The following is a 144,179-nucleotide window of genomic DNA, read 5'->3' on the forward strand; positions in this document are numbered from 1 at the left end:
TACTGAGGTTACTGGTACGGTGGCCGTGTGTGATGTATATGTTGTTAATTATTCATATCTGAACTTTAGAAGTTATTAGCAGTAGTGAACGTCATGGTGGCTCTCAATCACAGTGTCAAACCAGGCAGAAACAGTGGCAGATAAATACTGTGTTGTTGATATGGTTCAAGTTGGCTGCTCACTAGCATGCAAACCACAGATTCATTTTTTCTTTTTTTTTTACATTTATTTTTCTGGCAAACAGTTTTTTTTTTTTTCTGCTTTAATCAACGAGATCAGTTTATTCTGTGCTTTCGTGGAATTTGCTTTTTGTTTGGAATAGTCGGTGTTGTTGATCCGAATACATTATTTGTGGTACTGGACTGGGTGGGATATATTATCACAACATTTTTGTTTGACTGTATAGTAATTTCTTATATCTTTTTTGTTGTCCGTTCTATCTCTTGTCTGGTTTCCTGAATTACGGGAAAATAGCTCTCTTATCATTCAGTCTAGTCACCAGACGACCCAACATCGAATGAGTGGATGGTGGTGAGTACCAACACCCATCACAAAGTTGAAATTCCAATCCAAAGAATATAAGCAGTCTTCCCAGGTCAGGCTGTTGTAATCTTAAATCATTCTAGATACAACGTCTAGTGAGTGTCATTACCCCGCCCACTGTCATGCCACGTGACATACTGGTATGTCACAGGGTCACTGAGTGACACGCACCATTACATCGAGTCATTGGGTAGTTTGAGTTTCAGTGGTTGAATATTCTGGACTCAGCAAAGTGCTGTCTGGCAACTGTACCGAGGTCAGGCGAGTTTTCAAGATCTCGGAATCTCGATTTCACCCCACAGGTATAAACACTCAGTCATACTTACACAGTGACGTAGCTGGCCATCTGACCCTTGAGGGGAAGAATGGGGGGGGGGATGAAATCGATGGGAAGGGGCAGTGTGTGTGTGTGTGTGTGTGTGTGTGTGTGTGTGTGTGTGTGTGTGTGTGTGGGTGGGTGGGTGGGTGTGGGTGTGGGTGTGTGTGTGTGTGCGCTACTGCTACAACACAGCTTCAGCTGCTGACTGCCAAGATATCACATGAAACATTTCAGAATTATTACAACAGTTGAGAATAAATATTATTATTAAAACTGGTAGTACAGTATACAGCACGTCCGAAATCCTTTGAAGTTTAAAAATATCTAAATACTGAGATAAAAGATTAGATACGGATATACTGCAAGGCATATTTCATTAATGTAAAGAAAATATTACGTACCCGGTACTATGTATATTGCTCACTCAGAATGATCATTATGTATGGGTTATGATATGCTTAAGTTTCCAGTTCTCATAGAAAGTCTATTGCACAAACTCATCATAGCCTGCACTGAACACAAATATTTCACAATAAAATGTAAATGTTATAATTAAGCAGTGTACATTGTACGGAAAATAAAGTAGGTTTATTTTATTCGTGTGTCTATGTATGTCTGTCTTAGAATGGCTTAATTGTTCTATTATTCTGATTCACTGAAAGTTTCTTTACAAACTCATCTACATGCATTATTTCGGTTCTTACGTGTTCAATTCCCAGTACACCGAAATCACCAAGTCGTAGGCTGAAAGGTGGGGAAGTCTGGGGGGATGTCAGCAATTTTGGGGGGGCTTATGCCTCCCACGCTACTGCACTGACGTACTTCACACCACCTATCAGCACGAATCAATCCATCGACTATCACTTCATCGTTACTGTCAGTCTGAAAACAGGCATTCAACTGGAATTAATATATATATATATATATATATATATATATATATATATATATATATATATATATATATATATATATATATATATATATGAATAATTCCCAGGATTACATGATATGTATGCACTAAAACTAAACAACATCAGGTGAAACGCATTTCCCAGAATATCTAAACGGAATGCTTGCATGACAAAGTTAAAAGCTGATATATGTTCGCCTACACTCAAGCCCCGGGCGAGGTAAGGCGAGGCAAGGCGAGGTAGAAACTCCTGTGGCCAAAAGGTGTTGCAGGAAAGGCGAGGGTGAGTTATGACGGGGCCAGGTGGTGTTAGCATGGTGTGCGTGTTTTTTTCTTCGGGTACACTTAGTCATCCAGTTGTATTGGCCATGTCGATGCAAATTCAGCGAGAACTGATTTGGCAACATCTCACCTTCACTTGGGAGTAGATGAAAAAATTCGGCTAATAACCATACAATCATCAGAAAAAGCCGTGTTTTGACATTAAACCAGCCTATACCTAATAACTTAGGTCTAACCTAACGTTATCTTACCATAATACCTTATATCGTTTGGGGGGATGACGAAGGTGTGACGCTGCCGAGCCTTTTTTCAAGGCACTCATCAAGACTGCGGGCGGGTGAGGTGGGGTAAGGATATATGGGGCGGAGAGGGGGCAGGGTGGTAACTGGGTCTTTTAAACAGGGTCACTTCCTGTACTTACTCTCCATCCCCAGGTAACTCACACACCTGGCTCTAATGCTCTTCATCACGTTTTTACTTTGTTCAGTTTACTTCAGTTCTAGGTAAAGGGTGCTGGTGAATTGCAAACATACTACCATTCGTCTTTTAGCTAAAATGTCAGAAAACTGCTTCAAATTTTCAAGGTCAGGTTGTCTGGCTAAGCTGAATAACATCAACTGCAAGATGACGGAACAAAATCCAAGAACCCAAGACATATCACCCATCTGTACAATGTTTGTACACTTGGGTAAAATGAAATATGCTTAAACCAAGGGTATACTCCGGGCCAACAGCCTGCATGAAGTTATTATTATTAGTATTATTATTTTTATTACTACAGTATAATAATAATAATAATAATAATAATAATAATAATAATAATAATAATTATTATTGTTATTATTGTTGTTGTTTTTGTTGTTGTTGTTGTTTGCTGTTGATGTTATTGTAGTTGGTTGAGAGCTTTATGGTGGGTAGTGATCTTTCCAGCGTAAAAGCATACCTGAATAGATAATGCTTGCGGTAAACCTGCTGGCTAGGTCGCCAACCATATTTCGCAAACACAGATGTAACAAGTTAAAGACTCAGAGAGCGCATACCCCCGCGAATGCCTGTACTAGACAACTCAGATCACCACCAGAATTTATTTGGCTCTTCCTTTGGCCATGATCTTCATATCAACGAAATTCCACTGAAATCCATTAAAAACTTTTTGAGATAGCTTGTGGACAAACAAATAAAAAAACAGTCCTGACCTGGGACTCGAACTCAGATCACCATCAAAATTTAATCAAGTCATCCTTGGCCAATGTCCCAAATACTCAGTTTCATTGTAATCCACCATTAACTTATATATATGTGGGCAAACAAATGTAACATGTAGGCCCATAGGTATACCATCAGGAATTCGCGTTATTTTAAAAAACTCCTTACAACGACTGGGTACATCTTTGGAAGAGGGGATGTGCTACACTCTCGCAGTCTAGTTGATCTCTGTCTCTCCTATTTTCATTCAGAGAGAGTTAAATGAGCTTTCGTTTACCCAGTGTCATCAAGTTACACTGAGTTAAGGAATTTTCTGATGTGTACACATAAAACAGTGTCTCGGCATTCCCTTCCTGAGTTTGCTAATTTGGCGAGAGGAAACTGTCAGCGCCAATCAGCACATTCAAGCAGCGTTTGAATCATGAAAACTCAGCAGCAAACATCCAGTCATTTACATTTGTCTCGCACTTCTAAAATGGATGGCAAATGTACGGGCCCATACCATGTGGCATTATCTCGTAACGGTAACAAATTTGAGATTAAAGACTTGTCCTCTGAGAGTAAATGGGTTCATGCAGATGATCGTAAGGGGACTCCCAGGTACTTCAAATTGGAGGAAAGTCAGGAAAAAAAAATGCATCTGTTCTTCGTCTACAGTACCTCCTACTGTTCCTATCAAGTTTTCTCCTTCTGCCCTTGTTACCCTTTCATCTCCTTCTGCTCTTCCTGTTAATGAGTACAGACAAAATCTTCGTCCAGAAACTCACCCAACTGTTTCTTGTGTTTCTTCCTTCACTTGTCAGGGCCACTTAGCTCATTTGAACATTAATCCGGATTCCTTGTATAGGTAAGATGTTGTGGAGAGTGTGGACAGCCTTGCTGGCACTAGCTGCATTCGGATAATCTCTGGGTGATGAGGATAGGGATGGGGTCCTCCGCCCAGGGGCACTGAAAAAGCCCTGGGGACAAGTAATGTTAGTGGAGGACGTCATCTCAGTCCGTAATGATTTTCAGAGTTTGATGAAAGTCACACAAGAATTTCCAAAATTTGCTAGTCAATTGTCCACCATACGATCCATACTCATTTCCTTAGCAGACAAACATGTGAATGGATCTTGAGGGGTTCTGGTGTATGAACCTCTTCAATGGAAACTTGTTTGGATCGAGAAACTATTCTTTAGTTGAAATGCCTCACTGCCACATAGTGACCCTGTTGGAAGGTCACGTCAACGTGTAAAGCGAAGTCTCTTTGATCTCGGTGGCAAAGTCCGGTGGTGTTCTTGGCTTAGCAACATCTAGTGATTTGTCAGCATATCATGAACAGTTGGAAACATATTCTTCAACTTTGGAAGCACAGCCAAGGTTACTGAATGATCACCATAAGTTATTAGGTAAGATTGTCACACATATGAAAGAAATGGGCAATCAAATGAACAAATTTGGGGATGTCTTAGAGAAATTGAATGATAAAAATAATGTTGTCAAAGAAATATTGTATGTCAGCTTTCATCTTGAATCATTGTCTCGTCCCTCTAGTTATTGATGTTAGAGTATAGGATTTTATTCACCTGTTAATAGATGCTGCCAGTGGTTATGTTACCACAGACCTTGTCCCGATGTCAGACATGGGTGAATACATAACCATTGCCGGTTTGGCTGGCAGAGGTAACCATTATCAGAATAAACGGACCCAATCTTTCTGTCCTACATCTAAATCTATCCACCACAGCCGATGAGGTTCATCAAGAACTAAACTAACCAAGATAAACAACAGCCAGTGCTGGTGCACCGAGGAGCTGGTGTGTGTGTGTGTGTGTGTGTATATATATATATCATCATCATCATCATCAGCCGTTGAGGTCCACTGCAGGCCCGGCCTATCCCTACCGAAGCAGGGACGATACAGCCAATGTATCTCTACCTAGTGGCTTAGGCTTTCTGGTAGAGACTGTATGTTGGGTGAGAAGTGCTTGTGAGTGTGATTGTAGTGTTGTAGTGGCTTTGGATGTGTGTAGTCTGTGAACCAAGTGTAATCGCCCCTCCTTAAGCCGACTGGGTGCAAGCATATTAGTATGCGACACTGGTTCAACCACAGGACCCCTTGTGTCCGCCAAAGTAGCAAGTGGCTTGGTGAACGCTTCCCAAAGTTTTTACAACTCTGGCGGGAGGCGAACCCCCGCTCACCAGCTTGCGAAACGCATGCTCTGCCACTGTACCACAGAGGCTCCATATATATATATATATATATATATATATATATATATATATATATATATATATATATATATATATATCAGATACTTGTATAACCTATAATACCGTTCCCCATAACTACCAACATTTTCACAGGCCAGATATTAACACACTGAACTCAACATCACTCCCCGTTGCTCACAACATTTTCACAGCACAGGACTAAATAGATTGAGCGAGGTGACGTTGACGCTGGGTATGCACAGGATTTTTGTAATACCATCAAAGTGGAGGGAAAATGTACTGACATGACGCATTACATGACCACTGCATGACTCTAAAACAAACACACACACACACACACACACACACACACACACTACAGATATGCATGCACACACTATAGACATGTATGCACACACACACCCAAACACACACACACACACACACACACACACACACACACACACACAAACATATATAAGTGTGAGTTAATGCTTTACTGGGCACCAAAATATCAGACGTTGTTGGTTTGCAGTTGATTTAAAGTAAGTGTGGTTTAGAAAATTATATCAGGTCCACCTTCAATTTCAGGCCAGGGTGTGTAATATACAGCTTGGTATATGAAAGGACGAGGCTCTGGTGGTTTTTAATAAGAAGGTGACACGAAACACATAAACTGCTTTTGTACATATATACTTAGTTTCTTATTCCTTTGAGTCATTCCTCGAATCTCGTCCTCGGCAGTTGCAGCTTATACACAGAACCCTTTTATAATTTTCAGAATATTCATATATTAAATGTATACTCATGAAACAGATTTGGTGTCTGTCTTATGACTTTTGAAATAGAAGGGAAATAGGTTGGTATAAGTTTTGTATGATCACTGATGTAACTATACCCGTTTTTGCGTTAACTTGGCTCATAATTTCCATATCTTCATCACCAGTGCTGAGATATACAGTAGATGTAAATTAACACTAGAATATGATGCTAATCACGAAAAAGTGTTATGGAAAGCATATGTAGCCGTTGTATTGTGGCAGTCTGCCACGGAGCTATATGATATAAGCTGCAAAAGGAAGAAAATCTTTGCCAGGCTAAGGTAAAAAGAGTATAGTCACCCAACAAGGATACAAAAGAGTCTATCTATCTATAGCCCGACGCCCTAATCCCGCAAAGGGTGGCCGCAGACAAAACGCCTCCAAGTCGCTCTGTCACCCACCATTTGACTACCCTCCCCAACTCACCCCCCCTCCCTCATATACCTCTCAACTCCATCCCTCCACCTCATCCTCGGTCTACCTCTCCCGCTCCCTCCCTCCATCTCACCTACATACACCCTCTTAGTCAGTCTTTCATTCTCCATTCTCTTCACATGTCCAAACCACCTCAGTGTATTTCTCTTAATCTTCTCAACCACATCCACATCCACCCCACAGTGTTCCTTCACTTCTTCATTCGTCAACCTGTCCCTCCACGTCACTCCACATGCTCCTCTCAAGTAACTCATTTCCACTGCTCTCACTCTTGACTTGTTCCCCTCTTGCAAGGTCCATGCCTCACTTCCATACGTCAGGGTAGGGATCACAATACTATCATGCAGTGACTTCTTAACTTCCATACTCACCTCCCTATTTCTCATCACTGCTTTCAGTGTACCAACAACTTTCCTTCCCTGCTGTACCCTTTCATGCACTTCATCCCCCAAAGTTCCATCCTTACTCATCACACTACCCAGGTACTTGAATGCACTTAAAAAAAAAAAAAAAAAAAAAAAAGCGATTAAAGACCAGAGTCAGACCCGTCACAATAGCTGTATTGTATTAGGATTAGGTATGTGAAGTTGTGTACACAGTTCTGATATGTTAAGACAAGAAAACTGTGCAGTATGTTTATCTGTGTTTCTGTCTATCTGTCTATGTAATATGTAGGCCTATAGATATTCCATCAGGAATTCAGGTTCTTTAACCCGCCCTGTCCCGTCGACGAATATGGGTACATTGCAACATTTTGCATTTGCCAGTCCCGGCGACGTACTGGTACGTCGTGCAATTGCAAGGTCCCTAATTTGCACAATTTTCAATTTTCGCGCGTCATTTTTCATACGTATACACGAGACACCTTCCTCTATTCCTCTACAAGATGCCAAGCAGGGACAATGCCTTACACTGCATAACCTTCCCCCTCCCCTCCTCATGCCATTGTCTCGGCAATTCACCTGTTATCAGTGACCTGGCCAGTAAAGATATTCAGGGCCAGAGTGATTCCCCAATCGATGACAATGTGGAGGACGAAGTTTACATAGCATTAGAAGAAGAAACAGTCAGAAATAATGATCAGGTAATGTGGCAAAAAAGGGTCAGGTATGGTGATTAGTTAGTGAGTGAAACAATGCTTATAATGCCTATATTACTGCTTGAAAACCAATATACTCTCATACTACATATAAATTCGTACCAGGTAAATAAATAAATACCGTTTATGAGTTGTGTGAAATAGTTACCCTCCCATGGAACTCGTTTTCTTTGGTGCCAGCATGTTAGAAAACCCAGTCAGGTAAGGAGGAACTCCTACCTGGATCGAGTATTTAAACCTCAGGTGAGCGATGCTCTATGAATTTTTGATGTTTCTCACCAAAAGCGGAGGTTTTAGCCAAAAAAAATTTTTTCGAAAATACCTCGAGATTGGGGGATGTCGAAGGTGCGGAAAACCTCGGTACGTGACGGGTTAAAAAGACTCCCACGTCGACTGTCTGCTTTACTGGAGGAGGACCGTGTGTCTTAGGAGTCTAGTTGTTCTCAGTCTCCTAATTTAGTTGGGAGAGAAGTGAGCTTCAGTTTACCATCACGTTACGCTGGGTTAAGGAAATCTAAGGTGTATACACATAAAACAGACTTGGATAGTATGCATACTTGTACAGGAAACTGTCAGAACCAGTCAGTGCATTCAAGGATGCACCAGGATCATCAAAACTGCACCAAACATCCACTCACTTAAACTGCATATTACATTTATCTGTTTATTTACTTATCTATCTATCTACACTCAAGCTTCGTCAGGATAGAATCTTTCCACTCGCAAGCTAACAACAAGCAGGAACCTCACTCCCTCTCCACACGCCAGGCTGTTAGTCACGTGAAGGTCGGACGGGCTCAGAATTGCAACAATTTTTCCTCGCCCACCACTTCCAATTTGTATAAATGTGGATTCATGTGTGAACTAATATCCAGCAGCTCGTGCATGGCCGTATTTTGCAAGCGAACCAGACAGATTATGCTCTTATTTTTGCCTGCTTCCATTCAAACATTTTTTCTTCTTGGCTTTGTAGTTTTTGTGAATGGAAGGGTGCGATGATGGAGGCGGATTTTCATGTAGATGGGCTTTAAAGGAAGGATAGTAGTCTATGTGCGGTACAATGGATGGCAGACACGGTAAAATGAAGGGAATAAATAAACATATAAATATGTAAAATGAAATAAATAAACAAGCCAGTAGGTGACAATGGCCTGCTCTATGCACACCAAGCTTTGTCAGTGACTGGAAGTGAGTTTCGACACTAAAAGTAATTTCTGCATGGAGGTACCCCAGTGAAACATTCCACCCAAGAATCATGGCCCTAATTTAATAATTTTGGAGCCTTAACATTTCACGCAAGCAAGATCGTAATTTCAGTGCACTTCATATTTTCTGCACTTGATGACCTTTTATCCCTGACCTGGTGGATATAGGCCACGCATGTACGAAGCACACTTGTAGTACTCGTTAACGTCTATAAGCGTGCAGTTTCATTCAACTCATCCACCCACTGTGGAACAAGGGAACTTGAAATTCGCAGAATGGTCCACCAGAGGTACAATTTTAGATGGCACTGCCAGCAACTGGAAGTGAGTTTCGACACCGTCATTTTTGTTTAAAGGTACTCCAGTGCAACATTCCAGCAAAGAATCATGGCCATGGCTTAATAATCTTTGAAGCCTTTGCATTTCGCACAAGTATAGTTGTAATTTTAGCTATTTTCACCGTTTTTGCATTTTTTACCTTTGACCCTTTACCTGGCCAATGTAGCACATAGGTGTACAATAGAAAGTTATTGCACTAGTCAGTGTCTATAAGCGTGCAAACTTTCATACCGTTCCATCAAGCTGGTGGGGAACTAGAGGGACATTTTTGAAGACCAGTACTGGTTGTCAGGGACACTGAGGCCAATCTCCGCAGGGTTGCCACTCGAAAGCTAGAGGAGAAAGAGGAAAAAGGGATGGCACACTTCCTATAGGGAAAGACTTCAAGAAGCCAGAGCTTTCTGCACCTGTTAGAAATGCGTTTGCAGCTCAAAATGTGAAAACTATGAAAAAGTGGGTTTTCAGCCGTTGCTAGGCAACTATTCGTTGCCTAGCAACCAAAATCTCGCAGACACAACTAGGTCTTAGGCTGGTCATTGTATCCAAGTTTGGTTGGAATCGTTTAATTCTGAATGCTTGAAATGCCTGCCACAGTTAAGCAAGAAAGAATACAAGAAAGAAAACGTGATTAACAAGAGCAGCATGGAGCTGGCGAATAAATGGATTTCTGCGGATGGCTGCACTCGCCTCACATCTCGAGTAGCTTTATGAAGGTCAGTTTGTTTTTATCGGATGGAACTAGGCCACTCCTGAAATTCAGATATTAAGCCGTAGATGCATGGAATTCAGTGAAGTTATGACGCAGGAATGAGTCCTCTTGGTTACTAGTCAGATCTTCCCGTCAATATGCCTACATCTGTCCACCAATTCACTCTTAAGCCCAGATACTAAATAGTAGTTGTATGGAGTTCATTGAGTTTTAGTTGTGAGGCAGGAATGAGTCTCCTTGGTTACTAGTCAAATCCTTCCTTCAATATGACTACATCTGGCCACTAACTCACTCTTGAAGCTAATGCTCTCCTTGGTTACTCGTCATATCCTTCCTCCTATATGTCTACATTTGGTCATCAACGAGGATGAAGAGGGATGGAGACCTTTGTCAGATGAAATATGCCTGCCTATATAAAATTCTACACACACACACACACACACACACACACACACACACACACACACACACACACACACACGTGCTACACCATTTGATATGAATGTCAGTCCGTCGGGAGCGCACAGTCTATGAACGAACCATATAATTTTCTTGTTTGCCTCCGCAACACTGTCTCTTCCTCTCAGTAATGTCTCTTTACCTCTCTCTCTCTCTCTCAAACCACTGCTCTCCACCTTGCCCAAACGGCCGCAAATATGACACAATCTGATGAAAACTTCCGCACCACCCTATATACATGGCCTGTAAACGTGATTTTTATGCCCCTGTGCGGTGACTGTGGCCTGTTAAATCAAAGTTCCGCATCGGCTTCTCTGAGTGATTGGCGATGTGAAACGTAGTCGGCAGCTTTTACCCCTCTCTCTCTCTCTCTCTCTCTCTCTCTCTCTCTCTCTCTCTCTCTCTCTCTCTCTCTCTCTCTCTCTCCTGTGCAGTGACTGTGGTCTGTTAAATCGGGGTCGCGTATCGGTTTGCAACTAATGGGCGACGTGAAGAGTCGACGGTATCGCTCTGTCTCTGTCTGTCTGTTTTATCATTCCTTTCCACTCTACCCCTTTCTTGCAAACAATTTCTTCCTCCCTTTACTCTTTTCTCTTCTCTGTTTGTCTTTGTCTCTGTCTGTCTGTCATCATTTCTTTCCACTCTCCCCCTTTCATGCAAACAATTTCTTCCTCCCTTTTCTTCTTCTTTCTCTTCACTGTCTGTCTCTGTCTATCTGTCTGTCTGTCATATCATTCCTTTTCATGCTTTCCCTTTCTAAAAAATTTCCTCCTTTTCTTCTTCTTTCTCTCCTCTGTCAGTCTGTCTTTGCCTGTCTGTCTGTCTGTCTCTGAGGTTTATATAAGGCTAAGGCATTTACATACATGTTTTCTAACCTGTGCTTCTACTACTACAGCATATGTTGATTGTGAACACCATGAAGCAAAACCTGTGGTGTCATAGGCAATATACACCATAGACTGACTTGTAGAATATCTCATGTGGGGGAATTCTGGTACAGACACAAGTTTTGTTACCTGTTAACACACACACACACACACACACACACACTCGCCAATCGTCTATATATGTATCTGTGTATGTATGTATGCTCCTCCTGATACAGTACCGTAATGATGTATATCTGAAATTTATCTGTATTTTTCGTTTATCTGAGACTGACTTGGAGTTTAATTAGTTTTCCAATAATTTACCTGTGCTTTTTGTTTAACTGATATTACGTTTTAGAATAAAATTTATCTGTAGTACAAGCTTCCTTGCAGCATAATTTAATCTAGAGGAGATTTACCTGTGGTTTACTAAAAATTTTCCTGTAATTTAAATTTAGCCTAATTCACCTTTAGAGTACGTCAAATTTACATGTAATCTAATGAAAGTTTACCTACGGCAGGGAAGCGACCTGCGGCCATGCAACACAGCGGCACCCATGACGACGGCGGAGGCACGGGAGGAAGCGGCGGCGGCGGCGGTGGAGGCGGAGGAGGTGGGAGCATGAGCAGCGGCAGCCTAACACTATGTTCCCTTCACCCCGTCTTGCTGATGGCACTGATGGCACTAGTGGTGGGGTGGCACTAGTACACACACACACACACACACACATATATATATATATATATATATATATATATATATATATATATATATATATATACACACACACACACACATACATGCATCATCGTCATCAGCCATTGCAAGTCCACTGCTGAACAAAGGCTTCTCTCAACCTTCTCCACGAATTCCTTGACTGAACCAATCTCCGCCAGGTTTTGCCTGCAAACTTTTCAGTCTCATCTCTCCATCTCCTTTCTGGCCCTTCTCTGTTACGCTTGGTGTCTCTTGGATCCCAGTCCATCAACCTCTTGCTGCATCGATTATCCCTTATTCTTGCTACGTGACGTGCCTACTTCCGTTTCTGTTCTTTCATAACGTCTACAATACCTTTGACAGTCAGTTCTCTCACTCAAGAATATTTTTTTCTGTCAAAGTTATTCCCAACACTGACCTTTCCATTGCTCTTTGAGAACATGTTAGTTTGCTTTCTATTGATTTGGTCAGTTTCAAGGTCTCACAACCGTACACCTTGGCTTGAATCAAACATTTGTTTTATATTTCCCGTTTCATTCATACTGGCAAGCTGCTTTTCATTATGTCCCAGTGTTTATCAAAAGCTTTTCATCCAGTTATAATGTATCTTATTTCGCTATCATTGTTTTTCGTTAGTTTTAATACTTGCCGCAAGTAACTGTACACCTCAACTTCATGATTTTTTTTTTCCTTTTTCTTCTTTTTTTTTTTTCTTTTTTTTTTTTTTTTAACTTTGATGACACTCTTTGGTGTATTAGGATCAAACATTACTATATGTTTACTCCGGTTGATCTTTGGCCCTACTCAGAGGCTTTCTCTATATAGGTCATTTAACATTTCTTATTATGTCTCTCCTGTTTCTGAGATTAGGACAGTGTCATCTGCAAATCTTAAATGGTTTAAGTTTGTTGCATCCATGTTTACTCCTTTGTTCTCTCAATCTAGCTTTCTGGAAAAAAAAAAAATGCTTTGAAGGCATGCCATAAATAATACTGGTGAAACTGTGCCACCCCGAGGGACGCCTTCCTAAATGTTATTTTTTGTTTTCTGAGTCTATATAGCTTAATTGTAGCAGTTCCCTCTTTATAATTATGTTTTCGAGCAGTTTTACAATGTTCTTATTTACTCCTTGTTCCCACGATGAATGTATAATTGTTATGTGCTCCACTGAGTTGAAAGCCTTTTCATAATCGACAAAACCTAAGCACAATTGCTTATGATGTTCTGTAGTTTTTTCAGTTAGCTGATTCAGTGTGTGTACAGTAGATGATCAGTAGTCAAATACCCGCATCGGAATCCTGCCTGCTCATGAGACTGGTTTTCCTCCAAATTTTTTATTCTGTTTGTAAGGACTTAAGTCATGAGTTTGTTAATAACTGATAAGTTAATGGGTCGATAGTTACTGAGATCTTTTGAGTCGTCTTGCTTGTATTGCAAAATAACTATTGCATTTCACCATGTTTTGGAGTACATTGAGTAAATATGTGGGCAAGACCGCTTTGAACTTTTACTCCTGCATCCGACAGTAAATCTGCAATCATTCCATCTTCTGGGGCCTTCCCTCTTTTCATACTTTTAAGAAAAATGTTTACTTTGTCTGGTGTTACCTCTGGTATTTTACTTTTGTCAACTGAAAAGTTAGCTCTCGGTACTACTGTCTCTGATGCATACAGTTCCTTGTAAAATTCTTCAACTCTCTTCACCTTCTCTCTGCATTCAGTTATTTCACCATTTTTCTTTTTCAATGATACAAGTTGTTGCTTTCCCAGTGTCATTTTACTTCGGACCCGTTTCAGACTTCTTTATTGTTTTTTTTTTTTTTACCTTAACCATGTTTCTCTTTCGTTTTCCTCCTCTGTCTCTTGCTAAGCTTATTTAATTCTGCTCTTTCTATTTCATCTTTCTATGTTCTTACCTTCATCTCTTTTTTACGTTTCATTAGGTCGAGGGTCGTTTTTGAATACTTGTTGGCTTTGGTTGTATTACCTTTCCCTACTATCTCAGCTGATTCCCTTATCAGTTTTGCAAGTCTATTATTTAACTCATTAATGTCACACTCAGCAAAACACAGAGGAAGAAACACACACACACACACACACACACACACACACACACACACACACACACACACACACACACACACACACACACAAAGCAGTATATTCTCATCAGCACAAGTGGTCAACAAACTCTCTCATCATTCTGTTCGATTATCTCACCTAGTTTAAATAAAGGAGTACAGGGTGACCCAAAATAAATGGAACCCATTAAAGTGTGTGTCATTTATATAAGTGATATGAAATTTGCTTTATTTTTGCATTCATGTTGAGTTGATAACAAAATAGTCCTGAAAGTTTGGGTTCTGCAGCTCAAATGGTTTGTATTTATGACCTTTCCAAAATGTATTCCAAATGACCACCTCGACATCGCAGGCACTCCAGAATGCGATGCACACTTTCCTCTCTCAGGCCATGTCAACAGCAAAGACAGTATTTTCTGGGCACCACCAGACGAGGTTTTCCAGAGTCCATTGCATTCAGCAGAATGAACAACATGGGTGGCCATCTCAAAGCTTGGCATCATTGGACCTGTTTGGTTCGAAGATGAAGAAGAACAGTCTGTTACGATGAACACAGAACAATATCTTGAGGTCATGCGGAAATTTTGGACGACACTAGGAAGACGTGGGGACATCACTCGTGGGGAGCAAGGTTCCAGCAGGATGGGGCCATCCCACACACTTCAGACCAAACGTTGATGTGGCTGCGGCAATGATTCGGGAATAGACTGATCAGTAGGAGGTACGACCCTGAGTGGGCCCCACACTCACCCAACCTGAATCGCCCAGATTTCTATCTACGGAGATATCTGAAGGATCATGTTTATAATAATCGCCCCTAGACAATCAGAGACGTGAAAACAGAAATCAGACCATCAGACCTATCCCAAGAGAGGAGTGTGTCTGTATAATTGACAATTTCGTGCGTCGCATTCAGGAGTATCTGGAATGTCGAGATGGGCATTTGGAACACATTTTGGAAAGGTCATAAAAAGCAGACCATTTGAACTGCAGGACCCAAACTTTCAGGACTGTTTTGTTATCAACTCAGCTTAACATGAATGCAAAAATAATGCACATCTCTTATCAGTTGTATAAATGACACACTTTTATGGACTGCGTTAATTTTGGGTCACCATGTAAAAGCACGTCCACTGAAACTAATGCCGAAGACTGAATTAATTGATCGTTTATTTATCCTTTATTAACCCCTTCAGCCTGGACGTGTTTTATATAGGGTGGTCCGTAAATAGCGCTTCACTAGAAACTCACGCTATGGTATTTCGTGTTGTGGGTACGGCTCAGTCTGCTGGTGTGGGTGTGACATTGATAGTTGGAAATGAGGGGATTATGCAGAGTAGACACTGGTAACTCTGCCTGGGTTGTCCCTGCAACACAGGAGAAATCAGCCGGTGGAGTGGCTGAGCAGCGTTATATATGGACCAGCCTATATTCTTCCAAGAGATGATTTAATTCTACACAAGAGACACTTTTTGAAATGGAGGGGTTAGGTACAGCCTTCATTAACCCCTTCAGTACGAGAGGGATTTTCTGAGTTACCCACTTCACCCCGATGACCTAATTTCTATTTTCTTGGTATTTCTAGACGATTTTACTCAGCTTGAGACTGGAGGGAGGTTACATACAGCCTTCATTAACCCCTTCCCTACCAGAGATCCCGCCACGAACTTGCATAAAAATCGCCTGGAGAGAGCAGGAATAAAAATGTAAAAATACGTCTTCGGACTGAAGGGGTGAAAGAATGGTCCAAGGATGGCGAGAATAGAAATAAATAAAAAAAAATAAAAATTGGGTATAACAGTAAAGAGGCTAACTTACCATCCATTACATTATTTTAATTTGGAGCTTTTGAAATTGGTTATAATTTTTGTTTGGCGTAAATGTATATGGTTTTGTATATATATAGCCGTAATGTGCATAAAAGTGAATGTACAAAATAATGTTCTATATATATATGCTGACTTGCCTGTTTGTATATACATGTGCGCATAAGTGTGATTGGCTGCTGTGGTACGGTATGCTATGCTATGCTATGGTACCGTGTGGTGCGGTCACTATACCAAATATATTTATAAAGATAAAAGTCTTTTATTCGAACAACCCATGTTTACTCTTAGGCTATTTACATCCACCAGCATAAAAATTATTATAATAATAATTATGGCAACAGCAGATCCTACGAGAAATCAAACGCTCCTCTTTACACAAACACCAAAGAAATCACAGACTCAGTGACATAGAGAAGTTCATACAGACTTCTTTACACAACAATAACAGAATCACCACATCAAACAAAATATAAAGACTTAATATTCAGGTCTGCTGTAAGTAAAGGAATCGAATCAGGAAATGAGATGTGCTTACAAGGAGAAGAGAAGAGAAGGGTGTGAAGTAATCCTCAGAGAGTGATTTTGTTGCAATATTGTGTGATATGTGTTACTGATGATGAATGAAGGGTCGAAGTAAGGCTTGAGCCGATTCCATACAAGATTGGTGAAGCATCCATCAGGACATAAGAATTTGCATTATTCCGAGACAGACAGAGACCCAGCCAGCCAGGTACATATATACTCGCATATGTATGTATGGAGAGAGAGAGAGAGAGAGAGAGAGAGAGAGAGAGAGAGAGAGGCAGTAATTCAGCTTGTCAGTTCCCTCGTCACAGGATTCTGCGCATCTCACATTTAACAATACTCATCTATATCATGAGAATTTGCATGACTGAATTTCGAGAGAAGTGTGGGAAAATAGAAAAAGATTTGCAGAATATTGTGTGTGTGATGAAATTCCACTTACAAATGATTCACACATTAAACTTGTCATAATCCTCCTTATACCTTATCATTACTACTCCTAATGCTGGTAAACATAATATAAATGCAGCTTCAAAGTCAACAATTTCCTCATAAAATTCATCTATGTTCCGCAATTGACTTTAGTTGACCGTCATTTACCTAATAACTTTCACCATCGTTTGGCAAATTTCATTACAGCTCATAATCAATGTCCACATTTTTTTATTTTTCAAGCTTCTGATTTATTACTTCACTGATGTCTGCCGTAAAATGTAGGGATATTTGTTTGTTAATTCTATGACGATAAAATGAAAGGGTAAAAACAGTATCTCTTCTATCAGGGAAATAACAGACATAAGACCCAACAACTGCCAAAGGTCAAATATTTTCTCCAGCATCAGAGTAAAAGCAGATCCGGCGATAAACACTAAAACAACCTTCTCCCTTTCACAGACACATAAATCATCAAGAGTTAATGATACAGAAAAATCAATATAAAATCTATTATCTGACATTAATAACAAATCACATTAAATATAATACAGCCAGCTCTCCTACAACGCGGAATCCTAGAACAAGGAAATCGTAGCTCGTGGAAGGCACCTGTTTGTGTTTCAAAATCTTACTACACGGTGAAAGATGCATGTAACGCGATGGGAGGCACCTGTTTATGTTTCAAAAGCTTACTACGCGGATTGTCAGGCGATGGTGCATTGCTATGACGTGTCTGCGTGGTGTGTCGTTACGGTCCTGTAGTGACCACCACCAGCGTCCACTACAACGGTCTCCCCTGCAACCACTTTCCTTGGCGGGCTTGGAGACAACATATGCACACTCTGGGCAACAACGGCATAGGAGACCCTTAACTGCTGTGCCCTTTTTGCATGCAGGAACACCTAGTCTGGCTTCCCCGGCGAGGTGCCCTATGGTCTTGCGTGCAAAAACGGCGCAGCAGCTAGGGATTCTCCTGTGCCGTTGTTGCCTGAAACCGCGGCTTGCTCTTGCAGGCAAAAAGGGCACAGAGACCAGAAGTCTCCTGTGCCGTTTTTGCTCGGAACTTGCATATGTTGTTTCCGAGCCCGCCAAGGGAAGTGGTTGAAGGGGACACTGTTGTGGAGGACGCTGGTGGTGGTCACTACAGTCCACTAAGTATTCCTTCTCCACTTGAGCCCACTGTCTCCCGCGCTGTGACTGTACTCGTGCTCTGTGTGACTTTTTTTTTTTTTTTTTTAAACTAACCCGCCCCCACCATGCCCCCAATGCACTGAAAATGATGACCATTGCAGTGTTTGTATGGTATAATCTTTATTAGGTAGGCAGTTACTTCAACAAACAAGGGTTGAGGCTATGGCACACCTAATATCTGACTTGGCTCGTATCTCTGACTGGGGTAAAAATAATCTTGTTTTTAATGCATCAAAGTCTCAGTTCTTACACCTATCAACCCGACAAAATCTTCCGCAGGTGTACCCACTAACGTTTAATAATATTCAGCTTAATCCTGCCTCATCCTTGAACATGCTTGGGGTTTCATTTACTCGGGACTTATCTTGGAAAGATCATATTACATCTCTTGTAAAATCTGCTTCCACGAGATTAGGTGTGCTAAGCCGACTCAGTTCCTTGTTTACTCCTGCATGACTGTTAACTTTATAGACGGGATTTATCCTCCCCTTTGTAGAGTACAACTCTCATGTGTGGGCAAGCTTTCCACATACAGCTCTTCTCAATAGGGTGGAGTCCAAGGCTTTTTGTCTCATTAACTCTCCTCCTCTTACTGGCTCACATCAACCTCTGTCTCTTCGCAGCACTGTTGCATCTTTATCGCTTTTCTATCGCTACTGTACTTCAATGGTCACTGCTCCTCTGAACTGTCTAATTGCATTCCTTCACCTCTACGACGGGCGAGTAGCACCCGCCTAGCAGCAAACTCTCATTCCTTTTCTGTCCAACTCTCTATTGCAAGAGTTAACCGTTACTCCCAGTCCTTCATTTATGCAACAGGTCAGCTCTGGATCTGTCCCCCTCTGTCTGTACTTCCTGCTAGCTATGATCTCCAGTCCTTCAAATGCAGTGTGTCCAAGCATCTCGAAATGAACGGATCTTGAATATGGCTCTTTTTTTTTTTTTTTTTTTTTTTTTTTTGAAGGAACGCTTATTGCGGGCTTGTGGCCTTTGGTTCCTTCTTCCTAGCATTAAAAAATAAGGTAAATGTCCTGAAAAAATCATGAAAATTACCCAAAACGGTGAATTTGGGGCAGGCTTGGGTCCCATGAAACCCTTTAATATGTAAACATTTGGTTCCTATAACGAGCGATTCTACAGAGCGGTGTTTTCTGAGCACAATATTCCCACGTTATATAAGAGGGCATTGTAATTTATACAGAGTTAATTAGTTCTGGTGTAAGTAAAATGTAAGTGTAGGGCAGAGAAACATGTGTTTGCAAGGAGATGAACAAAGAAGAGAAGAACAGAGAAGAGAAGAGAGAGCAGACGAGAAAAGACGAAAACGGAAGAGAAGAGACGAAAGCAGACGATAAGGGAAGAGAAGAGACTAAACGAGAAGAGAAGGAAGTGAGGGGATTATACGTGAGAGATTTTGTTAAAATATTGTATGAAATGTATTACGATGGCGCCTGCAGGGTCAAAGTGAGGCGTTAAGTGACACATAATAACTGGAAGAAATTATTTAAAAAGCATTGTTACTCTATTCTGAGAGAGAGAGACAGGTAGATGGATAGATAGAGGGACACACACACACACACACACGTACAAAGAGAGAGAGAGAGAGAGAGAGAGAGAGAGAGATGCAGTGCCTGCTTTTCAGATCCCTCGTCACTGGATGCTGCATGTCTAACATTCAGCAACAGTCAACAGTATGATAAGAATTTGTATGACTGCACTGCGAGAGCGGAAGCGAAGGAAAAATGGACAAACATACCAGCTGAATTTTAAAGGCGTGTGTGTACCTTGTGTATAGGCCTATGTGTATGTGGTCTGTGCGTGCATGTATGTGTGTGTGCATGTGTGTGATGTGTGACTGTTCCGGTGAATGTGTGTGCATGCAAGCCAGCGTGTGTGCATGGGTGTGTGTTAGGATACTGTAACATAAAAAAAAAAATCATGTGGCACATGTGGCCAGAACCTGACTTCCATTTTGACATTCATTCAAAGGCTGCTAAATATTTAGTATCTCCAATGGTCTTGCCTACGTTAAGTACTTTACATTTTCAACGTTAAATTACATTTGCCAAGTTTTAGACCATTTGGACAATATATCGAGGTCCTTTTGTAAGTTATGGCAATCGTCAGTAGTGTTGATGATACTCCCCATTTTTGTATCGTCGGTAAATTTGCTGATACTGCTAGTGATTCCTATGTCTAGATCATTTATATATATAACAAATAATAAGGGACCGAGTACTGAACCCTGTGGTACACCGCTATACTCATTTTTTTTTTTTTTTTTTTTTTTTTTTTCCGAGGAGATGTACTTGACAGATTGGTGATGATTGGCTGTGTGCAACGTTACTCCATAATCTCATTACTCGTTAGTATTATTGATTGACACCATTTATCTAAGTGAGAAATTTAGGTTAGTAAATAAGTTATTCGGACATGTTGCATTCAGCCAGTCATCACCAACCTGTCCACTGCATCTTCGCCTCGATTTAAAAAAAAAAAAATGAGTATAGTTACTAATCCCCAATCCCACCTAGTTCCATTTATCAATACTCTCTGCTTTCGTCCTTTCAGCCAGGATTCTATCCATTTTAAGATATCGCCGTCTATACCGTGTTCCCGAACCTTTCTAACTAACCTTTCGTGTGGGACCCTATCAAAAGCTTTACTAAAGTCCAGATAAATAATATCGTAAGCTTTATTACTATCTACTGCCTCACAGACCTCCAAGAAGAATGACAGCAAGTTTGTGAGGCAGGATCGTCCTTGCCTGAATCCGTGCTGACTCGTTTATAAGATTAAATCTTTCTAAGTGTTCTCTAATCTTATTTGCCAAAATTGACTCTAACATTTTTCCCACTATTGACGTTATCGGACGATAATTCGACACAGATGATTTATCACTTTTTAAAAATGGACACTACGTTTACGGTCTTCCACGCCTCTGGAACTTCTGAAATTAAAGTCATTAAATAACGTTAAAAGTGGCTGACATAATTCTTCTTTGGTTTCTTTTATAATTTTTGTATATCTATCGTCCGGACCAGGCGATTTTTGAGGTTTTAAGTTATTAATTTTTTTCAATACGTCCTCCTTACTAATGGTTATTTTACTAAGAATATTTTCCATATTATCATCGTAAATATTTGCTGCTTGAGGGACCAGGTCTAGGTTTTCCTTGGTGAATACTGATACGAAATAATTATTCAGGATGGAGCACATTTCTTTATCTTCACTGGTAATGTCACCTGATTGTTGAGGAGTATGTGTGGAGTGACGCGTATGGATCGAGTGAGAAATGAAGTGCGATGGAGAACTGGAGTTATGCAAGTGACGGCTGATTGAGTTGAGCAGAGAGTGTTGCGATGGTTTGGGCATTATGGAGATAATGGATGAAGAGCGATTGGTGAAAAAGGTAACTGGATCTCATGTAAGAGATGTAAGGCTTAAAGGAAGACCACGGATTGGATGGATGGACAGTGTGAAGAGAGCGTTCGTTCGTTCGTTCAAAGATTCCCTGCACCTATATAGTGCAGGCCGGGCCATACATTAGCCCGGTCATTGGGGTATGGGCTGGTTAAACAAAAAAACAGTAAGTGGGGACAACAGGACCTGGGGATTGCCCAGCACACACGTCCTGTCTCCTGGCTGGCTTTGTGGTGTGTGTGTGAAGAGAGCGTTAGATGCGAGAGGGATGTCTAGAGCAAGGAGGAGTGGCTGCGTGTGATAGGGATGACTGGAGAGAAATTGTGAATGAATAAACGGTTACGCGGTCCTGAGAGGATATTCTCATGCATCTGGTCTGGTCAGCTGATCAGGTCAGGTGCAGGTAAGGGGATGGGTCCATTATGATGTGGCAGGGGTAAACCAGTTCTGTTGTTGGGTCCTGCTGCGAATGTCGCTGATTGCAATGCACAGTTGACTCTCGTGCGGTGTGGTCCGGTGAGAATCTGTCCCTTCTCCCGTAAGAGCTAAGATACGAGTAAATGTGTGTGTGGATGAGTAAATTGGGAGTGTGTCGTCCTGTCTCGGCTATCCCCCTTTTTTTCAGGGGGAAGCAACCTAGGTATATAGATAGATAGACAAATATTTGCAAATATTTATATATGCATGCCACACCCTGTTAATCCTTTTTCAGAACTTAATCCTACGACGGTTTTTAGTTATGCTTACCGTACGGTATACAATTAATTTTATGTGTATGTATGCATATGTAATTCTGCATATAGAGAATGTGTTGATACTGAACGTATATATGTGTATATATTTTTATATACATATTTAAGCTAAATTATATGTGTATGCGTTTGTGTGCACTTATGTATAATCTTATGTAGGTAGTATGTATCTGTATTCATATGCATATGTATGACTTGGTACATATTAATATACCATGTTTCTTATGTTTCCATAAATAAGTCTACATATAGCTTAATAAACACGCATTTGTTTAATGGCATTATGTATATGAGTAGGTGTTTACTACGTATGGCTGTCTTTAAATCGAATAGCTAAAAGCAAGGAGAGAGAGAGAGAGAGAGAGAGAGAGAGAGAGAGAGAGAGAGAGAGAGAGAGAGACTTGGGTAGGTCAGTAGGCCCATTCTTGGCATTTCCCCTCGTCACATCCTATTAATCCTTATAATGTTCTTCTAATCCTTCCCAGGTAATTCGAAACTTTTTCTACAAGAGAGAGAGAGAGAGAGAGAGAGAGAGAGAGAGAGAGAGAGAGAGAGAGAGAGAGAGAGAGAGACCCTCCCCACACCCAGTTAATCCTTTTTAAGAACTAATCCTACGATATTCACCAGCTGTGCTTATCGTATTTGATACTGCTACAGATACAATAGTATCCCAGGGCCGTCGACGGGCTGAGAGTACTCACGGGACCCTCCCTAGCTCTGTAGCAGATTAATATCGACTATAACAAAAAACAATTATACTTACCAAACTGGACTTGACTGGATGCCACTTAATCGACCCTAACACAACAAACTATTCCTAACACAATGAACTCCAGTGGATGTGGCTTATTATTCCTATCTTTTCGTGTGTATATATATATATATATATATATATATATATATATATATATATATATATGTGTGTGTGTGTGTGTGTGTGTGTGTGTGTGTGTGTGTGTGTGTGTTGTGTCACTTTCTTCACGCATTACGTCTCCTCTCTCTCTCTCTCTCTCACACACACCATTCCAGCCCCTGGAATCCTGGCATCAGTTCATGGGCATAACCATTGGCACTTATACGCTTCACATTACACATTAACTAGAGACTCCGACAACTATTATATCATTGGGTAAAAACAGGCGTATTTGATCCCTGACACACACTCCTACGTTCAAAATACTTCCAGCCACCTCCTTACACTGTCGGACAAGGAAACTCCCCTTCTGAGGAGAAGATTGTAGCACCAGTCGAGCAGGGCAGTACCCCTGAGGTGGATGGAAAGCTGATGACAGGGAGTGCTGGAGCTCCCGTTTCATCAGCCCTCAGGACTAGTTCCTGACCATCCCTCTTTGCTGAACTTTTTCAGTGTCTCAGTTACACAGAGAGTAGGCCAGCATGCTCTCCAGTACAAATTCTCTAACTATCTACACCAAACTACATGCACAGTACACACTACACTTCCTATTCAAAATTCAACAAAAATGGCGTCTCTTCACCAAGCCTCGGAGTCCCCAGGGGGGGGGACCATAAATGCCCCCATCATCCGCCCCTCTCCCGGTGACGACTCGAGGTGCTTGGAACCACTGTCTGACTCTCTTCTTCATTTCTGCAACATTCGCGGCCTTTCCTCTAACTTTCGCTCTGTTGAGCACCACCTCTCCTCCTCTAAACCTCACCTTCTTTTTCTAATTGAGACTCAGCTGTCTGAGGCCACTGTCAGCAAACCCTTTTCTGCATCCTCCTACTTTCTCTATGCTCATTTCAAAGCCAAAGGTGGCTGTTGTGTATATATACGCAACGACTTATCTTGCTCTCGTGTTCCTGAACTCGATTCTTCTGAATTCTCTACACTCTGGCTTCGGCTTTCCTGTCATTCTCTGATTAAATATATCTGTGCTGTTTACTTATCCCCTAATTCTACTGACTATCAAAAATTCTTCGACTATCTTTCTTCTACGATGGAACACATTCTATCCATTTCTCCTTTCCCTGAAATCTCCATTCTAGGAGATTTCAATGTTCACCACCACCTTTGGCTCTCCTCTCCTTTCACGGATCCACCTGGTGAACAAGCCTACATCTTTTCTGTCCTTAATGACCTAGAGCAGCTTGTACAGCACCCTACTCGTATCCCAGACCGCCTTGGAGAGAGCTCCAACATACTTGACCTCTTCCTCACAACTAATCCTTCTGCTTACTCTGTTAATCTTTTCTCTCCGTTGGGCTCCTCCGATCACAACCTTATTACCTTAACCTGTCCTACCACTCTGGTACGGCCTGTGGACCCTCTAGGGAAACGTCGTCTGTGGCACTTTGGAGCCGCGGACTGGGAGGCCCTCAGACAGTACTTCTTTGATTTTCCCTGGAATGATTATTGCTTCCATGGCCGGGAGCCATCTGAGTGTGCCTTGCGCATTACGGAGGTTATTCTCTCGGGCATGGAAGCATACATTCCTTTCTCATATCCTTTGACTAAGACAAGAAAGCCTTGGTTTAATCACGCTTGTTCTAATGCTGTCCGCAACAAGGAGAGGGCCTACAAAAGGTACCGGAGCCAACCCACCCCTGAATCACATCATCTTTACGTTTCTGCTCGGAATCATGCTAAGTCTGTTCTTCGCTCTACTAAAAATAATTTCATCCATACTAAATGCTCTCAACTCTCCAACTCGAATTCTTCCCGCTCCTTCTGGCACCTTGCCAAAAATCTTTCTAACAACTTTACCTCATCATCCTTCCCTCCTCTTTTCTACTCTGATGGTTCTGTAGCTATTTTTTCTACTGATAAAGCAGATCTCTTCGCACAGATTTTCTCCTCCAATTCCACCTTAGACGATTCCGGTGCTGTTCCTCCATCACTTCCCCCCTCTGACTTCCTCATGGCTGACATTAAAATTTCTTCAGTTGATGTATTTTCCGCCATTACTGGCCTCAGTACTAACAAGGCATATGGGCCTGATGGGGTCCCTCCTGTTGTTCTCAAGAACTGTGCTTCTGTGCTTACACCCTGCCTAGGCAAACTCTTTTGCCTTTGTCTGTCAACTTGTACCTTTCCTTCTTGCTGGAAGTTTGCTCTCATTCAACCAGTCCCAAAGAAGGGTGACCACTCCGAACCCTCCAACTATTGTCCAATTGCTTTAACGTCCTGTATTTCAAAAGTTTTCGAGTCAATTCTCAATAGAAAAATTTTAAGGCATCTTTCCTATCACAACCTTCTTTCCGATCGTCAGAATGGGTTCCGTCAGGGACGCTCCACTGGCAATCTTCTCACCTACCTTTCAGATTCCTGGTCATCCTCTTTTCGGGACTTTGGCGAAAGCTTTGCCATTGCACTTGACATCTCAAAGGCTTTCAATCGAGTCTGGCATAATATCTTTAATTTCCAAACTGCCCTCCTACGTCAGTATGGGTTCCGTTAGGGACGCTCCACTGGTGATCTTCTCACCTACCTTTCAGACTCCTGGTCATCCTCCTTTCGGGACTTTGGCGAAAGCTTTGCCATTGCACTTGACATCTCAAAGGCTTTCGATCGAGTATGGCATAAATCTTTAATTTCCAAACTGCCCTCCTACGGTTTGTATCCTTCTATCTGTGCCTTCATTGCTAGCTTCCTTTCTGGTCGTTCTATAGCCGCTGTGGTGTTCCTCAGGGCTCTGTCCTATCACCAACTCTCTTCCTTTTATTCATCAATGATCTTCTAAGCTGTACATCTAACCCTATCCACTCATTTGCTGATGACTCCACCCTTCACCTTTCCATTCGGTTCCCGCAACGCCCATCTCAACAGTTACTTCAACAAACAAGGGATGAGGCTATGGCACACCTAATGTCTGACTTGGCTCGTATCTCTGACTGGGGTAAAAATTAATCTGGTTGTTTTTAATGCATCTAAGACTCAGTTCTAACACCTATCAACCTGACAAAATCTTCCACAGGTATAACCACTAATGTTTAATAATATTCAGCTTATTCCTGCATCATCCTTGAACATGCTTGGGGTTTCATTTACTCGGGACTTATATTGGAAAGATCATATTACATCTCTTGTAAAATCTGCTTCCAAGAAATTGTGTGTGCTAAGCCGACTCCGCTCTTTCTTTACCCCTGCACAATTGTTGACTCTATACAGGGGTTTTATCCGCCCCTGTGTGGAGTACAACTCTCATGTGTGGGGAGGCTCCCTACATACAGCTCTTCTTAGTAGGGTGGAGTCAAAGGCTTTTCGTCTCATTAACTCTCGTCCACTTATTGACTCCCTTCAACCTCTGTCTCTTCGCCGCACTGTTGCATCTTTATCTCTTTTCTATCGCTACTTTAATGGTTACTGCTCCTCTGAACTGTCTGCTTGCATTCCTCCACCTCTATGACGGGCGCGTAGCACCCGTCTGGCAGCAAACTCTCATCCCTTTTCTGTCCAACTTTCTAATGATAGAGTTAACCGTTACTCCCAGTCTTTCATTTATGCATCAGGTCAGCTCTGGAACTGTCTCCCTCTGTCTGTATTTCCTGCTGCCTATGATCTCCAGTCTTTCAAACGCAGTGTGTCCAGGCATCTCAAAATGATCGGATCTTGAATTTGGCTCTCTATTGTATTTTGTTTTTCTCTTGGAGGGAACTGTTACTGCGGGCTCATGGCCTTTGGTTCCTTCTTCCTCGCATTTAAAAAAAAAAAAAAAAAACTCTACCTTAGTGATTTATTTTTGAATCTGGCTAGTTAATATCCATCTGTATATTGTTTATGCAGAGTATGGCAAGATTGGAAGATTTTATGTAACTCAGAAGAGGACAGCGAGCTGTAATACAGATAATAAATCGCTTAGGAATTGATGATTGGGAGCTTCATCAGCCGACGAGCATACTGGCCATTGTCAGTTCCCTAACCCAATCCTTCTCCGTTACCCGCTTTCCCACACACTGTTTTACTATATTAATTTCTTACTTTGCCAACCTCGTCTCCTCCCACCTTCAAACTCACTCAGATATGCCATATTCACCAACCTATTTACATCCATTCTCTCCATATCACCAAACCTTCTACACACACACACACACACACACACACACACACACACACACACTTCCTTACTCATTATTTACGGATCACATTGTTGTTTATGACATCCACTCTCCGCACTCCACCAGCACCCACCAGCTCACTCATCCACCCACAGGTGACACAAGCACAGCGGAAAAGGTGGATAGCTGTGTCTAATCAAGAGCGATATGTTAAAGCAGTCTCTCTTTCTCTTTCTCTCTCTCTCTCTCTCTCTCTCTCTCTCTCTCTCTCTCTCTCTCTCTCTCTCTCTCTCTCTCTCTCTCTCTCTCTCTCTCTCTCTCTCTCTCTCTCTCTCTCTCTCTCTCTCTCTCTCTCTCTCTCTCTCTCTCTCTCTCTCTCTCTCTCTCTCTCTCTCTCTCTCTCTCTCTCTCTCTCTCTCTCTCTCAGTGTACCCTATTTTTGTCTAAGTAGAAATAGGCAAACAATTTAATACATTATATAAAGAGAAAGAGAGAGAGAGAGAGAGAGAGAGAGAGAGAGAGAGAGAGAGAATTTCACTCGAACATGAGTTTCTGCCTAACATACGCCGTCTTTGATGTCTTTCTCGTTATCTCGTTCGGCGCCTTATATTTTTATTCATTCAGTACTGATTGGATGACACACACACACACACACACACACACACACACACACACACACACACACACACACACACACAGATGTACCTTCAACCTATCAGGAAATACAGAAGCAGTGAGCCTAAATATCTTGAGGAACAGTAATGCTAAGGATTTAAGAATAAGAAATAAGAAGGAAAGTAGCTAAGACCTCAATCTACAGGCTACCAAAAATAGGCAATTAAGGAAGTAAGGAAGCGGGTAAACAAACAAAAATACCCAAATACGAAACCAAGGGAAGAAATATTCAACCAATACAGCGACGAAAAAAAAAAAATCCCACAAACAAGAAGCAAAGAAACGGCGTAAAGACGAGCTAAGGGGGAGAGAAGGGAATGGAGGGGAAAGAAGACGGGAGGAGGGAGGGAGGGGAAGAGATGGAGGAATTGGAAGAAGAAAAAGGGAGGAGGGAGAGATTGGAAAGAGAATGGGGGGGATGAAAGGGGGGAGTGGAAGAAGAGGATGTTGGCAGGGTGAGGAGAAATGAGGAAGGAGGAAGATGGGATGAGACGGAGAAGACAGGAGTGGATGGAGAAGGGGAAAGGAGAAGGTTGAGGAAAGAGGACGGGGGAGGGACCGTGATGCATAATATAACAGGGCATTATTAAAGTTAGGTTACATTTGTTTATGTCGGGGGAGCTGACAGTGACATAACACAGAAAATGAAATGAAGAGTGATGTGGCAATGACACAGTGGTTCAGTGTGATGACAGTGAGGTGAATGGTGACTATAATGACAATGAAATGACAGTAAGGTGAATGATACTAGGATGACAGTGAGATGACAATGAGGTGAATGATACTATGATGACAGTGAGAATACAATGAGGTGAATGGCACAATAATAACACTGAGATGAGAGTGAGGTGAATGGCACTGTGATGAAAATGAGGAGAATGACAGTATGATGACAGCGAGGTGACAGAAAAGTGAGTGGTACTATGATGACACTGATATGACTGTGCGGAAAATGGTACTTAGATGACCGTGAACTGCATACGTTAGACATGTTTCATTAATTTCTTTACTACTAGAATATTTTCCTAAGCCGAATACAAGTACTTGGGTGCAGGAAAAAAAAATCTTATAATGACTTCCTAGATTGTATGAGTTAAAGGTTCATATAGTCATTATTGCTCCTTGGTGAGGCGATAATGCAAATGCCTACTTCTGTGTGTGTGTGTGTGTGTGTGTGTGTGTGTGTGTGTGTGTGTGTGTGTGTGTGTGTGTGTGTGTGTGTGTGTGTGTGTGTGTGCGCGCGCGCGCGCGCGCGGGCCTGTTGCCAAAATATCTCAAAATCAAGTGGGCAAATTGCGTCCAAACACTGTGGGCGGTATCCCGGGATATCTGACTTAATGGTAATAATTTTGGTGAGGCTGCGATGATATTCCTCTGATTGTCAGAGGATTACTGATCTATTTTTTTTTTCCTTATATAATGTAGAGAGGAACGCAAGGAGACACTGAAACGAGGAGGGCGATATCCTATGACTTTTTTTTTTATTTTTTTTTTTTATTTTGGCGAAGCTGCGAAGACATGCCTCCAATTGTAGAGGATTACTGACCTAGTTTTTTTTAGTGATGGCGAGCGATGCGCATTCGTGGGCGAATGCTTTGGTTTTAAACAACATTATGGGTTTCCTAGATATATTTCGTATTATTTATAGTAGTAGGAGTAGTAGCAGTGGTTGTTGTTGTTGCCGTAGAAATTTCTATTAATATTCCACAGCTGAACGGCAAAACTAATAAATATTGAATGAGGCAATGGGTCAAATAATCCCACTTTGATGCTCCCTCATTTACTTAATTAAAATGTGATATTCCAGTGACAGAATCGGTCAGCATCAGGTAAGTAAATAACTGTGACACGTACTGTATTTTTTGTTACTCCCGTCAGATATATTTTTGTAGACTTTTATTTCCTTACAGTCATTTGTTCACAGCAGGATTTTAACAACAACGCTGGGTATTACGTGGCCAAATTACCGTATTGAACTACTCATACTCTGACGACCCACGTCATTTACACCTTGTATGTGTGTGTGTGTGTGTGTGTGTGTGTGTGTGTGTGTGTGTGTGTGAGAGAGAGAGAGAGAGAGAGAGAGAGAGAGAGAGAGAAATGATAATATTGGCACATTATTGAGAGGTATATTAACATCCACCAATGAAGTTGGACGGAGATTGGATTTTCACCGTGTTTGTTTTTGTACAAGGTCTCCAAAAGTTATTCTCGCGTGTCAGTGAAATCTGGTGGATTGGTGAGTGATGGGTCAAGGAAGAGGTGAGTAGATATTTAGGTGGATCCGTGCCTGGATGCAGGAATAAATCATAGACACTATTAGCCCTGGCGGAGGTATGTGCTCTCTGACACTGTATAACAGGGATGACTAAGACCGTAAAATTATCTATATATGTTAGGCTGTAAAAGTATTCGTCTGGTAGGACAGAGGAATTACATCAGTAAATCATAAGTTTCACTGCGGCTGGTTGAGGTATATGCTCTCTGAGTGCTGTCTAGTTATTCAATGCTATGATTATAAAACTTTCACATTAACTCCAAATTCACAGTGATAAGCTACATACAGTACTGAAAACATTGGGTGATACTTAATACATAAATTAATTGTGATTTTACAATATGAGACGTCCACAAGCTTTGCACTGACAACTGATGATACTTCAATTGATGATACGTGTCAATCAATCAATCAATCATTTCCTGTGGCACCCTCGGGGATGCATAGGGCCTCGATGAACTCACACCACCACATCCTATCTTGTGCTAACTCCTCAAGATCTCCCCAACACTCATCTCCAGCTTCCCGTCTCATTGTCCTCACCCACGTCTCTTTTGGCCTTCCTCTACCTCTCCTACCAAGTGCCACCCACCCTGGTGTACCTCGTACTATTCCCTGTCTCCTATACACATGTCCTAGCCACTTCCATCGTGAGAATCTAACATATTCATCGATCGGCTGCACTCCTGTTATTTCTCTAATTCTACTATTTGGTATCCTTTCCCACCACTTAACTCCTAATATTCTTCTAAGTGCTTTATTTTCAAACACCAAGAATTTATTTTCCATAGTCACTGTGCTGTACCAAGACTGGTGTCCATAAATTAAGATACTCCTAACCATTACCTTATAAAGTTTGATTTTTGTATGCACAGAAAAATTTTTATTATTCCAAATATTTTTAAGCATTCCCATTGCCTGATTAGCCTTCTTTAACCTTTCCTCGAATTCAAAGTTCAAAGAACCATCCTTGGCTAAATAAGTACCTAAATATTTAAACCTATCAACTTGCTTTACAACCATACCTCCAATTACACATTCCTGCGCATTTTCCATATTCATATTGATTATTTCAGTTTTTCCACAATTAATAACCAAAACCCACCTTGCGACCTTCACTCACCAAACAGTCCAACACTCTCTGCATCTCTTCTGGCCCATCACAAATCAAAACTATATCATCTGCATAATCTAAATCCAAAAGTTTCCTATTCTCTCCCCAAAGTATACCAGCACCGGTTTCTGTTCCAACGCGTTTCATAATGTAATCAATGACCAATATAAATAGTAAAGGCGATAGAACACCACCTTGAATTACTCCGGACTTGACTTCAAACGAATCACTCAGACAACCATGAACCATCACTTTACAAAATGTGTCCTCATGCATGTTCATAATGACCCTCACAAACTCCTCTGGTATTCCATAATGTCTCATGATCTTCCCCATAGTCTCTCTCGAAACACTATCAAAAGCCTTTTCAAAATCAACAAAACAAAGACTTAACGGTACTCTTATTTCATTAACTTGCTGCATCAAATGCCTAACTATAAAGATATGATCATTGCAACCACGTCCCTTTCTAAAACCAGCCTGTTCATCCCTCATAATACCCTCAACCACCGGCTCCAACCTATTTAACAACACTCTACTGAAAACTTTCAAAGCTATCGGTGACAAAGAGATTCCCCTCCAATTACCACATTCACTCAGGTCTCCCTTCTTCGGAACTTTAACAATTACACCATTCTTCCAAACTGATGGTAGTAACCCCGTCACCCATATCTTATTGCATAGCTTGGTCAAGATCATTATTAATCTATCCCCCTCCACTTTAAACATTTCCGGAAATAAACCATCCTCCCCTGGTGCCTTATTATTCTTTAACTGTTTTACTGCTTTCTCCACTTCTGCAAGCCTCAACTCTCCTGTTTCTATATTTAAATCTTCCTGAGCAGACGGTATATCCTCTTCTGGTGGTATTGGTCTATTAAGAACTGTCTCAAAATGCTCTTTCCATCTATTTTTAATATCTCCATCTTTGGTTAATAAATTTCCTTCCCTGTCTCTAACTGGTATTTCCTTGCGTTTACCTGCATTACCACTCAGTTCTCTAATCGATTCATATGCTATTCTTTGACTCTGTCCATCATTTTTGTTTATTAAGATTTCAGTCTCTGCAACCTTTTCATCCACATATCTTCTTTTATCTCTCCTAGCTAACCTTCTTACTTCTGAATTCAAACTCCAGTACGCAGCTCTTGCTAATTCAATCTCTCGTTCATCAACGCATTGCATCTCACTCCTCAATTTAGCCTCACCTCTCTTTTTTATCATATCCCACGTTTCCTCTGATATCCATTTCTTTCTCCTGAATCTATGTCTCCTTCCAATCGTACATTCAGCAGTCTCATGCAAAACTTTGTTCACATCCTCCCACATCTCATCTACACTTCTCTCCCCCTCTTCCAACGTTTCCAACACCAAAAACCTATTTCTGCATTCTAATCTGAATTCCTCCTTTTCTTCTCCTTCCCTTCTAAGCTTAACAATATCGTATCTACCAACACCAGATTTTTCCTTCTTCTGATTTTTAAGTTTAAACCTTATTTTTGCAATGCTGAGTTGATGGTCACTACCAATATCCGCTCCCCGTTTAACATGAACATCTAGCAGAGAACTTCTATGCCTCCTACTGATAGCGATGTGATCAATCTGATTTTTATATTTTCCACACGGCGACACCCAAGTTGTCTTGTGTATATTGCAATGCTGAAAGAGTGTGCCCCCGATGACCAAGTCATTTGTTAGACAGAAGCTTCCAAACCTCACTCCGTTTTCACTCATCCTACTACCAACTCCCATCTTACCCATACATGCCTCAAATCCCTCATTTGAACAGCCCATTACTGCATTAAAGTCTCCAACGCAGATCAAAACATCATGTCTAGGTACCCTTCCTACTCCTTTTTGCAACTTTTCATAAAATGTGTCTTTCCTTTCATCGAGTGCATCATTAGTAGGTGCATAACACACAAACAGACTGATGTTGCCATGATTTGATTTAAACCGTGCGTATAACAATCGCTCATCTATAGGATCCCACTCACATAAAGCCTTATTTGCCTTACAACCCAGCAACAATCCTACTCCCTGATAATGCATTCCGTCCTGTCGGCCAGATATCAATAAACGTATACCATCCTCCAAATCCAACTTATCGACTCCAGTTAATCTAGTTTCTGTCAGAGCACAAATATCAAGTCCGTAATTTTGAAAAACCTTCACTATCTCATCGATTTTACCGTCATGATTTAGCGTTCTCACATTCCAGTTACCAATTTTAATTGTATTTTTTGCATTAACAAATGAATTCGATTGTAATTGAGGCAACCGTGAGATTCTTAGCACCCCCTGCCCATTTAAGGGCTGCACGGGACTGGGGGCCATTATTGTTCTTTCAGAGTCCATCAAGGTTTCTTTGGCTAACTTCCTGAACACCTCGCCAATGTGTTGCAGTCGCAGTAGGCAGCTAACTTGCCTGATTGCCCACACCTGAAAGACCCAGCTATGTTGTAGCCAGTCACATGCCGGCATGCTTCCCAGCCATTTCACTCTTAAGGAGTTCCTCTGCCTGAGAAAGCAACCACCCCCCTGCTCCCGAGGGCTTTTGATCTGTGTAGGTAGAGGGCGATCATACACTCGTGTATGTAATAATAATTAGTCTCCACTTATTACATAGATGGAGACTATTGTTTTTGCTGGTTTTAATATTATTACGGCCTCAGAGTCTTGAGACGATTCCAGAACCGGAGACTGCGCGAGGGCCCAGGTTATGTGTGCTGGCATGGGACATTGCTGACAGAAAAAAAAAAATCCAAATCTTTTGTGTTTTGAAGGGCATGTCAGAAAGTGTCATAACAGTATTATGTTGTGAACGAGATATGTTGGTCGTGTCCACTGGAGATTTCAATGAGACCTGCACAAGAAATCCTAATTACCCAGGTTATGTGTCTTGGTATGGGTCATTGCTGGTAGAAAAAATGCAAATCTCGCCAATGGGGTCAAGGTCATTGTAAGAAACAGTAGGTGGAGACTAAACAGACTTCCAGTTATTATTATAAGAAGAGATAATTATATGACAAAAAAATATAACCACAAGCACTGTTATACATTTGGTGAAAGAAATATTGCGAAACCTGTACATTTAGGCTTTTAACAGCTCTTCCTGCCATCCCAGCATGTACTTAATGTAATAATGGCAATGTAATTGGACTGCTGTCGCGTGGCCACTGTTGTCCCTGAGGAAAGAGTGAGGCAAATAGCATGGTGGATTATCTTAATGCTGACGGTGCGTTTGTGTGTGTGTGTGTGTGTGTGTGTGTGTGTGTGTGTGTGTGTGTGTGTGTGTGTGTGTGTGTGTGTGTGTGTGTGTGTGTGTGTTGGCTGGTGAACAGATAGAGGGGAGGGACGTTGGGTGTGGGGTTGGGAGGGGCTCTAAGGGGGGATGGGGAGGGGAACAATGTGGGCAACAGGGAAAAGTAAACAGAGAACAGGACTGAGATTAGGGTGAGACCGGGATCAGTATTCTCGTCGGGTAAGGAAGCTCCCTAACTCCCTAACAACTCTTCTTTAGCGATATATTTCTAGATATGACTGGTTAATATCCTTTTATACATTACTTATGCAGAGTATGGTGATATTGGAAGGATTTATATAACACAGAATAGGACAGTAAGGTATAATAAGCAACATACATCACTTAGGAAAAGGTGTTAGGGAGTTTGCTTACCCGATGAGAATACGGGTGTTTGTGCTGAGGCTGAGGGATGAAGGTGAGGGAGGAAGGTGGATGGGGAGGGTTATAATAGTAAGCATCATTAATACCACTGTACTGTACAAAGCTGTCATTGCTCCAGGACCATATAACCCCTTCATTCCGATGATGTACTAATTTGTTCTAGCTCTCTCCTTGGTCAGTATTCACGACGGTTAAGGAAGCTCCCAAACACCTTTTCCTTTGCATTTTTCACACTTTGTTGTTCTCTTGTATGTAGTTCATGTCGTTTTAAAACCAACATAGAAGACATGAATAACACACAAGGAATTAATATGAGCCATAAATAAACCAGTAAGGGAATGGTGCTAAGGAGTCTCATCAACATCACAATTTACCCTTGCTATCTCTAGCTGTCCCCTCCCCCCCCCCACTTTTTTTCCCTTCACTTAGGAATAACTTCGAAATATAGAGGCCAGACATGACCTTCGTTACTTTACTACTGAAGTTCTTCACAGACCGAATAAAACTGTCAGACAGAAGTACGAATAAATTAAACACATCATCGCAGTGAAGGGACTAACTTACGAAAATACGACCCAAGATGTTTAATTCTCACTGACGCTGTGATTTTATATAACAAAGGATAAACCCAAGCAGGGAGCTGTTCAGCACTGGGTAAAGGCCTCACGGAACGGTGTTAAGTGTCCTACGCACGAAAATACCCACGAATGACAGAAGGCACACCAGTGTAGGAATATCCAGACAAAAAATTGCAGTATCAATCCAGCAGCAGAGTGGTGAAAATGACGATATGTGATGCAACGCTAAATGAGTCTTATATACTGTTTTCATTTTATTTAACTATTACTTTACACTATATATTGTCCAATAAACTAATGACATCATTTCCTGCTGGGGGTGGCCCTCGCGACTACATTTCAAGGAATTTTTGTGCCTACTCAGTAACGATTCCCTCCCACAATATATTACTGGGCATTTGCTTTAGTCTGACAGAGATCCCTAGCCCCTTACAGTTCAGTTAATGGCCAAGTGTAGTTAAACAGGAGGGATAATCTGACTAGTAACCAAGGAGACTCATTCCCACCTCCTACCACACTGGCTCATCGAATATCGTGCAACCACAACGTGTGTATTCATGTTATGCTAATGACCCAGTTCCGCCAGGTGAAAACAAACCAGCTTTATCCATCCCTGTATACTCCCTCACCACCACCCTCCACCTCGTTTACGGTTTTGCTCTTCTTCTCAAGCAACAGTACTTAGAAGAGAGAGAGAGAGAGAGAGAGAGAGAGAGAGAGAGAGTAGTACCATATCAGTGTGCAAATACATGTTTACTTAGCTCCAATATACAGGGTGGTCCATACATATCGCTCCTCTTTCACTCCAACGGAATATTATTTGCGTGCTGAGGGGACGGCTAAGCCAGTGATATTAATGCTTATCGTGCATCAAGTATTCATCTCCTACTCCCACTGCCACACCCACGCCCACACCAGTAGATTGACAAGTGAGTTTCTTGTGTACTGCTGTACATAGACTTCCCTATATGCTTAGGTTCATCACGCACTTTTTCTCTGCCTATATTCACAACTTCTGTTGTTTAAAAACATTGTGTCTATATACTGTATACCCTTTTCATCTTAGCCTGGCCCAGATTTTCGACCTTTGGCAGCTAATTTCACATAGCTAAGTGGCAGAACAAGATGATACTATGGCTCTACATCATTTCCATGGCACTTCCAGATTATCATCACGTCCTAGTGTTAGTCATTTGTTACAACTCGGCAGTGAAGATGGAGAGAAGCAGTTTTTAGGCCAAATTAGAGTAAAAAGAGTATAACCATCTCGAACTGAGCCTACGTAAAAGACGCCGAATATAACAGCACTATACGTTATCTTCCAACCCCTCCTTTTTGAGTGGGGTATAAAATAATTTGATATAAGGCTTGGCAATGTTAAAAAAAAAATGTCCCAGCAACCACCACCATCCCAGCCCATCCCACCCACTCACGTCTGTACATGAACCATTTTCTATCCCCGTTCCGGTGATGGAGAGGGGGGCCTTCATGTGGTGACACTGATATGACCGGGTGGTGGAGCTGCCCGGTTATACAAACGCCCCTCAGTCCCCTTCCTATCCCCCTAAATAGGATAATGGACTGCAGGAGAAGAGCAGCTTCGACCTGAAGTCCGCCGGGTTCACGTTCAGATGAGCCTGGGGTTGCAATTACTACTACTACTACTATTACTACTGCTACTAGGTCCCATCCCACTCCCCTCCTATCTGCTGCACCAGAGAAATGGAGTCTGCACCCAAGGGACACGAGGGTAACTCCATTAACATACAAATTGCTGTGATCATTATAGCAATGACTAACACAAAATGGGGGAGGGAATGACCCTCTTATTGCTAAACAGGATGATTTGTTTTTAACTCTCGACCAGAAACTAATCTGTCGTTATCCAATGTGTTATGGTGACGGCTCAGTCTGCTGGTGTGGGCAAAAACAAATTCTTTGACCATCTTACTTCTACGATGGAACACATTCTATCCATTTCTCCTCTCTCTGAAATCTCCATTCTTGGAGATTTCAATGTTCACCACCACCTTTGGCTCTCCTCTCCTTTCACTGATCCACCTGGTGAACAAGCCTACACCTTTTCTATCCTTAATGACCTAGAGCAGCTTGTACAGCACCCTACCCGTATCCCTGACCGCCTTGGAGTGAGCTCCAACATACTTGACCTCTTCCTTACAACTAATCCTTCTGCCTACACTGTTAATCTTTTCTCTCCGTTGGACTCCTCCGATCACAACCTTATTACCTTAAACTGTCCTATCACTCCGGTACGGCCTGTGGACCCTCCAAAGAAACATCATCTGTGGCACCTTGGAGCTGCAGATTGGGAGGCCCTCAGGCAGCACTTCTTTGATTTTCCCTGGAATGATTATTGCTTCCATGGCTGGGAGCCATCTGGGTGTGCCTTGCGCATTACAGAGGTTATTCTCTCGGGCATGGAAGCATACATTCCTTTGACTAATGCACGAAAGCCTTGGTTTAATCACGCCTGTTCTAATGCTGTCCGCAACAAGGAGAGGGCCTATAAGAGGTGCCGGAGCCAACCCACCCCTGAATCACAATTTTTATGCGTTTCTGCCCTGAATCATGCTAAGTCTGTTCTTCGCTCTGCTAAAAATAATTTCATCCGTACAAAATGCTCTAGACTCTTTAACTCGAATTCTTCCTGCTCCTTCTGGCACCTCGCCAAAAATCTTTCTAACTTTATCTCATCATCCTTCCCTCCTCTTTTCTACTCTGATGGCTCTGTAGCTATTTCTTCTACTGATAAAGCGGATCTCTTCACTCAGATCTAACAACTTTACCTCATCATCCTTCCCTCCTCTTTTCTACTCTGATGGCTCTGTAGCTATTTCTTCTACTGATAATGCAGATCTCTCCACTCAGACTTTCTCCTCCAATTCCACCTTAGAAGATTCCGGTGCTGTTCCTCCATCACTTCCCCCCTCTGACTTCCTCATGGCTAACATTAAAATTTCTTCAGCTGATGTATTTTCTGCCATCACAGGCCTCAATACTAATAAGGCATATGGGCCTGATGGAGTCCCTCCTGTTGTTCTCAAGAACTGTGCTTCTGTGCTAACACCCTGCCTAGGCAAACTCTTTCGCCTTTGTCTATCAACTTGTACATTTCCTTCTTGCTGGAAGTTTGCTCTTATTCAGCTAGTCCCAAAGAAGGGTGACCATTCCCAACCCTCTAACTATCGTCCAATTGCTTCAACATCCTGTATCTCAAAAGTTTTCGAGTCTGTTCTTAATAGAAAAATTTTAAAGCATCTTTCCTATTACAACCTTCTTTCTGATCGTCAGTATGGGTTCCATCAGGGACGCTCCACAGGCGATCTTCTCACCTACCTTTCAGACTCCTGGTCATCCTCCTTTCGGGACTTCGGCGATAGCTCTGCCATTGCACTTGACATCTCAAAGGCTTTCGATCGAGTCTGGCATAAATCTTTAATTTCCAAACTGCCCTCTTATTGTTTCTATCCTTCTATCTGTGCCTTCATCTCTAGCTTCCTTTCTGGTCGTTCTATAGCCGCTGTTGTAGACGGCTATCGTTTTTCTCCTAGGTCTATTAACAGTGGTGTTACTCAGGGCTCTGTCCTATCACCAACTCTCTTCCTTTTATTCATCAATGACCTTCTAAGCTGTTCATCTAACCCTGTCCACTCATACGCTGATGACTCCACCCTTCACCTTTCCATTCGATTCCCACAACGTCCATCTCAGCAGTTACTTCAACAAACAAGGGATGAGGCTATGGCACGCCCAATGTCTGACTTGGCTCGTATCTCTGACTGGGGTAAAAATAATCTGGTTGTTTTTAATACATCAAAGATTCAGTTTTTGCACCTATCAATCCGACAAAATCTTCCACAGTTATACCCACTAATGTTTAATAATATTCTGCTTAATCCTGCATCATCGTTGATCATGCTTGGGGTTTCATTTACTCGGGACTTATCTTGGAAAGATCATATTACATCTCTTGTAAAATCTGCTTCTAAGAGATTAGATGTGCTAAGCCGACTCCGTTCCTTCTTTACCTCTGCACATTTGTTGACTCTATACAGGGGTCTTATCCGCCCCTGCGTGGAGTACAACTCTCATTGTGGGGAAGCTCCCCACATACAGTACAGCTCTTCTCAATAGGGTGGAGTCAAAGGCTTTTCGTCTCATTAACTCTCCTCCTCTTACTGACTCACTTCAACCTCTGTCTCTTCGCCGCACTGTTGCATCTTTACCTCTTTTCTATCACTACTTCAATGGTCACTGTTCCTCTGAACTGTCTGCATGCATTCCTCCACCTCTACGACGGGAACGTAGCACCCGTTTAGCAGCAAACTCTCACCCCTTTTCTGTCCAACTCTCTAATGTAAGAGTTAACCGTTACTCCTAGTCCTTCATTTATGCAACAGGTCAGCTCTGGAACTGTCACCCTCTGTCTGTATTTCCTGCTTCCTATGATCTCCAGTCTTTCAAACATAGTGTGTCCAGGCATCTAGAAATGAATGGATCTTGAATGTGGCTCTCTTTTGTATTTTGTTTTTCTCTTGGAAGGAACAGTTATTCCGTGCTCGTTGCCTTTGGTTCCTTCTTCCTCACAAAAAAAAAAAAAACACTAATAACGTCGACTGCACCAAGTGGAGTTAAGAGGAGTGTTATATATGGACCATCCTGTACATCCCACTTAACCCACCTGCTTAGCCTTGGTCTTATCTTCCATCCCTCTCATCCACCCTGTACCGATAACGAACAGTAATTGGTTATCTTTTTTGTTTTCTAATTTTAGGAGAGCTTATATCAGTTCCCCATATTATCATCATCATCATCATCGTCACCACCACCACCACCACCATCATCATCATCATCATCATCATCATCATCAGCAGCAGCAGCAGCAGCAGCAGCAATTTTAAGTCCACCACTGAACGAAGGCCTCCCCAAACCTTTTCCACTAATTCCTTGACTGAGCCAATCTCTGCCACGTTTTGACTACAAACTTCTTTATTTCATCTCCCCATCACCTGTCTGGCCTTTTTCTGCAACGCTTACGGTCTCTTGGAGTCAATCAGTCAACCTCTTGCTCCATCGGTTGTCCCTTATTCTTCCTACATGACCTGCCCTCCTCCATTTCTGTCCTTTTATAACTTTTATAATGCCTTTGCCTTTAGTTTGCTCTCTCATCCAAGTTGTTCTTTTCCTGTCTCTTAAAGGTATTCGTTAGACTGACCTTTCCATTGCTCTTTGAGAATGAACTTGTTGAGTTTCCATCAATTTTTTCAGTTTCCAAGTCTCACAACCGTACGTCATAACTGGAATTTTACTCTCGTTATATACATTTCGTTTCTTACATATTGCCAAGCTGCTTTTCATGATGCCCCTTTGATTACCGAAAGCTTTCCATCCAGCTGTAATCCGTCTTTTTTTTTTTTTTTTTTTTTTTTCGCAATCATAGTCTTTCGTTTGTTTTAGTATTTGCCCAAAATAATCGTACTCCTCGACTTCTTCAAGAATGTCTTCACTTATTCTGATGACGCTCTCTGGTGTATTTGAATTAATAGTTTTACTACAGTTCATCTGTAGCCCAACTTTGAGGCTTTCTCTGTTCAGGTCATTCAACATTTCTTGCAGTGTCTCTACTGTTTCTGAGATTAGGACAATGTCATCTGCAAATCTTAAATGGTTTAGCTTTTCTCCATCTATGTTTACTCCTTTGTTTTCCCAGTTTAGCTTTCTGAAAATACTTTCTAGACATGCTGTAAAGAATTTGATGGAATTGTATCTCCCTGACTTACACCTTTCTCAATCTTAATTTTTTCCGAATCTTTATGTACTGTAAGTTAACTGTAACAGTTCCCTCTTTATGTATATTTTCAAGCAGTTTTACAATGCTCTCATTTACTTCTTGTTCTCGCAATGAATTTATGATTGCTCTGTGCCCCACCGAGTCGAAAGCCTTTTCATAATCAACAAACCCTAAGCACAGTAGTTTATCATATTCTGTAGTTTCCTCAATTAGGAAATTTATCGTGTGCAGAATGTAGACGATCAGTAGTCGAATACCCGCTTCGGAATCCTGCCTATTCACGAGGTGGGGTTCCGTCCAAATTTGTTGTTATTTTGTTCGTAAAGACTTAAGTGAAGAGTTTGTAAATAACTGATAATTAGCTAATGGGTCGATAGTTACCAAGATCTTTTTGAGTTGCATTATTTGTAAAGCACAATAACTATAGATTACACCATGTTTTGGAAATTTTCTTCTGTTTTACACACTGAGTAAATAATTGGGCAGGCCTGTTCTGTACTTCTGTTCCTGCATCCTACAGTGTCTGCTACAGTTCCATCTTCTCCTGGGGCTTTTCCTCTTTTCCTACTTTTCAAAGAAATGTTTACTTCGTCTGGTGTTACCTCAGGTATTTCACTTGTGTCAACTGAAAAGATATCTATTAGTACTATTGTCTTTGATGCATACACTTCTTTGTAAAAATCTTCAACTTTCTTCATCATCCAGTATCTGCATTTAATTATTTCACCGTTTTTGTCTTTCAGTGATATAATGTTACAGTCCTAGTGCCATTTTACTTCGGACCTATTCCAGAATTTTTGCTTTTTTGATGTTTTCTTTGATGTGATCCATGTTTCTCTTTCTTAATTCTTCTCTTTGTCTCTTGTTAATAAGTTTATTTAGTTCTGCACGTTCTATTCATCTTTCTTTGTTTTTTTCTTTCATCTCCTTTCTTCTTTTCATGAGCTCTAGTGTATATATATATATATATATATATATATATATATATATATATATATATATATATATATATATATATATATATATATAGATAGATAGATAGATAGATAGATAGATAGATAGATAGATAGATAGATAGATAGATAGATATAGGAAGACGCACCAATATACAACAGATGTTATAAAGAACTTGATCATTTGAGCTTACAGATTGTACAAATAGAGATACAGATGCATTAAGTCTTTACACTCTGTATACTTTGTGTGTGAATGTGTGTGTGAGAGAGAGAGAGAGAGAGAGAGAGAGAGAGAGAGAGAGAGAGAGAGAGAGAGAGAGAGAGAGAGAGAGAGAGAGAGAGAGAGAGAGAGAGAGACAAGAAATTATTTTTCCTTGTAAAAATTAAGGGGTAACATCACCTAACAAGAACATGACAGAACCAACACACTATATTAATATCACACCACACCACAAAATCCTCTACGCCAGCAACAGAGAAGCACAGTAAAGCCTTAACAATTAACCTTAACTAAGTGGTTTACATTCTATATCTGAAAACGTTTGCAATCCTCGTATAAGATCACGACTCCATTCTTTTCTGCAGTGATAACAGAACACCTGGTGCTACGTGCGTTATATTCGAATCCACAGATCTACAACCAAAATGCTTCTGAGACAAAAAAGAAAATCAAAGTTTACCATTTGTGGCTCACTGAGAACGGAAATAATTAATATATCTGACTGACTCTAGTTTTATAAACATTCTATTTGTTCAGTATCTACGACCATTGTCACCAATGACTTTTAAATAGCATAGGATTATTGAGTAATAACTGAACTTGCTTCTTTTTCCAGATAAATGATCCAGACATGGGCAGATATCTGACTAAATGTATAAATAAATATTTTACTGAGTTTGGACAATTTTGGCTGTTTTGTCAGTAATAATGCATGATGCGACCTGAACTTCTTAGTGCGTAATGCATTGTATCATCTCATTGTGAGATGTCACTGGTGATGCAACCATTACTTAGGTCACATGACTGATATTTTGCCCTATACAAACTCCGCAAATCATATGGCTTCATCCTAATTTGTATATGACTGCTTGATTTTGCAAAGGGACGTGCTGTTGTCTCGCCAAAGTGAGCTGTGATGCCTCGTACATCTGTTAACAAAGTAGGCAATTTCTGATATATTTGTGGCGAAGCGACATTTGCGTAACAAAAACGCAGTATTACCGCTGTAGTTAAGAAAGCTTACCATCTATATTTTGACTGCAAAATTGAAGATCAAGACAAGTGCTGCGTTCCACGTGTATGCTCAAACGCTTATAGAACAAATCTTTGCCAGTTGTTAATCAAGAAAAAGAATTCAATGCCTTTAGCTGTATTAATGATTTGGAGAGAGCCAACAGATCATAGCAACACTTGCTACTTCCGAACGGTGCCTCCAGTAGGGAAATTTTTGTCAAAGAAGAAAAAGTGGACTGTACAATAAGCAAAAATTCCATCAGCTATTCGCTCATTACCACATAGGGATGGCCTGCCTGTTCCTAAAGCACCAGAATCATTCTCATTTGAATCAGACGATGAAGAGGGGAACTACGAAACATCTAGTTCTTAATCATCAACGTCACTTGACTCGGGTTTGCCCCGTCCACTGCCACTGAACCACACCTCATAACACAAGGTGAACTGAATGATTCTGTGAAGGATTTAGAACTGCCCAAGAGTAAGGCAGAATTGTTGGGCTCCAGGCCTCAGCACTGTAATCTCCTGGAAGTTGATATGAAGGTTTCCAAGTTCCATGACCGTCAAAAGCATCTTGTCCAGTTCTTCATGGAAGGTGATCCTGTAGGCTGCACCAACATCGATGGTCTGACGGCAACAGTCAACATCGTTTATAATGCAGTAGAGTGGAGACTTTTTATTGATTTAACGAATATGAGCCTTAAAGCTGTTTTGCTTCACATTGGCAATATTTTTCCATCCGTTCCATTGGCCATGCAGTCCATATGAAGGAAACGTATGACAACATGAAACTCTGGAGATGCATAACTACGACCAGCATCAGTGGCAACTTTGCGGTGACTCGAAGGTTATTGCCATTTTGCTTGGTCTGTGGCGTGGATATACAAAGTATGCTGTTTTCTCTGTGAATGGGATAGTCGTGCAAAAGTCTCACTACATCAAAGGAGACTGGCCGCTTCGAAAGTCATTGGAGCGGGGGAGGAAAATTATTCACCATTCACCACGTGTGGAATCAAGAAAGATTTTGTTACCACCCTTGCATATCAAACAAGTTCTGTTGGAGAACTTTGTCAAAGTAATGTACAAATATCAAGAAGCCTTCAAGCATCTTTGTGTAAAATTTCTTTGCTTAAGTCAAGGAAAAATAAATGAACGGTGTTTTTGTTAGTTCTCAGATTCGTGAACTTCTTCGAGATTATTAATTTGACAGTGCACTGTGTGTCAAAGAAAAGACTCTTGTTAAGCCTTCAAGCTAGTAGCAAGAAGATTCCTTGGAAATAACAAGGCAGACAACTACAGGGAATTGATGGAAAACCTCCCGGCAACATACAATACGCATGGCTGCAACATGTCACTCAAGATCCTTTTTTTTTTTTTTTTTTTTTTTAACTTTCAACTAAATTTCCGTAAAAAAAAAAAAAAAAAAAAAAAATCGTTCCAGTGAGCGTCGGGCATGGCGAGCGATTTCACCAGGATATTACAACAATGAAGAAACAGTATCAGGGCAAACGGAGCCCAGCAACGCTTGCGGACTATTGCTGGGCAGTGACCAGAGATGCTCCATTACCTGAACGCACGAGTCAAGACATACGTGCAGTGCAGATGCTGAGTAATGACTGAACTGTGTACTGATGTACATATAGAGTTTTATGTCGTTGGCATGTCAAATATAATAATGTAAAACTGGCACAAACAGATGGAAATACACTGGATTGTAGTTCATGATGAACTCTGTGGCCAACTGTCGGCATTATATATTTAAATATAAAATATAAAAAAATATCTTGCAAACAGTAGCCATTCAGCTGTATTTACTGTCATTGATTTCAGTGCATTAAAATCTATAAGAAACAACAAATTTCAATTCCGAAGCAAAGATCTTTTAAATATGTGTAAGCAAAAGTAGAAGCATTATTTTTATATACGTATCCTGTGCTTGTTGTAACTTTGCTCTTTCGTGACCCATTCATCTCTGTGTGTCTGTGTGTCTGTCTGTCTGTCTGTCTCTATCTGTCTGTCTGTCTGTCTGTCTCTCTCTGTCTCTCTCTCTCTCTGTCTCTCTCTCTCTCTCTCTCTCTCTCTCTCTCTCTCTCTCTCTCTCGGCTGTAGTAGGACTTCTTCTATTACAAGAGTTGACTGAAACTGAAACTGGCAGTCCCTGTTGGCAATAACTTAAAAATATCCTGAGTTCCTCCCTTTTCTTTCTGTTAATATCCGTCTTCCAGCAACTTTGCCTCTGGAGAATCTTTTATAGTAGAATTTTCCTTTCGTTTTACTTGTATTTTTCCGTTTTTTTCTTCATCAAAATTGTGTACTTTTCTTTTTACTTCAACTGCCACCTTTCTGCAGTCTTTCTCAGTCTCATGTGTTCCTTTGATTACACTTGCACTAGAGATGCGAGAGCGAGGAATTGTTTTGGCCGGTGTGTGTGTGTGTGTGTGTGTGTGTGTGTGTGTGTGTGTGTGTGTGTGTGTACAAATTAACTCAAACAGCTCACCTCAGAGTTTAGCCAAACTTGGTGGTAAGGTTAAGGGTCAGCCAAGGAGTTAAACCTACTGATTGTGAGAACAACAGGTCAAAGGTCAAGGTCAAAATTGGCTTCCACTACAGAGATGGTGGACAAAAATGCAAAACTACCAGATGATATGAGGGATGCAGGGAACACCTCCCTGTTGATACGTCCCAGGACGACTATTGGACGTCAGGAAAGGGCTCCTTAACCTATGTCCAGAGTCGGAAAAAAAAAAAAAAAGAGAAAACTTTATTCACGAAAAAGGATTTCTGTTCCGTGTGGGGGAGATGTTTCATAGTCCATTGGTAATTAACAGTTTCCATTAACTATGTCGGTGTGATGACGTCATTACCCTAACTGCTGTAGGTGCTGTTTATAGAAAGACACCCCAGTAAAAAGGAACACGACACAAACAAACAAACAAATAAATAAATAAATAATGAAAGAAAGAAAGAAACAAGAATACCCGTCATCTGTGAGCCAGTTAGACTGTAAAAATATCCATCCTGAATGACTCCCAATGCTGGTTGAGTGACATGTGAACTCGTTGTGACTCTAAACAACTTTTATTGATAACTTTTCCTTCTACAATCAATACTTTATGGGATTTGAGTTGTCGACACAGACAGACACAGGTACACTTCGTACAAAAATAATGACCATGAACTTCGTCTACCTGGCTCAATATAAATGTCCAACACCAAGTTTGTGTATGTACCGTAGTATAGCCGCCACAGTCACTGTACTGAGGGGTAAAATACCCGACATTCCAGGGTGCTGCTGTCCAGCATGGCACGGTTTTATATACCACTGGCATTGTTATAATATTTTAGAAACGTTAACCAGGGTCTACCATTCTCTCTCTCTCTCTCTCTCTCTCTCTCTCTCTCTCTCTCTCTCTCTCACACACACACACACACACACACACACACACACACGAAATCTTCCGCCTCACAATTTCGCCGGAACGCATCGTAACACCTGGTATAGGCAGGCGTTCAAACATCCCGCCACTAGGTGCTGTGCTATGGGGGCAGGTTTGAGAAGCGCTTAGTGTCAGGATAGCACACGGACACGGCGAGGATGGCAGTCGTTGTTGACCAACAAAACACCTAGATTATTTTGTAACCTATTGGATAATGTAACACCTCGAGAGTGGCAGAAACTGTAAGTCAAGTTGGTTTATACCTTGTAGATGTATTGTACAACATTATGAGCTTGTGTGGGAGTATGTAAATGGTGAAAGCAAGACGTTGAAATGAAGTTTTGAATTGTGATTCTAGAACTTTTGATAGTGCAGTTTATAAGCGAGTCATGCTGAAAACTGCAGGTAATATTTTGTAACTCCTGTTTAATTTCTAGAGTGATTAAGTTGATTAAGACTTATTTGTATATTTTTTAGTTTAGAATGATGCATTACTGTATTGAAGTTTAAGGTGGAAACAGTGATTTTCTCTGATGATATATGTCAGTTGGCAGTCGTTAGCATTTTATCATATTTTTATTTGGCATTTTCGTTGCATCCATTCCATAGGGAATCTGTATATCAAATTTGCTTGTCTACGAATGTCTGTATATTGTTTAATGTGATTCTAAAACTGTGTGTAATGTTCCTGTTACAGTTGGACCGTTTCATCAATAAACCAATAACCCAAGTAAACGTGTGTCATCGTCTGGCGTTGTAAGCACCTTCAGAAACACTCCAAAGAGACTACATACCCCTTAAACAACAGGTGTAATACACATGTTTTCTAAAGGGTAAAACTGTCAGTCATTGATGGCGAGTGGTCAGCTCAGCCTAGGACAGGGGTCAGCAACCTTTGATGGACTGGGGACCTGAACTGCTCTGTTACTCAGCTGGCGGGCCACATGTTTTTAACTTGTTAAAGACTACAACCTCCATCCTCCAATAATAACAACAACAACAACAATAATAATAATAATAATAATAATAATAATAATAATAATATTTAAATTATCTTTTTTTAAGGAAAATTATCGCACCGACTTAAATAAAAAACATTTCTTTTAAATAACCATGACCTATTAAATATTTCGTATGCATGTTATCGTCTGTTGCACAGGCCAAATTATTGCACTGGGCAATAAATTTTACACATCTGGCAGTGCTGGATCACTGAGCGCTGGGTGCAGCATGTCAACGCCTCCTAATCTGGGCTCAAGTCTGTTCAAAAACACAGTTACTCCAGCAAACTAACTCGAACTAATGTTTGCCCTAGTGATTAACAGCCAGTAATAACTCACACTTTTTTCACTTATTAAGTAAGCGAAAAACGGGAATATTTTTGTGAATTCGTGGATCATACTGGCGGGCCAGTCAGATCAGGTTAACGGGCCGGGTCAGGCCCGTGGGCCGTAGGTTGCCGACCCCTACCCTAGGATATTACTACACTAAGTTTGGATCACTTTAGTACTTTCTAAGGAAATAAACTGCTCAAGACTTACACTATCATTCTTTTATTTTTTCCATAATTATTTATCTATTTATTTTTTTATTTATTTTTGTACAGCCGAACGTTATAACTGTTGATGAAATTGTTCTAAGAATTATTTTATATCATATTTCACTACTAGAGACAGATGTAGAAGTGCGGTTAGGAATATTGCTTCACTTTTAAGACGAACAACTATGAAACTCTTACACATTATTCTGAAAAATTTGCTGGGTTCCGAAGAGCGCATCATTAAGTTTCAAAAGTTATTGTTCACTCTATTTACGTTTATCGTTAGGAAATGGATCGATATTAGAATTTGCAATAGTGCAAAAAAAAAAAAAAATCCATCCTACATCCACTTCTCTGTCTGTCTGTCTGAGAGAGAGAGCCCACTGCAATAAATACTCTTAATGGCATCAGAAATAAGTGCCGTTCTTTGCATATCACACTTTTCTCTTTCAAGACATGAGACTGGAAGAAGTGTTTTGTGACCAACTGTATTTACTGCCTGATATCATTGGCTGATTCCATTGCTAAAAATACAGGGTTGTACAGATATAACGCTCCTCTTCCACTGGGCCAGCATTACCAGCATCTATCCAGCATCATCTATTTGTTTCCTACTACCACTGCCACACTCACGCCCACACCAGCATACTCAGCTGTCCCCGCAACACATTATATACCGCCAGAGGATTTTCTAGTGGAGCGCTATTAATTCACCACCCTGTAGATAGGATGCAGGGGTGTTCAAGTGCTTAAGTTTCGAAAAGATATGAATAAAATCGAAAAAAAGCGACTTTGCCAAAATGCAGTAGGGAGTGAGGGGTTGTCAAGCGTAAGTGAAGGCAAGTGGAGTCTGACGAGCGAAAAATGGCGAAGCAATAAGAGACCCGGGGAAAATGTGAAATGTACGACAGTGGATGGGAGGAGTATGTGAGGGTAATATTAGAAGGGAGTATGTGAGGGTAATGTCGGAGGAGGAATATATGAGGGTAATGGTGGCGACCATCATCCAATCACTCGATGTAGTGCTGCCTACTTCTTCCTTAGCCTTTATCATTCTTTTTCTGTGCCTGCCCTCCTCTCTTCCTATTTCTCCCATCTTTCCTGTCACTTCTTATTGCTTTTCTTTCCTTTACAGGTGGCTTTACATTGAGTGACAAGCCAAATGGTTTCGTATAAGCCAAGAAACCATTTACAATGCTGGGTGGTAACCATATAACCAACCCATACGTGCTCCCTACGTGTCAACAAGTGGGTTGGTGGAGGGTTAGTGCCCCTCCCCGTGAAACAAATAACTCAGAGTCAAATGGCCACCCCTTATGGGATTATGGCGTCTGACAATAGATAGATAGATAGATAGATAGATAGATGGATAATATTAGAGGGAGCATATGTGAACGTCATACTGGAGTGGGAATATGTCAAGATGTTAGGGTAATATTGGAGAGGGAATATGTCAGGGTAATGCTGGAGAAGGTATGAGAGGGTTGTATTGGAGGGGAAATATGTGAGGGTAATATTGGAGGGTTCATATGTGAAGGTAATATTGGAGGCGGAATATGTGGGGTTCATATTGGTGAAGTATGTGTGGGGGTAGAAATGGAAGGGGAATATGTGAGGGTAATATTGGAGGATGAGTACTATACTAGAGCAAGAACATGTGAGGGTAATACTGGAGGAGGAATAATGGGGGAGGAGTAAGAGGAACATATGAGAGTAATATTTTATTTATTAATATGAACGTGGAGAACCAAATCGATTGTATAATTGGGATTAATGTGGCGAAGAATGTAGGAAACTTTAAATATCTGGGAACGATTGTATCATCTAATGGATCATTAAACAATGAAATTGAGGAGAGGATTAGACAGGCTTGACGAGCTGTTGGAATGTTGAAATCTGTTTGGAATAATAATATGCTTTCGGTTCATAGTAAAGTGAAAATTTACAAGTCCATGGTTAGACCAATTTTAATTTAAGGGCAAGAGTCATGGTACAGTACAATTGCAACAGATCAGATGGTATTAGGAATTGAGAATAAAATACTGAGAAGGATTCTTGAGGTAAAGTGGCAAGACAGAGTTACAAGTGAAAGAGTAAGGGATATTACGAGAGTGGAACCAGTTAATGAATATGTGAGACTGTCTCGCTGGAAGTAGCTGGGGCACATTTACAGAAAAGAAGGCAGTTTAATACAGGATGTGCCAGAGTGGATTGCTAGAGGAAGAAGAGGTAAAGGTAGGCTGAGGGAAACCTGGTTGACGGCAATGAAAAGAGAAGCAGGAGAGGAGTGATGGTGGAACCTGAAGGAGATGGCAAGAGACAAATATTGGTGGAGAGAGTTCATCGAGGCCCTATGCATCCCGTGGGGTGCCACAGGAAATGATTGATTGAATGATTGAATATTTAAGGGGGAACATGTGGATGTACTCTATTACTGGAGGGAGAATTCGTGATGGTAATATTTGAAGGTATACAGTATATGTGATGGTAATATTGGAAGAGGAATATGTGAAAGCAATATTGGAGGGGGAATATGTGGCTGTAATATTGGATGGGGAATGTGTGAGGGTAGTTTTGGAGGGCAATATCTGAGGGTAAAATTGGAGGGGAAATATGTGGGGGTAATATTGGAGGGGGAATATGTGAGGGTAACAATGGAGGGAGAATATGCTAGGGTAATATTGGATGAGTATATAAAAAATTGGTGGATGCAATGAGAAAAATATATAATTTTAAATTTTCGACGTTCATTCGTGAAAAAGAAAAAAAAAAACTAGTTTACCCGTAAAAAAAGTGTTTAGTAACAGTTTAGTTTCAATTACTGTGCAACAAAATGAATCATACAAACTTATCCCATTTATAACTGTCTAAAAGAAACTCTTACCTAAAAGTGTTTTAGCAAGAACAAAAACATACAACTTTCAGCCATAGCGTCAAAAAATCGTTATAATACACACATATTCATGTGGAGAATGAATAAAAGAATGCACTAGGAATATGTTAAAATCGTTCAAAAACAAAAATCCAGTATTCCGTTACACCGTTTTTTTCCTTATTTCTTATTTTTTGGTGAATGTAAAAGAAAAGGAATGGGAAAAAGGAGAACAAAATGCCCTTAAGAAAAACTGACAGTAATTATATATAACAGTGGTGAATGGAAAGGGTGCTATGACTGCGATACCTAAATATTAATTTCATAAATATATATATATATATATATATATATATATATATATATATATATATATATATATATATATATATATATATATATATATATATATATATATATATATATATATATATATATATGTATGTATATATATATATATATATATATATATATATATATATATATATATATATATATATATATATATATATATATAGTGCATCCGTGGCTTACGTAATAATCGTAATGTGACCACCATGATCGAAAGGAGATGGAAACATTTTTAACACGAAGCGATGCCAAGGCACAGACAACCCTTCCCCGGCAGTCATTTTAGTGCTGACGTACAAACACAACAGGATATCTAGTCAAAGATGTCACATATCAAATTTGAAGTAAAGGCGGTGAAAATTGACGATTTTCTGCCCATATGAAGTGTTAGGCCCTGCCCTCCTTACATTGACCCCCCCACCACCACTAACTGGGGGGTAACCCTTCTGATGTAATGAGGCATGTTATAGGATGCAAATTTGAAAGATGCACCTTTAAGTTTTGGTTTCATGCCAACATGACGAATTTGAAAGGAGTAATGACGAAAAAACGATTATTTTTTTACAAGTTTTGGGCCTACAGCCTGGGCCTTGGCCCAATTTGGCCCAAAATTTAATCAGGTGATCAGAAGATTGTAGCACATCATCCCTGTAATTTTAGTCAAAATCGCACCAGTAGTTCTCGTGTAAAGTTGTCAACAGACAGACAGACACCGACAAACAAACAAACAGACAAACAGAGTAAAAACAATACTCGTCCCCAGGCCACTCCGAGGCGGGGACGGGTAATGACAACGTTTGTTTGGAATGCTCTAGTGACATGGATATTTTTTTTCTAATTTGTATCATTCATAACTCTATCTTACATCTTCCGCCATTCATATGTCTACCCTGCTTAATGAATCTCGCAGAAATTGATCTGTAAATGTATTTATGTTTGACGTGATTCGTTCCCCCACCCTCCGAGGGTATTCCTTCACCAGGCCTTTCCCAAATCTTTTACATTGGTCTCCACTGAAGCACTCCGCATTAAATCGCCCTTGAAGCTGTCTCCCTCTCGGGAATGCAGATTTAATTTACTTAATCTGCTCTCACGGTGAAGCTCCCTTACGTATTCATTGTTCCGAGTTCATTTTGAACGCATTTTAAATAATTTCCTTTCATTCTGTATAATGGACATCCAAATTATAATTCATAATTTTTGATAAGGTGTTACTGGAATAAAATAAGTCACTATGTGAGATATTAGTCCACTTGATTTATTCCAGGGTCCTTGTTAACTGTACAGTATAACAATGATAAACTGTTGAATGAGCTTGTATTTGTACTAAATATGACGCCTGCCTCCCTCTAGTACACACACACACACACACACACACACACACACACACACACGAGAAAAGCAAGTCAAGACCTCTAAAGGTAACTTTCCAGAGTGTAAACACCGTGGAGGAGATACTGAAAAATGCAAAGAATCTTAAGGAAAAAGAAGCGTTCAAAAATGTATGGATAAAAAGATACCTAACACAAGAGGAACTGGAATTACTGAAAGAGAAGAGGGAGGAAGCAAAAACAAAAAAATGAGGGAGGATCAGAAGAAGAGAAGAACAAATTTTTTTTACAAAGTAATAGGATTGCAGGTACGAAAGTGGTACACAAACAGGAGGGAATAAAAAGGAGGAAGGTAGTAGAACCAAGTCATCACAAGTATATAAACAAGATGATTAAGTTGATGTACTCAAATGTGGATGGAATGGTATCTAAATTATTTTAGAGATGAATGATTATGTCTGAGAAAATGAACCACATAAAATATGCCTAACTGAAACAAAATTAACACCAAGGATATCAAATGACATACGAAACTTAGAGGAATATAATATATGGAGAAGGGATTGAAACTAAAAAAAGGAGGAGGAATTATAATATTAACTAAGAAAAATCTAAAAGTCAATGAAATAAAACTAGATATACCCCCACAAGTAGAACTGATTGCAGTAGAGATCAACATATCTGAAGGGAAAATAATTGCAGCCAATTTGTACATGCCATGCAGATCAAACACATGGGAAAGAGACGAATATGAGGACCTGGCAGAGAGTACAATTCAGAATTTAAGAGCATTACTACATAAAATGCAAGAGAAATCGGAAAGAATTATACTAACTGGAGATTTTAATACAAATATAAACTGGAATACTCTAGATATAATAAGCCAAGAAAGCTGTTGGGACCAAAAGCTCCTGGATCTCGTGCAAGAGTTTTTCCTAACGAAACATGTGAGGGAAAGCACCAGAAAAAGAGGACTCCATATACCTTCAATGCTAGATCTCATATTTACTAGGCAAGAAAATGATATTGACAATTTAATATATCACCCTCCACTCGGCAAAAGCGACCATGCAGTAATAAATTGCAACTTCAGGATAGCATATGACATAGTTAACAGCAATGAAAGTTACAAAAAGAGCCTAAACTATAAAAAGGGAAATTATCATGACCTAAAGAAGTATTTCTTAGAAGTTGATTGGGAAAATGAGCTTAGAGGACAAGATTTAAATGCTGTATATAAAAAATTCTGTGAATTTTAAGAAATAGGAGTCCAGAAGTACATCCCACAACACAAAGAAGCAGATAAGAAAATACAGAAATGGTTCAATACAGAATGTAAAAAATCAAAAGAAAGAAGGGATTTGTTGTGGAATAGATACAGAAGACACAATAGTGAGAGGGCATATAATAATTACAAGCAGGCAAGAAAGGATTATACAAGAATAAGGAGGGAAGCCCAAAAACAGTTTGAGGAGGATATCATAAATAAAAGTAGTGATCAACCGAAGCTATTTTACAGCTACATCAGAAGCAAAATCAAAGTAAAAGATATAATACAATCCATTACAGACGAGGGAATCACCTATACACAAGAGAAAGATATTTGTGAAGCACTTAATAAGAATTTCCAATCAGTTTTTACAGAAGAAACAAATTTTGAGAGGGACTATGTGGAACATGCATGCCCACACATACTACCAGATATACAAATATCAGAAAACGTAATACAGGAGGAGTTAAGTAAATTAGACAGAGGAAAAGCAAATGGTCCTGATGAAATTTCATGTTGGGTGCTATGAGAATGTGCAAAGGAATTTTTAATTTTCAAGAAATCCGTGAGTCAAGGTAAACTACCTGATATTTGGAAGAAAGCAAATATTGTCCCATTATTCAAGAAAGGGAATAGACAAAATCCACTCAACTACCGACCAGTATCACTGACCAGTGTTGTAAGCAAGGTATTAGATAAGCTTATAAGAAAAGCTTGGGTAAATCATCTAGAAGAACACAATATGATAACAGAAAGACAGTTTGGTTTCAGAAAAGGAAAATCATGTGTTACTAATCTGTTGAGCTACTATGACAGAGTAACAGACACAATACAGGAAAGAGAAGGATGGGTGGACAGTATCTATTTACATTTCAAGAAAGCATTTGACACAGTACCAGACTAAAGACTTTTATGGAAACTGTACCATCAAGGAGGAATTCGAGGCAAACTGTTTTGTTGGATACAAGATTTTCTCATAAAAAGAGAAATGAGAACAGTACTAAGGGGAAACTACTCATTATGGAAAGAAGTGACTAGTGGAGTACCACAGGGCTCAGTGCTGGCATCAATCATGTTTTTGTTGTATATAAATGATATAGATAGTAACACTGGAAATGAAAGCTATCTAAATATGTTTGCAGATGATGCAAAAATACGAAGGAGAATTACTAACACAGACTCTTGTAAAGAGCTACAAGAAGAATTAAATAAACTTCATGAATGAAGTAATACATGGCAAATGGAATTCAATGTGGACAAGTGTCATGTAATCAAGTTTGGTAAAAGTGGAAAAAGACCTGATTGGGATTATAAGTTAGGAAATAAAACCCTACACACATCAGAAAGAGAGAAGGACCTAGGTGTGATTATCTATAATAGACTATCTCCGGCTGACCACATCAGTGAGAAGGTACGAAACATGTATACACTGCTTGCAAATATGAGAATAGCATTCACACACATAAATGAAGACATGCTAAGAAGGATAATAACATCATTCATCAGACCAACCCTGGAGTATGCATCAGTAGTCTGGAGTCCTCATCTCAAAAAACACATAGACCAGATTGAAAAAGTTCAAAGGGCCGCTACAAGATGGATACCAAGCTTAAGGGATCTAAGCTACGAAGCTACCAACACTACAGGAGAGAAGGAAAAGAGGTGACATGACAGTGCTATATAAATGCATATCAGGGAAGGAGAAAATAGACATAAATGATTACTTAACATATGGGGAAGCATCAGCAAGAGGACTCTGCAAAAAACTACATAAGAAGAGAGGTGATAAATACGTGAGGAAATTCAGTTTCCCAAACAGAGCAATTGATCAGTGGAATGCACTACCGAATGAAATAGTGTGTGCCAAAACAACTCACAAATTCAAGGATATGTACGATAAATATGGTTTAGGACAGGGGACAGTACGAGCTTGACTCATTCCTGTAAAGATATAATTAGGTAAGAACAATTAGCTAAGAACACAGTCAACTCTCCCCTTTACATTCCCCTTTTCTATTCCTGTCTTTAGTGTTTCTCCTTCAATTCTCCTTTCCCTCTCGTCTGCCAATTTATTTCTGACTTTCCTCTTCCTTAGTTCTCTTAACTTTTTCATTGATCCTCCTGCCTTTAGCACACTGCACCAGTTTCTTCTCTCTCTCTCTCTCTCTCTCTCTCTCTCAGGGAACGGACCTTCCAATCAATATCCGTGAAAAAGTCCACTCTGACTGATGGAAGACGGCGAAAGACCTACATAAGCGTCCCTTACTCCCAGCACACACACACACACACACACACACACACACATGAAACTCCTCTCACACACACAGCCGTCCAACACAAATCTTTTTGAATGCTAGCAGAGCAGAGGTTAAATCACATTTGATCCACCTGCAAATCTCTTAATGCCAGGAGTCTCTTTAAACATTTTTCAGCTTTATATTTCTTCCCCAACTTTTTTTCCTTCCTTTATACAAACGACAAACTAGAACAAAACAGTAATAACAAGAAACCGTTGAGTGTGGACAGACACCAACAACCTTAAAATAATCAAACGATAGACTTATTTTTTTTAAATTAACCATTTATATACGATGTGTTTTATTAATTTTTTTTTGTCATGCCGGCAACCAATATCATACAGAACAACTGAGTAGTGGGAAGGGGCATATGGAGGCTAAGGCCCGTATTCCAGCCTGTTAACCTCTTACCTGTGGGGCGTCACTTTTGTGATGCTCGGGAGCATGGGATCATACCGCGGGGATCACTTTTGTAATTCTGTGTTATTTTGAATTTGCCCGGGCTTTCAAGTGGTGGCTTGTATCATCTATCAGTACTACTAGTGTCCAGCTATACTCATTTCTGCTAATGTCATCTGTACTCCCATCCACTGTTGACAATTTACCCATTTTTCCCCTGTCCTTGACTCCCCTCCTTACCTCCCCTCCATTACCCTCTCCTCCCGCCTGCCCAGCTGTGCTGCGCCACACAAATTCTGAATGGATTTTTCCACTCACTTAATCCATTGAAATGTGCCCTATGCCCTATTCTTATACATAATAATATATAAAAGAAAGAGAAAAGGTAATTGATACTGCCATACATCTGGAATGGGCTAATTATCACCTGGCAACACCCCACGTGCACCCATTTGCTAGTTTTCCCTGTTTATTTACCCTTGAAATATGCTGTATGACCTGTTCTCATAATAAAAATATATATATAAGAAAGGAAGGGAGAAGCCTAAGTGATATTTACATTCACCTGGAACTACGTAATTTATTATGTATTGTCTAGATTTCCTGCTAATCATTTCCTAGGGTATAAATTAGCAGCTGTCACCACGCTGTCACTGTCAACCCTTCACCACCCCTCGGCCACGCAATTCAGTTTACTGTCGTCTTTCAAGGTGAAACCACGTCGGATTCGCGCCTGTCCAGTTCCGCAGCTTTTTAGCCCCATGCAAAGGGCCCTGTGACCCCTACCCCTATTAACCTCGTGTGGGAAGGGGTAAAGGGCTAAGTGACTCTGCTGTGGAACGTGAACTGGCTAATATCAATGATAATGATGGACAGTGACTAAGATATTTCTGGTGACTAAAACAGTGCGAGTGGAAATGTAAATAATGTGTAAAATAATGTGTAAATAGCAAGTGAAAGCAATGGATGTAAATATGATTGAACAGTGGAAAATAGTTTTATAAGTTACTGCAGGTGACAGTGCATAACATAGTGTAAATAAAACAGAAATGTAAATATTGAAAATACATTACGTAGTTTACTGAACGTGAAAATGAATGCCTGGAGTGAAAATAAACTACTATTACTGAAGGAAACTTATGGATAAATACTGTAGATATATATATATGTGTAATAAAGTAATAGGAATATAAAGTGTGAGTGTGTTTATGAATAATAAATGACAGAATACCAGCAGGGAATGATCATGGGTGGGAAGCTCGTACGCGCTCGTAATTTACATTGCTTTCACCTTTTTTTTTTTTTGGAGTATGGATTCCAAACTACTTAAAAACCATAGAATAGTATTTCTAGTGATAATATAAGGCTGTGGTAATCATATTATGGGGTGTCGGGAAGTATAAAGTGAAGACTTCGTTACCCAACTTCAGATGTCTCCACAAGTCCTACGGTTGTAGACGAAGGCTCATCAAACATCCCAGGAGAAAGCTGAAGGTATGTGCCATATGCATATATAATTATAACATTCTAGGACTAATAACTGATTTTTGGCAAATATTTTTATAAAGTCAGTCTGAGCGCGAATATCCCCGCGGGAGGCACAAGGAGTGGCGAAAACATCCCCGCGGTGTACGGGTTAAGGATGCTTCTTTGCACCTTTTCTTCAGATATTTTAGATCCGGATAGTTAATTCCTTTCATATCTTACCAATGCAGAGTATGTTGATATCAGAATGATTTAGGAAACACAAGAGTATAATAACGTATAACAAACAAAATAAATTGCTTAGGAAAAATGTTAGGGAGCTTACTTACCTGATGAGAATACAGGGTTAAATGTAACCCCTCACATTTCAAGCCTGTCTTAAATTAACTAAAACAGTCTCGAGATAGTAAGTATTAGATATAAAAAGACGTCAGCATAGTGAAAGGCTTATGTAATATATATTTAAGTTCCCTTTTATTATATCTTCCCATTTTATTTGACTTATTGCTGTTTACTCGCTGACTAATATATTAATTGATGTAAATAGTACCCATGTTACCTTCTTCTTACACCAGTTTAATAATAATAATAATAATAATAATAATAATAATAATAATAGCTATAATAAAATCATCATCATCATCATCATCATCATCATCTTCATCGTCATCATCATCATCGTCATTATCATCATCTGGCCTTTCGTTTCTCAAAAGTTCCAGTTTTCCAAAAGAGTTCACTTACACTTGAAATACATCTGCACCTTTATCATTAAAGCACAAGAACTATGACATCCTTCGTATAAGCCACAATACAAACTAAAAGCGGCAGTAACAAAATAATGATATAATTCCCCCATGTACTGCCTGATATTTCGATATTTTATGGTATCTCTTTCAGTGTGAAAGCATGAAAGACCTTATATTCGCACACGCACGCGGTACGCACGGACAGACTCTCTCTCTCTCTCTCTCTCTCTCTCTCTCTCTCTCTCTCTCTCTCTCCTGCATAATAATACATCTGTTATCTCTGTGTCATCTTAGTTTTCGACTTGTCTGTACTTGATGTGTCGTCTGTTAGATGATGGAAAAGAATCAGAGGCGGGATGGTGGATGATGATGATGATGACGGTGATGATGATTATTATTTTTATTATGAGGATTAGTATTTACCTATCTATTGATTTCTCTTTTGCCTGTCTATCTATCGTTTTCAATTGGTAACCCCACCGATATCGTTTATTTGCCTGTCTGCATATATGTAATGTCTGTCTGTATTTCCCTGACTTTCTATTTTCTCATAAGGCTCTTGTTTGTCAAGGCCGCCAGGAAGCCAACGCAAACACCAGTACATCAGCCTGGGTACATATACTGTGTAGATACTGGCGGATAACACAGCAGAAATAGACAGTTACAGGGCACTAACACAGATGAAGCCATCGCTCTGGCTCAGTTTGATCGAAGTTATGGTTAACGATAATGCACTATTGACTGAACAGCTACAAGTGAAACAAAATAATTGAAAAAGTTCCAAATTAATTTCCACCCCTCGTCCAAAACACAAATCCACATTATTGGCGCTGCAATTCAGTGTTGGGTACTTTAAAGACAGCACACAGCTCATCCACAAACTCACAGAGGCTTGAACCGAACACATTATTATTTTGGGTGAAGGTAACTAATTTCTCCATCAGTTACAAGAGCTTTGATCTGCAGGTCTATCCAGTCTGCAGGTAAAACCACTGTTGAAACATCATAATTTGTTGTGTGTGTGTGTGTGTGTGTGTGTGTGTGTGTGTGTGTGTGTGTGTGTGTGTTGTTAATAAGTCCCTATATCAGCAGTTCCCTCAAAACCCGGTAGGCAGACCTTGAGTCATCTATCTATCTATCGTCAGAAGCCCTAATCTCGTAAGGGATGGCCACAAACATGTCGCCTCCATGTCGCCCTGTCCCCTGCCATTTCACTGCCCTGCTCCCAGCTCACCCCCCCTCCCTTCTCTCATATAACTCTCCACAACATCCCTCCATCCCCTCCTTGGCCCCCCTCTCCCCCCCTCTACCTCACTCACATACACTCTCCTTGTCAGTCTCTTGCTCTCCATCGTCTCCACATGTCCAAACCACCTCAGTGTGTTTCTCCTAATATTTCCTGTCACATCCACATCCACACAACAACGCTCCTTCACCTCATTTGACAGCCTGTCTCTCCATGTGACTCCACATGCTCCTCCCAAATAACTCATTTCCACTGCTCTCACTCTTGACTTATGTCCCTCCAACAAGGGCCAAGCTTCACTTCCATACGTTAAAGTTGGTATCACAATACTGTTATGTAGTAGCTTTTTCACTTCCATGCTCACTTCACTGTTTCTTATCACTGCTTTCAAGGAACCAGCAACCTTTCTTTCCTGTTGCACCCTGTCAAGCACTGCCCCTCTAAACTTCCATCCTTACTCATCACACTACCAAAGTACTTAAACACACACACATATTCCATTTCCTCCTGATCCAACCTCACTGTACATTCACTGACTTCATTTCTTTCGAAGACCATATCTTTACTCTTCCCTACATTCATCTTTAGATTCCGTTTCTTCCACACTCTCCCAAACTCATTCACCAAGCCTTGCGCTCCCCTTCGTCTTCATTTAACAACACAGTATCATCTGGAAACAACAGTACAGGGAGTTTCCGAATACTGTCCTCTCTCACTAGGGCCACTCCAACATCCACTGCCCTACCTTGTATCTCTTTTATAACCCCATCCATATACAGACTGAACAGCCATGGAGACATGACATTTCCCTGCTTCAATCCAACCTTCAAAATAGAAAAACTCTCTCAGTTCATTATCCACACGCACTGCAGCCTTAGCACCCTCATATGTACTCATCACGGCCTTCAACAACTTCCCATCTACCTCATATATTCTTAGTACTTTCCACAATCCTTGTCTATCACCCGGTCATATGCTTTCTACAAGTCCATGAAGGACGGATACAACTTTCCCTTCTCTAGAAACTTTTCCACTAAAGATCTAAGAATGAATATCTGATCTACACAACCTCTTCCCTTCCTAAAACCTACATGTTCTTCTCCAACTAATTCCTCTGTTATTTTCCTAACTCTGTCAATAAGTATCCTAGCATATACTTTTCCTATTGCACTAAGAAGACGAACGCCGCTATGATTACCACACACTTCTTTTTCCACTTTTCCTTTGAACAGGGGAATAATTATACCTGACTTCCAATCCTCCAGGACTCTACCTTCCTCCCAGGCCAATCTGCACATCTTCCATATTCATTCTACTACTATCTCTCCCCATGCTTCAGCATTTCACCACACACTCCATCAATTCCTGGGGCTTTCCGCATTTTGACTTTCTTCATTGCTTCCACAACTTCCATCCTACTGATTTCTTCCTCTCTTCTCACATCCCTCCTTCTCCCAGCCATTCCCCAGCCACTTATACTTGCATTACTTTCATTCTCTTTGTCCAACAATTCCTTAAAGTTTTCACTCCATCTGCTCACTTTTTCTCCCTTCTCCATTAATATTCTACCATTTTTATCTTTCACTCCCCAGCTAACTTCTTTGGCACCCTGTCTCACTTTATTTACCTCTTTCCAGAACATTTTCTTACATTCCCTCCATTTTACACTCAAGTTCCTTCCAAATTCCTCATTCACTCTCTTCTTACTCTCTCTTACTAATCTTTTCACCTCTCTCTTTCTGTCTACATAAAACTCTCTTTTGTCTCTCAGCTTCTTCCATGCCTCTGTTTCTCATCCACTCACCTTATACTTTCTTCTTTTGTGCCACATCCTGTCTCGCCTCTTCAGTCCACCACACTGTTCCCTGCACTCCCTTTCGTCTTCTCTTCACCCCACACATTAATAACAATATTGAGTCATCAATAACAATATTGCGTTGTGGTTGACGTGATGGTGATGGCAACGTTAGTGAAAAACGTGGATGTTAGGGATTTTATGAATGTTTACAGCTAGATAACTACCCGTAATTGCTAAGGAACTGAAAACCTCTGTATATTAAATAAACCATTGTTATCCTGTAGTTTCCCCGGAACCATTGCACACAACACTTAGTGGACAAGAAAAATTTTCATGCAATCCTAAAAACAAATAACAAGAATGCTGCAGTACTGTGGATTGCACAGTTGACATGTGTTCAAAGAGATCCCACGTGGTTCAATCTGGAAGTAGTTTTAAAAGAATTGCTCTAGTGGTATTTGGTTTCTCATTACTGCAGAGAATGGGAAATATTGACATTATATATTGCGACTAGGTATCATGAAAGGCAGAAGGATAAAATCGGTCCAGGTACAAGAGACACAATTCCAGGTGTCATTTTGTGTCTTTTTACATGATATGAGCACATTTACATCGCTTTACTGTCCGTGTAACTGAACACTCAAGTTCTTTTTGGTTCTAATACATCGTGCCATCACTGCAACATGTGGAAGGTATCGATTTTGTCTTAAACCTAAATATCGTTACTTGAACATGTAAGATAGTATCGCATCTGTTATCATGCCCTTTGTGAAATTTACGTCACATAATCACTAATGTTACAGAATATACGCACAGATTGTGCTGGAATATATGGTCATTTAACCCTTCCGTGGCCGTGGGTCTGGAATTTTTTGTGCACCCCAGGCCGATGCCGGGGCCATTTTCTGATGTTTCGAAAATTGATTTTGTTATTCTTGCCATATTGAAGGGAAGTTCAGTTGCACCTAACAGTGCAAATCTCAGCTTCCTAGACCCATTCTGTGTCTTGCAATGGAGTGCGAATGTTGCAGAAATATCAGCAACTGATATCCACCACCGAGGGGTGCCGCCGCAGTGCAAGTTCACAGGTGTTGTTATCACTTTTTTTTACACCCCCAAAACAATGTGAATGGTGCTGAAATGTTGCACATGTACGAGATATGATGATATCGAATGATTTCAGTGCATATGTTAGGAATGGCTTGAAAAAAAATCATTATGAATATTTTTTCACCTTTTTGATATAAAATATGTTTATGGTAGTTTCAAGTTATTTTTTGTTATCGTTGTGCCCATGCTTGGAAAAGGAAGCGAAAGGGTTGGATTTTCAGTCCTAAATGAGAAAATTGCCCGTCCCCCGAGGCTAGGCTCTCCCACGGGAGATGAAAGTGGAGGGTCAGATCCGATTAGCAATAGGAAGCTGCGTCACAACTTGCTGCTACCACACCACATGCATGGCTAAAAATAGAATCGTAATGTAGTTTCAAAACTACGAATAAGTCTAATTATTACGAATACAGAGACAAAGTAGAAATAAATACGTTTACAGACGGAGGAAAACGTATTTTTTCCATAATAACATGTTCAACTTTATCGTTTTACCCTGTTATTTTCGGAATATATGTTGCTGCCTGTATGTCGTGAGTGTGGGCAAGTATAATATTTTCTGCCTTGGTCTAGATAATGGGTGTAACTATGTGTGTTTAGGCATGGTCACAAGCGATAAAAATTGTACATCCACTAGTCATGGCAGCAGGTGGTGAACTGACATATGAGGTGTGAGAGCGTGAAGTGAAACTCAGTCTCACGTCCCAGACGATGATTCACTTCCCAAAAGTTTTCACAGCTTTCTGCAAGTCGCACTGCATCGAATAATCCAAATCAGTACAACAAACCTGAGCAAATAGGTAACGATACTAAGACAAAAATTAATTTTTATTTTATTTTCATGCCTTTTTTGTTTATGCCTGTGTTTATTTATATTCATAAACAGGATGGTTGTGTGTGTTTTGCAAGGGAGGAAAAAGATTTTTCTAAGTCGAGACAATGGGTGTAACTATGTGTGTTTAGGCATGGCGAAAAAATTGTACATCCACTTGTCACAGCAGCAGGTGGCGAACTGACAGTGACCGATGAAGTGTGAGAGCATGAAGGTTAGTCTCATGCCTCAGATGTTCGTTCACTTCCCGAAGTTTTCACGGTTTGCTTTAAGTCGCACTGCATTGAGTGATACAAACCAGTACAAAAAACCTGAGCAAATAGGTACAGATACCCAGACAAAAATGTATTTTTCACCTATTATCATGTCTTTTTTGTTTGTGCCTGTATTACTTCATAATCGTAAACAAGTGGTTGTGTGTGTCTTGCAAAAGAGGACAGAGATGATATTTTCTGCCTGGGTTGAGATAATGAGTGTAGCTGTGCTTGTTTAGGCATGGACAGGAGTGAAAAAATCGAAAATCCACTCATCACAGCAGCAGGCTCTGAACTTCTTGATGAGGTGTATGGGAGTGTAGTGTAGGTTAGTCTGAAGACGTTCAGAAATTTCATTCACTTCCAAAATTTTTTTGCAGTTTTCTATAGGCCGCACTCAACGATGCCTGCAGGCATTTATCGGTTAAACGTCATTTGACGCGGGCGGCCACGGAGGGGTTAATACTGGAATATGGACACAGTTATGGCATGAAGACAGACACAGTCTAATGTATTGACTCTTTACAGCCACTTGAATCTCTCAGTGTTATTGCTGTAACACCACGTCTGGGGAAATGAGGGAGATATACTTAAAACTTAAATCAGTAGGCAAGAACTAAGTTTCTGACAGCCACTTGTGAAACCCATGATGACTATAATGTGTACAGTCAAATACTAAAATCCATTTGCTTCCCTTGCCATTTTTTATTGCTGGATTCATAGACACTTCAGTGAATCATAGTGGACAAAGATGCATGTTATTACCCACAGATAAATTATAATATACACCTCAGTCCACTACGTCACACTCCAGCTTCTGTGAATCCAGAGAAAGGAGAGGTGAACGGACTTTCATATTTGGCTTTACATCGCTCATGGTTACTCTGACGAAGCAAGCAGGATAACCACATTTACTGTGTATATTTATTCAATAAATAACTGTCATGAACTGAGGACGTGTTATATAAATCTATGCCAGTTTAGTGTTACAAAAAGGAAAAATAAACATGAATCATGGTTCAAATTTATGTACTTCACTGTGAAATGAACGTGTTTCCGTTGCATAAGCATACAATTTATCCAACACAAATGCATGCTTGGACACCACCTAAAGACGTTTCCAAATATAGTATAATTTGTGTCTTGATTTCATGTCTTAGTTCGTAAAATCCACTGACTTATATGGGTTAATCACCAAAGGTATCACACACACACACACACACACACACACACACACACACACACACACACACACACACACACACACACATTCGTGCAGGAGTTTTTTCTAATGCAACATGTTAGGGAATGCACCAAAAAAAGAGGACTCGATGCACCCTCGTGCTAGATCTTATATTTACTTGGCAAGAAAACGATATTGACAGTTTAATGTATCACCCTCCATTTGGCAAAAGCGACCATGCAGTTCTAAATTGCAACTTCAGGATTGCATATGACATAGTTAACAGCAATGAAAGTTACAAGAAGAGCCTAAATTATAAAAAGGGAAACTATCATGACCTAAAGAGGTACTTCTTAGAAATTGATTGGGAAAAGGAGCTTAGAGGACAAGATTTAAATGCTATATATAAAAAATTATGTGAACTTTATGAAATAGGAATCCAGAGGTACATTCCACAGCACAAAGAAGCAGAAAAGAAAATAAAGAAATGGTTCAATACAGAATGTAAAAGATCTAAAGAAAAAAGAGATTTGTTGTGGAATAGATACAGAAGACACAATAGTGAGAGGGCATATAACAACTATAAACAGGCAAGAAACGATTATACAAGAATAAGGAGGGAAACCCAAAAACAGTTTGAGGAGGATATCATAAATAAAAGTAGTGATCAACCGAAGCTATTTTACAGCTACATCAGAAGCAAAACCAAAGTAGAAGATAAAATACAATCCGTTACGAATGAGGGGATCACCTATACACAAGAGAATGATATTTGTGAAGCACTAAACAAGAATTTCCAGTCAGTTTTTACAGAAGAAAATAATTCTGAGAGGGATGATATGGAACATGCATGCCCACACATATTACCAGATATACAAACAACAGAAAAAGAAATACAGGAGGAGCAAATTAGACAAAGGAAAGGCAAATGGTCCTGATGAAATTTCATGCTGCGTGCTACATGAATGTGCAAAGGAGTTAAGTAAACCGTTATTTTTAATTTTCAAAGGATACCTTGGGACAAGGTAAACTACCTGATATTTGGAAGAAAGCAAACATTGTTCCCTTATTCAAGAAAGGAAATAGACAAAATCCACTCAACTACCGACCAGTATCACTAACCAGTGTAGCAAGCAAGGTATTAGAAAAGCTGATAAGAAAAGCTTGGGTAAATCATCTAGAAGAACACAATGTGATAACAGGAAAACAGTTTGGTTTCAGAAAAGGAAAATCTTGTGTTACTAATCTATTGAGCTACTATGATAGAGTAACAGAAACATTACAGAAAAGAGAAGGATGTGTGGTCAGTATCTATTTAGATTTTAAGAAAGCATTTGACAGAGTACCGCACCAAAGGCTTTTATGGAAACTGTACCATCAAGGAGGAATTCGAGGCAAACTGTATTGTTGGATGCAAGATTTTCTCAATAAAAGAGAAATGAGAACAGTACTAAGGGGAAATTACTCATCATGGAGAGAAGTGACTAGCAGCGTTCCACAGGGCTCAATGCTGTCACCAATCATGTTTTCAGTATATATAAATGATATAGATAGCAACATTGGAAATGAAACCTATCTAAATATGTTTGCCGATGATGCAAAAATACAAAGATCAGTTACTAATGCATACTCTTGTAAAGAGCTACAAGAAGAATTAAATAAACTTTATCAGTGGAGCAATACATGGCAAATGGAATTCAATGTGGACAAGCGTCATGTAATCAAGTTTGGTAGAAGTGGAAAAAGACCTGATTGGGATTATAAGTTAGGAAATTAAACCCTACACACATCAGAAAGAGAGAAGGTGTGATTATTAATAATAGACTATCTCCGGCTGACTACATCAGTGAGAAGGTGCGGAACATTTATACACTGCTTGCAAATATGGCAAATATGAGAATAGCATTCACATACATAAATGAAGACATGCTAAGAAAGATAATGACATCATTCATCAGACCAACCCTGGAGTATGCATCAGTAGTCTGGAGTCCTCATCTCAAAAAATAAGATTGAAAAAGTTCAAAGGGCTGCTACAAGATGGGTACCAAGCTGAAGGGATCTAAGCTACGAAGAAAGACTAGAAAAACTGAATCTGCCTACATTACAGGAGAGAAGGAAAAGAGGAAACATGATTATGATATATAAATGAATATCTGGGAAGGAGAAAATAGACATAAATGATTACATAACCTGTGGGGATACATCAGCAAGAGGACACTGCAAAAGATTGCATATAAAGTGAGGTGATAATGACGTAAGGAAATTTAGTTTCCCAAATAGAGCAATTGATCAGTGGAATGCACTACCGAATGAAATAATGTGCCAAAACAATTCATAAACTTAAGGATATGTACGATATATATGGTTTAAGACACGGGACAGTACGAGCTTGACTTATTCCTGTAAAGATACAATTAGGTACGTACAATTAGGTAAGGTAAGAACACACACACATGTGCTCGCTTGTAGGCATACACTCACACAGACACTGGACTGAGTATATATATATATATATATATATATATATATATATATATATATATATATATATATGGCGTGGTGAACGCTTCCCAAAGTTTATATATATATATATATATATATATATATAAGAGGAAGAAAAAAAATTAAATGAAAGAAAACCATTCAGGATCTGAACGTTAATCGCCCACCAGAATTTGCTGTTGGCCAAGTCCAACGTTTTGGCCGTATCTTGATACCCTGAAGGTTTCATGTTGATTAAGCCATTCATGAGATATAATGGTGCTAAAGGTGGGTGATAAAAACTAATTGACTCCTGGCAGTCATTTTGGCTACTTTGACCTTGACCCCGAGTGCCCAATTTCGAACTCGTCCAAGATTTTGGCCATATCTTTTTACCTTGGAGGTTTCATGTTGATAGCTCAAGTCGTTCATGAGATATAATGAGAACACACACACACACACACACACACACACACACACACACACACACACACACACATAGAGACGGGCAAAAACATTATCACTCTGCCCTGTAAAGGCAGGAGATAATTTAAAAAATAAACAATGCGCCCGATTACATGTGTCATCCATTCATAAAAATTCTGTAACAGTTGGATTTAAACTGCTGTAAACTAGAGTTTTGGGGAGACTATTCTGGGGAAGTTAGTCACTAAGAGAAGAAATTTGACAAATAAAAGAATTTTGACAGAAATTCTGAAACAGTCCAGTCATGAGCACTACCAGATGCCCGTGTGGCACGGGGGAAGGATTGAAGAGGTGGCACAATGGATGCAACTTCGTCTGAGTATTTGTCAGAAAAGTATCAGTAAAATAATGCAAGGGAGGCAACACTCCTTAAGTGTAGGGGAGGTAGTTCATTTGTAATTGCTGATTTTTAAATAAATCTTACAGCTTTGTTCTGAATTTTGTCTAGATGTTTTAGTGCCACCCTTCCACATCCTTTCCACAAGGGTGAGCAATATTCAAGTTGAGAGCAGGTACAATACTTGTAAATCATAGCTGACTGATCGTCATTGAAGAAGTTACGGATTACAATCATCCAAGTTTCTCTGAAGCAATTTTAGCAAGTAATCTAATGTGAGAGGTCCAACTGAGGGAACTGATAAGTCAAACACCGAGATTTTCAATACTATAAGAGGTAGGAATATTGGCTGCACTGAAGGTGATATGGGAATCAGGCAACATCTATCTGTTAGTAAACTGTTTACATCTGGTTCTCCAAGCATTAAATGAGGTAATATTATCTTGTCCCCATTTAATGATCTTAGATAATACTTGATTTATGAAGATTAATGTACTCAGTTGGGAGTGTGATGTCAGACTTTGTGAATGGGTTAAGTGAGAAGGAGCTGTGAAGCATTGAGTCATCTGCATATTTGTGGATGGGATTATGGATGATGGACAAGAGATCATTAATATGAATTAGGAGTAGGGCTGGAGCCAGAATTAATCCTTGTGGCACGCCAAGATTAATCATGTAGAATTTGGAGTATGCATAATCTACTTCTAATCTTTTATTTCTGTTGCTGAGAAATGAAGAAATCAGTGGAACAAATGATGAGAGGCGGCAGCAGGTGAGTTTTGATAGCAGGGAACGAAGCCTTACTCTGTCAAAAGCATTAAAATATCAGGGGCTACTGCACAAGCTTCTCCATGATGGTCAATTTGACTGACGGATGCTACGAGTAGGGAGATGGAGTATATCATCAGTGGATCTTTAGTAACGAAAATCATACTGTTTGTCACTAATTTAGTTGTTTGATTCAACATGTTTAACAATGTGCTTATTACTTACAATCTCAAATACGTTACCATTAGGTGATGTGATACTTAATGGACTGTCATCAAAGGGATTAGAGAAACAGCTTTTCTTCTGAAGTAGATGAGTATTGGCTTCTTTCCGAGAATCAGAGAAGGAAAAATTACCTGTGCATATGAATAATTTGGCTAGAACAGGAGCATGTTCTACGGAACACTTTTTCAAAACGATCAGAGGAATTCCATCTGAACCTGGAGCTTTGTTGGTTGGTAAATTGCCTAGGATGAATTTTACATATCAAGTCGGTATCTATGGTGGAGAAATTTCGGGAGATGTTTTACTACACGAACATTGTCACTGACACTGTCTAAGGCAGAATTTTTGACTAACATACTAGCAAGGATATTCGCTTTTCCACAAAACGCACTGGCAGGGATGTTTTACTTTCCACGTGGGTTATTAATAGCGTTTCCATATGAAGAGCTTAGTTTGGGAAAGATTGATGACTTGTTACTATTATTATCGAAAGAAGTGGGAATTAACCAGAATCTTCTATTGTCATTAGAATTCTTTAATAGGATGCTTGGTTGTGAAGAAAATTTGATTTCGTGTGATCTACTGTTGTTCCAGCATGGTTTCTAGCAACTTTAAATTGACTGAGGGATTCGTTTTTTTTTTTTTTTTCATTAAGTTAAAGTTTTTTGATAAGGACTTCTGGGTCGTTGCTCTGGCACAACTGCTGTCAAACCATTTTGGGGAGCCCGATCTTTTAGTGAAATGTTGACTGGGTATGAACATTTCCATGCCAAGCTTGTATTAAGTCATTAATGTGAGACTGGGTAGAAATGATGTCAGCGAAGAAGAAAGACTGCCATGGAATATCAGCAAGATAATCTCTAAATCCACCCAAGTCTGTCCTATCAAAGTGCTATCTGGTCACCGTGATAGGTTCAAAACGGGGGAGGTTCGCGACTATCAAATGAGGTAGGATGAGATTGTGGTCTGGAGATTCATGTGGTGACGGTACTTCTATCCTGTATTTATATGGGTTATTTGTCAGGAATAAGTCCAAGAGACAGGCGTTATGATCAGGATTATCTGGTTTTCTGGTTGGTTGTTTTACCAATTGCGTGAGAACAAACGATTCTATAAACAGCTTGCACTCTAGACCGGTATCGTCAATCTTGGGAGAATGTAATAACCATTCTACATTATGGACGTTAAAATCACGTTAAAATCTATTATTAACATCACATGAAGTTTTCCGTGATGCTGTTACACTTTTGAAGGGAAGGTGGAACATGGGGAGAGATGAGTCTTGGTTTGGCTTCTTGTAATTGTTTGTAACGTGAGTGTGTGGGAAGTATGGCACAAGCAGAGTACAGAGTGTGTAATACATTGGGTTTATATTACCATCACAAAGGCAAGATCATTACCACACTGACACCAACAATTTATAAACAGGTTTATGTACTTATTAGTGAAATGTGATATTATGTAGCCTAATTGCCAATGTTATTCATTACTCCCTACCACAAACAGTTTAAAAAGTGTTCAAAGGTTTAACTACAGATTACTCTTATATTGCGGTTTATTCCTCCGTTCATGTAATAGACATTACCTCAGTTTCTTTGAGTGTTGTGGAATATTAAATAAATATATAGATAAATAATTAAATTGTGATATGGTGCATTACAACCGTGTCTCTGGGTAGGGTGGTCAAGCAGCAGTTAATAAGGATGTTGGTGTTATGGATGCAACATCATGAGGTTCTGTCATACGTCCCTTTGCATGACTGGCATCTTTACTCCATACCCCTGTACATCTAAACCCCTTCATTCCCAAACCTTACCTTATCCTACCCCATATCCCTGTACACCTAACCCCATGCACCCCAATACTGTACCTGCCTTACCCTACCCATACCCTGTACACTTAAACCTCTGCATCTTAAAAACTACCTTACCCTACCCCATACCCCTCTACACCTAAACCTCTGCACCCCAATACCTACCTTACCCTACAGTATACACCATACACCTGTAAACCGCTGTACTCCCAATAACTGCCTTCAACTTGCCTCACCAATTACCTTCCCATGCCATCCTCCACCCACCCTTCCTGCCTACCTGTCGTCCTGGGATTTTCAATTATGCAGGAGTCAGTTAACGCCATCACACCAGCGATTACAACCTGCTTCACTTATTGCCTGTCTGTCTACCTTCCAATCTGCCTGTCAGCCTGGGTTCTTCATTTATACAGGAGTGCATAAATGTCCATCACACGAGCTATTATATTCTACCTCACTACCTGCAATCCTGCGTGCCTGTCTTCCTGCCTGCCCGTGCGATTCACCTGTGCAGGAGTCAGTAAAGGTCTATCAAGTCGCATATTGCATACTGCCTCATCCACTGCCTGCTTTATTGCATCCTGTTCTGTCTCATCTCCCTATCTCCCTGCCTAAGTGCCTCCTTCCCTGTCTCTTCTCCCTGCCTCCTTGTCTGCCTGTCCGAGTGCCTCCTGTCCTGCCTCCTTACCTCCCTGTCTGCCTGTCTGAGTGCCCCGCCTCCTGCCTTATCTCCCCACCTCTTTGTCTTCCTCCTAACTGCTTCCTTTCCTGCCTTCTTTCTACCTCTCTGTCCTGTCCTCTTCCTTCTACTCGTTCCTCCCTTACCGCACCCTCCTTCCTGTCTTACTAATTTCGTCTGATTAGCTTTTTCTTCAGCCATCCTTACAAGTACTGTGTGTGTGTGTGTGTGTGTGTGTGTGTGTGTGTGTGTGTGTGTGTGTGTGTGTGTGTGTTTAAGTCGGTATCTCCCCATCGCTGTTCATCAATTTATGTATCTACACACACACACAAACATACACACACACACACACACACACACATAAATATATATGTTTTTTTTTTTTTCAAATAACAGAACAGATGAAGGAAAAACAAATGAATAAAAAAAATAATAATTTATACACCATATTACTGGTGTCCTATGTTCATAAAATATCTGTAACAGTTAGACTTGAACAGCTGTGAGTTGAAGTTTGGAGGGAAACAACTCTGGGGAAGCGAGTTCCAGAGAGATGCAGTTCGGGGAATGAAAGAATTCTGATGGGCAGACGTTCTACAATATGGCTGAGTGACATTCCAGTCATGAGCGCTACCAGATGCCTGTGTAGCACGAGGGAAGGGATGGAGAGGTGGCATCATGGACGCAACTTCGTATGAGCATTTGCTATAAAAATATCTGTAAAATAATTCAAGGGAGGCAACGTTCCTTCTTACTTGTAGGGGAGGTAATTTATTTGTAATGCCAGGGTTGTTAATAATTCTAACAGCTTTGCTCTGAATTTTGTCTAGTTCTTTTAATGCATGTTAATTTTAATAATAATAATAATAATAATAATAATAATAATAATAAATACTTTTATTATTATTATTATTATTATTATTATTATTATTATTATTATATATTATTATTATTATTATTATTTTTTTTAACTGCATTTTGTCACAGCTGTCATTGTTATAGTTTTGTTCAGTAAACTGTGGTTTTGTCATAATACCGCCATTATCACAATGTCTTGTTGAACTGAATCAGATTATCTTATGGAGTAGGGAAAGAATAACATTAGAAAGGTTTTGTTGCTGCAAACGCTTACCTCCCTCTTACAACAGATGTGATTGTTATAGTTTTCTGCCCCGCTAACAGCGAGATTGAATAAATATCGGAATATCGTGAAGGCAGAGGGTGAGAATGGAGGAAAGGAAGACTAGGAAAGACAGCCAACGGGAACGCAGCCATTCGCCCTAACGAGATTATTTGTTATGCAGGAAGAACAAGGACAGCGACAGGATTTTGTACTCGCCTTTTCCTGATCTTCTGCCAAAACTGATCTTATTTACGACACGGAACTGGTCTTGAGTTTATTTGTGAATCTTGGCGTTGTTAGTTTTAGAGGAAGATATGACGGTGCTGAGTATAAAAACGGGCTTGATGTTACTGAAGAATATTTATCACCAATACCATTAACACCAAGATCAGTACCACAGCTACTGTTGCCATCATTAGCGCCATCACCTCTACCATTGTGTTTATACTATTGTGTTTATACCATTGTTTATACCATTGTGTTTATATTACTGTGTATATATATACTACTGTCTATACAGTTGTGTTTATACCATTGTGTTATACCTTTGCTTTTACCACTGTCTTATGCCTATGTTCATACCATTGTGTTTATACTATTGTTTATACCATTGTGTTAATATCACTGTGTATAAATATACTATTGTCTATACAGCTGTGTTAATACCATTATGTTATACCTTTGTTTTTACCATTTTGATAAGCCTATGTTTATACCATTGTGTTTATACAATTGTATTTATATCGCTGTGTTTATACCATTGTGTTATACCTTTGTATATACCATTGTGTTTATACCATTGATTTTATACCACTGCGTTTATACGATTGTGTTTTGCCATTGTTATACCATTGTGTTTAAACCATTGTGTTTATACCGTTGTGTTTATGCCATTGTGTTCATACTCTTGTTTATACCACTGTGTTTTCTTATTCTTATGCGACGAAGAAGGAACCAAAGGCCATGAGCCCGCAATAACAGTTCCCTCCAAGAGAAAAACAAAATACAAGAGAGCCAAATTCAAGATCCGATCATTTCGAGATGCCTGGACACACTGCGTTTGAAAGACTGGAGATCATAGGCAGCAGGAAATACAGAGAGAGGGAGACAGATCCAGAGTTGACCTGTTGCATAATTGAAGGACTGGGAGTAACAGTTAACTCTTGCATTAGAGAGTTGGACGGAAAAGGGATGAGAGTTTGCTGCTAGACGGGTGCTACGCGCCCGTCGTAGAGGTGGAGGAATGCATGCAGACAGTTCAGAGGAGCATTGACCATTAAAGTAGCGATAGAAAAGAGATAAAGATGCAACAGTGCGGCGAAGAAACAGAGGTTGAAGGGAGTCAGTAAGAGAAGGAGAGTTAATGAGACGAAAAGCCTTTGACTCCACCCTATTGAGAAGAGCTGTATGTGGGGAGCCTCCCCACACATGAGAGTTGTACTCCACACAGGGGTGGATAAAACCCCTGTATAGAGTCAACAATTGTGCAGGGGTAAAGAAAGAACGGAGTCGGCTTAGCACACCCAATCTCTTGGAAGCAGATTTTACAAGAGATGTAATATGATCTTTCCAAGATAAGTCCCGAGTAAATGAAACCCCAAGCATGTTCAAGGATGATGCAGGATTAAGCTGAATATTATTAAACATTAGTGGGTATACCTGTGGAAGATTTTGACGGGTTGATAGGTGTAAGAACTGAGTCTTAGATGCATTAAAAACAACCAGATTATTTTTACCCCAGTCAGAGATACGAGCCAAGTCAGACATTAGGTGTGCCATAGCCTCATCCCTTGTTTGTTGAAGTAACTGCTGAGATGGGCGTTGCGGGAATCGAATGGAAAGGTGAAGGGTGGAGTCATCAGCGTATGAGTGGATACGGTTAGATGTACAGGTTAGAATGTCATTGATGAATAAAAGGAAGAGAGTTGGTGATAGGACAGAGCCCTGAGGAACACCACTGTTGATAGATCTAGGAGAAGAACGATGGCCATCTACAACAGCGGCTATAGAACGACCAGAAAGGAAGCTAGCAATGAAGGCACAGATAGAAGGATAGAAACCGTAAGAGGGCAGTTTGGAAATTAAAGATTTATGCCAGCCTCGATCGAAAGCCTTTGAGATGTCAAGTGCAATGGCAAAGCTTTCGCCAAAGTCCCGAAAGGAGGATGACCAGGAGTCTGAAAGGTAGGTGAGAAGATCGCCAGTGGAGCGTCCCTGACGGAACCCGTACTGACGATCAGAAAGAAGGTTGTGATAGGAAAGATGCCTTAAAATTTTTCTATTGAGAACTGACTCGAAAACTTTTGAGATACAGGATGTTAAAGCAATTGGACGATAGTTGGAGGGTTGGGAGTGGTCACCCTTCTTTATACCATGTACAATTCTTTATACCATTGTATTTATAACATCTTTTTTTTTTTTTTTTTTTTTATGTGTCCGACTCTGGGCAAAGGCTTCAGGGCCTATATCTTGGGGGCAGTAGCCTATCCCAAGGCCCAGTAGTCCTCTTACACCTCCACATGCCATTCTTTATCTACCTATTACCAGACGCCTTACTCCCCCAAGGGGTGGCCACAAACAAATCGCCTCCATGCCGCCCTGTCCCCCGCCTTTTCGCTGCCGTGCTCCCAACTCACACCCCCCTCTCTCATATACTTCTCCACTCCCTCCACCTCACTCACATACACTCTCCTAGTTAGTCTCTCGATCTCCATCCTCTCCACATGGCCAAACCACCTCAGTGTGTTTCTCCTAACTCTTCCTATCACATCCACAGCCACACCACAACGCTCCCTCACTTCCTCATTTGTCAGCCTGTCTCTCCATGTGACTCCATATGCTCCTCTCAAATAACTCATTTCCACTGTTCTCACTCTTGACTTGTGTCCCTCCAGCAAGGTCCAAGCTTCACTTCCATATGTTAGAGTTGGTATCACAATACTGTAATACAGTAACTTTTTCACTTCCAGGCTCACTTCCCTGTTTCTTTTAACTGTTTTCAAAGAACCAGCACCTTTTCTTCCTCGTCGTACCTTTTCAATCACTTCATCCTCTAAATTTGCATCCTTACTCATCTCAGTACCCAAGTACCTAAATGCACTCACATTTTCCATTTCCTCCTCATCCAACTTCACTGTACATTCAGTAACTTCATTTCTCTCGAAGACCATAACTTTACTCTTCCCTACATTCACCTTTAGATTCTGTTTCATACACACTTTCCCAGACTCATTCACTGAGCCTTGGAGCTCCCCTTCGTCTTCACTTAACAATATAGCATGTACTGCAAATAGTACAGGAAGTTTCCACACACTGCTCTCTCTCACTATGGCCGCTTCAACATCCACGGCCCTGCCTTGCATCTCTTTTATAACCCCATCAATATACAGATTTAACAACCATGGACACATGACACATCCCTGTTTCAATCCGACCTTGAAAATGAAAAATTCACTCAGTTCACTGTCCACACGCACTGCATCCTTAGTACCCTCATACATACCCTTCACGGCATTTCAACAACTTCCAATTTACTCCACATATTCTTAATACTTTCCACAATCCTTGTCTATCCACCTTCTCATATGCTTTCTCCAAATCGATGAAGGCCGCATACAACTTCTTTCCCTTCTCTAAAATTTTTCCACTAAAGACGTAAGTATGAATATCTGATCTACACAACCTCTTCCGTTCCTGAAACCTCCCTGTTCTTCAATTTCTCTGTTATTTCCCTAACTCTGTCAATAAGTATCCTACCATATACTTTTCCTTTTACACTAAGAAGACAAATGCCTCTATGATTACCACACACTTTTTCTACTTTCCCTATGTACAGGGGAATCATTTTTCCTGACTTCAAATCCTCCGGGACTGTACCTTCCTCCCAGGCCAATCTGCACATCTTCCACATCCATTCTACTACTATCTCTCCCCCATGCTTCAGCATTTCACCACACACTCGATCAATTCCTGGGGCTTTCCCCATTTTGACTTTCTTCATTGTTTCCTCAACTTCCATCCTACTGATTTCTTCCTCTATTCTCACATCGCTTCTTCTCCCAGCCATTATTTTAATTATCTATGTTCAACAATTCCTTAAAGCGTTCTCTTCATCTGCTCACTTTTTTCCCTTCTCCGCTAGTAATCTACCATTTTTATCTTTTTCTCCCCAACTAACTTCTTTAACCCTCTGTCTAACTCTCTTTACCTCTTCCAAGAACATTTTGTGACATTCCCTACACTATACACTCAAATTCCTTCCAAATTCCTCATCCACTCTCTTCTTACTCTCTCTTACTTATCTTTTCACCTCCCGCTTCCTTTCTACTTATATATCTCTCTCCGTCTATCAACTTCCTCCACACCTCTGTTCCTCATCCACTCACTATATGCTTTCTTCTTTTGTGTCACAGTTTATCTCACCTCTTTGTTCCACCATACTGTTCCTTGCACCCCCTTTCGTCTTCTCTTCACCCCACACACCACCTCACATGCTGCACAGATTTCTTCTGTGAATATCTTCCACACACCTTCCATGTCCCCCATCTGCTCAAAATTATATTTACCCCATCTCTTCTCCACTTCTCTCTTATCTTCTGCCTTTGCTTCCATTCTCTTGTAACCTTTCCACCTTCATTGTAAGAAGTACTTCCTCCTTTCCTTCCCTTCTTCTATTCCTCCTTATTCATTTCAGCCTTGACTTTCACCTCCATAAAGTGGTGGTCAGAAAGACCACTCCCCCAACCTCTATATGCTCTTGCATCCATCACACACCTCATCTATCATCTATCTGTCATTCTTTATACTGTAGTGTTTATACCATTCGTTATACCATTGTGTTCTATAGGGACAGTAAGTTCATTCAATACCATGCCTTTGAAAACAATGGTAGGGTGTAGGTGTTGAATGGGACAATGTATTGTAGTGTGGACACAGAAGATGTAATCAGCTGAGAATGTTATTGTGTTCTGAATGCTGATTACCTGGCAGTGTTTGTTAAGGTGTATTGTTAGAGCAAGATGTTTTGATCACATTTCGTTGAAACTATTGTAACGTGTTGTGTGTGTGTGTGTGTGTGTGTGTGTGTGTGTGTGTGTGTGTGTGTGTGTGTGTGTGTGTGTGTTGATAGAGCTTTCTGGATGTGAGACAGGGAAACCAGTGTTGGCTTGAAATGGACGTCTACCGTTGCCTCCATAGAGAGAGAGAGAGAGAGAGAGAGAGAGAGAGAGGGAGGGAGGGAGGAAGGGAGGAGGGGATAGAAACGGCAAAGGAATGTAGAAGATAAGCGACAAAAGAGGACAACGCCATAAGAGTAGTGGAGAGAGAATGGAAGAGGAGGGAGAAGTGAGGAGGAACGGTAAAGAGAGAAATAAAACGAAGGGATAAAAATTAAGTAGCATAAAGGAAAGAGTCGAGAATGGAGAAGGGAAAGGAAAATTAGGGTGAGAACTGTAATGCCAGCGTGAGAGTCAGAGAGGAGTAGCTGAGGAAGAAGGATGTGAATAATTGACTTCACAGAACTTCAACTGAACCATTATTAGAACCACAGAGATATTAATGATGTATATGAAGCAAATCAGGAGGGAAGAGTGGTGATTACTGTTCGGTATATTGCACACACACACACACACACACACACACACACACACACACACACACACACACATTCTTTCTGTGTGTGTGTGTGTGTGTGTGTGTGTGTGTGTGTGTGTGTGTGTGTGTGTGTGTGTGTGAACGCTATGTCATAGTTGTCATGCAGCATCGGTAACAATTTCGTCTCCCTTGTGCGTTAATGACAGCAGTATATCACGACTGGTGGAGTGTGTAGGACACAACGTACAGGATTTGGTGTAATTGTTCTAAGTGATATAGTTATATCATCAGTAACATGAATAGAACTCAAATTTATTCCTGTGCATGTCCATCTCTACTGATAGATAATCCCATTAACTATAGAAACATTTTTCTTAGCTTCCCACAAGTTAATTTTATTTTTCCTACCGCAAGACAGTGTTATTTAGTTGTGTGTGTGTGTGGGGGGGGGTGATCGAGGTAGTGTAGGGTTCAGATGCAATATCTGTCACAGAGAAGCAGTGAGGTATTTTGAGACTGTCGGTGGGGTGCTTGTGTTTTTGGTGTCTTTGGTAACTTCACAAAGACACGGAATAAAACATTGAATTATTATCACTCTACTTGTCTCCCTCCCCCCTTTGACTCTCAGTTTGTATTAACCCTGTTTGCTATAAGCCCTTCATAACAGTAGACTTGAGTGTGGCTGTCGTCACAAGCTTTTATACAGGTCAGGAGAGACATGTTTGGCTGTAATGTCTGTAACCTCAGTTCTGGTCACGCAGTTGCCTCCCTCTTATTAACTCAAGTGCCTCCTTCACTTCCCCTACACCACACGCCCTCCATGACTTCCGACCAGATGAAGTGCTGTGCAAACTGGACACAGAGAAACCTGGGAGGCTTGATGGTGTATGTGTGTCAATGAGTTGGTGGTAGAGGTGTGTGTGTGTGTGTGCGTGTGTGTGTGTGTGTGTGTGTGTGAGAGAGAGAGAGAGAGAGAGAGAGAGAGAGAGAGAGAGAGAGAGAGAGAGAGCATTTCTTTACCGCGATATTGTCCTTTCCTGTCATTAGGTGGCACTAGTCATACCCACGGTTCTTGTGCTCTCCTCTAAGACGAATCCGTTTGTTTTTGCTGTCTTCCTCTCCTCCTTCCTGTTTTAGTTCTTCTCCCTCTCCTTCCTCGTATCTTACTCCTTCTCCTTCTTCTCCTTCATATCTTATTCCTTCTCACTATCCTTCGTTTTACTCCTTCCTATCCTCTTCCTATCTCTCTCCTCCCTGTCCTTCCTTCTATTTTACTCCTCCCTCTCCTTCTTGTGTCACTCTTTCCGCTTGTCCTTCCTATCATTCTCTCTTCCTTTCAGTAACATTCTCTCTCGCTTCTCTTTCCATCTGTTTCTCTCATTCTGTCTCTCGTTCCTCCCGCCTCTGCCCAGCTTCAGCTCTTTCCCCATCGCCCCCTCACTTCCACTGATTCACTTTTCCCTTCCTTCTTTTTCTCTTGCTTTTTTCTTCGTTAATTCTCTTACGCTTCCCTCCTCCCTCTTCCTCTCTTTTCTGTCTCCTTTTCTTCTTCTTTGCCTCCTCCCCTCCTTTGATCGTTTCGAAATACAGTTGTATTTGCTCTGGCATTCTCATTTTTCTTAACGCCGCATTTCTCTCTCTCTCTCTCTCTCTCTCTCTCTCTCTCTCTCTCTCTCTCTCTCTCTCTCTCTCTCTCTCTCTCTCTCTCATACACAGTGTCACATTTCGGGAATACTTTTTCTTTTCTCTTTTCACAACCTTTTACTTCCATATTTTAGGTTACTTTTTTTCTCTCACCTTTCCGCTTATTTTTCAAGGTGGGAGACTGCTCGTCGAAGAACGAAAGATAAAAGAAAACTGTAAATATGCTGTATAATATTATCTATCTATTTATCTATGTGTCTAGATAAAAGTAAATATTTTTTTTATTATTGCCAATAAGAGAACATAATACATATATCAATACAATACGAAGTAAGAAGCGGCACGGTCTGCCGAGCCGGAGCTCCTTGACAGACATGGTAGTGGTTATTTTGTTTCATAGATTTAGTACAGGCAAATACACAAATCTAATATCCTATATTATATATACGTACATACATATTACATATTACACATTACATATGCATATACACACACATACACATATGTAGATATACACATATACATACACATGCACACACATACACACATATATACACACATAAATAATATTGCCCAGAAATTACAAACATTGTAGAGTAAATAAATAACCTTTAATTTTCCTTTTAAATGAATATCTATTACCTGAATTAATAAGATCCTTTATATGTGCAGGCAGGGAGTTCCATAACTGAGAAACGTACATAGTATGTTATTTTTAAAAAGAATTGATTGTAACTGTGGACATATGAGATTAATGTTATTCCCTCTAGTGTTATGAATAGTGTTTACTAATGTAAAAACTTTATTTGCTGAGCAGTCTTTGATATCATTAAAAAATAAAAGAAAATATTTATGAAATTGAAACTTGAGCAGTTTTGCAGACATAAATATGTTGTCAGTGGAGTCAAATTTACCCTTAAAATATATGCATCTCAGAATTTTCCTCTGTGATACTACTATTCTGTTTAAGAATGATGGCCAGATACAGCCCCACACAGACACACAGTAGATAAGGTGACTGTAACATAACGTATAATATATGCTACTCGAAGCTTCAGTGGTAAGCTGATAGCAGATCCTATATAGTACACCGTACATTTTTGTTAGTTTCTGTGCATACTGCGTTTATGTGACGATTCCAAATTAAATTTTTATCGATGCAGTTGCCAAGAAACTATGTGTTGTCTACCCGTTTTATTTCACCCTCTAATATCAAAGGAGGCACACTGTTTTTCATACAACGATTTTGAAAGAAAATATAATTAGTTTCGGTCACATTTAACTGTAGTTTATTACATTTGATCCACTTAACAATTGAATTTAACTCTCTGCTCAGATTAGTGTATAAAGGGGTAATATTCTTATCTGTTAATAGAAGATTGGTGTCATCAGCATATATATCAAATTTGAAATTGGAGCTAGCACAAGTTATATCATTAATATAGATAAGGAACAAAATAGGGCCCAAAAGTGATCCCTGAGGTCTTCTTTTTGATATAGATTTGAAAAGAGAATACTTAGAATTGCAATAGATTGCTTGCGACCTAATACTGATGTAATTCTTAAATAGCTGCAGTGGTACACCTCTAATCCCAACATGTTTTTATTTTGTCAATTAATGTACTCGGTGATTTGTTGTAAGCTGATCAATGAAGGACTTGAAGAGCAACGTGTTTGCGTGAAATTCTGTTACAAATTGTGAAAAACTTGAACTTTCAGAGAAGTATCATGAAAGGTGATGAAACGTGGGTGTACAGCTACGATGTCGAAACAAAAAGGCAGTCGCCGCAGTGGGCTGGAGCATTATCATTGCCCACCCCCCCCCAAAAAAAAAAAAAAAAAAAAAAATCTGTTGCTAAAATATGGTGATGTTAATCACCTGTGTTTGTTGGAAGGGCGCCATTCATCATGAGTTTGTTCCACGTGGTCAGACAGTCAATAAAGACTTTTACTAGGATGTCCTGAAGAGTTTGAGGAAGGCAGTGCGAAGGAAGAGGTCAGAAACGTGGACAAAGAAAACCTGAATACTGCGCCATGAAAATACACCTGCTCACGCTTCTCTCCTTATCCCTGGCTATTTGGCGAAGTACGAGACGCTTAACATCCCCAAGCAGCCCTACTCTCCGGATTTGGCCCTTGTGGATTCTTTGTGATCCATAGTTGAAATCCACCCTGGGAAGTCGCAGATTCAGACGATAGAAGAGACAGAAGAAAATTAGCCAGGTGTGCTACATGCAAGTTTATTTAAGCAAGGGTACCTCAGTGACTGAGTGACATGGCGCGATGCAACTAGAGTGAAGCTCGAAGTCGCTGCTACACAGCACCCCTGTCGTGATCACTACACAGCTGCTGGTTTGTGTGATATTTAAAAGTTCAGCATCTTTTTTTTTGACAGACCTCGTACGTGTCATTCGTATGGTTACTGTAATGCAGATATCATACTGTTAGCATATTTTTTTTGAAAAATGAGATGAAAACCTCGTACTGTTAATAACACGCATGCTCGCCAAATATCCACAACTGCTTACAGCAATGTAAATGGCAATCAGTATCAATATTGTAACGCTCTACCCCACCCTACCATTTACTTTCCTGCCCCCTTTCCCTCGCCCCCCCAAAAAGTGTAATTGAACCGGAGCATCTGTATCAGTGGATAATTATATTTGTTACCTAATATCCTGTGTTCATAATGCGGAGAAATTAATTATATATATCACCTTTAGAGAAAAAGTGACTAAGGTAAAGCAAAAACATCATAATATAACTAAAGGGAGAACATGTCAGAAAATCTTTGGTTTAAAAAACATAACGATTATGTCACCTAAATATTATTCCAGTTTCGAGAATGAAGGAACACCAACCTGGATTATTTGACCAATCACCTCACTGAATATTCATCAGTGCTGCAGTTTAGACGAAATAACATTAATACAAATATGACCACCTCACAAGAGAAAAGAAAGAAAAAATAAATGCTATATAATAAAATGTCAGTGTGTATGTGAATCAGTTAGCCATCAATAATTTATTTCCACTACCAAAGTAATATGTACAATGCAAACGCAACTGTCATCGAATATCACACACACACACACACACACACACACACACACACAGAAAAATAAACATTAATATATCTGAACCAGTAGTGAGTTTTAAAACATCAGGTCGTCCAGTGTTCACCTGGCATTACGACAGTAAAAAACTTGAATCGGAAAAATCACTTCTGTGGGAAAAAAAAACTATAAAAAGTTTATTTCAACGTATCAGAGCGGATTTTATTTACACCAAATACACTCTTTTGTCTCCATTTGTATACCTAGGATATCAGTATAAAAATTATCATACGGTGACCATAAAAATCAGATGCTTTGGTTACTGTGTGTGTGTGTGTGTGTGTGTGTGTGTTTACATGGATATGCGTAACTGTGTGTGTGTGTGTGTGTGTGTGTGTGTGTGAGTTTAGATCTGTGTACATAAAATTATTCTGTGCATGAAACGAGTTCTGTATATTGTGTATACCGGAAATAAATTTATGCGAGTTCATCCCGTTGTGAGGGTGAGAAAAGACTCTCCTGAAAAATTATTTAAAAAAGGCACGATGTCTGCGAGTCAATTAGAATTACTCTACAAACCCGACGCAGCTTACAAAATAAACCCTCACACCCACCTGCAAGTAAGAACGTAATACGCACGTACACCACTGAGAGAGGGAACACACACACACACACACACACTAACTAACCATGCTACTTTAAACATTTCTTTCATCTGCGATCCTGTCCCATAAATTCGTCTGTTCTTTTACATTATCTTTTTGAAAAAAACGTGAACTTTTTTTGTCTTATATGTACCATATTAGATTCTTAACTTGCCCAACTTTGACTGAATATTTTTTTTTTTTCTTATAGCAAGTTTCATGGATTACTCTTTTTATTTCTTCGCGTTTTTGTGTTTTTTCGTCGTCATTCTTTGATGATTTTTCCTTTCCCAACAGTGGAGTGTATGTGTTTTTTTTTATCTTGATTTTTGTATTATTTTCAGTTCTTTTGTTTGCGATCCCAGAGTCCTTTCACCATTGTATTGTGTTTCTATCGCCACTCTATTTTTCAGTCCCATTTTTAATTCTCTCTTCCTTCCCTTCAGCTCTTTTCCTCTTTATTCTTCCCGTTCAGTTGTTGGATAAATGACCCAGGCACAACAGTAAAACAGTTCAAAAAGTGTTGCGTGCTTTATCATATCCTCCTTGACTGATCATCAGTTGTAGGAAAAACTCCCTTGTTATTGCCTTCTTGTTTCAGTTTTCGATTTGTTTCATTGCTGGCAGCTTTGATGTTTCTCGTTTTTTTTTTTTTTTCCGCTCCGTTTTTTAAATAACATTTTCTGTTCATTCATTTACATTCTTTCACGTTCTCTGTAGAGGAAGCTGTTCACTAAAGAATGAATAAATATTGGAGTTTTTCCTTTTCCCATCTATTAATCTCGTCGCTACGGGGGTCTAACCTAAGATGAATAAATGCGTCCAGCGGCAGCAGGAATAAATCAGGAAAATTGTCATTGAGTTGGAGCTATCATTTTAATCTTTTGTATTTAATCTTCCGTTTTTCTCTGCACTTCATCATTCTCGCTTTATAAGTACAAACTGATTCCCGCTTCATTCGTGCCTAATGTTTTAGGCACTCCTCGAATCTTTGCCAATCTTCTCTCTTCTTTTTTTGGTTTTATTTCCTCTGTTCTTCCAGGTTAGTATTTTGGTTTTATTCTTAGTCTTATTTTATTCTGGAACATCCTTTTTCTTTTAACCTAATATTTTAGTAAGTTTTCTCTTCTTCGATTCTCAATATTGCATTTTATTTTGTCCATTGTCTTTATTTATTTATTTTTTTGGGGGGGCTTTTAAGTTTTCTTTCATCATTCCTTCTCTCTCTTCCTTTTCCTCTGTTAATTTTGTGTATCAAGAGATTTTTCTTTCTCCTCTCCTCTATCTCCGTTCCATTTTCGTTTCGTCTACTTTTTTCTCCTCTTCTGTTCTTTCTCTCACTCGCTTCTCCATTTTATATTTATACTCATTTATCTCCTTCCCCTGTCCCTTCCTCCTCTTCCATTTTCTTTCTTCTAGGTTCTAGCATTGCCTTTATCTTTCACACTTTTTCTCCACGGCTTCCTTTCCCTCCCCCTCTCAGGACTTCCTTCTCATAACGGCAAGAAAACTGTAATAATTTTAATAATTTTAGGAGACTCAACCTTTCTTCATCGCTGAAACTTTAAGACTTCTTGTGTGTGAGGGGAGGGGACAGTGATTGTTCCATCCAACACTCTCTCTCTCTCTCTCTCTCTCTCTCACACACACACACACACACACACACACACACACACACACACACACACACACACACACAAGTAAACAAAAGCACACACTTTGTCACATAACGGCATACATATACCCACATATTCCCACTATACACAATTACAATGACACTGTTCAAACACAAGTAAACAGTTGCATGTACACCCTGAATATGATAGATGTAAACACACACACACATGACAAGAGAGAGAGAGAGAGAGAGAGAGAGAGAGAGAGAGTTTGGCATTTGTCTGACTGTATTGGAATTCAAGAGAGTTCAAACATCGTTCTTTGCTGCTAGTCGCAATTCTCTCTCTCTCTCTCTCTCTCTCTCTCTCTCTCTCTCTCTCTCTCTCTCTCTCACACACACACACACACACACACTTTTTGCTTGTTTATTGTCAGGCAACAGTTTTGTTTTTACTGCTACAAACTGTGTGACACCAAAATAAATTCACAGAGGCCTGGAATACCATACGACTCTCCGGTGTATTCGAAGGTATGGAAGCTATATTTATTTCTGTCGCATCCCAGAAATACTTGCAGCTCTTCTCAGATGTTTTGAAGTGAACGAAACTTTGCCGGACATTGTGAAAGTGATCTAAAGTGATGGTGCTGGAGAGGAAAGTAATAGTTATCACAAGTGCTCGTTGGCACTTCGGACCCCTCGCACTTGCTCCTGCGGAGGGCTCTCGCGCTGCTGTAGTTTATTTTAGTTTTACCTATGGGCAAAAAATTCTACGGATATCCTATGCAGGAGCGGCTTTTTTGGATCAAAATGTGATCGTTCATTTAATATAGTAAAAGTTTTTCAATCGTGATGGGACCAAGTTCTTTCACATCAGCGATTTTTTTGCGATTTTTTTGCCAATTTTGGTGCGAATTGAATGTGTCGTTTCGGCTGCCCAAAACACACACACACACACACACACACACACACACACACACACACACACACACACACACACACATGGCTATTGCTATAGTGTATTAGATTATAAACTTCTGCCAGTGAATTACAGGCAACAGGCCTCTTCTCCACTCAGGCCTGTAACTTGTTAGCTCGGTGTGTTTAAGTCTTTGATATTTGCATATTCCATCCTTACATTAGTTTACTTGTTAGCCTGGTGTGTTTAAGTCTTGGATATTTGCATATTCCATCCCTACATCATTTTTCTTATTAGCCTGGTGCATTTAAGTCTTGGATATTTGCCTATTCCATCCTTACATCATGTTACTATTAGCTTGGTGTGTTTAAGTCTCGGATATTTGCCTATTCCATCCTTACATCATGTTACTATTAGCCTGGTGTGTTTAAGTCTTGGATATTTGCCTATTCCATTCTTACATCATGTTACTTGTTAGCCTGGTGTGTTTAAGTCTTGGATATTTGCCTATTCCATCCTTACATCATGTTATTTGTTATCCTGGTGTGTTTAAGTCTTGGATATTTGCCTATTCCAACCTTACATCATGTTACTTGTTAGCCTGGTGTGTTAAAGTCTTGGATATTTGTATATGTCATCCTTACATCATGTTACTTGTTACCCTGGTGTGTTTAGGTCTTCGATATTTGTATCTTCCATCCTTACATCATGTTTCTTGTTAGCCTGGTGTCGTTAAGTCCCAGCTAGTTGTATATTTCATCCTTACATCATGTTGTTGTTAGCCTGGTGTGTTTAAGTCCCAGATATATGCATATTTCATCCTTATATAATGCTACTTGTTACCTATTCATCTGCCTCCATCTCTCAGCTGCCTCTTTCTCTATCTATCTATCTATTGCCAGACGCAATATTCCCATAAGGGGTGGCCATTTGACTTTGAGTTATTTGTTTTACGGGGAGGGGCACTGACCCTCCACCAACCCACTTGCTGACACGTAGGGAGCACGTATGGTTTAGTTATATGGTTACCACCCAGCGTTGTAAATGGTTTCTTGGCTTACAGGAAACCATTTGGCTTGTCACTCAATGTAAAGCCACCTGTGAAGGAAAGAAAAGCAATAAGAAGTGACAGAAAGATTGGAGAAACAGGAAGAGAGGAGGGCAGGTACAGAAAAAGAATGATAAAGACTAAGGAAGAAGTAGGCAGCACTACATCAAGTGAGTGGATGATGGTCGCCACCACCTACCACTATTATATTTAACCATGTCACTTGTTCTACTGGTGGCGTGACCCACTCAGTGCTATTTTTCATGACAAACGTAGTGACAGTAAGACCCAACCACGACCATATCTACTGTACCTTTTATCACAACTTTAGTCACAGTAAGATTCGACTATGACCATTTTATCTGCTGCCCATTTTATGATAACTGTAGCGCCAGTAAGACTCGAGCATGAGAAGGGGAAGGAGAATTTAAAAGAGGAAAGTGAAAAATACGAAGAGGGGAAAAGATGGACAAGAAGAGGCTTTAAAGATGGCGGGTTGTGGATGCAAGGGGAGATAAAAGAAAGAGGCAGAGGGGAGGAGGTAGGAGAAGCGAAAGAGATGAGAGAAAGCGGAGTAGTAGAAGAGGTGCAAGAGAGGAGGGAGATCCGTGAAAGGTAGCATAGGGAAGGGGAGGAGAGAGAGAGAGAGAGAGAGAGAGAGAGAGAGAGAGAGAGAGAGAGAGAGAGAGAGAGAGAAATTAGGGGAGAGGTAGGAAAAAAGGAGGAGAAAGGGTACGGTAAAGTGAATAAACGAAACAAAGTGGGCAGAAGGTAATGACTACAACCACTGAATGCAAGAGAGAGAGAGGGGGAGGGGAGTCAGTATTATCCTTTATTAAATTTAACCTTCTACCCTAGATAGGTAATGTTCATTTTGTTTCATATTAGGTAACGTGGGGTCTGACAGACCCCACGGAAAAAAAAAAAAAATTCCGTTTGAGATTTTTCAAAATGCTTCAATACACAAATAATTCAACCCCTTATCTTTAAATAGGGCCAGAAAAAATAAAATTTAATTGAAAAAATATATATATTTTTTTAAGTTTATACAAAAATGATAAAATTTTAGGTATGCATATTTTAAAATTAAATCTTGCAAAATTGAAAAGTAATATCATGATTCCTTGGGTGGCCTGCAGTAGACCGATATTGGGACCTTCTGTATACAAAAGGAGAAAGACAGCAAATTGAAATTTAAAAAAATCACAAGAGGGCTCAACTAGGTTACATTATAGGTAATCTGGGGGTCTAACATACCCCAATGGCTCTATAGAGCAAAATCAGAGCCAGGTACAGCTATGACCCCATCATCCCCATGAAGAGCATCACTAGGCAGGAAGGTAATGAGACGGACAGATCTGTAGACCTTATGCTCATATTTTTAAAAATCAAATTTCGGGGACTGGGGTTTCTGAGACCCCACATTACCTATCTAGGGTTGTAACGCAATGTGTTGTAGGTTTGTAATAATCTTTTGTATAACTGTAATCCTTTTACATCATAACGCACAAACCAGTAGCTTGTCCTGGTTTTCAGTCACATATAATTTTGTTCACACTGTGTTTCCATGCATAATTAACCAGGCATAATCCATAAGTAATCAAGTTGAAATATTACGTGAAAAAACTGCATTGTTGGATATGATTCACCTGTGTTTTTCACCATTTCTTTCTAAATATCGTATTTGTAAATAAGTTTCAAAATGTCAGATAAAAGTACAGTAATAACTGTCTTACTCTCGTAATATGGTTAAGGTACTTTAATGAAATAAATTTAAGCCAACACCTTCAGTATAATTATGTTATTCTTAACTGTCGTTGCTCTGTCCCTCATCACATCCGTTACGTATATATTAGATTGATGTCTAATCACCGTTGTCCTTGAAATAGTAACATCACGCACCCATCTGTGTTGCAAGACAGAAAGTTCATGTGGGAAAAATGTACAAACATAATGCTAAAACACACACACACACACACACACACACACACACACACACACACACACACACACACACACACACTAGACACATGAATTAAGTTGGTATTCACAATTACCGTCCTTCAAAATGTAATACATCAAATAAGAAAATAATAATGCATTAAGCAAGAATAAGTAAACGTGAGCTCTATGATTATTATATTATCATCGACTCATTAAAATATCTCTGGTGTTTAAATCGAACGTTGTCGTTCTAGAATCTTGGATGCATCAGTGTCACACGGTGAGGTGTGGGTGTGTTGCCGTTCGCTGCGATACATGTCCTTTATCCAGGCTGTAACTATATTTGAGGCTTTATGGTGACATGTAGAGAGGTGTATGTTATGTAGGAGGACTAGCGGGTCTTGAGAGCAGGCTGTGAAACCTATGCCCAGAGTCGGACGCAAAAAAAAAAAAAAAAAAAATCTAGTACCTTACATTGTGTGGACCGCAATAAAGGCCCCTAAATAGCAGTAAATGAGACGATGCACTCGACCTGCATTCAGGTAACGACAGGACGATCGGGACAGATGGGTATATTTAAACCTGCGTATAAATCTCATCATCCATGCAGGCTATTATTTTCATTGTTATCACTATTATTAGTATCTATTACTAATATTGGTATAAGAAGTATAAAAGACGGACCGGACTTCAACGGGTTAGAACTGTATTACTACTACTACTACTTCTACTACTACTACTACTATTTCTACTACTACAACTACTACTACTACTACTACTACTACAACTACTACAACTACAACTACTACTACTACTACTACTACAACTACTACTACTACTACAACTAATACTACTACTACAACTACTACTACTACTATTATTATTATTATTGTTATTATTATTATTATTATTATTATTATTATTATTATTATTATTATTATTATTATTATTATTTGGCCATGTGGAGAGGATGGAGAGTGAGACTCTGACGAGAAGAGTGTATGTGAATGAGGAGGAGGGGGGGAGAGGGAGGGGGAGGCCAAGGATGAGATGGAGGAATGGAGTGGAGAGGTATATGAGAGAGGGGTGTGTGAGCTGGGAGTAGGGCAATGAAATGGCGGGGGACAGAGCGACATGGAGGCGATTTGTTTGTGGCCATCCCTTACGGGATTAAGGCGCCTGGCAATAGACAGATAGATAGATAGATTATTATTATTATTATAATTATTATTATTATTATTATTATTGTTGTTGTTGTTTTTGTTGTTGTTGTTCATACAGGATATACTATCTTACACTGCCAGCAGTTTCGTATTCATGTCCATCTTCATAGGGTTATGCTCCCATATGTACACGACCAGTAGTGCCAGTATACAGCACAATGGCCTTCTTCACAGGGTATATTTTGATATTTACACTACCATAAGTACCTGTATACAGTGTTCATTGTCACAGAATATACTCCCATATATACACCATCAGTAATGCCAGTATACATTGTTCATATTCACAGGGTATACCCCCCTGCCTGCCTTACCACATACGACCATTCCAGATCATCACGACGCATTCATGTCCGCCTAGTCCATCCACCCATTTGTGCCTGAAAAGAGTGGACTGGGCAGACCAGGGACTGGAGGGAAAGGGAGAAAGTGAGGGGGACTGAGGGGGAAGAAAAGGACAAGGTGAGGGGGGAATAGAAGGGAGACACCAACACGCTTCCCCTTCTCCCTCTACCCTTCCTTCTACCCTTTAACAACAAGCAAACAGTCTTAATAGCTGAGCGAGACTGATAACTGCCGCTGCCTACAGGAGACAATTATCGTTATGACACTAACGGCTAGTGCCAGTCCACAATTCACATTACCACGAATAATGAACATTAAATTTTCATTTCCAAGAGACAGGTGGTGAAGTGGGCAACACGTCTGGGACTAGAGGATGGCGATAATATTCTAAAAGCGAGCTGGAAACAGCTGGTTTCAAAGTACTACGTAGAAAAGCAGAATAAGTTACTTGGCAATATGATACCTGGTATTTTGAGTACATCATAAATAGGCGCAATAAACTATTGTTAATGCTTGTGTCAAAACGCCCACGTCAGCAAAGAACCCTGGATATACCGTACAAATATTACAGAAGGCAGTTTAATACAGGATGCCAAAGCGGACTGCTAGAGGAAGAAGAGGCAGAGGTAGGCCGGGGGAAACCTGGTTGAGGACAATGAAAAGCAAAGCAGGAGAGGAGTGTTGGTGGGACTTGAAGGAGATGGCAAGAGACAAATATGGGTAGAGAGAGAGAGTTTATCGACGCCCTGTGCATCCCGTGGGGTGCCACAGGAAATGATTGAATGGTTGATTGACTGAATATTTTTTCACTCTTTTTCAGATCATAGCCACAGCGTGACGACGAATTAACAAGAAATTTTATGACACTATCCCTTCAAGATGCAGCATACCCGTGGCTAGGTGAGTCTACCGGTCTACAGTCCTGCCACATTACAAGGTGGAGGAAAAAAAATCCCCCCAGCCGCCTCTCGCTGACTCGAATCTACTTACATCACCTGACCATCAACCTGACTGGTGCCCTTACACCACTAGACCACCATGCGTCACTACACACTCAGCAAATAACCATTAAATACATTCACACACTATTTACATAAGAGCTAACATTACCACTATACTTATTACCTAATACTTAGTGAGGTAGTGTGGGGGTAAGGTTATGTATTTTAGTTTATTGTGTTGATATGGTAGTATACACTCAGTTATACATTGACACACCATTTATATAACAGTTAACATTTCTACGACACTTATTAATCTTTATCATCCTATGCTGACAGGAAAGAATTAATATACTGTAATATATTAAGAACTCATAATATTTTTTACTTTTCATTTTTCCCTCACTTATGCTCTTTTTCATCAGTTTTCAAAATGAAGAAACGAAAAGTCTGGTCCAGTACTAAAAAGGTACATTTAAAAATAAATTTTGACAGAGTAGTGGAGCTGCAACATACCACCATGATTGGAGACAAAGAGATACCAAAAAAAATTCTTAAGCTAACTTTACATTAACTAATTTTAAGATTTTTGAGACCTTTTGCGGAAACATTTCTGGACTAGATTTTTTTTTTTTTTTTTTCACCAAACGAGTCATTTATGATAGTTTGGTTTAAGTATAAGTAATGTTAGATTTTTTTTTTTTCTGATTGTTCTGTTTGGTCACGCAGTATATGAAAGTATTTTTCCCGACGATTAATTCAGTTTAGTTATTGATCACCGTCAAGTAAGGTGGGAAGTGTTAATGGCAATTTATATCACACTCCAATTTCAGTAAAACCGATTTTTTCAGCCATCTTTGGGCAACAGAAGGAAAGATGATTTTACTTCTGAATATAACACTGATTTCCAGAAGATAATTTACTATTTGCACAATGAAAATACTTTATGAATGTATTATATTTTTTTATATTTTATACGTGTGTGTGTGTGTGTGTGTGTGTGTGTGTGTGTGTGTGTGTGTGTGTGTGTGTGTGTGTGTGTGTGTGTGTTTACAAATAAAAATAAAAACTAATAATGGGTATGTTTACAAATCAAATTAAAAACAACTAACAGGTGTGTTTTAAAAATAACAGTAAAAATTATTAACGGGTAAGATAAGTAACGCTAGAATGTCAAATATAACACACATTATATGTCATTAGCAGGTAGGTTAAAATAAGAGATATGAAACTACACCAGCGACCAGACTCATAATTCTATAAATAACGAACATTTCCAAAGGTTTTTATGCGCATAAAATGAAGGACGTAGCGACGGAAAAAGAAATTACAATAAAAGTTTCCTCCTCATTAAGAGCCCAGTAAGATGTCATTGACATTCTTAACAAGCACACCAGTATTTGGCTGTTCCTTTGTACCCTCCCCTGTTTTGTCTTGTACACTACTCCTGAAATGATCTTCCCCTTCCCCCACTTTCAGTATGAGTACTGTCATCTTTGTCTTGTTTACAACCACTTCTCTATACTCTCCCCAGTCACACGGCACCAACACTACAACCACTACACCTTCAAAAGCGCTGCGGTATTGTACATCATGTCACACTATCACTACAGTCACACCACACTTCCACGATGTCACAGTCAGTGCGGTATTGTATATCATATCACACCATCACTACAGCCACACCATGCTTTCACGATATCACAGGCACCACCCTACCTGCACCCCTCACCTGGTCTTTCCGTAAACCCCAGCCTGATACTCCGTGTTCTGTACAAGATGGTAAATGTGTGTGTCACCAGCGTCACCAAGGCACTCTCGGTGACCTATTAAATCATTGCACGTCCGCACAACACCACACGGATGCCTACCTGGCCGATTTATGGTTCAGCACAAATTATCTGCATATACTGTACATGCATATGGGATTTATGACACACTACAGTTTATTTGCTATAGTTGCATCTGGGATTTATGAGAGATTAAGCTTTCAGATATGTGTTATTACCAATCGTGTGACTTATACTGTGATGTATGGCGACAGTCATTGTAACTACTCCCACAGTCATCATTTTTACCTTAGAAACTCACTCACAATTACGCAAACTCTAAAGTTTGACCCGCTCTTGGGACGAATATTATGTTTCCGTACTACTGTGACTGGTTCTGTGTACAACTCCGTATGCAAAACAGAGAGGAAGGGATGGAAAGACAAGAGATGAAAAATGTTGATGAACATTCGGGAAGGCAGAGAAAATGCAATGACAAGTTAAAAGATTTATCTTTGAGTGTGTGTGTGTGTGTGTGTGTGTGTGTGTGTGTGTGTGTGTGTGTGTGTGTGTGTGTGTGTGTGTGTGTTAACATTTTAAGGTGGGATGGCCGAATCGGGCTTGAGTAAAACAGAGTTGCGTCCATTAGTTACTATACGCATTGTGAAAATTTTGTGAACTATTACAGACCAGTTAACAGTATTCAGATGGAAGAACTGAGGGAGGGAGGGAGCGAGGAATCAATACCATAATGATCACTGAAGAAGAAGAAGAAGAAGAAGAAGAAGAAGAAGAAGAAGAAGAGAGAGAGAGAGAGAGAGAGAGAGAGAGAGAGAGAGAGAGAGAGTTCAGAGGAGGAAGGCGAAAAAGAAGAGGGGAAATGTAGACAGGGAGAGCCATTAAAGGTGTGGGGTAGTGGATAGAAAGGGAGATAAGAGGAAGAGGAGAGGAGGCAGAAGATGCAGAAAAGATAAGGAGAGAAACAGGAGGTGAAAGAGATGGGGATATCCATGAAAGGTAGTCTAGGGAAAGGAAAAGAGAGAAATAGGGGAGGAGATAGGAAAGGGAGGATAGAAAGGGGAAGGTAAAGTGAATGAGCGGAATAGGAGCGACAGACGGTAAAGCCATGAAGCAGAGCCATTAAATGCAGAAAGAGAGGGACAGAGGGGTAGGGACTATGAGATTATCGTAGATGACTCATGAGAATTGTGATAAAACAGTGACAGGGCTAAAACCACTCTGCAGTGACCCTCTCATTAGTGCGCTCACATTTGGGAAGTTGTTCCTTGCTAATGGCGGTTTATTCAGGTTATTTTATTACGATGATCTTAAACCTGTCTTAATAAAGCGCTTGCTATAACAGTGCCACCCATTTATGCCTCAAGTCAACACTTCTCTCATCTCTCATTTCATTTCTCTTGCCTCGCCTCCTCTCATGTCATCTGTCTTTCGCCTTTCCACCTCCCATCTCCTCTCTTTTTCCCCTGTTCTCCTCTGCTTCCTTGTTTTCTATCTTTCCTTTACTTCTCTCTCCACCACTCCTTCCCTCTCCTCCTACCACACCATCAAAGTAATGAGCCTCATCTTCCTAACTTTTCTGTCCCATTTTTCTTACTCTTACATTCTCTCTCCCAGGCTTCTTCCACGGGTAAGTCTGGTACTCGTACACCTAAGTACTTCAGCCTTTTCTCTTCTCGACTGTCTATCAGGCTTTCTTTCTTAATATCTGTATTTTTTTTTTTCTGCATATCTGTCTGTCTGCTGATATGTATACCAGTGAGCGCAGCCAAGTGAGTAGAAAGAGAGAGAAGCAAAGGCTCAAAATCTGCAGTAGTCATCCATCCCAAAACGAATTTTCAAAATAAAATATACACTATTGTTCACTTTCAAATGACCGAAAACGTTGCCATTGAAACAAATGGAAGTCACAGGCAGGGATAGAGATAGATAAGGTCACACACTTCTGGAGCAACTTCATAATAACTATGTCTTGCATTATATTACTTGACAAAATAGTATGCGAATTGATGGGTGCTCCAAGCCCACTTGAAATGGAAAGGCGTGCCGTGCAGGCAAGGTGTTTATTACTTCCGCCAACGAAGTTGGAGGATTGTCTGTCTATCTGTCAGTTTGTTCATTTATAACTCCAAATGTTCTCAATGACTTCTAATGAAATTTTATGGAAGGGTGGGCCATGGGCCAAGGAAGAAGTGCTTAAAATTTGGGGACAGATCCGAATCCGGATTCTATCTCCACGGATCCTGATCCGGATCCTTTTTAATGTCAATGGCACTGCGGAGGTATGAGCTCTCTGAGTACTTTCTTTTATTAAAAGAAGTGTTCAGGGTAATTATGACAGCAAAGTTATCGTGACTGAGATCACACTTCTGTACAGAAAGAAACAGTAAGCAGTAGAAAACAAAATGCCAAAAAATATATATGATTATGATTTGTCGCCTGGGCTACGAAGAAATAAGTAAAACAGTAGTATAAGTAATGTGATGAACTAGACTGAGGAGGGTTGGTTTGTTTGTTATCAGATTTGTGACTGAAGATTCCAGTGAACAATGCATTATTATAGGCCTATGTTACTTTGCTCATGCTGTAAAGCCATTCCTGAGCATCTTCGTAACTCACCTGCCCACAATTCATTGTGGAGGTAGTGTATGTAATCGTCGGCATTTATTTTCTTGTGAGTATGTGCATCGATTAACTCTTGAACCAATGAACGGATTATTTTCAAACTTTGCACAAGTGTTCGGTATGTGCAACTAAGAAGGTGGTTCGATTATTGTGGGAGTGGGGGGCACCACATCTGGAGCAAAATTTTCAAAGTGCCGTAGGAGGCAAACGGTTGGAGATACACACATGGTTACTGTAATCACTAATAGGAAGTCATATATGAAGATTCTATTGGCACCATTACAATTGACCTTGGGTGAACTTGAAAGGTCAAAGTCAAGGTCACACATATATTATGCGAGTGTGCATCAATAAACTCTTGAAGTAATGAACGGATAACTTTCAAACTTTGTACAGGTGCTGGGTAAGTTGAACTGAAGAAGTGGTTTGATTTTGATTAATATCCACCTGGTGAAAGGGTGGGGGTGGGGGGCCCCACATTTCAAGCAGATTTTTCAAAGTGCCATAGGAGGCAGACTGTGAGAGCTAGGCACATGGTTACTCTTAATCATCACTAGGAAGTCATGTATGGGGATTCTATTGGCATGATTACATGTGACTTTGGGTGAACTAGAAAGGTCAAAGTCAAGGTCACATTTTTTCGTGAGTCCCTGCATCGACCAACACTCGAACCAATGAATTTACCATCTTCAAGCTTGGCACAGGTGTTGGGTTTGTGGAACTTTCAAAGTGGTTCGATTTTGGTAAAAATTCACCGGGTTACGGGTGGGGGTGGAGAGCCCCACATTTGGAAAAATATTTTCAAAGTTCCATATGAGGCAAATGGTGAGAGGTAGACACATGGTTGCTCTTAATCACTAATAGGAAGTCATTATCTGGGGATTATATTAGCACCATTACATTTCACCTTCGGTGACCTTGAAGCATCAAGGTCAAGGTCACACATTTTTGGTAAGACTGTCCATCGATTAACTCTTGAACCAATGATCGGATCACCTTCAAACTTTGCACAGGTATTGGGTATGTGAAACTGGGGGAGTTCGATTTTGATGATAATCCACAGGGGGTATGGGTGGGAGTGAGGGGGCCCATATTTGGGCCACAGGTGGTGTGTTGTGACCTCGGATCACTGTGCTCTACTTTTGTGTGTGTGTGTGTGTGTGTGTGTGTGTGTGTGTGTGTGTGTGTGTGTGTGTGTGTTTTCTGTAACGTGCTTCTGTATTCTGGTTTTCCCGGTGCTTCTTTGAAATGAGTAGTGCATTGGAAGCCACAGAACCAGGCCGGTTATGACTGCTGTTACAGCATATGTGGGAAGTTTCTCTCTCTCTCTCTCTCTCTCTCTCTCTCTCTCTCTCTCTCTCTCTCTCTCCAGTGTTCATTCTGGGTTCCCTCCCAGCATCACAATCTTCTTAAGGTTTATCTTTGTTTTGGTGTTAACAATTTTGCCTGTTTTATCCCTTTTCTCTTTTGTCACATGCTTATATTTTCTTTCTGTATATATTGACTTTTAATTTATACTCCTTTAACGGTTTTCAATATTACTGTCTCCTAGGTTATTTTGAGTTATGCTGTGTTCATTACCATTATTGCCCCTTTGATGACTTTTCGTGTGTGTGTGTGTGTGTGTGTGTGTGTGTGTGTGTGTGTGTGTGTGTGTGTGTGTGTTTAAGTAGCCAACGAAAAAAGTAGTATAACAGGCCATGAGTTCATTTCTCACAATGAGTAGTCGTTTTATCTCTTTAATACTTTTTTTGTATCGTTGAATTATTTAGTCATTCTTATTCACAGGTTAAAAAATAAAAAATAAAAGTTTTGGTTCCGTGTGTGTTGGTGGTGGTGGTGGCATGTGAAAGTGACTGAGAGCTTCATGTTCAGCCAGCAGTGAGTGAAAGTGACTGAGAGCCTTATGCTCAGTCCAACAGTGAGTTAATCTGTTGTCCTGTCTCATCATCCAAATCAGTTTTGTGTACAATGGATTCTGTTTTGTTCAATTCTGTTTTGCCTTCATTGATTTCTGTTTGCAGTCCTCGCAATGTGGTTATAAACGATATGTTATCGCCCGCCTTGTAATGTTTTTGCCCGCCTCTGTGTGTGTGTGTGTGTGTGTGTGTGTGTGTGTGTGTGTGTGTTCCCATTATATCTCAAGAACGGCTTGAGCTGTCAACATTAAACCTTCAGGGTATCAAGATATGGCCGAAATCTTGGCCGAGTTCGAAAATGGGGACTCGGGGTCAAAGTCAAGGCCACCAAAATGGCTGCCAAAGATCAACTAGTTTTTATCACCCGCCTTTAGCACCATTATATCTCTTGAGCGGCTTGAGCTATCAACATGAAACCTTCAGGGTATCAAGATATGACCAAAATCTTGGACTTAGGCAACAGCTTATTCTGGCGGGCGATTACCATTCGGTTCCTGGATGATTGTCTTTCATTTTGTACAGCTTCTGTCATTTTTTGTTATAATAAAAAATGGATTAAAGTAGTTCGTTAATGAGTTTGCATTATTATTATGAAAACTGCCCACATCCCTTTTGGAAGTTTTGTTACTTTTGTCAATATTATTATTATTTCTTATTTTAAAAGTGCGGTATTTGAAAGGCTATTTAGCCTTTCAAATACCGCATTATATATTGTCAGTCCGTCAACCAAATCTAAGGAATTTATCCGGAACACAGAAAAGTGAATCAGCTACGCTATCTCAAGAACTGCTTAGCCAAGAAGCTAAAAATTTACTACAAAGTAGCTTTAAGGCGGACGCAGGCCTGAAGTGAGTACGGTATGGTTACAATCAGTTTATCATTCCCTAAGATCGCCCGGGGTCAAAAATTGGGAGTTTAACGGATATTCTGGATGTCACCTAATTTTCCATGAAAGATTGAAGATAGAGCCATCAAACTTGGTGGACTTGTAGACTGTGATGACCTAAGGTGGAATGCACAAGCTCAGTGATCTTGACCTAGTCTGGGGTAAAATACTGGGATTTTTCCGGATAATCCAGATGTCAACAAATATTTCATGACTGATTAATGCAAGAGCAACCACACTTGATGGACTTACTGTGATTACCTAAGGTGACGCTCACAGGATAAGTATTCTTGACCTCAAGGTCCCTTTATAGCTCAGCCTCTTGTAGGCAATGGCTATGGGAAGTTTTTATTTATTATAATTTACCTTGGACATTTTTAACATTTTCTAAATATTATTATTATTACATTTGTTATTATTATTATTATTATTATTATTAGTAGTAGTAGTAGTAGTAGTGGTGGTGGTAGTAGTAGTAGTAGTAGTAGTAGTAGTAGTAGTAGTAGTAGTATTTGCATAATAATAATAATAATAATAATAAAGGTATTGTTATGTGGTTTAGTGGGTAATTACTGCGCTCCAGTCGGATTGAGCCGGTGAAGGTTTATATCCAAGGGCTGGTTGGGGTTGATTGCTCATGTAATGCCACTCAGGTATAAATGAGGCTGGTCACTCATCTTAAATGTCGGGACCAACTGCCTAGCCCCGGGCTCCTACGCTCCTCATGGGGCAATGTAGGATTGGATGATGGATGATGATGGATTATAATTATTATATTATTATTATTATTATTAGTGTTGTTATTACCATTACTATTATTATTACTATTTTTATTATAATTAAAAGAATGTATTATACTACATAGTAATTATCCAATTTAAGTCTGTTTTAGTCTACTGTACGGCAATTTAGAAAGAATTTATGATCAATACCTACAGCTGTATTGTAGTCTATAATTATTGTACTGCCACTCTAAGGAAAATGTTTGACCTCACTTCATCTTCTGACACGACATGGAGAAAGAAAATATGAGTAAGAGAATGAGGGAGTGGAGCAGATGGAAAGTGAAATGAAAAAAGTATTTGAAAACAAAGAATGAGAGAAAGAATGGGAAAGAGAGGAAGGAAGGGATGGAGAAAACAAAAATTTTTACTAATAAAGGAAAGACAATATTATGTGTGTGTGGAAGAGAGAGAGAGAGAGAGAGAGAGAGAGAGAGAGAGAGAGAGTTTGTGGCGTAGTTACAAAGGAAAAACTGATAGGTTGGTGGGGTACTGTGGAAAGTGGGCGTCAGGAAAGTACAAAAGGTGGAAAAAGTGAGGGAATGGCCGTGGACAAGAGAAAAATAAAACACAAGGAGAGTAAAAGCAGGGAGAGAATGAAGAAAATGATGAAGATGGTGAGTATCATCCCTTGGTTACGAATCGCCCCATTGGTTTATGAATCGCCCTTTTGGTTATGAATTACCCCCCCCCTTGGATACAAATCACTCCCTTAATTGCGAATCGTCCCCTTGGTTACGAATCGCCCCCTTGGTTACGAATCGTCCCCTTGGTTAGGAATCGCGCCCTTGGTTACGAATCGTCCCTTTGGTTACAAATCAGTCATTTGATTACGAATCGACTCCCTGTTTACGAGTCTGCCCCTTGGTTAAGAGTCCTACCCTTGGTTATGTGTTGGCCCCTTTGTTACGAGCCGGGCTTTCCGTTACGAGTCGCCTCCTTGTAACAGATCGGCTCCTGGGCTTTCCAAGGTATTTAAATGGCACGCATCACCTTTAACACTTTACCTGGAGGGGATGTCCATCTGTTGAGTAGGATCATCTGACGGTTGCCAGAAATCAAGATCTAAGTAACGTATTGCCCTACAAAAGGTTAACGACATGAAACTTTGGCTCTAAGTATTGCACTTGATATGTTATGGCAATGTTGCTAATTTGGTCATTTTGCAAAATTCAGGGTGAAATCGGTCATTTTGCAAAATTCTCGGTCAGTTTGCCAGGGTGGGGGGGGTACTTTGTAATAACCATACCTAATTAACCTAACATAGGTTAGGTTGGGTTAGTTTAGTGAAAAGTACCCAGACATTGAAAGGCAGTTTTGCAAACTGACCAGGATTTTGGTTTGGGAAATCTGCAAAATGACCGATTTCTCAAAATAACCTTAACGTTTATACGGCCGTGCGTACTTTGTAGGCTATGTTTCGTGCTTGTTGTATATGTTTGCGTGCATGCCGTAAAGACACCAAGCAGTTATCAGGGCGCCGTATCATCCCTGCCGATTATCTCATATTTAAACATATGATCTTGCAATGCAGTGATGCGAGGCGGTGCCTGACGGAAGCTCATGACAGTCTGGGTAATGGATAATGACGGTGACGGAGGGCCTGGCTTGGCATCACCAACTGGTTTTGCTGGTGCAGTATTACTGGTGTGGTATTACTGGTGTGGTTATCCCAGGCATGACAGAACTCTGTTTACACACCGACATGTCAGCCATTTGGACACACACTGCCTGCAACGTTTTTACAACATTGGCAATAGAAAGCATGAGATGAACGATTCAACAGTCTTTGTTTTACTGTTGGCAGATCTTTTAAGCAAATCTGTGGCATAGTTATACAGCGATTGTTTAAAAGTGTTTTATAATGTGAATATGAAGAAAGAAAAAAAATGCTTTCACAATTACGAACACAAAATAGCGCAAATGAATATCTGTATGTACTCTTCTCCTGTACAACAAATTTGTTGGATCAGAATGTACCTAAAGCTTACCTTGAGGTTGCTGATGTGATACTAAGGGACGATTCAGTGTGTGTGTGTGTGTGTGTGTGTGTGTGTGTTTGTGAGAGAGAGAGAGAGAGAGAGAGAGAGAGAGAGAGAGAGAGAGAGAGAGAGAGAGAGTATGAGCATAACATTCCGAAGATAAAAAGATATATAAAGGTAGAGATAAATAAATAGAAACAAACACACACACACACACACACACACACACATACAGAGAGAGAGAGAGAGAGAGAGAGAGAGAGAGAGAGAGAGAGAGAGAGAGAGAGAGACCATTTCCAAGGCTTACTTGTAATTGTCTCCCACACGGTAAGTTCGCAGTGTCCGTATTAATATACAGCAGGAACAAATGAATGTTTATTTATTATTATCCATTTCCTTCTTCTTCTTCTTTCGTTCCTTCGTTATAAGTCTCACTTCTTTTTCTTCCCTTCCCTCAGTCTTACTCTCTTCTACTTTTGCCATTCACCGTTCTGTCTGTTCTTCCTCCCGCATCGCGTCAGCTTTTTTTGTCTGCTTCTCCTCATCTCTCCCTCCATTTTTTTTTTTTTTTTCATTTCGATTTCGTATTCCATTCTTCGGTAAATCTCTTACTCTCCCATCTTCCTTTCTGCGTTCTCTCTTGTCCCCCTCTTTCGTTTCTGCATCTCTGTCCCTGCCTTTATCGGTTTAAGTTTATCCTTCCTCCTTTGCCTGTCTAACCCCCCGTCCATCTCTCTCTCTCTCTCTCTCTCTCTCTCTCTAGTCAATTCTCTCCTGGGGTGTACATTAAAAGCACATTCTGTCAATAATATAGCTTGTTCACTGGTGTGCATAATATCTTTCATGCATCGTTAATATTCTCCTCTCCATTTCATTTCGTGTTATAGTTCTCACGTTTGGCTTGCTCTCCCTGGCTTTCATCATCCTTCAAAACCTTCACCTTTTTCCCCGCCCTATTGCCGGACCTGCTGCCTCCCGTCACAGCCACACGTGACCACAATACCCACCATGCGTGTGTGTGTGTATGTGTGTGTGTGTGTGCGTGTGTGTTATAAATGTTACTTTTTTTACGTAGATACTTTCCCCTCGGGACTAAGATAAGAATAAATGTGTGTGTGTGTGTGGATGAGTAAATTTGGAGTGTGTCGTCCTGTCTCGGCTACCTCCCTTTCCTTGGGGGAAGCAGCTTAAGTATATAGACAGATGTAGACTTTACCACAACTCTTCCAGATAACCTTTTCTTTGGCCAGTACTGTCCCTCATTGTCTTCTCATGGCTTTTCCCACTCTCTCGGGTTTCCCCTGCAATACTCCTGCTAACCCTATTATTACCCCCCGCCCTTTAGTTCCTGGTCTGCCTTGATCATTATTATTACCCTAAATACCCCGGGTCATATCTCACTTCTGCTTTATTTTTACTGTGGGATTGTGAGCACCAAGGGACTCAAGCCAGCCAGTGAAGAAGGTAACATATTTAATACAGAGCTTACGTTTTTGCCTGCTATGTGCGAGCTTCTCCTCCCCTTCCCTTTCCTCTTTAATGCATCTTTGTTCTGTTTTATTATTTTTATCCTTTCTTTCCCTTTCTCCTCCTCCTCATCTTCGTATCTTAGTCTTATAGATCCTGGGTACCTCGGCTGCTCTGATTTTTTTTTCCCCTCTCTCACTTTAATGGATCTTTCTTTTATTTTTATTTTTTTTCTTTCACCTCAATGCTTCCCTTTCTGTCTCTAATGCATATTTGTTGTTTTCTTTAATACTTTTCCTTTCTCCTCATTCTCTCCCCTTCTCTCGTTAATGCATCTTTGCTGTGTTTTCTTTTATTCTTTCCGGTTCTCATTCTCTCCATTTCTCTCTTTAGTGGATATTAATTTTCTTTTCTTTCATTCTTTCTTTCCCTTTCTCCACCTCCTCAGTCGTGAAGTAGTTTTTATAAACTCTGGCCGCCTTCGTTACTCCGATTATTATATACTTCTTCTGCTTGGCGTTATCCTTAAAGCTCAGGGCGAGAACAGAGTAAGTCAACTAGGGACACTAACATTAATATAGCTGCCACGTTAGCCCACCCGCCCCCGCCCCCCACCCAGCCACTCAGCTAGCAACATTGACTCCACACCACCATAGCACATACTACTGACTTCACTCATATTCCGTTAGCACATATTACTGACTTCACTCATATTCCTTTAGGTTTATCCGGGATTCTTAAATTTTCAATTAATTTCTTTCCAGACAATTTTTGTTCAACACGAAAACATGTCTCCACCCAGGACATTTCTACGTTTTCTTTATGTTATTTTTACCTCCACCGGACGGACTCCGACAAGGTATTGGCCGAGTTTCTTCATTTGTTTGTTTGTTTGTTCGCAATATTACGGAAAAGCGGCTGAATGAAATGACATGAAACTTTTGGGATATGTGGGCACTGGTCCCCTAAGAAAGTGATTAAATTTTGAAGGTAATCAAGTGATATGAAAGGTCAAAATCAAGGTCACGGATATTCAGAGGGCTATAACTCAAAACTGTTTGATGATTCGAGTAGATATTTACTACTATCAACGTACAGGAAAACCCTTATGGGTTTCTAATTGGTACCTTGACCTTTGACTGCAAGTGACCTTGAAAGGTCAAACTCTAGGTCACAGATATTCAGGGGACTATAACTCGAAACTCGTTGAAGATAGAGATATTTACAATTATCAAGATATAGGAAGTCTCATATGGGCTTTCATTTGGCAACATGACCTTTGACCTTGAGTGGCCTTGAAAGATCAAATGCAAGATCCTGGATTTTCAGAGGGTATAACTGGAAGACGTTTGCCCCATTACCGTAGAGTTAAATTGTGCACTGAATAAATGCCTGAAGCGAGTGAGTATTTAAGAGCAATAAAATAACTGCTGTCGGGCGAGGTAAATTGTGCCTGGCACCACTTGCTTTAATAGTATTAATGACGAAAGACAGTCTTTTGTAAGGGGAAAATGTTGTTTGCAATAGATAATAATAAAGATGTGACCGCAAAATAGATAGGGCATTTGTATGACTGTAATTCTCATTGTGAAAGTCAGTGACTGTAAAAGATAGTGCTAGAGAAAGTGGCAGTGGTGTAATGTGGTTGTGAGATGGAAAACCAGCTGGTAACTGGGTAACCTTCTTCCGTGGCATGTTTTCACTACAATGAAAATATCATCCGGTGTTAGCAGTCTGATTTGGCAGCAGTAGCAATGGTTGAAAGTGAATGTAAGATGGAAATAGCCAGCAATAGCTGAAAGTGATTGTTAGGAGGAAATAGCCAGTATTAGACTACACATGCAAGGACAATGGCGGCAAATTGCGAGAAATACGAGCGTATAATTGCTAGAAAAAGTAATGAAAACTAGAAAGAGGGAGAGACTGAGATAAAGAGAATGAAACGCAATAGAATATATTTGCCTGAAATGACGAATGGAGATAAGATTTATCATAAGCGGTGAGGCTGCACTCCACAAAATTACGTGAGCCTTGAAGAAGACGTGAAGAGGGGAAGGAGAGGAGGAATGGGTAATAGAAATGGAAAAAGGAAGGAAAGATTATGAGAATGCTGGCGTAAGGAATGAGGCCTTGGGGGGAGGGGGGCACCTGAGGAGGAGAATAGACGGTTAACGGATAAGAGGCAGGAGTGAGGATAGAGGCAAGGAAAGGAAGGAAGGGGGAGGAAAGGTGTAAGTAAATGGAATAAAGGGGGGAGGCATCGGGAAGAGGAAAGATGTGGAACGCGGACGAAATAGGAAATGGAAAAAGAGGAAGATGAGGAAGGAAATGGAAAATGGAGGGAGTTAGTTGAAAAAGAACGAATAGTTAGGAAGAGGAGGCGAAATGAGGAAAAGTGGGAGAGGAAAGGAAGGTGAGAGTGGTGTACTGGAGAGAGGGAAAGGTGAGTGGTGATGAGAGAGGAACTGGAAAGAAGAAGCTATGGGAGAGAAAAGGAATAAAAAAAGATAGGAAATAAACAGACTATAAGGGAGGTATATAGCAGGGAAAGAGGTGAAGAGACAAAGAGGTAAGCCAGAAATAACTGGTGGGATAAATACACTTACAGTGGAATGGAAGTACAGTAATTAGGACATGTGAACGAGGAGACAGACTGTAAAGTGAACAAGCATCATCATAATCATCATCATCATCATTATCATCAATGTCTTTATTTTCATTAACACTACCCCTACCAGCCCTCACCCCACCAGACTGTATCAAAGCAGACCTCACTCTTATTATGTGTACCATTACCTGCACCATTCCCCACCACCACCAACCTTGTCCTTCCCCTCCCCCAACAGTCCTCACTCCCGCCACCATTATCTACACCAGGCCTCACCCCCACCAACCTTGCCCTCCCCCTCCCCCACCAGTCCCCACTCCCACCATTATCTACACCAGGCCTCACCCCCACCAACCTTGCCCTCCCCCTCCCCCACCAGTCCCCACTCCCACCATTATCTTCACCAGGCCTCACCCCTACCAACCTTGCCCTCCCCCGCCCACCAGTCTTCACTTCCACCACCATTATCAGCTCCAGGCCTTGGGCACATCACGCCTGCCCTCCCACTTCCCCATCAGTCCTCATTCCCACCACCATTATCAGCACCAGGCATTAGGCACACTGAGCCTGCTGTCCGCCAGTGGTCGTCTTTGTCAGGTGTAGTGTGAGTGACGACCAATATGACGGGACAGGGTCAGATCACTCGGGTCACAATCAGATGGCCACTGATCCTGTTTTATGTTAAAGGTAATACTCCATCGTCATAATTTTCCGTATATCATAACCTCTTATCATTCCAAATTACTTAGTTGTATCATTCTTACGTACATTACACTGCCATCTTTTCAACCACCAGAATAGCCACAAACACGTCGCGCTTGACTGATCTGTTTCAGTTATCTGATTCCCCTCCCCCCCTCCCGTCTCTGTCTGTCTGTCTGTCTGTCTGTCTCTCTTCATTGCTTGTTTGTTTAGTAAGTCAGTCAATATTCTAAAATCGTTTTGCTTTCATCATATCTGTTTAAGCTTCCGTGCTTGTGTATGTAAAGACGTTTCCGACTTTTAAAGGATATTCTTCCATCTCACTTGTGTATGCCTTGAATCCGTGCAACTCCGTGTGTATGTGTGTGTGTGTGTGTCTGTCTGTCTGTCTGTTTTCATGAGACCGACTCTGGGCATAGGCTTCACAGCCTGCTTTCAAGGCCCAATAGTCCTCCTACATATTTTCATACACCTCTACATGTCACCACTTCGGCGCTAACACCCACCGTCCATATTGAATACATGCTAGGGCTGTCTCATACAGGACTGGTGTCTTGGTATTAGCGGGGGTATTTTTACGACATGTCGGCGGGTCTTCTGGTAGATCAGTAAAGTCTGATATTTATGAAATTCAAATCCTTAAACTGTTCCTGCCCCAGCGGGATTTGAACCCGGGTCCGTTAGGAATGCAGGCCACCTCTCTACCGATTGAGCCACCTCCTTCCCCGTGCGTTGTCCCTCCAGCCATGACGTCGAAGGAGTATTGAGTCGCCGCATCATTTGTAAAGAATTAGACCTGGTCTTCCTCCATCTCAGCTACCGTACTTGCATCCAGCACTTTCTTTTCGCTCACACTTTGTGCAACTGATGTTGGGATGGTTAGCATGTTGTCATCTATACTCAGTTTTTTTTATCGAGGAGAAGATTCACTTGAATGATTGGTGATTACTGGTTGAATGCAACATTATTTCATAATCTAGCATAATTAATTGACAACAAATATCTGAGAGGGAAATTTGGGTTAGTAAATATTTTTTGGACATGTTGCATTCAGCCAGTCATCATCAACCTGCCAAGTGCATCTTCGCGTCAATAAAAAAAAAAAAAACGAGGTATATACTTTGCCCGTGCCAAGCGTATTCAAGCCAGAGTGAACAGTATAATATTTTCCTTCATTTTCCATTTCCATTTCTTTGTTCTGTCATTTTTTCTCGTTTTTTTTTTTTTTTTTTTCATTTTCTAACTTCGTACATTAGGTTTTGCATTTTTTTTATGCGCCGATATCTTACGTCTCTCTTATTTTCATGATTTCTTTCCAAGTTTTTTTTTTTTTTTACATTCTCAGTGTCTGCGTTTTTTTTTTTTTTTTTTTTATCATTTTCACGTTTTCTCATTTCTTCATCTCACTTTTAAAATTCTTTTCATACATTCTCACCGTCAACGTATTATATCAAGAACTCCACATTCTGTGGATTTCTTATTGATATTTTCGATATTATTTTCTTTGGGGGGGAGGGGGAAGATCTAGAAGGCTTGCATTCCAAGACCGTTCAAGATAGAGGCTTCTTTTCAGGAGTGATGTATCATCGTTGCAGGCTTCTTTTGGCACAAGTTCTTTTTTTTTTTTTTCCCCTAGCCCTAGCGCCCTTTATGTTATTTTTCAGTTTTTGCTCTCCTGCACAGCAAAAACTACTGAAACAATTAAGTTGCAAATGTTCCACTTCGCAGTCCTAGTTCACCTGGGTATTGATAATGAGATACAACAAAAACTTTTTTGAGATATTGAGGAAAATCAAAACAGCCGCTTCATGCCTAAAAGTACCAAATCGGAAAGCATTTGGCCGATTTTGACCAAACTCGGTGGAAATTTAGTGGGTCATGAGTGAACATTTGCATAGTATGAATGACAATGACCTTGATATCAAGGTCACAGGTCAAAATCCTTAAAAAATATTGAGTCATGCCAATAATCCCGTATCAGGTCTACAATGATAAAAGCATTTTCAGATTCCTTAGAGTGTCTGCTATTTAAGATTTCATAACGACAGTTATTATTGAAAATCAGTATTTTTGACATATTTTCACAATTTTTAGTCGTACCAGCAAAATGCTGCTCAATATAAAAAAAAATGCTAATTTTCTGCATTCAATACCGGTATATTGAAAATTAAACGATCAAATGTATTACCAACTACCCATAACATCACCCTATTATGACTGTGCGCTATATCGGATGTATAAGTGTGGATTTTTTTTTTTTTTTTGTCTTTCTAATCTGGAATGTTCCATTATCATCAGAAATGTGGAGCTTTTCTAATTTTGCCCCTGCAGTTTCGGAATTCTAGTCATTTTTACTGTTTCTCATTTCTTGATCTCACTTTTCACATTTTTTGAACATTCATCTGAAGCTCCATCAGTTCCTCATACTTTTTCACATGCACAACTTTTCGTTATGCTTCCACCCACCTATGAGGAAGGAGGCATTAAGCAATTGGTCTGTCCGTCCGTCCGTGCGTCCTTGCATCTGTAACATTATTGTGGGCAAGATATCTCCTGAACCCATCGACGGATCTCCACCAAACTTTTGTCAGTGATACAGTATGAAGGGATGATGAACTGATCAGGTAAACAAGGTCAAGTAATCAAAGGTCAAGATCATATGGGATCGACTGACTTTATCCTTGGAGGCACGATATCTCCTGAACCACTCAACGGATTTTGACCACACTTTTCTCAGTGATACAAGATGAAGGGACCATGAACTGATTAGGTCAGCAAGGTCAAAGTACTATATGTACAGGCGCGATATCACCTAAATCTCTCGACGGAATTCGATCAAACTTTTGTCGGGGATACAGTGTGAAGGGATTATGAGCTGATTAAATCAGCATGGTCAAAGGGCCAAAGGCCAAGGTCATATGGGGTCAAGTTAGTTTATCTTTAGTCTCATTTCAACCCACAGTGAGCCCTGTCATGGGCGGTTGCATGATGAGTCCACACATAAGGTTGGGCGGAGACATACCGAGCGATGCTTTGCACTGAAAGCTCTGGGCCATAGTTCTTGGCGCCTCATTCTTATTTTGTTTTCATTTTCCGTCTCTGTCTATAATATTGCCACATACATGTTCTTACAGTTACACATATTTCTCTTTTTCAAGCCTTACTTGCATTTTACACATTTTCTTTTATATTACAATCCCTTTTTATACATTTTCCCACAGTAATGTTGTGTGTTTTCTTATTTCGCACTTTTCAGCATTTCTCAGGTTCTTCTTTCGTTTCCCATATTACTCCCTCACTCACAAATTGTCTCAACTTTTGGAAAACTTTTTCCTTTTTTTTGTCGCATTTTCCCCCCACTCGTAGACCTATCACACACTTTTAAGTTTGCATTTGTCAGATAATCGGTTCTTCTCTCTTCATTTCTTTCCCACATCTCCTGTTCACTTACAAATCCTCTCACATTTTGTAAAACTCATCGCGTCCTCTTTTCATACATTTTCCCGTCACTCACATCTCTTCATCACATTTTCTCTCATTGTCCCATTTTCTCAATTTTCACATTCTCTCCCTTTCACATTTATTCCCTCTCACATTTTCTCTCTTACATTTTCTCCCTTTCACAATGACTCTGGCTCACACAGGATCTTCCCTCGGGTGGCAGGAGGAGGACATTTCGTACCCCCGGAATTTCCATGATGCGGCAGCTTCGCGTAGGAACAAACTGACAAATATATAACCATTATTTACGCCTCTTGGATTTTACTTTCCAACGTCCTTCAGCAATAACGTTTTCCCCTACAAATGTTATATTTTCTGTTACATACATGAAAACAGACATTAAGGATTACTTCATAATAATTTGCAGTTTATGGAAGAATAGTATTTCAGACAACATGGCATTCAAACTTGGGAATTTCCTTCCTGAATCCTTGATACATTAGAATAAAAATACTCATTATACCTTTTGGTTCCAGGCTTATCCAATCTGACAGTGAGTTTTGAAAATTGGAGGCGGAGTGTGAGAGAGTGACCATGAGCGTGTGAGAGTGGGATGGTTAGAGAGAGGGGGGGGGAGCAAAATAACAATTAAAACTAGTTAACAAGTATTTTCCTGTGCCTTATCAGAGACTTGGAACAGACACCTGGGGAGACAGCCCATGGGCAGGTAAATGGATGGAAAATTCTGTTTACTTTCTGCCTTTTTAATTAGTGTTTCGATGGTGAGTGTGCTGTTGAGTGTTTTGGTGAGTATTACTATTTATTCATTTTATTATTATATTATTATTATTATTATTATTATTATTATTGTTGTTGTTGTTGTTATTATTATTATTATTATTGTTGTTGTTGTTATTATTATTATTATTATTATTATTATTATTATTATTACTGTTATTATTATTATTATTATTATTATTATTATTGTTGTTGTTGTTATTATTATTATTATTATTATTATTATTATTCATTATTGTTGCTGATTTTGGTAGAGTTTGAATGTCGGTGCAGCTGCTAAACCACATTACTTTGAGGTTATCCTGAACGGCGTATTACATTCAGAGCTAATATGGTCACCAGGTCCAAAGGAAAACTCACTACATGTAATTTTTCAACCTTCTCATACTATCCCCATCTCCACTACTTACACTACACCCACACCCTCTCACACACCAACAGCCACCCCCACACTCACACCCACATCACACCCAGTCACACACCTATTGTACATACACATCCACACCCACGTCCGCGCCTTCAGCCACACCCACACGCATTCCTCCCGTCACACAACCTACCACTGGCCGTGGGTGAGGTCAGACCATGAATCGCGTCCGCCTACGTGTGTGTGTGATGAGTCTGTGTCGCTGGTGTGAGCAGCCTGAGTTGCGGGATAAGTTTTACAAATTAACCAAAATATCAGGATGTATTGAGGAAGATGGTGTGAGATTCTGCCAGATAAGAGACGGGGGTGACGGTGAGGCATGGAGGAATGTAATTGATGATTATGATGATAATGATGATGATGATAATGGTGGTGATGATGATGATGATGATGATGATGATGATGGTGACGATGATGACGTTGATGATGATGATGATGGTGATGATAAGTGATGATGATGATAATGTGACGTGGAAGGTGAGCTCAGTGCAAAGAATGGGAATTATATGAAGGAAAAGGCAGTAAGGAGTGGTGTATTAAGGGGGGAAGTGAATAAGTACTGGATAAAATGGAACAATGTAAGTGGAAGGAAGAGGGAGAAATGAAGGAGAATGGACTGCATGTTTTCACACACACACACACACACACACACACACACACACACACACACACACACACACACACACACACACACACACACACACACACACCATTGTTACCCTGCTCTTAAAGTCTAACAGATTAATTTACAGTAATTAAACAGTAATAGTTTTGGCTACTTTTTTCTCGTGTATTTTTGGGAGTTTGAGTTAAAAATGCGGAGACTTGTCAGGGGCTGAGAGAGAGAGAGGGGGGGGGGATGGATGGGGTTTACTGTCAACAGACTGTCAAGCAATAACTCCAACCGTCATAAACCCACCCACTTTCATACCACCGAAAATATAATCCAATCAACATCACCATTTATAACACATAATTAATCCAGCGTTAATAACCTGCATAAAAAGACCCAATAACCTGATTGCGATACTGAAGGGAAAAGTATCTATGACTAAGAATGACTTCTTGGGAGAAAAAAATACAGGGGAAAACGCTTTGTGTGCGTGTCAAATAAATCTCCAGCCCAGGTAATATCAGAAATGTAATTAGTATTCATGTGCGAGGTATTGTTTATGTGTGGTCGCCATGGTGATTGTGAGGGTTGTGCTGAATATTTATGTGTGAGGAATTGTTTGTATGTGGTTGCTGTGGTGATTTTGAGGGTTGTAATGAGTATTTCTGGCAGGTGTTTATGTGTGGCTGCCATGATAATTGTGAGGGTTGTCATGTTTTGTGAGAGGTATTGTTTATATGTGGTTGTCATGGTAACCGAGGGTGGTAATATGTATCGATGCATAAGGTATTGTTTATATGTGGTTGTCAAGATGATTGTGAGAGTTGCCCTAGTGATTATAAGAGCTAATCATGATCCAGCCGCAAATCATACAGTTATCACACTCACATATAATTCACAGTTACCAGTAAAGAAGCATGGTGTTGTAAATTATCACTGTACTTTCATTACATGCACATCCAAAGTTCTGAACGTATATTCACACACCATAAACACATTCACTCTGTTAAATTATCTGAAGCAAATGCTGTCTGTGTTAGTAATTCTCCTTTGTATTTTTGCATCATCTGCAAACATATTTAGATAGCTTTCATTTCCAGTGTTACTGTCTATATCATTTATATACACTAAAAACATGATTGGTGCCAGCATTGAGACCTGTGGTACTCCACTAGTCACTTATTTCCATGATGAGTAGTTTCCCCTTAGTACTGTTCTCATTTCTCTTTTTATGAGAAAATCTTGCATCCAACAAAACAGTACAGTTTCCATAAAAGTCTTTGGTCTGGTACTGTGTCAAATGCTTTCTTGAAATCTAAATAGATACTGTCCACCCATCCTTCCCTTTCCTGTATTATGTCTGTTACTCTGTCATAGTAGCTCAACAGATTATTAACACATGATTTTTCTTTTCTGAAACCAAACTGTCTTTCTGTTATCATATTGTGTTCTTCTAGATGATTTACCAAAGCTTTTCTTATAAGCTTTTCTAATACCTTGCTTACAACACTGGTCAGTGATACTGGTCGGTAGTTGAGTGGATTTTGTCTATTCCCTTTCTAGAATAAGGGGACAATGTTTGCTTTCTTCCAAATATCAGGTAGTTTACCTTGACTCAAGGATTTCTTGAAAATTAAAAATGATGGTTTACTTAACTCCTTTGCACATTCTCGTACCACCCAACATGAAATTTCATCAGGACCATTTGCTTTTCGTCTGTCTAATTGACTTAACTTCTCCTGTATTACTTTTTCTGATGTTTGTATATCTGGTAGTATGTGTGGGCATGCATGTTCCACATAGTCCTTCTCAAACTTTTTTTCTTCTGTAAAAACTGATTGGAAATTCTTGTTTAGTGCTTCACAAATATCCTTCTCATGTGTATAGGTGATTCCCTCGTCCGTAATGGATTGTATTTTATCTTCTACTTTGGTTTTGCTTCTGATGTAGCTGTAAAATAACTTCGGTTGATCACTATTTTATTTATGATATCCTCCTCAAACTGTTTCTGGGCTTCCCTTCTTATTCTTGTATAATCGTTTCTTGCCTGTTTGTAATTAGTATATGCCCTTTCGCTATTGTGTCTTCTGTATCTATTACACAGCAAATCCCTTCTTTCTTTTGATTTTTTACATTCTGTATTGAACCATTTCTGTATTTTCTTTTCTGCTTCTTTGTGCTGTGGGATGTACTTCTGGGTTCCTATTTCATAAAATTCACAGAATTTTTTATATACAGCATTTAAATCTTGTCCTCTAAGCTCATTTTCCCAATCAACTTCTAAGAATTACTTCTTTAGGTCATGATAATTTCCCTTTTTATAGTTTAGGCTCTTTTTGTAACTTTCATTGCTGTTAACTATGTCATATACTATCCTGAAGTTGGAATTTAGTACTGCATGGTCGCTTTTGCCGAGTGGAGGGTGATATATTAAACTGTCAGTATCATTTTCTTGCCTAGTAAATATGAGATCTAACATTGAAGGTACATCGAGTCCTCTTTTTCTGGTGGTTTCCCTCACATGTTGCGTTAGGAAAAACTCTCACGAGATCCAGGAGCTTTTGGTCCCAACAGCTTTCTTGGCTTATTATATCTAGGGAATTCCAGTTAATATTTGTATTAAAATCTCAAGTTAGTATAATTCTTTCCGATTTCTCTTCCATTTTATGTAGTAATGCTCTTAAACTCTGAATTGTACTCTCTGCCAGGTCTTCATATTCGTCTCTTTCCCATGTGTTTGATCTGGGTGGCATGTACAAATTGGCTACAATTACTTTCCCTTCAGATGTGTTGATCTCTACTGCAATCAGTTCTACTTGTGGGGGTATATCTAGTTTTATTTCATTGAATTTTAGGTTTTTCTTAGTTAATATTATAATTCCTCTTCCTTTTTTTAAGTTTCTATCTCTTCTCCATATATTATATTCCTCTAAGTTTAGTATGTCATTTGATATCCTTGGTGAAAATTTAGTTTCAGTTAGGCATATTATATGTGGTTCATTTTCTCTGACATAATCATTCATCTCTAATAATTTAGATACCATTCCATCCACATTTGAGTATATCAACTTAATCATCTTGTTTATATACTTGTGATGACATGGTTCTACTACCTTCCTCCTTTTTATTCCCTCCTGGTTATGTACCACTTTCGTACCTGTAATCCTATTACTTTGTAAAATAATGTGTTCTTTTCTTCTGATCATCCTTCATTTTTGTTTTTGCTTCCTCCCTCATCTCTTTCAGTAATTCCAGTTCCTCTTGTGTTAGGCATCTTTTTATCCATACATTTTTGAACTCCTCTTTTTCCATAAGATTCTTTGCATTTTTTAGTATCTCCTCCACGGTGTTTATACTCTGGAAAGTTACCTTTAGAGGTCTTGACTTGCTTTTCTCGTATTTCCCTAACCTTTTGTGTTCCTCTATGTCTTTACTACAGATTTCCTCTGATACTTCTTCCAATAGACTCATTACATTTGCCATCTCCTTTTTGTCTCTTGAGATCTTGTTTTTTACTTCTTCCTTTTCTATACCAGTGATTACTATAGATTTGTTGATATCTACTGAATCTCTGACTAACTTAGGATTGTTTTGGATTATTCTTTTCACTTCCTTTTTAATGCTTTTTTCTTCCACCCTTGTTTCTAAGTCTTTCATTACTTTCACCATTTCAGCATACATCGTTTCCACATCATTTTTGTAGCTTTGCACAGCTTCATTCACCTGTGTTATCTTCTCCTCAATATCACTCCTCTGGTCTATCAGACTGCTTACTTGCCTAATTGTCTCTGTATCATTTTTGAACTCTTCCATAATACTCTCGTGGTTGACTACTGTACTCATTTCACTCATTTTCCTCCTAAGTGTACTCACTTCCACTGTTATTTCACATATGGTTGTGTCTTTCTTGTTGACCTCCCTTCCTAGTTTTTCCATTTCTTCCTTTTGCAAGTGCATCTGCTTCTTTATTTCATCAATCTCATTCTAGAAGGCTATCTCCAGTCTGTATACACGCTCCACAAGTTTATTGTGAGTCTCCATGTCAACCAGTTCTTGGTAGAAATCATCATCCTGCTTTCTACCTTTATCCCTTTTGTTTTCCAAACTTGCTTTACTAAAGTATGTGGTCATTTTGGAATACTAAAAGCACAGAGTACTTACATTCCCTGGGGCAGTTGTAGTCTAAATAAACAATCAGCTGATCGTGCGCATTCTTTCGCTACTCGGTTCTCATTTCTGTTTGAACAAGTCTTGTTTAAACTTCTTTTTTTTTTTTTTTTATAATAAAAAACCATTTAGTCTAACCTGGTACAGAGCTTGACTCATATAAAGATACTAATTTAGGTAATGCCACTGGCCGTGCTGGCTCGGTATGGAGCACTGTCGGCCCGCGTCTGCACTCCTTGGTGTCTCCTGTGCGTGTGTGTGTGTGTGTGTGTGTGTGTGTGTGTGTGTGTGTTAAGTAAAATTAAATCAAATGTAGTCATATTACACATACAAGCAGTACTGCACCTCTTTTCTTTGTCTATTCTCGCCACCAGTCTGAATACAGATGCAAGTATAATCCTTATGTTTATGTTCGAGGCAGCACCAGAAGTCAGACAGGTGGTGAGAGAGAGAGAGAGGGGGAGAGAGAGAGAGAGAGAGAGAGAGAGAGAGAGAGAGATTCTATGAAAATCTGCTTACCTTTGCCAGCACTTTTTGCTAAATATCGTATGTACGCTACCAAAGCCTATTCGAGAAAACAAGATCCCCAAGCTTTTGAAGACTGGCAGCTGACCGGTTGTCCAAGTGCAATTGTTGGTAACGATGTATTTTTTATAAATTTTATTATTAGGGTTACAATAAGCGTTTCAGATGATAAGATTGCTCAAATAAAATATAATTTTTGTATCGTTACTTGCAGAGTAATTATTTTTAAAATGAGGCCTAACAAAGTCTATCATATGGCCTAGATACGTGTGACACTTTCATTCTCGTGCCACATCAATATATTGTCCCAGTAATGACGTATAATTAACCTCAATATGCCTTAACATGGGGAGAACATCAATCATCTCGTAAAATTTGGTCCGAAAATGTAGATTTGGCAGGTGAATGAAAATTTCGTGTTTTTTGGTAGGTCATTTGATAAACACTGTAAGGCCTTTTTTTTTTTTTTTTTTTTTTTTTACTAACCTTTGTAAACTACGATAAATACAGATTATTTGAGCAGTTTCATCATCAGAAACGGTTATTGTAACCCTTATAATACAAAAAATAAAAATACATCGTTTCTAGTGAAATGTAGCCTACTCGGACAACCAATCAGCTGGAGATAACAACCCCATTTTGAAGCTTAAATCTGTAACAGTTACATTTCAACGTCATTTCCTAAAAGAAGAAAGGGTTATTAATCAAGCCAGACTCTACTTATATCACGAACATACCCGAAACACAATTAAGGTCTTTTTCATTCATCCGATATTACAGAAACGACCTTCATATAGGTTATGTTGCACCACAGCGGGTCACATCCTTCCATCCCTCCCAGCCCAGTCCTTATACGGCTGGTAGGGCAAAAGGGACAGCCTCGGTCGGATCCGGATATCACAGTGAACACAATGTTATTTTAGTACTGAATAAGCACAGCCATTAAAGTATCTGAGAACTGAACAGTCTCTCTCTCTCTCTCTCTCTCAACTACATTTGAATATGCACTTTTTATTCTGCTGCGTCTTTTACAGTACTTTGGTAATCAGCGGCATATGACCCTGGCAGTTGCGCCGCCAGATTTTAATTATTTTTCAGAGAGGAAAAGTTTGAATGTAATGGAGATGAGGTGTGGAGCATGTGTGGAGTGACGCATATGGATCGAGTGCGAATTGATGAAGTGCGAAGGAGAACTGGAGTTCTTCGGGAGATGGCTGATAGAGTTGAGCAGAGGGTGTTGCGATGGTTTGGGCATATGGAGAAAATGGATAATAAGCGATTGGTGAAAAAGATAACTAGATCTGATGTGAGAGGTGTAAGGCTGAGAGGGAGACCACGAATAGGATGAATGGACAGTGTGAAGAGAGCACTGGATGCGAGAGGAATGTCTGTTGAGCAAGGAAGAGTGGCTGTGCATGACAGAAATAAATGGAGAGAAATTGTGAATGAATAAATGATGACGCAGCCCTGAGAGGATATTCTCCTGCATTTGGTCTGATCAGCTAGTCAGGTCAGATGCAGGTAAGGGGATGGGTCTATCATGATGTGGCAAGGGTAAACCAGCTCTGCTGTCTGGCCCTGCTGAGGATGTCATTGATTGGACTGCGTAGTTGACCCTTGTGTGGTGTGGTGCGGTGAGAATCTGTCCCTTCTCCCCTTTGGGGCTAAGATGCGAATGAATGTGTTTGAATGGATGAGTAAATGGGGAGTGTGTCGTCCTGTCTCGGCTACCTCCCTTTCCTTGGGGGAAGCAGCCTAGTTATGAAGATAAATAGATCAATCTCTCTCTCTCTCTCTCTCTCTCCACCACAATGGCAGCGTGATGGCCCTCATACCTTTGTTGGCTTCCCAATCCTCACGCACAGAACACATACTTCTTACTTTCCTGTCCTGTACCGACAGTTTTCATCAGATTTTACGTATTTTCGAGTGTGGAATAATGTCACAAGTTTTCTGCCCATTCAGGAGTTTTATATTTTGACTATTCTCACAAAAAACTACTGACAGAGCAAAGAACAGCCCCGGAGACGTGGTGGCTGCAACACATAACATGGTCTATACAGTTGACCGCAGTTTCCCCTCACCGACACATTATAAAAGGATTTTAACACACAACATATGTAGAAAAGTGAAAGAGGTTACAATGACTAATCGTATGACGACAGTTTGTGTGTGTGTGTGTGTGTGTGTGTGTGTGTGTGTGTGTGTGTGTGTGTGATTTCATAGAGCCTAGCCTCAGACGCCTACTGCACCAGTAACAACAAGTGCTTGTGGGCCCTTCGGGCCCCTCACACTTGCTCCTGCGGAGGGCTCTTGCGTTTAGGTGCTGTTCTAGTGTAATGTTGTCACATGGATTGTTTGCAGCTAACCAATTGATTGTGTTATTTGCAGCTTCAGAAATGGAACCCAAGTTGTCTGAACGCAAATCTGATGTACACACCCAGACACATGGCTACTGCTACAGTTTATTTTAGTTCTAACCTCTGGGCAAAAAAATCTACAGAGATCCTATGCCAGGCTCCGGGAGCAGCGTTTTTTGGTCAAAATGTCTATCTATCTATTGCCAGACGCCTCAATCCCGTTTGGGGTGGCCACAAACAAATCGCCTCCAAGTCGCCCTGTCCCCCGCCATTTCACTGCCCTGCTTCCAACTCACACCCCTCTCTGTCATATACCTCTCCACCCCATCCCTCCATCTCATCTTCGGCCTCCCCCTTCCTCTTCCCCCCTCCACCTCACTCACATACACTCTCTTCGTCAGTCTTTCACCCTCCATCCTCTCCACATGGCCAAACCACCTCAGTGTGTTCCTCATAACGCTTCCTATCACATCCACATCCACACCACAATGCTCCTTTATATCCTCATTCGTCAGCCTGTCTCTCCATGTGACTCCACACGCTCCTCTTAAATAACTCATTTCCACTGCTCTCACTCTTGACTTGTGTCCTTCCAACAACGTCCAAGCTTCACTTCCATACGTTAGAGTTGGTATCACAATACTGTCATGTAGTAGCTTTTTCACTTCCATGCTCACTTCCCTGTTTCTTATCACTGCTTTCAAAGAACCAGCACCCTTTCTTCCCTGCTGTACCCTTTCAAGCACTTCACCCTCCAAACCTCAATCCTTACTCATCACACTAGCCAAGTACTTAAACGTACTCACATTTTCCAATTCCTCACCATCCAACCTCGCTGTACATTCAGTGACTTCACCTCTCTCAAAGACCATCACTTTACTCTTCCCTACATTCAACTTTAGATTCCGTTTCTTACACACTCTCCCAAACTCATCCACCAAGCCTTGCAGCTCCCCTTCGTCTTCACTCAGCAACACAGTATCATCTGCAAACAACAGTCAAAATGTGATTGCTTATTAAATATAGTAAAAGTTTTTCAATCGTGATGGGACCAAGTTTTTTCACATCAGCGAATTTTTTTGCGATTTTTGTGCCAATTTTGGTGTGATTTGAAAGTATAGTTTTGGCTGCCCAAAATACACACACACACACACACACACACACACACGCACAAACGGCTATGCTATCTATCAATCTATTGCCAGATGCCTCAATCCCATATGGGGTGACCACAAACATATCGCCTCCACGTCGCCCTGTCCCCCGCCATTTCACTGCCTTCCTCCCAGCTCACACACCTCTCTCTCATATACCTCTCCATCCCATCCCTACATCTCATCTTCGGCCTCCCCCTCCCTCTCCCTCCCTCCACCTCACTCACATACACTCTCTTCGTCAGTCTCTCACCCTCCATCCTCTCCATATGGCCAAACCACCTCAATGTGTTCCTCCTAACGCTTACTATCACATCCACACCACAACGTTCCTTTATATCCTCATTTGTCAGCCTATCTCTCCACGTGACTCCACAGGCTCCTCTTAAATAACTCATTTCCACTGCTCTCATTCTTGACTTGCGTCCTTCCAACAAAGTCTAAGCTTCACTTCCGAACGTTAGTGTTGGTATCACAATACTGTCATGAGGTAAGTTTTTCACTTCCATTCTCACTTCCCTGTTTCTTATCACTGTTTTCAAGGAACCAGGAACCTTTCTTCCTTGTTGTACCCTTTCAAGCAATTCACCCTCCAAACTTCCATCCTTACTCATCACACTACTCAAGTACTTAAACGTACTCACATTTTCCATTTCCTCACCATCCAACCTCGCTGTACATTCACTGACTTCACCTCTCAAAAAGACCATCACTTTACTCTTCCCTACATTCACCTTTAGATTCCGTTTCTTACACACTCTCCCAAACTCATCCACCAAGCCTTGCAGCTCCCCTTCGTCTTCACTCAACAACACAATATCATCTACAAACAACAGTACAGGGAGTTTCCAAACACTACCCTCTCTCACCAGGGCCACTCCAGCATCCACTACCCTACCTTGTTCTTCTTTTATTATCCCATCCATTTACAGATTGAACAACCATGGAGACATGACACATCCCTGTTTCAACCCAACCTTCAAAGAGAAAAATTCACTCAGTTACCATCCACATGCACTGCAGCCATAGCACCATCATACATACTCTTCATAGCATTCAACAACTTCCCATCTACTCCATATATTCTTAATACTTTCCACAATCCTTGTCTATCGACCCTGTCATATGCTTTCTCCAAATCCATGAAAACCACATACAACTTTCCCCTCTCTAGAAACATTTCCACTAAAGATCTAAGAATGAATATCTGATCTACACAACCTCTTCCCTTCCTAAAGCCTCCCTGTTCTTTCTCCAACTAATTCCTCTGTTCTTTCCCTAACTCTGTCAATAAGTATCCTACCATACACTTTTCCTATTACACTAAAAAGACAAATCCCCGTATGATTACCACACACTTCTTTTTCCCCTTTTCCTTTGTACTAGGGAATAATTATACCTGACTTCCAATCCTCCGGGACTCTACCTTCCTCCCTGGCCAATCTGCACATCTTCCACATCTATTCTACTACTATCTCTTCCTCATGCTTCAGGATTTCAACACACACTTCATCAATTTATGGGGCTTTCCCCAATTTGACTTTCTTCATTGCTTCCACAACTTCTACCCTACTGATTTCTTCCTGTCTTCTCACCTCCCTCCTTCTACCAGCCCATTCCCTTGCCACTTATACCCGCATTACTTCCATCCTCTATGTTCAACAATTCCTTAAAGTGTTCTCTCCATCTGCTCACTTTTTCTCCCTTCTCCACTGGTAATCTACTATTTTTATCTTTCACTCCCCTGCTAACGTCACTTCCACCCTGTCTTACTCTCTTCACCTCTTTCCAGAACATTTTCTTACAGTCCCTCCACTTTACACTCAAATTCCTTCCAAATTCCTCATCCACTCTCTTCTTTTCACTCTGTCTTCCTTTCTACTTATAACTCTCTCTTCCGGCTTTCAACTTCTTCCACACCGCTATTTCTCATCCATCCATTGTATGCTTTCTTCTTTTGTGCCACAGCCTGTCTCACCTCTTCATTCCACAATCTGTTCCTTGCACCTCTCTCAGTCTTCTCTTCACCCCACACATCACATCACATGCTGCACATATTTCTTCTGTGAATATCCTGCACACACCTTCCACATCCCCCATCTGCTCCAATATATATTTGCCCAATCGTTCCTCCACTTCTCTCTTACATTCTGCCTTTTTCTCATCCTCTTGTAACCTTTCCACTCTCCTTGCAACTACTCCTTCTTCCCGTCCTTCCCTTCTTCTATTTCTTCATCTTGCTTGGATCTTGATTCTGGCCACCACCAAGTAGTGGTCAGAAAGTCCACTCCCCCAACCTCTATAAGCTCTTGCATCCATTACACATCTTTGCACCCTTTCATCCACACATACATAATCAATCATTGCCTTCCTTTCATTCAGTTCACCACCCACCCTTCTCATCACTCGCCATGTATACCTGTGGATCATTTTGTGCCTGAAGAGGGTATTGGCTATCACCAACACCATCCCGGCACAAAAAACTACTAACGCACTGCCATTCTCATCTATCTCAGCAGGCACACCCCACTCACCAACTATTCCATCCTCCTTCACATTCTCTACTTTACCATTCATATCACCAATCAAAAATACTCTCTCATTCTTTCCAAACTTTTCCAAGCAAACTTCCACATTTGTCCAGAACTCTTCTCTCACTCTGCTTGCATGATCTTGCAATGACGCATACATGCACACAATCGCCCACATTTGTGTTCCAACTTTCAATCTTGCCCACACAATCCTTGACCCAACTGATCCATACTCTCTTATGTTCTTCTTCCATCTTTTACTCACAACAATACACACTCCTTCTTTTGCCCTCTCATTCTCACCTACTCCTGCACGTATACCCCATCCATACTCCTATTCTCTCACACTCTCACCTCTCCATTTAGTTTCAGTTACTCCACATACATCCACTTTCGCACCCTCAAGTACCTGGACAATCTCTCTCTCTTTCAGCTCATCATTCGCACCCCTTCCATTCCATGATGCAGCTTGTGCTATAGTATATTAGACAAGTGCTCGAGAGGCCCAAACAGAGGGCTTTCCTGTTTATGTCCTGTTCTAGTGTAACGTTGTCACTCTGATTTTTTGCAGCTAACCAATTGATCGTGTTATTTGCAGCTTCGACAATGGAACCCAAGTTGTCTGAACGCAAGTCCAAAATACTTTAGTTGTACCTGTGGGCAAAAAATTCTACGGAGATCCTATGCCGGGCGCCAGGACCGGCGTTTTTTGGTCAAAATATGATCGCTCATTAAATATAGTAAAAGTTTTTCAATCGTGATGGGACCAAGTTTTTTCACATCAGCGAATTTATTGCGATTTCTGTGCCAATTTTATGCGAATTGAATGTGTAGTTTCGGCTGCCCAAAATACACCCACCCACCCACACACACGCACACACACACGGCTACTGCTTAGTATAATAGATTTGGCATTCCAGGTATACAAGGATTTTAACACACAACATATGTAAAAAAAGTGAAAGAGGTTACAATGACTAATTGTATGTCGACAGTTTGTGTGTGTGTATTTTCATTTATAGGAGCCTAGCCTCAGGCACATGCTGCACCAGTAATAATGTGGGATTAGACACATATATTTTATGACTGAAATATATATATATATATATATATATATATATATATATATATATATATATATATATATATATATATATATATGTGTGTGTGTGTGTGTGTGTGTGTGTGTGTGTGTGTGATATCCATCTATCTATATATATCTATCTATATCTATCTATCTATCTATCTATCTATATATGGGTGTAAAGGGAAGAGGGAGTCAGGATATATAACAGTAGGTGGTGGTGATATACACTGGCCAGTAAACCACGATAATTACGCCATAATGCAGCTCGCTACCAGAGTTATACCACTGCCTCAGGTGCTCTGGCCAAGATAAACACGGAGCCAGTCTTTAAAACCTTCACATGCATTGTGAACTTTATTAAAAGAAATTGTTTTAGAAGTAATAAAATCCCGCAATGACCTCCCCCCCCCCCCTTGTTCTGTTAGCTGTCTGCTTGATGGACCTTTGCACAGATGAACAACACAGAGAGGTAGGGGAAATGAGGGAGGGGAAGGATATTGTGAAGGTAAGGTTGGGAGAAATAGGCAGGATGTTAATGAGGGTAATGAAGGTAGGTACAGTAAATCACGGGGGGGGGGGAAGAGATAAGGAAAAAGGCTTGTGGGTGCAGGACCTTTTTATATTTCTTGGTTGTGAAGATTTCAGATTGTTTTGTTTAGGATGAGAGTAATACCTTCTTCATGCTGAAGTAAAGAGAAAATAAACTATAGCCACCAGAGTTTGTATGTTCAGTTACTCGAATAAATGAACGATGTAACCACAAGCTCTTCACAAAGAACATCAAATGGAATCCAAAACTTTCTCTCTTGTGATGCGTTATCTTGTCACAAAGAGGAACAGTTTCCATTCATTGTGGTAATGATACACCAAATACTAAAAGCTTCAGAGCGTGTCATCCATTACACCAGGGGTTCTTAACCTGGGGTCCATGGATGGGCTTCAGGGGGTCTGTGAAGGTCAGAATAATTGAGAACAATTTATTGATATTGCGTGATGACATTTGGCGTCATTAGCTGCCAAAGAAAAAAAAAAAAAAAAAAGTCCTGAATTCTGGTGTTCGATGACACAAGCCTATCCTCGTCTGGCAACGCGAGATGTGGGTGCTCTGATTCAATTTGCTACTACATACCTTTGTGAGTCAGGGTTTTCAGCGCTTGTTTCTATCAAAACGAAAAGTCGAAATCAACTGGATGTCAGTGATGACATAAGTGTTTCTTTGTCAAAGACCACTCCACAATTTCACTTCTTGTTCAAGCCAGACAACAACAACCCTCTCATTGAAATGAACTTTTGAGCAGAATTAAAGTTTTGTTTTGCTTAATTTGCACAAGTTGGATGTATTTCATATTTTCATCGAGTGGCCATTAATTTTTGCATGAAAGAGTAAGAAAATAATTCTTTGCATAGACTGTTTTATACTTTGTGCATGTCATATGCTGCATGAGGTAGTTTTCAATAAAATAAAGTATATTCATTGCATGCAAAATACTGTGTTTATGTTGTTACATAGCCTATGATTTCATCATCCTTTGTGTAATTCTAACGTACAGTATGCTGCATGTTTGATCACGAGCGTGTTCTATCTCACTCCCCCCCTCCTCCCTTATAGTAGAGTAAGTCGTTCTTTCTGTTGTTCAGAGCAGGATTGTCAACTCTTTGTCCCCTATGGCTTCATTTGCGCATCCTTCTTACAAGTTGTATCAAGCTCTGCCGGCCTCTATATAATGAGCTCAGTCTCTACATTAATGGCCACTTAGATCTACTCCTCATTTTGCTCACATCTCTGTCCTCCCCTATACAGTTGTTATTATTGTGAGTGCTCAGGAAGTCTCCAGCCATCTAGCAGCTGTGTAATTTGAGTATGAGTGTTGTTACATTTTCTTCTTGTGCTGTATAGCGTAAGGTGTTGATTCGTAGGCCTAGTAAAGTTTTTGTAATTCATATTGTCAGCCAGTGGTAATAATATTTTGTATCTGTAATAATATATCTTGCATTCACTGAGTATTATCTGGTTTTCTCATTTTATCAGGGCTGACATAGATAAATTTACTCTTGCTAATTTCGTGTTAATAGAGGCTATTGCAGTTAACCATATATTTAACCTGTTTTTTGCCATTACATTATCCTTATGAGTCCTGAATGTTTTGTTGTTAGTTTGAGCATTAAACTTTAACTTGTAATTTTACCTAACTCTTTTGTTTTGAACCTGGAACTTTACGGGACAGTAGTGATTTTTAGTATTCTCACTTAAAGTGTTCATTATCTCTCTCTGTTCCATAACAATGTACTTATGTGCATTTTTGTAGGGAAGGGGTTCATAGCTTTCACAAGATTCTCGAAGGGGTCCGTGACTCAAAAAAGGTTACGAACCACTGCATTGCACAAATCGTTAAGCAACGTAACCATACTTATTTCACGAACAAAAACATGAATTGGAACTAGAAATAAAGTCTTGTGATGGCCTTACACCACCTCATCTATCTATTGATGATATATGGTTGTCATGATATCGATATTCTCCTTTCCTCAGTGGTTAATAATTTACCAAATACTGGAACCATCAGAGCATGTTATCCATTACACGCATTATTAAGCGACTTAAACATTCAATTACACTACCAAGGACAGGGAAAATACAGACACCTGAACCAACAGCGAGAGTGTGGTATAACTTGTGAAATTAAATTTTACACACACACACACACACACACACACACACACACACACACACACACACACACACACTTTCCATTCCTTTACTCGTAATGCTCTTGTTCTCCGAGATTCACCTCTCCCTTCCATCTCTTTTCATTTCATGTTATATGCCTCGTCCCCTCTTTCTTCCTCGTACTGGTGTTGGAGAGAGAGAGAGAGAGAGAGAGAGAGAGAGAGTGTCTGTGTGAGTGTGCGCGTTTGCGTGGGTCCGCTTGTCTGTTTGTTATTATGTCATTTTCTGCCTTGTTCAGTTCCTTACAGTACCATGACTCCTCTCGCTGTCTTGTTAAGATCCGCTCTGGAACCTTAACCCGCCGCGTCTGGTTGACGTATATATACATCGAAACGTTTTGTCACTGTGACTCCCGTTGACGCATATAAATGTGCCGCGATTGCAAGGTCGTCATTTGCACATTTTTCAAATTTCGTGCGTGATATTTGGTACATAGACATGGGACACCTTCCTCTACAAGATGCCAGGCAGGGACAATGCCTTACCCCGCATGACCTCCCCCCCCACACACCATCATCTTGGCAATTTGCCTGTTACCAGTGACCTGGCCAGTAAAGACATGTCATGCCATGGTACGAAATTCAAGGCCAGAGTGATTCCCCAATCGATGAGAATGTGGAGGACAAAGTTAATGTAGCATTAGAGGAAAAAACAGTCAGAAATGATCAGGTAATGTCACCAAAAAAGGTGAGGTATGTTGATGTGTTTGGTGATGAAAAAATGCTTATATCGCCTATATTACTGTGTGAAAACCAATATACTCTCGTAATACATATAAATTTGTATCAAATAAATAAATAAATAAATACCGTTTATGAGTGGTGTGGAATAGTTACCCTCCCATAGAACTCGTTTTCTTTGGAGCCAGCCTGATAGAAAACCTGGTAAAGTAAAGACAACTGCTACCTTTATCCAGTATTTTAAACCTCAGATGAGCAATTTCTCTATAATTTTTCAATGTTTTTCACCAAAAGCGGAGGTTTGAGCTAAACAAATTTTTTTCCAAAATTGGTTGGGATTGGGGGGAGTCAGTGGTGGCAAATCGGTCAGGACAGGGCGGGTTAAGAGAACTTTTAACTTCCCTATCCCTTATCTCACCTTGTGTCTACTCAGTCGCTACTTTCAACCTATTTACCACACATCTCGTTTCACCTGCTTGGTTCATTATTCCTCAATAATGCTGATGTACCCTGGTACATAGTTAATCATCTTTGCCTTATTACCGAGGTCTTGTGAGCACCAAGGGACACTGGAGCAGAAAATGATATACAAATAATTATCCTTTAATCCAGACCTCATAGTCTTACCTACCGTTTTCCCTTCATTTCCCCCTCCCTCCCTTTTTCTTAATCCATCTTTGTTTACTCACCCATTCTTTTCTTTTCTCTCTCCTCCCCCCCCTCTTTCTTCCTCCTCCTGCTCTCTGCCATGTCTTAGTTTTTCCCTCTCTGTTATACATATATTTCTGCTAAATTATTTTCTCAAATTCCTTTTCTTCAAACCGCCACTGTTACTTTACTACCAAAATAGGCAGCTCAATGTGACAACTTTTGGGGGGGATAATTTTAACAACTGTTATATATTGCTCTAATATACAGTTATCTCTGCTCTTGGCAAATGTTCATGATTTTTATAGTTATGTTGTCTTTTTATTATTTGCAATACTACATAACTTTCTTTGCTCGGGTAAAATACTACGACTGGTTTGAACCGAGTGGCATCCCTCTGATCATATGTCAAATCTGTAGTTCCAAATGTTGCACTTATCAGTGTTTATTTTTGTTGTACCCAGAGGGGCGGCCAAATACAGAGTGCGTCCCCTGCAGTAACTGACTGAGTCACTGTACCGTTTTGAAGGATGGGGTCCAGGCCTTGTGGGGTGCATGTTATGGGTTGTGGTATGCATACATACATACATACAGTACATACATAAATATATACATTCTTACATACATAGATACATACATACATACATACATTCATACATACATACATACAGAGTAACAGACTAGCAGACATACAGACGGAATGGCTGTTAACACGACAGAGGAACACCAGGGATGGCCTGTGAACCAGATGGGTCACTGAAGTTGCATAACCAATAAATAATTATTTCTTTCCTCTTAGAATACTGCAAGTGTGGGTGCAGCTATTAAAGTTCCCTGTGTTTTTATGGATTACCTTGTAATTTTCCTGTTTATCTCACTTCTGCGTATAGTGGTTCCAGAATACTGCAGGGGCGTGTAATGTATTGCTTTGTTTTGTGGATATTTTCAGTTAATTAATAGCTACAGGTTATTATGCTAATTAATCTTAAATGTCAGGACTAACTTGCCTAGCCCAGGGCTCCTTCGCTCCTCTTGGGGCAACATAGGATTGGATGATGGATGGATGGATGGATTTAAGATTTTTCAACCTACGTTACAGTCAACTTTATATAAAAAAAAAAATACAATGTATTATTGTTTCTGATGACTAGAGTTGTCAGGAGTGGGTTTCCCTAGTATTGTTTTAACCTTTTTCCTTATTTTACTAGATTTTTTTTTGTGTGTGTGTGTTATACATTGTTAAAAAAGAAGTGTCGTTTACCCATAGCTTCATGAAACTGGGCTCGAAGGATGTTTCCAAATATGATACTGTGTATGGCCGTTCAGACCAAAAAAAAAATTCGAAATGGATACACGGGAAAATTCAATATGTATCTGAGCGACCAATAAGGGCAAATCATTTATTTGTATATCGAAGGGTGAATGTGTTATTGTGGGACTGAATCAGCCCGAATAAAAAGCCATACAAAAGAATGGCATCTACAATGAGAATTTCATGCCATTAAATGTTTATAGTGGCAGTAAAGCCGAGGGAATCAGCAATAACCCAACACCTGGAACATAAACACGGACCTACTCAGCCGTGATCCACCAGGCCAGTGTGAGATGTGCCTGACTAATCACAGTTACCATAACAACCAGTAGCATTTTTACTGTTTGCGTCACATATTAAGGCTGTTTCACTCGTAAACCCCATCGTAAATAACAAGTGGTTGCATGCTTTACTGTACTACATATACATTCAGGAGCGCATTAAGGTAGCCTTGGACCAGAGACGTATTTCATATTTTAGTTTTCACTCAGGTAATTCTTAATGATGCACTGTATGTGCCTTTGTTAATAAGAAAAAAGTTTGGTGTTAGTATGGTATTGGAATTGTAATTTTAGCTGCCAATGACAGTAGCAGGTTTGTGTCACCTTATGCCTTGCAGCAGCTTTAATGGAGAATCAAACCCTTGATACAAATGAAAAGACTAAAGACTTAAGTTATAGACGCCACAAGACTTATTATCAGTGACGATGGCAAAAGTTAAAATAAATGTACTGTATTTTGTAGCTAGCATTTGACCGCAAATGAAGGTTTCATAAAAGTGAAAATTCGTTTCTAGATCACGTAAAAAATTCCACTTTTGGTGTTACGAATATCCTTATAATACCTACATTTAGCCCGTGTTGCATCGAAATTCATTTGGCCTATGTCGTACCGAAATTCATTTGGCCTATGTTCTACCGAAATATCCTGTCACAGTCTTAGATGTTCACACTGTGAACGGGTCTTCTAGGAACTCTTTGACAGAGTAGCAGCACAGTCCTCAACTTACCAACAATACCACGAATGTTAAATAGTTGATATTCAACCACAAGATTTTTTTTAATGTACCCAGCAATCCATCTTGTGTAATTAAATGCTTGGAGAGTAAACGAGTAGTTTCGTTGCAATAGTCCTGACAGTCAGAAAAATGTCAGTACTCCAAGGCAATGTGAATACGGTACTAGCTCAGTGGTATAATAAAGGAAAACTTATTCACAAACTTGGGAAATCATTTGCTGTAGCTGTGGTATAGAACAGCCTTACTATATGATGTATGTCACAGTAGTATCACTGTCAAGGCACAGTGGTATAGTAAAGCCACAGTAGTAGAGTAAAGTGGTATGGTAAAGGTTTGTTGTTTATAAACTTACCAAATCAAATCCTGTAGCTGTAGTATGGAACAGCCTTAGTATATGAAGGCACAGTAGTGACTGTTATGGCACAATTGATATAATACAGTTTATACGGTGGTTATACATCATATGTGACGTGTCTACATATGTGTGTGTGTTGGGGGAGGGGGGGGTCAGTCTCGCCCTGTCTCTTCAATGGTGTTCTGCCGTCAAAAGTCTCTCTCTCTCTCTCTCTCTCTCTCTCTCTCTCTCTCTCTCTCATACAATGATGTGTAACTGAATTTAATTATTATATATTTGTTCTCATACCTACCGTAATCAAGGAAACAGTATTTTCATAACGTCTGTTATTCTGTCTGCTTCTCTCATGTCCTTGTGCGCGTTTGTATTTTGTTTATGGAAATGAGTGGAGAGAGAGGAAATTGTTAAATATCAGGCTGGTTGGTGGCATGTGAGGGGGAGGCTTTGTGTGCGGGAACATGGAGAAAGAGAGAGAGAGAGAGAGAGAGAGAGAGAGAGAGAGAGGGGAGGTAATTTCCTTCGCAGTTGAAAGAAAACAAAATAAAAAGGACAGTAATTAAAATAAGCTCATATGTTTGATCCAAATTTGATTCACTCATAAGAAACTGAGGTGGTGTGAGGGATACCTGCAATAACTCTCGCTGCACCTAAATCTTGACATATGGCTCCAACAGACAACATTACTTGTATTCTTACCGAACCTGCCGTCTTACCTCAGTCGTCGTCAGGTTATTGTATCTCTCTCTCTCTCTCTCTCTCTCTCTCTCTCTCTCTCTCTCTCTCTCTCTCTCTCTCTCTCTCTCTCTCTCTCAGTTCATCAGTCATTGGTAAAGTCTAAAGGCACAAACTGACACAAGCTGTGTAATATTCATAAGTAATTTACATATTGTGAGTGAAAAGAGTTGTTATATTAATAAAGTGATGAGGCAGACCACAGTTCCTTCTTGAAGTGTTGGCATATTTTGTATGAGGGAGAGATGACATAATGACTGGCTAACCTAATTCGTGAGAGAGAGAGAGAGAGAGAGAGAGAGAGAGAGAGAGAGAGAGAGAGAGAGAGAGAGAGAGAGAGAGAGAGAGAGAGAGAGAGAGAGAGAGAGAGAGAGAGAGAGAGAGAGAGAGAGAGAGTTGAGAAGTACGTTTTAAGAGCTATCGATGCTTATAGTATAATTTGAAATAGTTAACTATCTGGTATGTCAGTTTACCCCAGTATACTGAGAACAGGACAGACAGAAGCACAAACGCTGTTGTTAATTGACCATATCAGTTAGGGTTTACATAAATGACGTTAACATTTAACCCAAAATGCAACACAGGTACATTTGGCAAACTGGTTAACATATGCATAATTATGTATATATTTCGGTAGTTGTTTGTTTGTTTGTTTGTGCGTGTGTGTGTGTGTGTGTGTGTGTGTGTGTGTGTGTGTGTGTGTGTGTGTGTGTGTGTGTGTGTGTTACTAATGATAATAATTGTTATTAAAGTAATGAATGCTGTTTTATTAATGATAGTAGTGGAGGTCGTGATGATGAAAGTGACTGAGAAAGTGTGGTGACTAACTGAATTAGGATAGGCAGTGTGATGACTTCAGTAACAGTGGTGGTAGAGGCAGTTGTTGTAACAGTAAAAAAAAAAAATTGTGAATGTAGTGGTGTTTTCTGTTTTCTAGTAATAGTAATCGTAACGATGGCGATGTAGTAAATGGTGTAAAGTAAAAATAGTATCAGCAACGACCACCACCACACCACGTATGGAAGCGACACCAACAAATGACCCAATTTAACTAGACGAAAAACCTGCCTAGACACTCACTCTCCAGGATGTATTATATAATCTTAAGCCAGTGCGGGGATGAAGAACTGCTCAGTTTAAACAGCTCTGACCATTTCATTTCTGCCTGTCATTTCCACCTGTAACCTGGACATCTGTCCTCATCCACATCCTTAACCTTCTGACTGCAACCTCCACTACTAACCTCTTTTCACCAATTCATTCTGCCACTTGGTGTATCGTGTAATGTGTGTGTGTGTGTGTGTGTGTGTGTTAATCATATTCATGTCCTTACTGTTTGAATGTTTACTGTATGTGTATAGTGGCAATACAGTACGAGGTTGTTTATATTTCTGTACAGAAACAACTACAATTCCATCACAAAATTCAACTTACACATCCAGTATGCTAGTCCGTTCTCATTGCTTCTCTCTGTCCATAATTCCATGACTAACTGGGTAAAAATGTTGAAATGTGCGAGGGTAAAAATGTTTAACAAAGATAACATTATCAGGTCATTTGGCAGGGAATATTAGTCTGTGTTTTGGTTGATATTATGGGTGTTGTTGCCTCTGTATCAAATGCTGATGTACCCCTCACGCTGGTGGACATTATAAGGTTGGATTTTTGTTGATATTATTGCTGTTATTGTAGTAGTAGTAGTAGTAGTTGTTGTTGTTGTTGTTATAGTGGTGGTGATGGTGGCGGTAGCAGCAGCATTAGCAGCTTTATTATTATTTTTTTTTTTTAAGTAGTAGTGGTTGTTGTTCTTGTTCGTTACACATACAAAGACCTCTCTCTCTCTCTCTCTCTCTCTCTCTCTCTCTCTCTCTCTCTCTCCACCATGATTTATTACTGCAGGTGAAGTAAAAATGAACCACCAAGCACAGCAACAGCGTCAACTCACAAATCATAGGCCTTCCTTCCATTCAGCACATCCACCAATACATCTCGAAATATTTAACATTTATACGAAACACTGAAGGAACTGAGAACTAATGGTATACTGAAGTGAACAGTTTTGGTGGTAAGAAGTTATGATTAGAGAATAAGGTGATAATTTTCACTACTTTTCCTACCTACACAGCCTTTGTTAATCCTTTCAGTACCATGACACCTGCACAGCCTTTGTTAACCATTTCAGTACCAAGACACCTGCACAGCTTTTGTTAACCCTGTCAGTACCATGACACCTGCACAGCCTTTGTTAACCATTTCAGTACCATGACACCTGCACAGCCTTTGTTAATCCTTTCAGTACCATGACACCTGCACAGCCTTTGTTAACCATTTCAGTACCATGACACTTGCACAGCCTTTGTTAACCATTTCCGTACCAAGAAACCTGCACAGCCTTTGTTAACCCTTTCAGTACCATGACACCTGCACAGCCTTTGTTAACCCTTTCAGTACCATGACACCTGCACAGCCTTTGTTAACCCTTTCAGTACCATGACACCTGCACAGCCTTTGTCAACCCTTTCAGTACCATGACACATGCACAGCCTTTATTAACCCTTTCAGTACCATGACACCTGCACAGCCTTTGTCAACCCTTTCAGTACCATGACACCTGCACAGCCTTTATTAACCCTTTCAGTACCATGACACCTACACAGTCTTTATTGACTCTTTCAGTACCACGAGTCTTTTATACTTTTGCTGTCTTCACAATTTGTTATTTACAGATCTGTCAAAGTGCACTAGAGTTATGACAGATTCCATACAAGGACAATTATGCCTGCAGGTCCAGTGATGAATGTTAGAAGAATCAAAGCCTAAATATATATATATATATATATATATATATATATATATATATATATATATATATATATATATATATATATATATATATATATATGTGTGTGTGTGTGTGTGTGTGTGTGTGTGTGTTAACCTAAGTTCAGTAATCCATGGACATCATCCCTGATAGTCCAATGTGGCCAACTCGGAATCACTGATAAGAATGGTCGCCTCACGTTCCATCCACTCAACAATGATTTAATTCTGAATTTTTATCGGATCCATTAGCAGACCTGAATAGTTTTATCCCACCTGCATTTATGAATGGATTTTTCGAATAATTTAGCATGTGGAATGAAACGATGAATTGGAAATGAGAGTGAAGTAAGTGGATGTGTGGCTTTTTTTTTTTTTTAATACAAAGAAGAAGGACCCAAACACCAGAACCCCGCAAGATCGTTTCCTTCAAGAAAAACAAAAACCAGTAACAGAGTCAATTTCAAGATGCTCTCAGTTCGAGGTGCCTTTGACTCCATCTTGTTGAGAAGACCTGTATATTAGGAGCCTCCCCTCACATGAAAGTTGGTAAATAAATAGTGAGTATAAGGTAAAAAACTGTTCAGGGGTAAAGAAAGCACGAAGTCGGCCCGCCACACTGTCACGAGTCGGCTAGTGACATTGGCTTTTGTGGGAAACCGCGAACTCTAGTGGAATCCCAGTTAATCGTTCAGTTAACCGCTCATTTCATTCGGGAGTCTTTTCAAATCAATTTTTCACTGTCATAAGTGATCGTCTTTGTGTGAGACATTAGAGCTTCAGTTGAGCGATTTGTTTAGGGCGTGTTTCGCTCATTCTAGCCGTTAGAAATGCGGCCATAGCGCTCCTTCTTTCCCACGAGTTAGTCAGTCAAGATTTGAGCGCCACGGAAGTAGGTTGTGTGTGCCAGTGTCCTTCCTCAACGACACCTAGTTCCCACCGTCGCCGTATTTTCCATATAGCTGTGATTGGCGAGAGACAGCGAGTGCAGTGTTCTTCCTCAGTAACGACACCCAGTCACCACTTAGTCCACTCTTTGACCAGTATTTTCTTTTCGTTTTCCTAGACTTAAGAGTTTAGTTAAGGTGCTGTTCCCTCACATGCCGGCCGGCTGCGCCGCATGTTGTTTTCGTAGGTTTAAGAATTTAGCTTTTGAGTGAGTGAGTGAGTGCGATCTCTTTATTTGAATTCACTTTGAAATATAACGTTAAATTTTTTTCCTTTGTAATCAATAAATTTAACAGTTCTTTTTCTTTGAGCTTAATGTAATGTAAACTCGTGTTTCATTTCTCCATAATTAAGCTTATTCTAGTTATAGCTCCTAGCTTGCATAAACGCATTGCTATTCATAACTGTTAATTGGGCCAGTCTTGTTGTATTAAGCTTAACATCCGTTGTGCCTTCTAGGAGTTAACGCATCAGCAAGAACCTGATATCATTAATAGTATTATTTATTGTCAGGGATGAAGTCACTTTCTCCAGAGGCTAACAGTACCAATAAACAGCAATTGTGAGGAATTAGTCTCTGCTGTGTACTGTTGAGAAAGTTTATAAATTCTCGTTCTTAGAGAATCGAGTGAAGGAAGCCAGCATAAAGTAATCATTGCTTGATTTTATCAAGACAATTCATTGTCCCTGCTATCAGTATTATTGAACATTATCATTTAATATTGCTTACTCTTAAAAACCCCGTGACAATTGGCGACCTCATTCCAGGATATTAACTCCTAGCTCTGAAACTATTCACGAGATAATACTCACTAGTTCATATTTAGGTATTTATCATTAAAGTCTATAGGCACTACCTTACTGGTGATTATTAATTCATTTTTATTAATTTACATAATAGTTTTGACAGTCAGTTGTTTGTTTAATTTTCTTTCTTTACCAGTTTAATTAGATAAAACTGGTCACCACTAACCTGTGCCTACAGTCTTTATTTTTTTAATATTGGCATTTCTCTTTGAAAAAAAAAAAAAAATCGCAGTCAGTACTGAGTCGCTAGTTATTTAGACTGAGCTAGCATCATGGCAGCCAGTGTCTATGTACAGGAAGCTAAAGATATGGGCCTCACTGACCCAGAAAAAATTCAAAGTTACGTCCTCTCACGGTTTAATTACGAGCAAGAACGTGAGAAAGATGCTCGTGAAGAGCATAGAATCCAACGCGAACACGAGCCAGAACAGCGCGAACACGAACAAAAACAACGCGAACTCGAGTTAGAACAAGAGCGACAAGAACACAAATACGAGCAAAAACAATGCGAACTCGAGATAGAACAACGTGAGAGAGAACGCGAATACGAGCGAGAACAACGTGAGAGAGAAAGTCAACTCGAGTTAGAACAATGTGAGAGAGAACGTGAATACGAGCGAGAACAACGTGAGAAAGTCAACTCGAGTTAGAAGAACGTGAGAGAGAACGTGAATACAAGGGTGAACAACGAGAACATGAACGTGCCGAGCGAGAAGCACGCGAAAAACACGAATTTGAAATGCTGAAGCTCAAGCGAGATTCCTTGGCTTCAGACACATCTGGTGCAGTTGGTCCAAGCTCCACGAGCGTTCTCCCTGCACATGTTATGGCGACCCCACACATCAAGCTTCCCCCATACAAAGATGGCGAGCGAATCGAGCCATACATAGCTCGTTTTGCAGACATGGCTCAACTGTACCAGCTGGATGATGCAGCTAAGTGGCTTCAGTTTCTTAGCCTGTTTGAGGGCCCTGCCCTTGATATTCTCCACAGAATTCGCGGAGACAATCTCACGTATGAGATGATGAAGGCCGCACTCGTCAAACTGTACGGTCTCACAGTTGACGACGCCAAGAGTCAGTTCATGAGGGCGCGTTTACAGGATAAAGAGACTGCAGTTCAGTTTCTTGACCGGCTTACTGCTTACTTAGATGAGTGGATGGAGAAAGATGAAACTCCTTCCACGCTTGAGGGAATAATCGACCATATGCTGTGCATGCAACTAGAAAAGTCATGGCCTACTGAACTTATGGCTCAACTTAAGATCTGCCAGGCAAGAGATGCCAGCCAAATGGTGAAGAACGCTGACGCATTCTTTACTGCATACGGGTATCAAACTCGCAAGCAGCATACCTGGAACAGAAAACCTGATAAATCTGGGAAACCGTCTCAGACTGAACCCCAGCAACAAGGCCATTCTCAGAATAAAGGACAAGGTCCAAAACCGCAGAGGAAGGACCAGGGGCAAAACACTCAGAAAACTGAGTGGAAGAGGTACAACAGGTACCCTCACCAGCAGCAGTATCAGCCACGCAACCGACCGTCGGGACTGTCCTTTTCACCACCAGCTCAAGTGAATAGGAGGCAGGAGGCGAACGCAGCCTTCATTCCTTAGCAGCAGCACGGTGGACACGTCCCTACTAATACGGGTACTCCCCCACAGTTCACTAGTCCCACAGTGACAGTGAACCCCCCTCCACAGATGGCCAATGCTCCAGCTCCCCAGGCAGTGAGTACGACCCCTCAAGTATCTAGTTCACAAGACACCATGTTTGCCGCATCATTTATTCAGCACCCTAGTCAGTGGCTAGCTGCTTCCTCCACAGGCCCTCCCACAGGTGACAGTACCTTCCTTGTTCAGCCAGGGTTTGTGGGAGCCATTCCTGTGAAGGTCCTGACAGACAACGGGTCCTCAGGTTGCTCTGTCAAGCAGAGTTTAGTACAGCCTGAGCAGTACACAGGTCGACAGATCCAAGCTAACCTTATTGATGGATCAGTGAAATCGTTCCCTGAGGTACGTATCCAGGTGGCATCTCCATTTTATACTGGTACGACACTCGCAGTTGTCATGCCAAAACCTTTATTTGACCTAATCATAGGCAATATTCCCGGTGTCAAGGATAGTTGCACCGAAGATGACACTACTCAGACTTCGGCTGCAGAAACACGAGCCATGACTGAGGCTCCAGATTGTGTCACCCCAGTGACCATTTAATCGCCGCAAGATCTGATGTGTACCCAACTTTTTGTTCAAGAACAACATTCTGACCCGACACTTGCTGCCATGCGAAAGAAACAAAAGGGTAGAGTGATGAAGTATTCACGGGGAGGTCGAGCCAAGTTCCTTCGTAAACAAGGACGGCTCTACCGTGAGTCACGAACACCCGAGGGCGAGGTTCGACTGCAGTTTGTCGTTCCCGCCAAGTACTGCCAAGCAGTGTTAGAATGGGGTCATTGTTCAGCCTCAGGAGGTCACATGGGCAAAAGGAAGACCTAGGGCCGTATCCGAGCTGACTTTTTCTGGCCAGGGATGGGACGAGACATAGATAGTTTTGTGCGTTCCTGCTGTGCGTGTCAAAGTACCACTAATCAGGGACATGTCCTTCCTGTGCCATTTGAAACCACACCCAAAATCTCTGAGTCAGTTGAGAGACAGGGCAGGGGTAATGTGGGTAACCTGATGTCTCACTTACTAATTGCTTACTAACTAGCAACTGTTGTATGCTGGGTTCCGTAAGATAGGCGTTCTCAGAGATTTGAGTAATCCAAGGACCAGCCTGGTTCCCAGTAAAAGTGTAGACCTGATGTCTCACTCATTGGCCTTACAGGACACAGTATGTCCAGGGCCTGTACATACATGTATACCATAAGTTAAGAGGGAAGTTTGAGAACCCTGCAGAGACAGTCCGAGGCTGTGTATGAATTACCTTGTGGAACGTTTCAAGCCCAAGATTGCGTAGGGATTCTCAGCTTCCTGTTAATAATCATAAACGTAGAGTTAGTTAACCAGTAAACTGGGTGATGGGATGTTGTTAAGGTGCTGTTCCCTCACAAGCCGGCTGGGTGCACTGCATGTTGAGCGAGGTGCATGCCAGGTTAGAGCTCCCACGCTAAGAACCCTCACGCCTACGTTTCCTGGTTAATAGTGTAAATAGTGTATTTTTTGTAATATAAGTACTGATTGCTAGGCAGAGAGAGAGAATTGACACATTTGATGCTCCACCTTAATTCCTTTCGCAGGTGCAGCTGGTGGGTGCAGCATTGCCGTGCAGATTAGCTGGTTGTCCCTGCCGCATGCTGCCGCCCCTTCCCTTCTGCCTTGTCGTCATTATTTACTATAAATTTGTACTACATGATTTTACACGTAGGTACAGTTACACCACAACTGTCACACTTACACTGTGTATTACATACATTATGCTACATAACAATTAGTTGTTAATGTAAATGTAGCGAACTTTTCGCTCAGTGTGACCTGAGTACAGGATATTTCACTGTCGTCACAGAGTTTTTCCCTCAAGCTTGTTTCTATTAACGTAAATACGAGGTTTTTTCGCTCACTGGCGACTGCGACTTTCTCCTGTACCAGGATAGCACACACACACCACAGGGTGAATCTTGTGTGACTGAGTTAGGAATTATATGTATGTATATTGAAATCTTTTTTCTAAAGAAAGAAAGATTTGATTTTCATGGGGCGTAATGTCACGAGTCGGCTAGTGACATTGGCTTTTGTGGGAGACCACGAACTCTAGTGGAATCCCAGTTTATCATTCAGTTAACCGCTCATTCAGTCGGGAGTCTTTTCAAATCAATTTTTCACTGTCATAAGTGATTGTCTTTGTGTGAGACATTAGCGCTTCAGCTGAGCGATATGTTTTGGGCGTGTTTCGCTCATTCTAGCCGTTAGAAATGCGGCCATAGCGCTCCCTTCTTTCCCACGAGTTAGTCAGTCAAGATATGAGCGCCACGGAAGTAGGTTGTGTGTGCCAGTGTCCTTCCTCAACGACACCTAGTTCCCACCGTTGCCGTATTTTCCACATAGCTGTGATTGGCGAGAGACAGTGAGTGCAGTGTTCTTCCTCAGTAACGACACCCAGTCACCGCTTAGTCCACTCTTTGACCAGTATTTTCTTTTCGTTTTCCCAGACTTAAGAGTTTAGTTAAGGTGCTGTTCCCTCACATGCCGGCCGGCTGCGCCGCATGTTGTTTTCGTAGGTTTAAGAATTTAGCTTTTGAGTGAGTGAGTGAGTGCGATCTCTTTATTTGAATTCATTTTGAAATATAACGTTAAATTTTTTCCTTTGTAATCAGTAAATTTAACAGTTCTTTTTCTTTGAGCTTAATGTAATGTAAACTCGTGTTTCATTTCTCCATAATTAAGCTTATTCTAGTTATAGCTCCTAGCTTGCATAAACGCTTTGCTATTCATAACTGTTAATTGGGCCAGTCTTGTATTAAGCTTAACATCCGGTGTGCCTTCTAGGAGTTAACGCATCAGCAAGAACCTGATATCATTAATAGTATTAGTTATTTATTGTTAGGGGTGAAGTCGCTTTCTCCAGAGGCTAACAGTACTAATAAACAGCAATTGTGAGGAATTAGTCTCTGCTGTGTACTGTTGAGAAAGTTTATAAATTCTCGTTCTTAGAGAATCGAGTGAGGGAAGCCAGCATAAAGTAATCATTGCTTGATTTTAGCAAGACAGTTCATTGTCCCTGCTATCAGTATTATTGAACATTATCATTTAATATTGCTTACTCTTAAAAACCCCATGACACACACATAATCTCTTAGATAAAGATTTTACAAGAGAGGTAAAACTATCTTTCCAAGATAATTCCCGAGAGAATGAAACCCTACGTATGCTTAAATTTTATGCAGGATTGCGTTGCAGATTGTTAAAAATTAGATAATACTCCTGTCGTAGATTTTGACGGGTTAAAAGAGGTAAGAACTGAGTTTTTGATGTATTAAAAACAAGACCAAAATACAACTTACAAGGAAAGAAGAAACTTCTCTTTGCTTCCTCTTGCATAATAACCTTTCTTGTGAACAGATTAAGAATATTAGATTGCAACTCCCGAAAGAGAGAGAGAGAGAGAGAGAGAGAGAGAGAGAGAGAGAGCATTTAGCTGAGTGGTTACTTGTGCATATTTTTCTTTAATGCACCTGTCACTGAACGTGTTACCTCTGCAGAATAACGAAGTTAACCCTTTCAGCATTTATTTATTTATCTTCTGAAGAATAAGAAACTTAACCCATTCACCATTTTTCACTTCCAGTCTAAGGAAAAATAAAGTTAACCCGTTCACCATTTATTTAACAGACGGGAAGTTTTTCAGCCTCGGTATTTTTCCTTCTTCATATGGGTTTCTTTTCAGTAGTTTTCAACTTCCGATACAACACCTTTTAAATTATTTCAACTTCACAGTGTCTTACCTTTACCCTCACAGTAACTGAGCTGACCTACCTGGTAATTTGGTTCACGTACCTGGTATTTATCCCTTACAGTTATTTAATTCACCTACGTGATTAATATATCTCATAATCATTTATTTCATATACCAAGTAAGTTAGTTTCAAGAAGACAGAAACATTTATTCTGATACCAACACAGTTGCATACCAATAGATAGACAGATAGATAAATAGAGGAACAGATAGACAGATAACGATTGACATACAGGTCAACAAATGGGAAGGTCCAGTGTTCCCGTGTTCAATCATGGGTCTGGAAAAGTTCAACCTGTTTTGGGGGTAAAAGCTGCGGTTCTTTATACCACACGCCATCACTACATCACCCACCTGATCCTCTCCCCAGCACAACCTGCCTCCACATCTTCATTTTCTTTCGTTTTACCAAAAATATTATTCAGGGATTTATCCTCGTCTTTTTCTTCACATCCTTTCCCCTCAGTCTCGCTCCCCTCCATTCTCGTTTCTTCCTAACCTCCGCTCCTCAGCCTTCTATCTCACCTTCCTCGTCTTCCATTTTATCAACACTACCCTCATTATTTTCTTCATTGCCCCTCTCTGTTCTCCTTTCTCCTCACTTATCCGCCCATAATGTTCACACAGAAAGAGTGAAATACTGTTGTCGCGCAATATGTTCTCTTTTTTATATAATAGTTCATTATATACGGATAGTTTCTGATATTACACTGTGCGGTAAGCGAAGTAACTATTTCTCAGTCTGGCTAAGATACAGCCCCATATACCGTACATCACACAACTAGACTAACAGAGTATTCACTCAGAAATATATTATATACTGCAACACAATTACCACCTCACCTGCACGCAACCTGATACACACACACACACACACACACACACACACACACACACACACACACACACACACACACACACATACACACAGAGGGTAAGATGACATTAGAGAGAGAGAGAGAGAGAGAGAACCAAAATACACGTTTCACTTTTTCATCCCATTGTCTTTCCCTCTGACTCACATACTGGCCATTCATCATACGCTCTGTACATTTCACCGTCCATAATAAACCTGCCTCCATCACCCACCTTCCCCCTTCACTGTAAACTAGAAAAAAAAATATTCACAGAAAAAGCGTTTGAAAGCAAACTTAACAAGAAGGAGCGTTGTCTATTTTTGGAGCATCGAAAACAGGGACATCCAAGAGCTGGTGGACACGAATCCATGTAAAGAAATTGTAACAGCTGGCGTGGTAACTATGGATGCAGTATTGCCAAGGGTCTTTAGCCAATATAGCCAACAGCCTGGCGCCCCACACAACCACATGCCACTCATTCAAAACTCACCATCGTCTTTTATGTCGGCTGAAGTAATTGCTGTGTCCGGCTTTTGCCCTGCTCCCTTGCTTAGTCCTACCCACTCCAATAATTTTGTTCTGATTTGTGTTGTCCTGCTCTTTCCTGTTCTGGTTTTATCTGCCAACTTCTAGTTTGTTATTCCTTGTCCAGTCCTGTCCTCCTTCCATCACCCCACCACACCCCGCCCTCCCTCCGCCTATGATATGATTACTATACATTCATGTCATGCAAGACGTTGAATTTCAGTTTTTAGTCCAAAACTTCGGAAAACATTCTTTGGAAAAATTCAGCCAAAGATTTTATTCACAATCAATTACTGTTTATTCATTTTATTTATTTTTTTTTTTTACAGAACGGCCAGCAGGCCAGTAATTAGGTAGGTAGGTAGGTAGAGAGAGAGAGAGAGAGAGAGAGAGAGAGAGAGAGAGAGAGAGATTAGTATGCCTGATTTTTCGTAAACATTTTTCAAATGCCTGTATGGCTTCATGACCCCATGCCCAATAACCTGGAAATTTTAACCTTGAAGTTCTGTTAATTAAAGAATTTGGTTGGATATTTTTCATTATGACTGGCGGTAAAAACGACCACGAGCCTTGAGGTCATGGATGCCGCGGGAAAGTTGGCTGTTGAATATCACACTGAGTTGAACGGAATGAGCAGGTGAGCAGCGCAAGTTTGGGTCAGGATTTAGTGCTTCTTTTTATTATTCTTTGCTTCTTCCT

Source organism: Coenobita brevimanus, chromosome 17, assembly GCF_032717465.1.
Source record: "Coenobita brevimanus isolate Jiangsu-jjx chromosome 17, ASM3271746v2, whole genome shotgun sequence".
Taxonomy (NCBI): domain Eukaryota; kingdom Metazoa; phylum Arthropoda; class Malacostraca; order Decapoda; family Coenobitidae; genus Coenobita; species Coenobita brevimanus.